The 144,179-nt window shown below is 41.0% G+C and overlaps 1 protein-coding gene across 2 annotated transcripts; it reads right to left on the bottom strand.

The window, feature by feature from the left end:
- Positions 1 to 54,574: 54,574 nt before the first annotated feature.
- Positions 54,575 to 141,126, bottom strand: ATP6V1H (ATPase H+ transporting V1 subunit H). Of its 2 annotated transcripts, XM_084621007.1 has the most exons (14): positions 141,005 to 141,126; positions 134,039 to 134,161; positions 121,670 to 121,772; positions 120,350 to 120,439; positions 116,513 to 116,626; positions 115,140 to 115,244; positions 108,645 to 108,698; positions 104,049 to 104,146; positions 98,753 to 98,945; positions 95,232 to 95,410; positions 93,823 to 93,948; positions 87,848 to 87,949; positions 74,695 to 74,808; positions 54,576 to 54,997 (listed from the first exon to the last, which is right to left on the bottom strand). In XM_084621007.1, the coding sequence occupies exons 2-14, from the start codon at positions 134,140 to 134,142 to the stop codon at positions 54,937 to 54,939; spliced, it is 1,443 nt and encodes a 480-aa protein (XP_084477133.1). In that variant the 5' UTR covers positions 134,143 to 134,161; positions 141,005 to 141,126; the 3' UTR covers positions 54,576 to 54,936. The 2 variants fall into 2 exon arrangements, with proteins under 2 accessions (XP_084477134.1, XP_084477133.1); XM_084621008.1 differs by lacking the exon at positions 108,645 to 108,698 and having other exon boundaries at positions 54,575 to 54,997.
- Between the last annotated feature and the right edge of the window lie 3,053 nt (positions 141,127 to 144,179).

Genomic DNA, 144,179 nt, shown 5'->3' with positions numbered 1-144,179 from the left:
GCACAGAAATGAGAGGAGTAAGGTAAGTCGATGGGAGAATGTCTCCAATCGATCAGTGCAGTGTAGACACCGCAGTAAATCGACCTAAGCTATGTCGACTCTAGCTACGTTATTCACTTACCACGCTAGTGTAGACATAGCCATAGAAAACTATAGCCCAGCTTTAGTATCCATGTTTACCTGAAATTTTTCTATCAAATAATGGAAGTTATTTTAGTAGCATGGAATTCCAAAGAGTTATGAAGCAAAACTGCATTCAACATGTTACATCAGCATCTTACCATTCACCAACAAACAGGCTAGCTGAACGGGCAATCCAGTCACTTAAAGAGGCTATTAAAAGAATACCTGGAGGTACTATATGTACAAAAGTGTCTCATTACCTGTTTAATTGCCAGATAACCCTGCAGTCAACCACGGGCCTGTCCCCAGCAGAGATGTTAATGGGAAGGAAACTAAGGTCCCGGTTAGCTTTATGCATCCAGGCTTAATGGGAGAAATAAAGCAAACACAACAGAAGCAAAAGCAGCCACATGACAAACATACTAAAGAATATAGTTTTACTGTTGGAGACACTGTTGTCAAGGTTCCTCCCCCACTCTGAACTCTAGGGTACAGATGTGGGGACCTGCATGAAAAACCTCCTAAGCTTATCTTTACCAGCTTAGGTCAAAACTTCCCCAAGGTACAAAATATTCCCCCCGTTGTCCTTGGACTGGCCGCTACCACCACCAAACTAATACTGGTTACTGGGGAAGAGCTGTTTGGACGCGTCCTTCCCCCCAAAATACTTCCCAAAACCTTGCACCCCACTTCCTGGACAAGGTTTGGTAAAAAGCCTCACCAATTTGCCTAGGTGACTACAGACCCAGACCCTTGGATCTTAAGAACAATGAACAATCCTCCCAACACTTGCACACCCCCCTTTGCTGGGAAATGTTGGATAAAAAGCCTCACCAATTTGCACAGGTGACCACAGACCCAAACCCTTGGATCTGAGAACAATGAACAAGCATTCAGTTTCTTACAAGAAGATTTTTAATAAAAATAGAAGTAAATAGAAATAAAGAAATCCCCCCTGTAAAATCAGGATGGTAGATATCTTACAGGGTAATTAGATTCAAAAACATAGAGAACCCCTCTAGGCAAAACCTTAAGTTACAAAAAAGATACACAGACAGAAATAGTTATTCTATTCAGCACAATTCTTTTCTCAGCCATTTAAAGAAATCATAATCTAACACATACCTAGCTAGATTACTTACTAAAAGTTCTAAGACTCCATTCCTGGTCTATCCCCGACACAGAAGACTACAGACAGACACAGACCCTTTGTTTCTCTCCCTCCTCCTAGCTTTTGAAAGTATCTTGTCTCCTCATTGGTCATTTTGGTCAGGTGCCAGCGAGGTTACCTTTAGCTTCTTAACCCTTTACAGGTGAGAGGAGCTTTCCCCTGGCCAGGAGGGATTTCAAAGGGGTTTACCCTTCCCTTTATATTTATGACAACTGTCTATACTAAAAACTTTGGTTCTGGTCCCAACTGGATGCCAGCTACCATTCAAGATATTACAGGATCTGTCTCCGGTGATTCTGGGGCGTGGCTGGGTTATGCGCAGATATATGGACCAGCTGAGAAAAAGAACCATGGTTAACTTTAGAGATGTTAGTACAGCAGCACTGGGATTCAGAGATTGCAAACCAAACCAGTCCTTGGCATCTGGAAGAAAAGCAGCATAGCCTGGGGTTATCTGAAAAAAAGAAAGAAAAGGACCTTGCTCCTAGGGTGAAACAAACACAGCCCTCATTGCCCATCCCCTATTTTCCTCCCAGGGCTAAGCATCCCTGTTTTCATAGAATCATAGAATATCAGGGTTGGAAGGGACCTCAGGAGGTCATCTAGTCCAACCCCCTGCTCAAAGCAGGACCAATCCCCAATTAAATCATCCCAGCCAGGGCTTTGTCAAGCCTGACCTTAAAAACTTCTAAGGAAGGAGATTCTACCACCTCACTAGGTAACGCATTCCAGTGTTTCACCACCCTCCTAGGGAAAAAGTTTTTCCTAATATCCAACCTAAACCTCCCCCACTGCAACTTGAGACCATTACTCCTTGTCCTGTCCTCTTCTACCACTGAGAATAGTCTAGAACCATCCTCTATGGAACCACCTCTCAGGTAGTTGAAAGCAGCTATCAAATCCCCCCTCATTCTTCTCTTCTGCAGACTAAACAATCCCAGTTCCCTCAGCCTCTCCTCATAAGTCATGTGTTCCAGACCCCTAATCATTTTTGTTGCCCTTCGCTGGACTCTCTCCAATTTATCCACATCCTTCTTGTAGTGGGGGGCCCAAAACTGGACACAGTACTCCAGATGAGGCCTCACCAATGTCGAATAGAGGGGGACGATCACGTCCCTCGATCTGCTCGCTATGCCCCTACTTATACATCCCAAAATGCCATTGGCCTTCTTGGCAACAAGGGCACACTGCTGACTCATATCCAGCTTCTCGTCCACTATCACCCCTAGGTCCTTTTCCGCAGAACTGCTGCCTAGCCATTCGGTCCCTAGTCTGTAGCTGTGCATTGAGTTCTTCCATCCTAAGTGCAGGACCCTGCACTTATCCTTATTGAACCTCATCAGATTTCTTTTGGCCCAATCCTCCAATTTGTCTAGATCCCTCTGTATCCTATCCCTGCCCTCCAGCGTATCTACCACTCCTCCCAGTTTAGTATCATCCGCAAATTTGTTGAGAGTGCAATCCACACCATCCTCCAGATCATTTATGAAGATATTGAACAAAACCAGCCCCAGGACCCCCGGGGGCACTCCACTTGACACCGGCTGCCAACTAGACATGGAGCCATTGATCACTACCCGTTGAGCCCGACAATCTAGCCATCTTTCTACCCACCTTATAGTGCATTCATCCAGCCCATACTTCTTTAACTTGCTGACAAGAATACTGTGGGAGACAGTGTCAAAAGCTTTGCTAAAGTCAAGAAACAATACATCCACTGCTTTCCCTTCAACCACGGAACCAGTAATCTCATCATAGAAGGCGATTAGATTAGTCAAGCATGACCTTCCCTTGGTGAATCCATGCTGACTGTTCCTGATCACTTTCCTTTCATGTAAGTGCTTCAGGATTGATTCTTTGAGGACCTGCTCCATGATTTTTCCAGGGACTGAGGTGAGGCTGACTGGCCTGTAGTTCCCAGGATCCTCCTTCTTCCCTTTTTTAAAGATTAGCACTACATTAGCCTTTTTCCAGTCATCCGGGACTTCCCCCGTTCGCCACGAGTTTTCAAAGATAATGGCCAATGGCTGTGCAATCACAACCGCCAATTCCTTTAGCACTCTCGGATGCAACTCGTCCGGCCCCATGGACTTGTGCACGTCCAGCTTTTCTAAATAGTCCCTAACCACCTCTTTCTCCACAGAGGGCTGGCCATCTATTCCCCATGTTGTGTTGCCCAGCGCAGCAGTGTGGGAGCTGACCTTGTTCGTGAAGACAGAGGCAAAAAAAGCATCGAGTACATTAGCTTTTTCCACATCCTCTGTCACTAGGTTGCCTCCCTCATTCATTAAGGGGCCCACATTTTCCTTGGCTTTCTTCTTGTTGCCAACATACCTGAAGAAACCCTTCTTGTTACTCTTGACATCTCTCGCTAGCTGCAGCTCCAGGTGCAAATTGGCCCTCCTGATTTCATTCCTACATGCCCGAGCAATATTTTTATACTCTTCCCCGGTCATATGGCCAAACTTCCACTTCTTGTAAGCTTCTTTTTTATGTTTAAGATCCGCTAGGATTTCACCGTTAAGCCAAGCTGGTCGCCTGCCATATTTACTATTCTTTCGACACATCGGGATGGTTTGTCCCTGTAACCTCAACAGGGATTCCTTGAAATACAGCCAGCTCTCCTGGACTCCTTTCCCCTTCATGTTAGTCCCCCCAGGGAATCCTACCCATCCGTTCCCTGAGGGAGTCGAAGTCTGCTTTCCTGAAGTCCAGGGTCCTTATCCTGCTGCTTACCTTTCTTCCCTGTGTCAGGATCCTGAACTTGACCATCTCATGGTCACTGCCTCCCAGATTCCCATCCACTTTTGCTTCCCCTACTAATTCTTCCCGGTTTGTGAGCAGCCGGTCAAGAAAAGCTCCCCCATTAGTTGGCTCCTCTAGCACTTGCGCCAGGAAATTGTCCCCTACGCTTTCCAAAAACTTCCTGGATTGTCTATGCATCGCTGTATTGCTCTCCCAGCAGATATCAGGAAAATTAAAGTCACCCATGAGAACTAGGGCGTGCAATCTAGTAGCTTCTGGGAGCTGCCGGAAGAAAGCCTAATCCACCTCATCCCCCTGGTCCGGTGGTCTATAGCAGACTCCCACCACTACATCACTCTTGTTGCTCACACTTCTAAACGTAATCCAGAGACTCTCAGGTTTTTCTGCAGTTTCGTACCGGAGCTCTGAGCAGTCATACTGCTCCCTTACATACAGTGCTACTCCCCCACCTTTCCTGCCCTGCCTGTCCTTCCTGAACAGTTTATAACCATCCATGACAGTACTCCAGTCATGTGAGTTATCCCACCAAGTCTCTGTTATTCCAATCACGTCATAATTCCTTGACATCACCAGGACCTCCAGTTCTCCCTGCTTGTTTCCAAGGCTTTGTGAATTCGTATATAAGCACTTGAGATAACCTGCTGATCGCCCCTCATTCTCAGTATGAGGCAGGAGCCCTCCCCTCACAGACATTCCTGCCTGCGCTTCCTCCCGGTATCCCGCTTTCCCACTTACCTCAGGGCTTTGGTCTCCTTCCCCCGATGAACCTAGTTTGAAGTTCAGTTAAGTCTTACCTAAGTTTAAGGGATCTTCCTTATTGATGCTGTGCCTCATGAGTCAGCAATCCAAGTTTTCCACCAAGCACCAGAGAACAATTCAGGGACACAGTAACTTTCTTCCCATTTTGCACTCTCTCTGGGAGAGAGAGAGAGAGAGAGAGAGAGACACACACACACACACACACACACAGTAAAGGGGGGGAAAACACCGTAGTCAATCCTGCTTCCTCCTTTTTATTTCATGTTTTCAAGTGATCTGCACCTGGAAGACATTGTTTCCAGTTTCCAGATACTCCGAGGCAGTTTCAATGGAGCAAACTGAGCTCTTCCTTTGCGTAACTGAATCCCTTCCTAGCCAAGTAAAGTGTGGAACTCGTACACCAAGTTATGCTTTCCTTTCCATCAAATTAAATTAAAATTGAGCTGGCCCCACACACTTTGGGAGGTATTTTTAATAATTTTTAAAATATTTTTTAAATAATTTTAGACTAGCTCTTTGGAAGGTTGAAACTGAAAGCCTATTTTCTAATAAAACTAAAAGTGTGTGTGTGTCGGTTTGTTGTGGTAGAGATGCTCATGCATAGTGGGCTTCTTTCATGGATGTTACCTTTTGAAAGCTCATGGTCCCCCAGTATGAACCAATTAGCAGTTAAATAGCCAGACTATTAAATGTAGTGCAGGGTCTGAAAGGTGTAAATGTCAGATGTGTCCCCTCATTCTGCTGTGTTGGCAACCCAGACTTAGGGGTATGGGCTTCAGACTTTAGGCAGAATAACTACTGTTATTCATTATTCAATGCTTCAAAGATTTTGATGAGCTCTGAGCAACATGTGAGCCTGGCATGCAATCTAGTTACTCACATATTCAAGTTAAAAGTTTAGTTTGCAAGGATAACCCTCTCCTGTTCATTCCCAAGACATTTATATTTTGTAAAAACTGCTCTTATAGAAAAGATAAGTTTGTAATAAGCTAGGGTGCAATTATGTAATTTTTACTTAGCCAGGTGGTCCATTGATACCAATGAGGTTATGTGCATGAATAAGAACCAGATACATGAATAAATTTTGCAGGATTGGGTTCTTGATTTCCAAATTACACTGGGAGCTGGTCACAGACAAAGGCCCAGATCCTCAAAAAGTATTTAGGTACCTAATTGCCAACAGTTAGGTGCCTAAATAACCTTTGAGGAGTTGGGACCCTCTCAAGTGTCAGCTGAGAAATGACATCGGACTTATTCACAGCCATTAGATGCAAAAAAGGTTATGTTGTTTGGTTGGCACACAGAAGAGCATTTCTTCAGCACAATGGAAGCTTATTTGCATCCAGTTCCTTCACATTGCCAAATACAAGCTTACCTTGTTCTGGAAGATAATGGTGGCAACAGGCCAGTGATTTCCCATCTGACAGCCCCTGTTGTTGGAAAAATAGAAAAAAACCCAATCACTTATGGCCATTATTCTGGAACTCCAGCAGCTCCCAGGAAGGAAAGTCTTCACTGTGAGCCTTGCTGGAAGGGAACAGACATGATGCAGAGTTCCCTAGGGCCAATTTTTTACTCCTTAGTTATTGATGGGATATTAGGTAATCATCTTCTATTGGCTGGTTCTCTGTGGGTGAAGTCTTGCCCCTACTGAAGTTAGTTGCAGTTTTGTCATCTACTTCAATGGCGCTAGAATTTCACCATAAGGTTCCACTCGTGATTTCAACAGACTTTGTTTTTAAAAAGGTGTTTGAAGAATTTGTTTCAGGAAAAAAAACATCCATCAACAATTCCATGGACTTTGTAAACAAATATAACCCCTATCCTCCAAAATGTAACAGAACCATGAAGATGTGCCCACACCCTAAACTTAGTAATAAGGGGCTGAATGCGCAAAAGGAGTTAAGTGCCTAAATCCCAGTTTTAGCTCCACTGCAATGTACAACACTCCTGCCTAACTCGGGTGACCATGTTCCTCAGGGTTCTTTCAACCCAGAGCTCGTGGTAACTTTTACTCTGTGCGAGGTGGTGTCAGGAAATAAATCAGGAGAGACACGGCCGTCCAACCGATAGATGGCTGGCACAAACAGGACAACGCAAAAGTGCTTTCACTTAAAGCTAAACTTTTCTTAGTCTCAAGCACTTACACACACGTCCGCAAAAGGTTAGTAAAACACCCCCAACCCTGGATAATTACCAAAGCTGAGTGTGGCTCTCAAGTGGCACAGCGGCAGGCTTCCGGTGGCCAAATCTTCCGTCTGCCAGTGAGGACTGCAAGATGTATCCAGAAGGAGAGTCCAAAAAGAGTCCAACTACCTCAAACTTTTCCCCCTTATTTATACATTAGACATGTCCCTTAAAGAAAACTTGTTACAAGCAGTTTCAGGAGTCCAGCAAAAGGTTCCTTCTGATTATTGATTAACCTGGTGTGGGTTTTTCCCAGAGTTTGCAGCCTTGAGGCCCCCAATAGACATTTCTGGGGCACATGCTGCTCTTCTAAAATGCATGTATTAGCCACTTCAACACAATTCTTATCAGGAAGGACATGGGGTCAAACTGCCCTCTCTGTGGCACCCCAAGACCCCCCCCTCCCCTCCTGCCTTGGTTAATCTAAGCCTGCTGACTTGGCTGCTTTTAGCAATAAGCCATAGTGGCTTCAGGCACTTTACTGGTTTGCCAAAGTCTCCCTGTACAACCAGATGTCCTGTTTTTAAAGGAACAGTCCCATTTTTGGGGACTTTTTCTTATATAGGCACCTATTACCCCCCATCCCATCCTGTTTTTTCACAGTTGCTATCTGGTCGCCCTATGCCTAACCCCTGTAGGCCCCGTAAACTCACTAAGCAACTAAGTATTCAGGGTAAAAATACCCTCAATATCTATGTTTCTGCCTCTGGGCATGCACATTGCTGCTCCCCTCTAGGTGGCCAGATGCCTATCTCCCTCCTGAGGCCGAGAGCAATTCACAAAGCACAGGAATATAGGCACTAGGACACCTAGGTCACATGCAGGGCCCAATCTGGTAGCTTCTTGCCTTCCCACCCCAGCTGGGAGTGGAGGGAAAGCTGCCTGGGGCTTCTTGCCTTCCCACTCCCTGCCAGTGAGCAGAGAGCTGGGACTCTGGGGGTCAGCAGAGCTCTCAGTGGGGAGTGGGGACCCCAGGTAGCAGCCCGACTTGAGCAGAGACCCAGCAGCAGCCTGGTTCGGGAGCCAGCTTTCTTGTCAATTTCAATGACTAGCTATGTCACCCCTGCCCTGTAACCTGGAGTGCCCTTTACAATGCCTTACTGCTGTAGCCTCCAGCCTGAATTGCTCACAAACAGCCTCCAACATGTAAGTCACTCCCAGCTATGTCTGTGGGTGCTGCACCCAGCCAGCCACACTGGCTTTTACCAGCTTTCAAGGTTACCACATGATGACCCCAAAACACTCCCAGTCCCAGATTTTCCTCCAAAAATATACGTCCCTGGTGGCAGCCCTTTCCTGGACAGTACAAATATATTAATTCCATTATTCCTTTAAGGGAATAATATGCACACAACTTGTTGCCCCAGATGGAGTCATCCAGACACTTCAGCCTGAACACACTGGGTTAGGTAAAACAAAAAGACAAGTTTATTAACTACAAAGAGATAGATTTTAAGCGAGTACAAGTAATGAGGTCTGAAAGTCACCAATGGTTTTAAGAAAAATAAAGTTAAAATGCTTACTGGTGCCTAACTTATGCTCTATTAGATTCAAACCAAAGTTTTCTCATCACATGTTTTCAGCATTCTTGCTGACCAAACTCTTTAGGTCAGGACCCCTTCCCCAGAATCCAACAGTTACTTCCTTTGTTTCCTCAGGGGCAGTGAATGTAATGGGCAGGGAGAGAGAGGGCAGGTGTCTTGTGGAGTCTTCTCTTCATAGTCCCTCGCTCCTCTGAGAAGCATTTCCAGCAAGGCGATAGTCAGTCTGTGGGGAAAGAAACTTCATGCTGTTCCTTTGCTCAGATGTAGTTTTTTGTCCCTGCTCCCTTTCCCACCAAAGAATGGCCACTTAGCAGGTAATGGTCTGTCAGCCTTCTTTAAACCTGGCTGAGGCATCAGCTTACCCGTTGTCTCTCAGGAACTGGTTTGGGCACTTCCCAGACTTATCTGGGGAACATACTTTTAGTCATGGTTTCAATTTATGTTTATTCCTTCACATATATTCCTGCTACATGCATTTTACCAGGATATTATTGGTCAGCAAATTATGAGGTTTTTAAACGATAGCTCACAAGGCAGACCTCGTACAAACATTATTACAATAGAATATAGAGTGTGAACATAGAGGTATATTCTGTCATAGTTAGATACATATGTAAGTGCTTTGCTGAAGAGGGGCCTAAGAGGGACTTAAATTGGTGCATATACTTTGTGCCAGCCTCCTCTAAAGGGGTGAATTTCACCTATGTGAATTTCAAGCTATATTGGTTATTCTGAAGTCAATGGGACTGCTCATTGATTATGGTGCTACTCAGATTGAGTAAGAGTATCCAAATCTGACCCTGGGCAATCTGGAAGAAGTGTTCTTTTGCAAATGACCAGGGGTTGGGGGGGGGGGAACAGGGGGGGTTGTTGGATAAGCAATGTTTTATTGTCAGCACAAAAGAACTTTCTTTGATTAGTAAATGTACTGATAGGAAATTCCTCCTTCTAATGATGCAGCAGGGAGTTGTAAGTGGCCTTAAAACACAAAATGAACATATCTGTCCATAAACTGCCTGTGAATTTCACTAAGAAAACACCCAAAATGCTAAATGGTCCTGATGTTTTACATAAACTGGGTGGTATGTGAAAAATAAATGGTTGGCAGAAGCTCATTACTGCTAGTTGAAACTATCATTCAAAACAGGAGAGAGAGATGCTAGGGAAATAGAACCCTCAAGAGGGATTTAATTCCGCAAATTTATCAATTCGGCATTTCAATGGATTTTAATTATTCAAACATAGGCTTTGTGTTCCAAGGCTGAACAACTTCCTCTAGAAAAGCATAATTTAAAAAATGCTTTGAAGGGCCAGTATTTGAAATGTCTCCTCAGAAAGGGGTATTGAGTCATGGCCACTGAGGTTACAACTGCTAATGAAAATATCCTGTATTAAATACATGAGATTATTTCAAAGGAGCATGTCTAAGAGCATGGAAAAGAGATCAACATAGAGATTGAGAGGGAAAAGAATGTATTTTGTTCCCATCCACCAGCGGAGACACATCATTGTAATTAATTATTATTACATTGCTATTTAATAAAGTATGCTGTCACCCACTCAATGCTGCAATCATCCCCGAGCTTCCCACCACAACATTTATTTGACTGCAGAAACTGAAAGATGCAATGGGACCCATTTGATTTTATGCCAAAAAATTCATTGGTATTTTCAGAAACCACATTTGTTATTTTACCTCTGAATAAATAGTGCTACCACTGAAACAGCCAGCAGCAACTGCTCTCCAGCTGCCCAGCTCTGAAGACAGCACCCCCGCCAGCAGCGGGGCAGAAGTAAGGGTAGCAGTACCACAACCCCCCCTACAATAACCTTAGGACTCCCCCACAACTCCTGTTTGGGTCAGGATCCTATAGAACACACCCCATTCCAGAGCTCTGGGAGCCTTGACATACAATAATACAGCAGTTACAAAACATATGTCACCCAAAGCAGCAGCTCTTCTCCTTCCTCCCAGACTTCATTCATTCGTGAGTCATGTGACCAATACAGCTTTTAACGTCCCACCACCACACTCTTCTATCAGACAAAAATCCCATCCTCAACTGCCTCAGCCAGTGCCGAGTCACACAGATGCACTTCGGAAGGTCATCATATTTGGGCCATTTTAGCCCTTGGTAGGGGGGAGGCCATTCTAAAGGAATAAGGCCTTTCTTGAGAATGTTCTGCCCCAAAGCCCCTCCCTGTTTAAAAGGTGGTTTTATATTATGCAGAGACTTTATATACTGAGGGACTGATCTGGTTAAATCATTTCAATAGCTGGTATTTCCTGCCTGTACTGGAAGGAAACATTCTAGTGTGTGTATGTTTTTGCACAACTTGTGCCACAACAAAATAAGCAGATCCTTTGGATACCGATGAGCTATCTTTGATCGACAATCATTCAACATTATGAAATCTCACCTTTTGCCAGCGCTCTGAAGGCCTAGCCTCATTAAAAGTAAAGGCAGATATGTTAAGCTTCTGTAATTGGGGTAATAATGAAGAAAAACATTATCAATATTATCACTGATTAGTACTGTGAAATAGGTTTGTTCTGTGTTGCCTTGATTTGACACAAACATGACACAAACATGTTGTGGAGGAAAGTCTGCTAGAGCACAAGCCTACACACTGTTTCCCTCTCACATGAAACAGACACGAGCTGTTTAGTCAGAAACTCTTGTTCATTTTTAGTTCTTCTGAGCTATAATGTTTAACTCTTGTAAATATGCCAGAAAGTAGCTGCTGCCTACAAACTGAGACAAACTGTTAGATCGGTTTCAGGACGGATATTTGTATTTTTGTGGGAGTAGAACAGTGAGAGCAGTTTTGGAGAATTTTTTTTTCCTTGGATGGATTATTCAGATCAATTAACCTGGAAAATCTCCTATTTCATACCAGTGACCTATTGAGTTTGTGTCAGCCAACTGACAGAAGTTCAATAGCACGTAAGTCTTAAAAGTGACAGTAAAAATTGCTTGAAAGGTGTGATATAGAAAATGAACGTACTGTTGTGAGAAAAGTATGAATGGCTGAAAAATAAAAGGGAAAAGTTTGAGCTTTTCCCAGCATGCTATAGATTAGCTAACTAATATCCCCAAGCTCTTTCCCCTTCAAACTTGAGACCTAATCAGCTCCACTCCCTAATAGGAGACACAGTGAGTTCACACAATCCCTCTGTGTAATCACAATGATGTCCCACACTACCTATAGAGACCCTAATACTAGAAAGAAATAACCCTGATAATAACTCCTCAGACAGTTCTATATACTATTACTTTGCCCTTTAAAGCACACCCTGTTTTTCTCCTCCCTCTGTAGGAATCCCTAATGCCTCTAGTAACTCTTTGTAGATATCACTGAATCATTCCTGCCACATTGCTTTAAGTCTAAGAGAAACCTCACCACCTGCAGAAAAACCACTTTTTAAAGAACGCCCATTTAAGTCCTGTCCCCATTAGAAAGACCTCAACTTAGGCTCCCTTCACCTCAGTCTCAGACAGTACCTCACCTATTGAAGAGCAGGCCTGGAGTAGGTATCTGCCATCTGTCCTCTTTGGTAAAGACTGGTGCAAAGAAATCATATGGCTTTTCTGTAATCTGCTCATAACTCTCCCTCCCTCCAGGTCCCTATTCTCCAACAGATTTATATTGCACATAATTCACTTAGAAAATGTCTGGTTATGTGAGTCTGTCTTTGCTACTTGCTCTTCAGAGTCCCTCTTTGCCCTCCGACTTTCCATCTTGCATTTCTAACTACCATTGTTCACATGCCTTTCAGCTGGTTTCAGTAAGTCTGGCTTTCCATTTTCAGGAAGGTACTGTTGGACTCAATCTCTTGATCTTTGTCATTTGGCCATGACGATGTTTTTTCTCCCTGCTGGTCAGGGACGTGCGTGCTTTCTGAGACTCTTTTAGGATGTGTGTTTATCTATCCTACATGCGGAGTCTAAGCATTTTGTATGGCCTCAATTTTATTTTTCGGGTTTAGGTGGCTTGGCCTAGGTTTCTCTTTTTAAAAAAAAAAAAATCCCCTTTTTAAAATGTGGAGCTACAGTGCTAATTTTTGGTAGATCCCTCCCCTGAGGACACTGAACATAATTGCACTGTGGTCACTACTATTTAGTGGCTCTACCATAGTTACTTTTTGAATATACTCCTGTGTGTTACACAGGACTTAACTGACCCCCTGCAGTATCTTGGCAATCAGAGGCCAGAAGCACTCACCTATCAAAATGACAATGATAAGTATGGATACAAGTATTCAGGGGTGCAGGAACAATTGGTATAGTGGGGGGGCTGAGAGCCATTGAACCAAACTGTAAGCCCTGCATATGATAAAAACCACTTCAAGCTAGGGAGTGAAGGAGCACCCCCAGGTCCACTAGTTCCAGCACCTATGCAAGTATTTGAAATGTCACAAAACATTTTGAAAAAAATTCCAGCACTGTTTTGATTCTATTAAATCTGTAACATCAAAAGGAAATTCTTCAGAAGTCTTTGCAACTGTAACTAGTGCAGTTTGTTATTTCCTTAAAATGCATACATGCAATTTATGAAGAGACCCTTTCTCTTACAATTCCCCAACTGTATATCATCTATAAACCCAACAATCACTCAAAAATGCATGAGATGGCGCTAAGCTGTCATAGGTAAACCAGGAGCCAACCGTCCTGTCCAGGTGTTTCCAATCATATTTCAGTTATAAGGCTACCTCCTGCCCCCTCCCACAGGTTAAAACAATTCTGAGTCTCACTTAGCAATTCTGTTAAGAGCTCTCACAAGATTAGTCAATGCTGAAATGAGAAATGTCAGCAAGAGAGCATTCTAGAAAAGCAGCCAGATTTAATAATTTTATTAAGATGATGTTGAAGTAAAAAGAAAACGGTACAGAGTTTAAGCAAAGAAGTTTCTGGTTATCAGGGAATAAGGTACAGATTATCAAGGGGTACGAAATTCGGTTTAGGAATGGGTGGCGTAAGGAATACATAATCTGTAATCTCCCCGATTGGGGGTAAAAGTTTAACGGGTCAAAGTACAGATATTGAGATATGGGGATATGTTGATCATATAATGGCTATGTTCAGGTGTGGAGTATAATGAGTGGATACAATGATGAGGATGGATTTACCCTCATTTGGTGGGATTTAATGTTCAGTGAGTTTATCGTTCCAGTTCATATGGTCCAATGGAAAAAGTCTCTCAGTCCCTTTCCCATAGGTACTGTTAGTGGCCGGTGATGTGTTCGATGTGGATATCCCTGGACCATCGGATGGTATCCGAAACCATGAGGTGCCGCATGAGCCGTGCTATTACAACCAACATCAAACAAAGCAGAACTGCCTGTTAAGAAGGGGGAAATGTCACACGTAAGCACTTCCTGGGAGTCCACGTGAACTCATACAGGCCCTCTGATGATTAGACCAATGGCTAAGTGCTTCCAGAACATTCAGACAAGATATATCTTGTAGTCTGGGAGCATCTCAGAATGCTGATTAAGGCCATCAACGAAGCCTATCAGTAACAAAATTCCTCCCATGCAGAGACCTCTCTATATGTAAACAAGAGCTAAACTACTCACAGATGAGACAGTTACTTGCCTTATAGCAACTGGCAGTTCTTCCAGGTGTGTGGTCCCAATGTGTATTCCACTGTGGGTACACATGTGCTCCGTGCTCATCTGGTGCCTCTGACCAAGGAGATCAAGAGCAGGGCGGATCAACAGCCTCTGTTGTTCCTTCCCTACTATGAACCAAAAGATAATCTGAAGCAGAAGGGAAGGAGGGCCAGTAGTGGGCTAGAGATAGGGACCACACATCTCAAAAAGCCTCCAGTTACTGTAAGGTAAGTAACTGTCTCTTCTTCAAGCGCTGGTCCCTATCTGTATGCTACTGTGGGTGATTGACAACAATATTCAAATAGAAGGAGGGTGCGAGGACACAGATGGCAGAGCCAAACAAAGGTCTGCCATTCCAAAAGCTGCATCAGCAGAAGAGTCCTGTACCAAAGCCTAATGTCTCGCAAATGTGTGGCTAGAACTCCACATAGCTGCTTTGCAGATATCAAGTAGAGGCATTTCTTGAAGCAATGCCTTAGACGTTGCTTGCACTCTTCTGAAATGAGCCCTTACCCTCAAAGGAGGGGTCATATTAGACAACAGATAGAAAAGCAAAATACAGCCAGAGATCCATTTTGAGAGTAATTGGGAGTATATAGCCTGACCCATGACCCTATCTACTATGGAGACAAATAGTCTGGGATACTTCCTGGTTGGCTTTGTTCTCTTCAGGTAAAAGGCTAAGGCTCACCGAATGTCCCGGGAATGAAGCCTCCTTTCTTCTGAGGATGCATGTGCTTTTGGGAAGAACACAGTTAGCTGGGTACACTGGTTCAGGAGAAAGTCTGAAACTACTTTGGGGGTGAATTTAGGATGTAAATGTGATGAAACTTTGTCCTTATGAAATCAGACGTCAAGAATTAGAACATTCAAAAATCAGTCGGAGAACACTTCAATCTCTTTGGTCACTCAATTACAGACCTAAAAGTGGCAATATTACAACAAAAAACTTCAAAAACAGACTCCAACGAGAAACTGCTGAATTGGAATTAATTTGCAAACTGGATACAATTAACTTAGGCTTGAATAAAGACTGGGAGTGGATGTGTCATTACACAAAGTAAAACTATTTCCCCATGTTTATTTTCCCCCCCTACTGTTCCTCACACGTTCTTGTCAACTGATGGAAATGGCTCACCTTGATTATCACTACAAAAGGTTTTTTTTCTCTCCTACTAGTAATAGCTCATCTTACCTGATCACTCTTGTTACAGTGTGTATGGAAACACCCATTGTTTCATGTTCTCTGTGTATATAAAATCCCCCTAGTGTATTTTCCACTGCATGCATCCAATGAAGTGAGCTGTAGCTCATGAAAGCTTATGCTCAAATAAATTTGTTAGTCTCTGAGGTGCCACAAGTACTCCTTTTCTTTTTGCGTATACTGACTAACACGGCTGCTACTCTGAAAAGTTGGCCACCAACGCTCCAAGTTCACCACCCTCCTGGTTGAGGTGATGGCTACCAGGAATGGAACCTTCATGGGTAGGAGAGACATGGAGCAAGAAGCTAGTGGTTTGAAGAGCGACTTAGTGAGTATGGAGAGAACAAGGTTCAATTCCCATTGAGGAGTCAGTTTTTTTAATAGGTGGAAAGGTTCTGATTAGGCCTTTCCAAAATCTGCTAATCAGTGAGTGCGCAAAGGTCAAGTAACCCTAAGAAGGTGGATGGCACACATTGATTGCTGCCAGGTGAACCTGGAAGGAGCTGATGGACAGCTTGCTGTCATTAAGGAAAGAGCATAGCCCAGAATGAGAGGAATATCCACAAAATCTGGGGATATAGATCTTTGAGTCACCCAGTTTGAAAAAGGTTTCTACTTGGCTAGAAAATAGGAAAGTAGAAAATAGAAAGTAGGAATCCTTCCTACTATTAAAAAGGATGATCTACAGCTTCAGAACAGGATCATTCTAAGGAGATGCCCATGCAAATACAAAGCCTTGTGGTAAAGAGGACAGGGCATGGATGCTTGATCTTGCCATTTCCCGAGGTCAGGAGATCAGAAAATGCTGGAATAATTGTGCCCAAAATGACATGCATAGGATGCTCAGAAACAAACTCTCTGGGCCAGTTGTGGGAAATGCGGATGACTAGTGCCCTGTCCCACCGAATCTTTCGTAAGACCCAAACCAGGAGTGGTAGTGGAAAGAAGGCACAGGTGGTCTGACAGTAGAAGAAGTAGACCATTGCCCTGCGAGTAGCAAAATAGTGCTCTTTTGAGCAGTATATGCCACATTTCCTATTTATCTGGGAGGTGAACAGGTCCCTGGTGGGGGGACCGCCATACAGCAGAAATATTGTTCACCACAGAGTCGCCTAGCTGTCACTCAGGGTTGACAGCAAAATGTCTGTTGAGAGTGTCCGCTAGCACATTCTGGTTCCATTGGCACTGGGTTGTGATTTGGCAGCAGCAGTGCCTCCAGTATCTCCCAAACCCAAACCCTGGAACCTGCAAGCACCAATGAAGTCCAATCACCAAGAGCATCGGTTACCCGTGGTATGAATTTTGTCTTCCAGAGCTGGGGCATAGACTCTCTCTACAGCAGCTCTGGTGGAGGACATCTTCTGGTAGAGGACATCTTCACTTTCCCAGATCAAGTGTCTCCTGCTCCGTTAGGTCCCTCCCTTAAGAGACGTCCTCACCAGGAGAGCCTCCTTTTGGAAGGAGGCTGTTTCCTGTTCCATCTTCAGGTTATGACTTCCCTCCAGCAGGAATGTCAGTACCACTGTTAGATCCGGAATTGGCTCTCTCTTCCTTGGGAGATTCTGAGCCACCCAATGAACCATTATTTCTTCCTCTAAGATACATCTTCCTGGACAGGAGGCCTGGACCAACCTCCATCTTGTCACTTGCCTCAGACCCACTAGTATCCCATGCTATGGGAACCTCAGCAAATCCCATTTGATCTATCCTATTGGCCATACTGGGGACCATGGGATCTGTATCTTCCCTCAGATCTAGTCTAGTCTTCTAGGGAATCGTCCATCCCTACTCTCCAAGAAGGCAACTGGAACTGCCTTTTGATCCAGTTAAGGAGGAGGAGTGGGAGTGGGATCTGATGGTTCCTCTGGAACCAACGAGATTGTCTTCCTCCCCAGCTGAGGTGGTGGCTCCAGTGGCTCCAATGGCTTTGAATACAGGTCTTTCGCCTCCCACGTGAGGGGCCTAACCATCAGGCTACAGGTGAGGTTCTCTCAATCTCTCCTGTTGAAGATGTTCCACTTTGTATAAGATACTTAAATAGTCATTGTGTCAGACAAAAAGCAAGACTGGGGAAGACAGAAGACAACCCTAGCTCCATAACCCCTGCTCCAATATATATTTAAATAGCTATGCAAAAATGGAACAGCTTCAACATGAGGGATTTAGAAAGTCCCTAAGCCAGAATGCTCATTGGTTGGCGGTTACTCTCATCTTCTCCCCCTCTGGACATTTTGTGAATCTAGCCCTTTAAAATGCTTAAAAACAAAATGTTTCACTTGTCCCAAAATTGACTTTTTCAATTTTCCAGAAATGCCAGATTTGGTTTGCGCCAACGGAATTTTATTTTTTCAGCAAACTGAAAAATCAGTTGTTTCTCCAGCTCTGACAGGGAGTCATGAGTCCTGGGTTCCAGACCTGGCTTTGTCACTGACTTTATATGTGATTTGTGCCTCTGTTACCTGTTGTCTGTCTTGTCTACTTAGCTCTTTGAAACAGGGGCTGTCTCTTACTCTGTGCTTGCAATGTGTTTGAATGGGGCCTTGATCTAGAGTTGTGACCTTGAGGCACCACAAATGAAAGTAACACTATAAGAAGACAATAATAAAAGTTTAGACCTCATGAATATTTTACATTTGCAGAACCTTGTAAAATATGAATTAACCTAATTTTCAATTCAAAATGGGCAAATGTGAATACATTTATGTAAATATCTGTAGATAATCAAGAATACTGTTTATAAACTCAGACTCCTGGCTCACTGCCCTTGGGGTATATTATAAACTGATCCATCAGTCCTTATTTAGGCAAATCTCCCACTAACTTCAGAACTAAAGGATCAGTCCTTATAATGATAAACCATCAAGGCTTTGGGTAAAATTTCAAAAGGATCTAAGTCCCATTGACTTTCAAGGTGACTTGGGCTCCTAAATTATTTTTGAAAGTGGTATTTAGGATCCCAAATCACATTGATGCTTTTGAAATGTTTACTCTTTACCTCTCTTTGGATCCTGAATTATAAACTGGACTGTGCTCTGCCCTTTTGTTGTCATGTAGTCGTTTTCAAGGTTGCCACAAAGTGGAAAAAATGTAACAGCATGCAAGCATCATTGCTTTGTCAGTTAGCTCACACACAAAAAGTATTAATTGTGACAGAAATGCTGGGAATCTGGTGAATACCCCAATCTTTCTGCCTACTCATTTCTCCCTTTAAAATTCTGACAAAATAATCACACCTAAATTTGATGAGATGATTTTAATGCTCAGCAAAATCCTTACACTCTGTTTATCCTGTTATAAATTTGTTCATCAGATCATCAACTCTTCTCTATTGGGCTTGTAAAGCCATGAAACAATGCATACATCTGCTCAGATTCAGTTTTAACACAAGGAGGAGACGAACTTTTAGGTGGGACTCCCATTTTAGCTAACTCCACATTTTTCTCTGCCATCGCCATGGTATCTTTGGGAATGCTGGTGCCCTCAGAATAGGGTTACAGTAGATTGGGGTAATGACAGCCAGTTGTGTGACGGAAATAAATGAGATAAGCAGCTACCTAAATAAAAACGAAGGTATATAAAGAACACATCAGCTGTTTGAAAGTAAAGGTAAGCCTCATCAAAGACATGGGGCTGTGAGCACTGGAAATTGAAGTCTTCAGTTTAATTATAGAACAGGCAGAGTAGGTGCTATAACAGCATAAGCGTACTCACTTGTCTTATTCCTAGGGCATGAGGGAGGCCCAAGCATTCCTTGGCCTCGCTGTTGAGACTGACAACAAGGCTACAAAGTAATTTCCATTATGCTAGGTTGTGCAAGTGTGGATATATTTTTACTTGGAATTGAATCTAGACCATGAGCTTTTCTCAGTGGCCTCCAAACAGCCATTCAATAGGAATATCTTCATATTAAAAGTACTTCCTACTCTCCTTTTTCTTTCATAAGCCAGTTACATTACTGAACAAGACACTCTGGAAAGACCTAGAAGCCTTAGTTTTCTAAGGCTATGGCTACACTAGAGAGCTTACAGTGGCACGGCTGTACCGATACAGCAGCACTGCTGTAAGATCTCTAGTATAGCCGCTCTGAGCCCATGCGGGAGAGCTCTCCCTTCGACTTAATTAACCCACCCCCAACGAGGGGTGGCAGCTGTGTCTGTGGGAGAAGCTCTCTCCCACTGACATAGCACTGTCTGCCCTGACACTTAGATCAGTGTAACTTACGTCGCTCATGGGGGTGGCTTATTCACACCCTGAGTGACATATGTTGGTATAAATTAAGTGGCAGTGTAGACATAGAATGTCTTAGGCTGTGGTTTCTGCTTCCATCTAAGCCACTCAGCCTTCATCATATTCAACTGTTAAAGATGCTCAGCCAAAGCCACTACGAAGAGAGATATCCACCCTCATCATGCTCAGCCCTACATTAATGGTCCCATTAAACCTCAGTTGTATTGTTCCTGTGTGTAAGACACGTGGGTTTGCCCTGTGCCTTAAGGAAAAAAAGTTACAAGCTCATAATAGCCAACACATAGCAAATACGAATTTTAAGTCAGTGCTTCATTTGCTCCAAAGGCAGGCTAGTTCCTGCTGACATTTTATCTTCTACTTTTCCCCCCTTTTTCCTTATTGTCCTTATACTTCACTGATTTAAAGTCCTTGCTTGCTCTTCCGGGGGTGTGCTACACCCCTCCTGTTCCATTGCAGAGGAGGGTCTGCTGCCTAGAAGTGGTGTTCCCAGTCTTTTATGAGCACCCAGAAGGAAGGCTGGTTACCAAACGTCAAAACACCTGATTTGCTGTTGCCCTGTGCAGTGTATAGTCATTTCCACTAGTGCCAAATTGGTGTGAAATGCTACCCATCTGATTGAGCAGCATTCTACACCCATTTTGCACACTTATTCTCTTATCAATCACTATCCAAGGTGCAGGACAACAGAGAATCAGGCTTTTTACATCTGTCCACCAAGGTTACTTTCTGAAGTGGATTGTTCAGAATACAAATGTTGACTGTGAATCCAATGCGGTCATAACCACACTCTGGCTTTGTTTTTTTTGTGATTTCATGGGAGCTGGAGTTCTAACCTTGCAGCAGAGCTGGTCAAAAATGGGAATTAGTTTCCACACACAAAAACCACTCAAAATAATTTTTGTCTCCTTCTAAATATATTGTGGCTTTTTCTGATGTCCAATTAAATAATTTGAAATGAAAAGAGTTTCAAATTATGTTATTGAAAAATAAATCAAAATTAAACATTTTCAAATAGCTCATAAAACCATTTTTCATTTTAAAAGGCTTCAATTAAAAATGTGACCAGCTCTGCTTTTCAGCCTTCTATAACTCACTACATCCCTAAAACATGGGAGTTGCACAGCCATATCCCCTATTGTCTATTCCCTATCTGACCTACTACCTATACAGCTACAAATCTTAGCTAGACATTATTTTAGGATTCAAGGAGGCATTTGCATTTGTATAAATTAACATATCATTTCACTATTTCCAGGTAATGTAAACATGTCGATGAATTAACTTCATAGCTGTAGAAATATTTTTTCCTCCAATGCCTTCATGGTGCCCTGTTATCCTAGGTAAAACATAATTATCTTGTTCTTTGAATTACTGAAACATTCTGCATGTGCAAATTGATTCATATTGATGTTCTGTTGTTAGTGGGCACTTACGTCAAAGAACTTCTAATTACAATGTTGGACATTTCCCAGATGACAACAATCTGTCAAGTTCATGAGTTCTAACAATTATTTCCAGTATACCACAAAGCCCAATTTGATTATTAATTATTATTATTGAATTTTGATTTAAAGCAAAGGAAAGTTTATAACTTCCTGAAAAAAGCAAAGTTAATATCACTCTGGAAGTGGACTTAACTGAATGTATATTTACAATACTCATCCAGGGACCAGTAAGAAAAGGGTACTTCTTGTAATAGCAGTAGTTCGGTTTAATTCCTAAAAGTTGCAGCCCATGTGCCACTAGTTTTCGGACACTTGTTACATTGACACCTAACACTTCCCCACTCACCCGGTAGAATTAACATCAAAATAGCATGCAACTCTGGTAGTGAACCTGCTAAATGCATGGGGAGGGATTCTCCAGCCAACAGTGGTCCCTATATGCTTCTTGCATGGTGTAGAGAGACCATAGAATTCCCCTGGTGCAGGCACTGCTTGGAGTTGCTGCAGAAAGGCTTATATAGGCCCTCTTGCAAGCTTCAGTGTAGGGGCTGTGCTAGGAGTGGGGTTGTGCGTGGGAGGGGAGTCCCTGTAGTGCATACTGCTGTAGGCATTTGGGGCATCTGTGGGTTGTGAAGCTGCATATAGGCTGCCCAGGCTAGGCCATTGGAGTTCAGAGCAGCTACTAGGGCTGCTCTAAATTACACTAGGAGTCATACCAGCCCCCAACCACTTCAGCATCCTGAAGGTGCAAAGGTGAATTAAACCCCTCCACCCGGCCTGTCCCTGTGTGGGATGTGCTTCCTGGATGCATAGCATAGTCTCACCTATACTTTTAGGACATTTCCTTTACCACTGTAGATTCACCCTCCCCTCCATTCCCACCCTACCCCTCCACTCCCACAGCTCTAACAACCAATACTGTTATATACTCAACAGCAAGTATCAACCAAGGTCCTAATCCTGGAAATGCAAATATGCTTAATATTAAGCACATCTCACTGGAGGCAACTGGACTACTAATATGCTTAACATTAAGCAAATGTGTTTGCTGGTTTGAAGCCACATGGCTGCACCGTTTCAGCAGAGAATCCATAATCATTTATTCACAGTCTCCTGAGTACATAGCCAACAACTAACCCCACCACTGGTATGTGACTGGATGGCTGACCACTAGCACTTGTTATGAAGGGGAAAGCAAAGTGTTTTTCTGTACGGTGACAGCTGCCAAACAGACACAAACCAAGGTTCCAGGGGGTTCAAAGTCTGGTGAAGTCCATTGTCCCACACATTTTGGTGATTTGTTCTTCCACATGGCCTAATTACAACTGATCACTTTGAGCCAGAAACGTATCTAGATATTCTAAGCAGTTCAGAGCACAGAAAAGGAAGGACCTGCAGGAGAATGAGCAATGTGAAAGAAGTGATAGGGAGAAGGAAGTCCTCCGTTACTTCTGAAGGCAGACAAGATAAAATCCAGTGCAGTCAAGAACTGTGAGCCAACTCCCAGTGGGAGTTTGGATAATAAATTCAATGGAGCGTGGCATTTGCCCCATCTAGACCCACTTCCAAAAAAGGAGCAGATAATGAATATGAAGCAGATTATCCTTGCGGGGGCAAGGAAATACAAACAACAAAAGTCTCCAGTTCAGACATGGAAAGGCTTCAATTTCCTGCACCTTTCAGGAGCAGTACATTTACTTTAAAACAGCTGGTGCTGTTACATATTCTGCTTATTGTACAGCCTTGTTGTGCAAGGTGCTATTACCCTCAACCTCTGTTGATTTTAATACGAATGAATGGTGCTTCTCACCTTTCAGCACCAGGGGCTCTGTCATTAAGATCCTTGATGCTGATGAGAGCAACACACAGGAAGAGTCGAAAATAGCTGGAAGCTCAAGCAGGAATGAGTGGGTAATGGGAAGGTACCACAGAAAGGCTGTTTTCTCTAGCTTCACTACCTCCATGCCCAGGATCAGTGGAAAAGGAAGCCACGGATCCAGCAATTACCCTTTCTGTGTCCTTTCTGCCCAATCTGAATTTCCTGCTCTCACATTAAGAGAGGGAGACAGTCAGTCCCTAAACCTAAACCTTCATCATTTTGATGATCCAATCCTGCAAGGTGCTGGGCATCACTTGCAGCGGGAGTGGAGGAAGCACAACATGCTGGAGGAGATACTCATCATTTTGCAGGATCAAACCTGACATACATTTTCCTTTCATCTAGGAGCAGCAACTGGCATAAACTTTGCTGAACATCAGTTGAGTATGTGTTACTCCTTGTTGATTATTAGGGCCCTACCAAATTCATGGTCATGAAAAACGCATCACGGACCATGAAATTTGGTCTTCCCCTGTGAAATCTTGTCTTTTGTGTGCTTTTATCCGAAACTATACAGATGCTTTTCAGATCCCCAGGATACCTGGGATTCTGCTATTTTTGCATAGTCCATGTAAGTCCATGTAAACACCACCACTCCTTTTCCTGAGTCTGTGTGTAGAAATTCTACTGGCTTTTAACTGTATTGAGAACAGGAAAAATCTAATAAATGCCCTGTATTAAAATGCAAGTCTAAAGCAATTACCATGAAGGAAACAATTTCAGCTTTATCTTCATCTGATTTATATTGGCAAATGGGAATGGAAGAGGAAGAAAGCAAAGCAATATAACAGACACAGGATGGATGGACTGGTTTAAAATTAATTAGCTGAAAGCAAACAATCATCAACTGTAACAAATAATCCTCCTCCGTTTCTGCTATGAAACCTTGTGTATCAGTCAATTGAAACTTTAAGGACAATTGAACTCCTTATCGCAGACTGGCAATTTCAAAAATGTATTCATGAGTTTTCACTCCTAGCAGGCCTAAAAGCCCCTGCGGTGCTCCTAAGTAACAGGTGACATAAAATCTGTAATTCCTTTCTGGCTTGTGTATTTTACAGTTTGAGGTTACAGTAATGTCAGGAAAATTACATTTTTATTTGACAAATTAATACTAGGTGAATTTTTGGTTTTGGAGTTTATTAGTTCATTCTGTATTTACAAGAGCATATTTCACAAGGAATGTGGACGAGATTCTGCCCTCAGTTACAGCTTTGGTAATCCACTGACTAAACATTTTATGAATCTCTCTCTCTCTCCAGTTATTGTGACATTCTAGAAAACAATTCTATTCAAAAGCTAGAAGTGGGGTCCAAATCTCAGACCTAGGGGAATATATAACAAAAGAATTATATGTATGTATTAACCCCAGATGACTATAATTGAAGGCAGAATTTGATCCACTATGTTTAATACAATACACATTGCATATTTCAAAAACTTACCTGCCTGCCTATCTTTTTATCATCTTGGTATGTCTGCCAGGCCTATTGCTGTAGTATCTGAAGCATCTACTCAGGGCTCCATGACTCCACCGTCACCAAACTTTCTGAAAAATTCATTGCTTGCCAAAAAATTGTGCTCCAAAACCTCAGCTCTCTCTCTCTTTTAAATCCACATTTCTAGCTCTCACAGTTGTGGAGAAAATCTTTGGTAAGTTAAGAAATGCCAGGGGCTTTCCCAAATTTGGACCATTTCTTTTTTTTTTTTTTTAAATGAAATCAGGTTGATTTTTAAGGGTTTGTAAATTTCAATTTGAGGGGTTTTTTTCTTAAAAAAACCAAACACACACACACAAAAACATTCCTCTACTAAAAATACATATTTGTATTTTTAAATTTCAGCCACAGGATTGTTCGTGGATTCATGCTGAAGAACACTACAATCCCAAACACATGTGCTGTGTGTTTTACTTCAGTGACTATGACCTTTGAAAAAGAGACGGGCTGGTTTTCAATTTAATAGCATTTCAACAGCAAATATATTTTAAATGCACAAAGGACCATTCTCAAAGTTCACAAAATTGTGTTTGGGTAGGTGGAGGAAGGGGCTAAAGGTTTATAAAAAGAAAAATAGCTGCAGTTTTTTCTCAGAGGCTTCAAATCGTTACTTTGGCTCTCACGTGTACTCAAAGGGCCTGACCCTGCAAAACGCTGAGCATCCTCAGCTGCCATTCAGAACCTCCTTTAACTACAGCTTGGTCCAAACCCCACTGAAGTCAATAGGAATCTCTTCACTCAATTGAACAGGGTTTGGACCAGACCCGTAACATTCAGACTGTTTCCTCTGACAACGTAACTGATTTGAAGTATATTTTTAAAAAGGCATCTCTCCCAGGGTTTTTAGCGTATAAACATATCACCCGGATCACCCTCTTGGAATTCTGGAACTATTAATACATGCTAGATCATCTCCAGACCACAGCAATTTCACTGATGCCGCATCAGGCTCGAGCTAAGGGACACACAACGCTGGCGCTTTGGGTTCAGTGTTGGCAGCTGATTGGTGTCCAGGTGGTGTTTCAAGCATTGGTTAGAATCTGTGAAAACCTAAATAACTCAGGACCTTCCCACCCAAGAAACCACATCTCATCTGGCTGCAGTCAGTCCAAATAAAAGTGGGATCTGTTGGGAGGATATTCTCTATTCCTCTGCTTTGGAATTCACATTTCCCACCAACCCCATTGTCTGAAATGGGCCCAATATAGTATTGAGTTCCCAGGTACATAAGACAACTCATCTTTTTATTCAGCCTTTCAGGGAGGAAGAGCACACTGCGGGCTTATATTTACAGATCTGTTAAAGTAGTCCTGATTTGATCTCTCAGGCTGGGCAAGTGCTGTTTCTGTGGAAGTTAATCTTTTTCTGATGGCCTAGTATTTTGCATTGAGTCAAAGGCACTCGGGATGGACACTTCTAGCTATCTATTGATATAGAAGTTTCCATCCTGAGTGTGTGTGTGTGTTATATATATTTTAAAAGAACAGTAACAAAAAATTCTTTCAAATACCACTCAAAAAGAAAAGTTTTATTGTGATTGCTCCCTGTTCACTTTCTTACATGTGGTTTGTCACTATTCCATACATGTAGTCATTTGCGGTTCCTTAACTAGTACTTTTCCCTAAAATTCAGTGGCCAACGTTAGCGGAGATCTTTCCTCAAGTTAACCTCATAGAACTTTGAAATGCACTACTCCATTCCTTTTTAAACTTCTCCAAAGCCTCAGCAACACAAAACATTTTCCAAGTCACAATCCAACATGGTTGACAAAAAGGGCCTGATTCTTATGTATAAGAAGACTCCTTTACTCTTTTCTGGCAGTGTAAAAGGGCCTTAAAGTGAATGTAAGTCTTTTTTACACAGCCAGAGTGATGTAAAGGGGCCTTACGTAAATAAGAATCTGGCCTACAGTTCTTTGTGAAACCCTGGCTCCATCAATCAGAGTTTTGCCATTGACTTCAATGGAGTCAAGATGTCACCCTCTCTCTCATCTATTTTGGCTCTCTCATGAGTTACAGAGTCAAGGATTTGCACTTCTGTATTTTCCAGGGCCCAGTACAAGCAGCTGATGTTCCTGCTTTTGGGAATGACACGTTCAAAGCTTTGCACAAGAGCTACCTCTCAATCAGCAACAAATACAGCTAGGCTTTCATTTGTTCCTAGAATAGGTGTTTCTTGAATAGCAAAATGTATGCATCTTTGTTTGTATTCTCATTAATTAGGGCAGCAATAGCAAGTGCACAGATGCTTTCCAACCAGTAACACTGACAGATCAAAGGTAAAACAGAAAAGTCATGCATTTGAAAAGCTGGGTTGTAAGACTATTGCATTATGCAAAGCTATGGAGTGTAACGTTTTGTCTCTATGTCACGTATTTATTTACATTGTAGATATTACCTGTAGGCAGCAACGCTGCACCTAAAAAAAATACATCAATCCTACAGAGAGACTAAAGCAAGCCAAACGTTACTGGCAAAATGCTACACTTCCTAGAAGAAAGGGATCACAACAGACAATAGGCATTTCACCAAGATCTAATACAGATACATTCAGATTAAAAGAACTAGCAAGATCATCTACAATAGCACCATCTACCTTTTGTCAGCTGCTTCTCCAGCCAATGGGCTGGAACAGCAGCCACATGCCTTTACAGTCTTTACAACATATACTCTTTAAAATAATGGATCCCTTTCCTCTGTCCACCAGACATGCTCAGGCTGCCGCCTTCCACAATAGCATATATAGGACTAGCACACAGGCACCCTCCTCAGTGCACAGGGTATGTAAGGAACATTTGCCCCAGGCTTTCCTCTCACCTCCATTCAGCCCCAATGTCAATGGTGTAGAGACCCACACATTGGCAATCTGCACCACGATCAGTTTCAAATATTTTGTCATACACCAGAACATAATTAGTTCCACCGCCATCTTTCTGATGTCACTTCCCTATGGGTATGTTGGCAGCTGAGCAACCCTTCTCCTTTCTTGCTCTACTTCTAGCTAAATACATACAACTTGAATATTCTTCCTGTGCATTAAACACTTCACATATTTGTACGTGAGAAACTGACAGCGATAATGACAAGTACAACCTCTTGACAGCAGTCTGAGTGCTTCAAATAATTATTAGTTATAATTATTCATCTCAACTGTTTAGCAGAGGAATTGCAGGCACTGGGGGGAGCATAAATAGAAGTGGGAGAGGTCTCCAGTACAAGCCTGAAACACTAAATTTATGATCTCTATATATAGGGATAATTACCAGATTGATCCTCGTGGAAAAGATCTTGCCACCCACAATTTTGTTTCCGCTTAACACACACACAACTGAAAATATGTTTTTATCCTGTTCCATTAGAAGTTTGTGTTCTCTCTTAAATGATTAAATAGTCACTTATTCTTGTTGTATGGAATGAAAATTAAGTCAAATGTATATACACATGCTAGCTCGCTCTCTCTCACACACACACACACACACGCCACGTAACATATTGGGGTATTTCCCCAGCTGATTTAAAATGTCATCGCTCACTTGATATCAATGAAGCTATGACAATTTACACCAGCTGAGGATCGGTCTCTAAATATTTGCGACACACAGCTTTATTACAGTTGCTCATCAGATACTTCAAATTCTGCTTTACGTATTAAATCATCCATAATAGTAGTTAATAGTACAAATGCTTCCATATCATGGATCCTTGATGATTTGTGGTGGCCTGCAGCTGTTCCCACTTAAATTTAGACATCATACTAATGTTGGATCATCACAGTATTCACTGTATAGAAAGGATTTTAAAGTAACTTCCTTACTTGTAAATATCTTATTATTTGTATTATCACAGTGCCTTGGAAGCCCAATCAGGGACCAAGACTTAATTGTGCTCAGCCCTATCTTTTTTAATTAACGGATAACTAGCCCATTTGTTTAGTCTGTGATAAAATGGGCTGGAAGAAACCCTCAACCATAACTATCTGTCCTACTAGTCTATTATTGAACATAAATGAAGCTGAAATATCTTTGTTATCTTAATTTATCTGTTGTTTTAATTCTCACTTTTTATTTATACGCCTTCCTAAACAAATGACTATTAAATTCATACCTTTCCTAGTAAAAATAAAAGTCCTGTTGCACTGAACTTCCCCTCTCACGTACTTCTAACAAGCAGGCAGGGAGTTGCTCATACAATATTCTTTTTGAAGTGCCATTGTTCTGATGTGATAAATACATGTATTGAATTGACCTTGTTGAATAGATGCTGTAGTTTTCGCTGCAATTTACATTTAAAATTAGTTTCCATGAAAACAAGGAAACTGAATTTTTTTTTTAAATTGTAATACCATACAATGCTTACATAGACACACAATCCTTCAGGCAGTTTTCAGTAGGGCAGACCGGAAAACGAGATTTCCATTTCACTGAAGTTTCAGTTTCAAAAAATTCCTGACCAGCTCTAGCTTTCAGTCCATGTGACGGTATTCACATCCAAGCCAATTTCAACTAATTTTGATACTAAGATCAAGAGTCACTATTACTAAATTCTCTCAAAAATCCCCATGCCATATTTACCACTTCAAATACTCGTTTAATATCTCTTTCTCTCAAAAAAGCCACATCACACACCAAACAGGCAAAATCTGTTCTTTAAAAACTCCCCGGTGCATAGTCACCATGGTTCCTTTATCCATCAGATATTTCAGCATATTTTCCTCTTAGCATTTTTCTACTATTTTACTCCACCACTTTAGGTCACAAAGTTGGATTTTGCCAGCATCACTCTTCTTTCTTTTATTTAAAGATCACTACAATGAGTTTTCACCAAACTTCTGGTGCCTATCCAGACTTTTCAAAGACAAGTTATAGTGAAGTTTGCTGATTTCTTCAGTATCCTAAATGCACATAATCCAGACTGGCTCTATTCAAATTACCGTGCCTATTGGTTTTTACAAAGATTAAACCATGGGAAATCCAGATTGATTCAAGAAATATACAACTTTAAGAGTCTATGTGAACCAGTTCTTACAGTAAAATTCATTAACCTTTTTGAACGCCAGTTGGCAGGAATCACAGATCTCAGTTAAATAATTGATCCACTTTCTGCTCTTATTTCAACCGCTCTCCATAACCATATATGCATTTTAAGCTTTGAGAACTCACTTTTCTTATGACAAAGGATATAAAGAAAGATTTGGTGTGGGTTTTTTTCCTCTCCAACACAAACATTGCTGGAACAGTAGGAAACTGCAGTGCAGAATCACCCCTATGGCAAACAGGCTGCATGTTCTTAGACCTCTGATGATGCAGCCAGGTGGAAGGAGTATTTTTGTAAAGAGCATTTTTCCCTATCCACATGACAGTGTCATGAAATGCCATCTGCAAAGTTGGTATTAAAAATGCAATAGGTAGCAATGAAATATTAAGACAACATAGAAGGTTGAGGGGTGAGTTTTTTTAGTGGCTTAAACTGAGTTTCTATAAGACACTGTACTTGTGGATTCTTTAAGGTGAAGAAGTATTTAGTGACTGTGGTTTCAGTCTCAGTCCATCCTCCCTCGGTTTTCATTGCCTTGTCTTTTTCAAAATTCCCTGCAAAGTCTGGCATAGCAGTTCTCTTATTAGAATCTAAATAAAAAAATCACATTCAGAATAAGACCATGATACAGGGATGTCATTCCCGATATTATTTTGTAGTTCAGCAGCTACAGACTCCTACATGCTGGAGAATTTGCATCTCCAGTCCTTTCACTGAAGTAATGTTTGAACTTGTTCTTCATTAAATTACTGGCAGCATTTCACAAAGAAGAGGGCGAGCCTGCTGGGTAAATGGCAGAAAACTTTCAAACTTGCACTTGGTTGTTAGGCTATATAATTCTGATGAAGAGTTCAGTATGTTTCTATCACTTTTGCTCTTCAAATCAGCCTCTCGTTATCTGGTTTTCTTTTCAGTTGGATCTTACAACCCTTCACACAGTGATTGCTAGCTCTTTTCAGTTTTATTGAGTGCTTAATGTTTGCCCATCAGGATAAAGTCAGTGCAGATATACAGCTTGCCAGTCAGAATAATAATTACATACTTGATTCCCCAGGTAAGCTTCTCTATGGTGATCTTTGTTCATTATTTTTTGTTGTGCTCACTATTTAAAGGTGGCCTAGCAGCCATTTGTAAATATGAACACACAATGTGCTTGGCATTGTGCAAAACATAAGATGCTATCATCAAAAGAGGATGAATTCTATTATTTATTTGTATGACTGCAGTGTCTAGGAACCCTAGTCATGGATCAGACCTTACTGAGGTAGGCGCTGCACAAACAATATGATCTTTTAGTGTGATGAATTAAATCAGAGTAGTGTGTTTCTGTGGATAGGTGAATGGATTTGAATCTCATGCATTAGAAATTAAGGCTTTAATTCAACAAGGTGCTTAAGCACATGCCTAAATTGGGGCCTAAGCACTGCTGATGAATTTTTCTAGACTGCCATTTCACTTTGCATTCTGCAGTGGTATGCAGGGTACTGTACATCCTGACTACTAATGTATTACCTCCATTTATTATATTATGGCTTGCACTTAGATAAAAAATATTTGCAAAGAAGCTTACTTCATCTTAAGCGTTTGAAGGACAAAAACATTTTTCGCCTTTAAAGGGAAACATGAGTTGGAAGTACCCAACATCTTCTGTAAAACATTTTCCCAAACATACATAGAATCAGAACTGGAAGGGACCTCAAGAGGTCATCTAGTCTAGTCCCCTGCACTCAAGGGAGGACTAAGTATTATGTTCATGTACATATTCTCCTTAATGTTTGTTTATAAAAGAAATCAGTTTCAATAAGGATATTTCTAGAATTCTTTATAAGCGTTTAAAACTAAACATTGTTCTCTTTGCAAAGAAGATGGGTGAAGGCAGCTCACTTTTATGACTTGGTTTATAGCTCTGATAGCACATCCTCAGCATCATGCCTGTTTAGAATATCCTGAATAAAGAATATCATCACCTTCTTGTACACAAGCAGGTCTCTTTCTTAAACAAGTAACTTAGAAGTTTGTTTCCTTGAGATAAAGCCCATGTCTATACCAAGCTGTTGACTTGTACCAGGAGGATGCATCCTGTTCTTTGAGGGAAAAAAAGAATAGGAGTACTTGTGGCACCTTAGAGACTAACAAATTTAAGCTTTTGTGGGCTAAAGCCCACTTCATCAGATGCATAGAATGGAACATATAGTAAGATGATATATATACCTACGGAGAACATGAAAAGGTGGAAGTTGCCATACCAACTCTAAGAGGCTAATTAATTAAGATGAGCTATTATCAGCAGGAGAAAAAAAAACTTTTGTAGTGATAATGAAGATGGCCCATTTCAGACAGTTGACAACACCTTCTTGTCAGCTGTCTGAAATGAACCATCTTGATTATCGCTACCAACAAGTTTTTTTCTCCTCTGTGTGTGTATAGATATATATCTTCTTACTCTATGTTCCATTCTACGCACCTGATGAAGTGGGCTGTAGCCCATGAAAGCTTATATTTGTTTGTCTCTAAGGTGCCACAAGTACTCCTGTTCTTTTTGCGGATACAGACTAACACGGCTGCTACTCTGAAACCTGTTCTTTGAGAAGACACTGCTGCTGGTTATTTGTGTTGTGTGTACAGCATACAAACAAAGAAGTTAGATAAAAACCAAGAACTCTTTCTGGAAGGTTTCAAGAATAACGGTTTCTCCTTTAATTCCTTTAATCCAGACCCATAACACAAGAATCAAAAACACAGAGAGAGAAAGCAAGATATTCCTTAAGACAGAGAGGCTTAACTCAGTCCACTAGTGGGGCTCACACTAGCACCCTAAAAACAGCAGTATAGACAGCACTTTGAAGTTGCAACTCAGGCTGGAGCTCAAGCTCTGAAGCCTAGGGAGTGGGGTGGGCTTCAGAACTTCAACTGACCTGCAACTTCAAAGCAGGGTCTCCCACTAGCCAAGTCTCTCAAACACCATATCCCAAACTGGCAATATCAGCTACTCATCTTCAGCTGGTTACGATGAAGCAGTAAATAATAATAAAAGAGGCAGTGGAAAAAATGAAAACATATGTTTGACAAAAATCACAATTTGCAGGCTTTTCATGAGCCAAACTGGGCTAAACTCATCCAGTAAATTATTCTCTGGCGAATTACTCACTCAATTGTATGTATGTCCAAGCTAACTTGAATTGATGTTGTAAGTAAATATTTCAAGAGAAATTGTATAAAATGCTTCACTAAAAATCAAGATGCGTTATCTCTTCTGTTCTTTATCTCTATGTATGTTTGCATGTGAATTTCTAGTGTGCTAGTCACCCTTGTATTACTCCTGGGGGAATTCTGCACTGCACAATGCAGAATTTTGCAGAAATTAATGTTGTGCATGCAGAATTTCCTTTCCCTCACAGAAATGGGCTATAGTACTGCTGGCTGCCACTAGGGGTCACTGGACCTGGCAGAGCCCAGTTCACACATAGAAGACACTGCCAGGGGGAGGAGAAGGAGGAGCTGGAGGGTTCCCAACAACTGCAGTTCCCCACACGCCCTGAGGGAAGGAGAGGGTGGCACATAGGAAACTCCATGCAAGCCTGAGACCAAGCATCAGGCTGTTTCACCCTCTAGATCCCTGGACTCTGAAGGGAACAGAGGGGCCCTCACAGCTGGGCTCGAGGGCAGGAGGAGTGTGGGTATCTGGGATGGGGGGGACACAGCTGGGCTTTGGGGAGGTAGGGGGTTCAGGTGTATTGGCTGGAGGGACACGGCACGGCTCTGGGGGAGAGGGTTTGTGGGTGTCTGGCCCCCTAGCAGGGCTCTGCAGGGGGGAGGGGGCAGAGAAACAGGAACTGGGGTGTCATAGGGGTTACTTTAACTCTCTATTTGGAGGGAAATTTTGTGTGTGTGTCTGAATTGTTACAGGCATACTTGCGGACTTGAATTTGAAATAAATTACCAAAATAATTGAAACTGACGTCATTACGTAGTGTTATTTTGACAAATAAAATTTGCAGAACTTTGCAGTATTTTAAAATATTGTACACAGAATTTTTAATTTTTGGCACAGAATTCCCCCAGGAGTATTGTATGTAGGCACTGAAAATAATCATCTGTTAGGTGGATTATCAGACCAATAAGAAATATCTTACCCACTACTTGCGTTTACAGGGCACATAGATAGGGATTCTGAAATAACTTCCTTTTAATATCCATGGGTATTCATCATTGGGGCCTGATGACTTGTATACTGTATGTTGCCACAAATACTGTGTACTCACTGTTACCACTTACTTGGTTAACATGAGAGTTCTACAAACATCTCATGATCCGAGTGTTTTATGGGACAGTTGTACATGCTACCCAACAGACAGAAGTCATTTCTCACTTTATTCACAGCCAGCTGCCCTAAACCTTAAAAATATTTAAAATCACACAAAAACCTCTTTGGCTGAAGACAGACCTTCAGTCTGGAGTTTGCCAACTAGTTGTGTGAGTGCAAATCAAGTCTGCATTGCAGAAAGCTATTTCAGAATCTCAGATCTACGTAGTATGCAAACGCAGGCAGTGGGTAAGATATTTCTTATTGGCTCAAACTGTGGAATGCATAGAAGCTAGCAAAGCCCATCCTTTCTGCTGGTGAAATTGGCAAAACAGATTATCAATCACTAGATCCAACCTTAAATTCAATATTCAGTAATTTTCCCAGAGGCCTTACAGCTTTTCCAGATAAATATTCCAGTCATCTTCATCCATAACACAGCTGGTGTTCACTTCCAGCAGTCTGAAATTAAATTAAGCTGGTTTGTGTTTGGATGTAATGGCTGTTACAAATCAAACGCAGTTAGCACAAAGCACAGAATGGTCTGTTAACACTTGATCAATTGAAAACAAAGTAACTGGATCCCAAAAACTGTGGCTTGTAATGGAATTCATGGCTTTAATCCTTGAATCAACATTTCCATCCAAAATGAGAAAATGAAAGGAAAAATGAGACTGACCTCATGGATTGTACAATTAACCAAAAAATGTGGCATAGCAATATCAAACTCTTTCTGAATCAAGGCCACTTTACTGCCACAGAAGAAGAATGAGACTTTGATCAACGCATTGAGTTCCAAGTATCCCCTAATATCCTTCTGTTGATATAAGTCAAAATAAATCACTATAGAACTGTAAGGGGATAACTGGAACTCAGGGTATTGTGCACAATTTGATGCAGCAGGAAACTATAGCAGTTATTGGGACTCTGGGAAACCAAGTGCCACCTCTTGCCAAGGCTACAGGCATTTGCTAAGAACTGACAAACTTAGAGCTGGAGACCAGACCAGCTCACTTATATGTTAGTGTTGCTCAAAATAGGTATTAGTCTTATAAAAAGATAGTTAGTGTTTAGACTCTACAGAAGGTTTGTAAGTTGCTGAAGGTGTTAATCTTATTTGTTACATCTGTATTACGTGCTATAAAGGAAATGTGCAAGTTTTGCTTTATAAACAAAAAAAATTTTGCTCTAAACTTGTGAACTCAGATGGGAAAAACTACCAAAGACAGATGAGCTATCAAGGAACATCACAATACAAAGGATTGGTGAATGGTCCTGTTGTATCTTGGAAGTACTACATGAAAGCAAGCTCATCCTATGGACTTGGAGGCTGAATGAAGGAAATAAAACAAAGACAAGAAAATGTTCTGTGTCTTGGCTGTTTGGCTTCAGTTTAGTGACTCTGACCCTGCAAGAGTTCAGAGATACCCCTGGGTCACCCTGAAAGACATTTTGAATTGACAGAGCTCTACAACTGCGTAATTCATAGGATTTAGATTGCAATGCATGTGTGTATATGCTGCTTACTTTAACCTGACAATAACTCTCATTTATTCTTCTTACTGGTTAATAAATCTTGAGTTAGTTTATTACAAGGATTGGCTATTGGCATTGCCTTTGGTGTAAGATCTAGGGTAACAATTGACCTGGGATAAATGACTCGTCTCTTGGGACTGGAAGCAACCTGAATATGTTGTGATCCTTGGTGTAAGTGACCATTTATCACTAAGTCCACCTTGCCTAGGTGGCAAGATAAATGGTAGAGTCTAAGGGGACTGTCTGTGGCTCCATGGTAAGACTGTAACAGTGATCCAGGAGTTCACATTTGTCACTGGCTTGGTGAAATCTAATTACAGAACATACCATCAGTTTGCATTTTCTGCCCTGTTTTTGGCAGTCTGCCCTGAGGTAGGCACTCTCAGTTGTGAGCCACTTTCAGAGAGTGTGGCACTTACATCGGGGGAGAGCAATGTAGCCTTTTATGTTATTTAAAGTGAATTTGGTAATGTGGTATTACCCCACTATGGATTCAGCTCTGGTGGCCTCAGTTTCCAGCTCAAACTGAGTGAAAGTCACCTCTGCTACTTGCTTCAGATTTAGAGTTTCTAGGGACACAAAGACTAGACAAACATTCACAAGTACAAAGTCTAATCTGTTTTACAAGCTTTATTAAAGTTACAATTAAAGGTTATGAATACCCAAGCATTTAGAAATTCTATACAGACCTATGCACAGGTTACAATTGCAGTTATACTCACATCTCCTAGATAGTGTCAGGGTCTGATGGGTCTCTCATGGATTGATCATCCGTAGAGGGATGGTTCCTTCTGGAGTTTCCCCTAGGGAGTTCAATTTTCCTAATCTGGGCACCCTTTTTTTACAATATGATTCTGACTGTACCTCCTTAGCATGTATGCACATAGTGCACCCTGCAGTTAGGGCATGTGTTAGAAAAATGTGAGTACCACGTATCTTGTAAGCAAAAAAGTATTTTTACTGTTAATTTTTCACAATATCACCCATTGGCACATCTTTTCCCATAGTCTTGTGGCATAGAGACATTCTTTGGTCACTTACTTATGTCAAGCATTTCTTAAGCCTATGGCCTAGTATGGCTAAGCTACAATCTTACAGGCCTCAGCCTATAGGCCTTGTCTTTCAGCCCTATTTACTTAGCTTCCTAATACATAATTATCCCTTCTAACTACTAATCAATCTTGTACTTCTATACTCCTACAATTTAACTCTATTCAACATACAATGATTATAAGACATTTCAGTCAATTATAACATCACATAATAAATTAACAATAAACTAAAATCATTGGCTATAGCAAATATCCAGGGGAGAATGTAGAGGCTATTTTGTGTAAGAATGAAAAAAAAGAGAAAGTACTCACTGGGAGGCAGGGGAGTGGTTAAAATGACAAAAGAAAGGACTGGGTCATTGTATTGACTTCAGTGGATTACACTAGCATAAAACTGGAGTAATGCAATGGTGAATTAGGCCCAAAGAATTCAGGATGCTCAAGGGAAAGTAAGGGTAGACATAACACATTTGAACTAAGAAACCTTCAGACACAGGCGAATAGTCTGAATTCAGGTAACAGTGGGCAAGATGAGAGAACATAGGCATATGTTTTTTCTTACTGGAGAACAATTTGCCTAGAAGAAATCTTACACAGATTGGCAGAATCAATTAAAGAAGCACTTGATAGAAAAACAAAGAGAACCAAAAGTAGCTGGATAGGACCTGATAAATTTTCATGCTATCTTTCAATCTTTAGTTTTCCTGCGTAACAATACACAGAACACTTGAATCCAGAGAATGGTTTAAACTAGTGTATTTCTTCCTTAGGTGCCAATCCTGCAAATATCTCTAGAAGGATAAGCTTGTGCACTGGCAAAGAAGATTGGAATTTCGCATCAGTAATTTGTCAGTTAAGACTCTAACTAATTATTCACTTGTCAATTAGTTCTGGAGAAAGCCGGTTAAGCTTGTGAAATTTGCCCTTAAGGGAGATGCCAGCTCTAGTTACAAAATACAGGTGCACGCATCCTTTCTAACTAATTGACAGGAAGGGGCATCACCTTCTTTGCCCTGGGAAATTAGTTAATTGCATCTACCATACAAAGGGACTTTCCTTCATTCCAGCATGAAATGCATATTTAGAATGTTCAATTGCCAAAGCTGTGCTGCCAGACTCGTACACATCTACGTAATTACTCTTCCTGCCTCAAACATCAGGCCACATTCTCACTTCATAGGTTTACACCAATCAGTTGAGTTACTCCAGCTTATATACTACAACTGAGATCAGGCATGTCGAAAAAACAAAAACTCCATTATGTGGCAGGAATAAAGCCCTCCATTCATAGAAGATCATGGTTATTTTGTGCACTTTCACTGTAAGTATCCCCCCCCCAAACCATGGAAGACAGTCGCTGCAATTTGCAAGCCACTCAGATCCTTCTCTGACGTAACATGAGTACTGATTTGGAAGAATGATTCTGCATTGCCAACTTCACCTGGCATTTGCAATGGTTGCAATGGCACTGTGTGCAAATCATTTTGTGTTAGCATTACTCTATTCCTGAACTTTGAAACATTCACAACCACCTCAGCTCCACTTTTTTATTTATGCCCCTACAACATGTTGAACATTTCTTCAAGGATCTGAGAGCTCTGGATTCCCAAAGAAGTCCACTGGAGTTCAGTCTTTCCTTCACAGGAGCTACTCAGGACCCAGGAGGATCAGGCCCTAATTTCCTATTGCGTTTCTGCTTTAGATCCCTACCTCAATCATATCCCGACCTGTATGCAATTTTTCTCCATTAGCTGTAACAATTCTTAAGTGAGGCCCTGCATCAGCAATCTGATCGAGGTGAGGGGTGAATGCTTCTGCCTACATGGAGCCCCCATTAAGTCAGTGGGCTCCACAAGAGCCTGCCTATGGAGGTCAGGTTGCTGGATCGTTGTTTAAGAGAGATGAAATGAAGAACTCATACGTAGTGGGTGTTCCATATAGCCCATTAGTGCAGTGAATCTCCCCTTGTTTTTTCCTACCCCCCTCCCCGCCCCCTCCTCAGACGTTCTTGTTAAACCCTGGATTTGTGCTGGAAATGGCCCACCTTGATTATCATACACACTGTAAGGAGAGTGATCTCTTTAGATAAGCTATTACCAACAGGAGAGTGGGTTTGTGTGTGGGGGGGGGGAGGACACCTGGATTTGTGCTGGAAATGACCCAACTTGATTATCATACACATTGTAAGGAGAGTGATCACTTTAGATAAGCTATTACCAGCAGGAGAGTGGGGTGAGGGGAGGTATTTTTTCTTGCTTTGTGTATATAAAAAGAATCACAGAATCATAGAATATCAGGGTTGGAAGGGACCTCAGGTCGTCATCTAGTCCAACCCCCTGCTCAGAGCAGGACCAATCCCCAATTAAATCATCCCAGCCAGGGCTTTGTCAAGCCTGACCTTAAAAACTTCTAAGGAAGGAGATTCTACCACCTCCCTAGGTAACGCATTCCAGTGTTTCACCACCCTCCTAGTGAAAAAGTTTTTCCTAATATCCAACCTAAACCTCCCCCACTGCAACTTGAGACCATTACTCCTTGTTCTGTCCTCTTCTACCACTGAGAATAGTCTAGAACCATCCTCTCTGGAACCACCTCTCAGGTAGTTGAAAGCAGCTATCAAATCCCTCCTCATTCTTCTCTTCTGCAGACTAAACAATCCCAGTTCCCTCAGCCTCTCCTCATAAGTCATGTGTTCCAGACCCCTAATAGTTTTTGTTGCCCTTCGCTGGACTCGCTCCAAATTATCCACATCCTTCTTGTAGTGTGGGGCCCAAAACTGGACACAGTACTCCAGATGAGGCCTCACCAATGTCGAATAGAGGGGGACGATCACGTCCCTCGATCTGCTCGCTATGCCCCTACTTATACATCCCAAAATGCCATTGGCCTTCTTGGCAACAAGGGCACACTGCTGACTCATATCCAGCTTCTCGTCCACTGTCACCCCTAGGTCCTTTTCCGCAGAACTGCTGCCTAGCCATTCGGTCCCTAGTCTGTAGCTGTGCATTGAGTTCTTCCATCCTAAGTGCAGGACCCTGCACTTATCCTTATTGAACCTCATCAGATTTCTTTTGGCCCAATCCTACAATTTGTCTAGGTCCCTCTGTATCCTATTCCTGCCCTCCAGCGTATCTACCACTCCTCCCAGTTTAGTATCATCCGCAAATTTGCTGAGAGTGCAAACCACACCATCCTCCAGATCATTTATGAAGATATTGAACAAAACCGGCCCCAGGACCAACCCCTGGGGCACTCCACTTGACACCGGCTGCCAACTAGACATGGAGCCATTGATCACTACCCGTTGAGCCCGACAATCTAGCCAACTTCCTACCCACCTTATAGTGCATTCATCCAGCCCATACTTCTTATAACGTAAGAACATAAGATCTGCTATACTGGGTCAGACCAAGGTCCATCTAGCCCAGTATCCTGTCTTCCAACAGAAGCCAATGCCGGGTGTTCCACAGGGAATGAACAGAACAGGTAATCATCAAGTGATCCATCCCCTGTTGCCCATTCCCAGCTTCTGGCAAACAGAGGCTAGGGACACCATCCCTGCCTATCCTGGCTAATAGCCATTGATGAACCTATCCTCCATGAATTATTTTTTTAACTCTGTTATAGTCCTGGCCTTCTGTGCATTCTGTGCAGCATCAGTGATGATTATGAGTATTATTTTTCAGCCACTGGTCTAGTTAAACACAGTGCCAGAGAGACAGTTATTACAGTTGAATAAGTATAGCAGTTCCCAGTAATGTTGCAGCCATTACTTTTTCCTCCTTTACTGCTAATGGTGTAGAAAAAATACTATCCATCTTCCACTTTGCATGGAAACTTTTTAAAGACAACATAATAGAGGCTCAACTTAAATGTATACCCCAAATTAAAAAACATAGTAAAAGAACCAAACAAAAACAAGTGCCACCGTGGGTAAACAATGAAGCAAAAGAAGTAGTGAGAGGCAAAAAGGCATCCTTTAAAAAGTGAAAGTTAAATCCTAGTGAAGAAAATAGAAAGGAGCATAAACTCTGGAAAATGAAGTGTAAGAATATAATTAGGAAGGCCAAAAAAGAACTTGAAGAACAGCTAACCAAAGACTCAAAAAGTAATAGGAAATTTTTTTTTAAGTACATCAGAAGCAGGAAGCCTGCTAAACAACCAGTGGGGCCACTGGATGATCAAGATGCTCCAGGAGCACCCAAGGATGATAAGGCCATTGTGGAGAAACTAAATGAACTCTTTGCATCGGTCTTCATGGATGAGGTCTGAGGGAGATGCCTAAACCTGAGCCAGTCTCTTTAGGTGACAAATCTGAGGAACTGTCCCAGATTGAGGTGTATTAGAGGAGGTTTTGGAACAAATTGATAAACTAAACAGTAATAAGTCACCAGGACCAAATGGTATTCAGCAAGAGTTCTGAAGGAACTCAGATGTGAAATTGCAGAACTACTAACTGTAGTCTGTAACCTATCATTTAAATCAGCTTCTGTACCAGATGACTGGAGGATAGCTAATGTGATGCCAGTTTTTAAAAAGGATTCCAGAGGTGATCCCAGCAATTACAGGGCAAACTGGTTGAAACTGTAGTAAAGAACAAAATTGTCAGACACATAGATGAACATAATTTGTTGAGGAAGAGTCAACATTGTTTTTGTAAAGGGAAATCATGACTCACCAATCAACTAGAATTCTTTGAGGGGGTGCACAAGCACTTTGACAAGGGGGATCCAGTGGATATAGTGTACTTAGATTTTCAAAAAGCCTTTGACAAGGTCCCTGACCAAATCTCTTAAGCAAAGTAAGCTGTCCTAGGATAAGAGGGGAGGTCCTTTCATAGATTGTTTCCTATCTTTTAACTAGTTACCTAAGGACAGAAATAAATGGTCAGGTTTCAGAATGGAGAAACAAAAACAGTGGTGTCCTCCAGGGGTCTGTACTGGGACCAGTCCTATTCAACATATTCATAAATGATCTGTAAAAAAGGGTAAACAGTAAGGTGACAAAATTTGCAGAGGATACAAAACTACTCAAGATAGTTAAGATCCAGGCAGACTGCGAAGAGCTACAAAAGGATCAAACAAAACTAGGTGACTGGGCAAAATGGCAGGTGAAATTCAATGTTGATAAACGTAAAGTAATGCACATTGGAAAACACAATCCCAACTAAACATATAAAATGAAGGGGTATAAATTAGCTGTTACCACTCAACAAAGATCTTGGAGTCATTGCGGATAGTTCTCTGAAAACATCCACTCAATGTGCAGCGGCAGTCAAAAAAGCAAACAGAATGTTGGGAATCATTAAAGGGCTAGATAATAAGACAGAAAATATCATATATTGCCTCTATATAGATCCATGGTATGCCCACATCTTGAATACTGTGTGCAGAAGCGGTCGCCCCATCTCAAAAAAGATAGATTGGAATTGGAAAAGGTTCAGAACAGGGCAACAAAAATTATTAGGGGTATGGAACTGCTTCCATAAGAGGAGAGGTTAATAAGACTGGGACTTTTCAGTTTGGAAAATAGATGACTAAGGGGGGGGGGGAATAAGATTGAAGTCTATAAAATCATGACTTGTGTGGAGAAAGTAAATAAGTGTTATTTATTCCTCCTCATAACACAAGAAGTAGGGGTCACCAAATGAAATTAATAGGCAGCAGGTTTAAAACAAACAAAAGGAAGTATTTCTTCACACAACTGCACAGTCAACCTGTGAAACTCTTTGCCAGAGCATGCTGTGAAAGCCAAGACTATAATAGGGTTCAAGAAAGAACTAGTTAAGTTCATGGAGGACAGTTCCATCAGTGGCCACTAGCCAGGATGGGTAGGGATGGTGTCCCTAACCCCTGTTTGCCAGAAGCTAAGATTGGGCTACAGGGGATGGATCACTTGATGATGACCTGTTTTTTTTCATTCCCTCTGGGGCACGTGGCATTGGCCACAGGTGGAAAACAGGACACTGGGCTAGATGGACCTTTGGTCTGACCCAGTATGGCTGTTCTTATGTTAGTGTGCTATGGTCAACAACATAATCAGAGGTACTCTTTTTCATGCTGTCACTTTGAAAAGCATTGGGAAAAAGGATGAATAATTGGACCGGCTTAGGTTTTTTCCAGAAATGTTTAGCCATTTAAGTTAATGCGCCATGTTAAACAAGTCTCTAACATTTATGTAGACATATTAAATGCACGCACACCTCTCCTCATGTCAATAGACAAAGGTAAAGCTTATAAGAGGACATGAGCCTCTGCCTGTGTTCAGAATGCTGTGGCCAAAACAGTGCAATAGAACGGATCTAGGGAATATTAACTGGTGCAGCTGGCTGCGTGGATACAAGATTTAGAATGGCATTTTTAAAAGCACTCAGCATTAGCTTAATTCTGCTATTACAAAGTGCATGGGGAGGCTTACCTTTGACTTTAGGCCGTGGATGAGTGCTTTGAACACCTCCTCCTTCAGGAACGATGCAGATTATTAAGACACGTCTATTGTTTGGGGCACACAAAATCAAACGGCCAGTTTAATTAGGGTTGAGCATGCTGCTAGGACACCAGGACTCCATTTTGTATTACGTGTTATGTGAATTTAGTGCTTATGAAAGGTGATGGACTGAGAACGGAAGACAGAAATCCAGGCAGAAAGCACAGACAGCTGCAGTGGCAACAAACTTCCCTCTACTGCCATGCCACTGAGACTCAACCCCCACTCACAGTGCACAAGCTCAGGAGCTGAGGAAGTGGTTTATGCCCCATTCCCATTCAGCCATGGACCTCTCTGCTGAGAATGCCAGAAAGGGTGTGTATTAGTTATGGGGACCCCTGTCCACTTTCAGACACAACTGACTCATTTCACGGGATATGTCTACTCTGCAATTAGATACCCACAGCTGGCCCGGGCCAGCTGACTCAGGCTTACAGGGCTCAGTCTGTTTAATTGCTATATAGATATTTGGGCCCAGGCTGCAGGCTGAGCTCTGAGACCCTCCCACCTCACAGGGCCCTAGACCCCAGGCTCCAGCCCCAGCCCAAGCCTGAACATCTACACTGCAATTAAACAGCCTCTTAGTCCGAACCCCGCAAGCCCGAGTCAGCTGGCACAGGCCAGCCGTGGGTTTTTAATTGCAATGTAGACATACCCACAAAGGCTTTACCCATGGTAACTCCGTGGTTTCCGTGCAGACCTAGCTTACCCTTGAGCCTAGAGACAGAAGGCCCAGAATCCGTCACCAGCCCACTGAGCCATCCAATCCCTGCAAGTGCTGTTTTGTTTTGGGTCTGATTTGGTTTAATCCCCTCCCCAGGCCCTGGAGGACGAGGTATTGCCCACCTCTTGCTTTCTCCATGGTCTTTGCAGTCCTGGGGGGGCAGGGGGAGATTTTACCTGCCATTTCTAACCATTTGATGAAATATTTAAAAAAAAAAAATCGAGGTGAAGAAACAGGTTTAGGGGAAAAGAGAAATTCTTGTGTGGAGAATAAATGACTTCCAGCTCTGGGAGTAGGTGGGTGGAGAGGAATTGTCCATCTCTTGGCAGCAGGATGCAATATTACCTGTGCCTGGCCCTGCCGCTCTATTCAGACTCACCGGCACTTAGCTGCGATTTATGTCTCAGAGAACATTTTTTCTGCAACCACAACAATGGGAAAGGAGAAGTGAATGAAGCGGCAGTCACCACTCACCGCAGGAAACAAACTAGGAAAGTGCTGTCATTACAAAATAGGGAAACTGGGCCATCCAATTCCCCCACCCTCGCCTAAAAACAAGGACTTGGCAGGACAACGTGAAACAAACTGCCATCCCTCTACCACCTCAGGCAACAGTATTTGTACTTACAAAGTAGGGTGGTACCATACCATTCAATAGAATAGCAAGGCAGCTGCCACAAAAACATTTCAGTAAAACCCCATTTAAACTAAGATCAACTAGGGCCCTGAGGTTTTCAAAAGGAGATGCTCTCTATCTTCCATTTACATAGAGAACAGAAGCCACAGGCATGGTTTCTTTACAACATACACAAGGCCTCAGTGGTAGATGAATGTACAACTGAGGCATTCTTAATTCATCCTGCCTTTATTATATGCTTCTGGGGAATATTCTAGAATCCACTTATTAGAAAAGTCACCCTAAGCAAGTTATGATTTGTAGCACCCAAATACCCGACTCACAATCAGGGCGCTGTAGCGACAGACACTGTAGGCACAACATAAATTATAGTCCCTACCCCCCAGGATCTCACAATCTATATATGGAGACACAACAAGAAAGTGTAGAACTCGGAGGGGGGCAACAGCTGAATGCAACCCAAGTCTGCATGTATTAGCTAACTGTACAATTTGAAGGGTTGTTTTTAATTAAGATAAACAAGCACAGATATTAATCAAATCACAAACATCTCTTATGAAAAAAGTGGCTTTAAACTGCTGCATAAATTAATTTAACAGCTATATTTGACTCTGTTGAATAAATGAGAACTGACTTGAACAAACAAATTACCTACATATAAGACATGGCTCCATTTGTACATGGATTTTAATTTGAGATATTACAAATACTGCCTCAAGTCCCCCTCAAAAAGAGAGAAATCCAAGTTAACTGATTACATTTCAGATATTACTCTGCTGATATTGCAGGAGATAGAGTTTATGATGCATGGCTGTACTGAATACAAGGTATTTCTATTCCATATACACTACACAAAATGGCAATAGATACGGCTTGAATTTTAAATGTTTTATTTACTGTGCCTTATGATTTAGGAATATCCTTACTATAGATTGTCCTATTTAGTAGATATCAAGCCATGATTTATCAAGCCTGCCTACAATGCTCAGTATTGCAAGTGCACTAAACCAGTGCACTAACTTTAGGTTATAGCCTTGCTGCCATCATGAATAATGTGTGCCCAGCTCCTACTGCAGAAAGAACTGAATGAGGAAGTATTTTCCAGCTGCTCAAAACACAATAGACAGAGCCCTGTGCTTCCAGTTACTCGTTCAGGTTTTTTGTGTGTGGTTGTTTTTCAGGGCAGGTATTTGAACTAGAGCTAAGTAAACCTTTAATATTTTGCCTACTTTCCTATGCAAAAGTGAACATAATATTTTGCATTGGTATACAGGTTTTACTTGATTTACGAATATTGGCAACAACTTATTCGTAACTTTGCACAAACAAGAATCCATTGTGTCCAAGTTTGAACATATGATAGGGTATGTCTACACTGCAATTAGACACCCGCAGCTGGTCCGTGCCAGCTGACTCATGCTCATGAGACTCAGGCTGTGGGGCTGTTTCACCGCAGTGCAGACTTCTGGACTCAGGCTGCAGCCTGAGCTCTGGGACCCTCCCACCTCCAGCCCAAGCCCCAGTCATTTGGCACAGGCCAGCCACAGCGGGGGGGGGGGGGGAAGGAGGTTTAGATTGGATATTAGGAAAAACTTTTTCACTAAGAGGGTGGTGAAGCACTGGAATGCGTTGCCTAGGGAGGTGGTGGAATCGCCTTCCTTAGAAGTTTTTAAGGTCAGGCATGACAAAGCCCTGGCTGGGATGATTTAATTGGGGATTGGTCCTGCTTTTGAGCAGGGGGTTGGACTAGATGACCTCCTGAGGTCCCTTCCAACCCTGATATTCTATGATTCTATTCATTTGAGCGTAGACACACCCTAAAAGGTTTGGATTGCTAACCTTAATTCCTATGTTTATGTTGCTTGTTTTTCAGATAATTAGGAATAAAAACCATTGGCAGAATATTGTGAACTCTAGCTTTGCATAATTGTGTGTCTAGGAATATAAATACGTATACAGATTAATTCTTTACTTACATATTTCTGTTCAGTGAAACATTACTCAAACAAAAGGACTCTTATATGCGTTTTCCTGAAAACAATCTACCGCTGACATTTAGTTTCACAGATGGAATACATGTAAAACCTTAACAAAACCAAATGATTATGAAAAAAAAATCTGGTTAAATGGATTCTGCAATCTCCTCTTCCTAGAAGCGGATTCTTGTCCAACTGTAGCATTTGTTGCAATCAATCTGGATTCTAAAAATATTTTTTCTTGATCATAGTCACTAAAGTATTTATGTTCTCCTAGGCTCCCAGAAATTTGGCTGGACATAGGTATGCAGTTTGTGCCCCAATATGTGTAAATAAAAATTTCAACATAATTTTTGCTGACTAATTTGTGTTTGCCAAGATGAATCAAGGTGGGGGCAGGAGGGAAGTAAACCTTGTTTGTATGAAGCATTATTTTTCTCTATTGTTTGCAATGCAATATTAAATAAGTATAGAAAAATAATATGATATTTTGATGACTATCTCCAGAGGAAGCTAAAGCTTGATACACTGTATTAGTAATGGACGTATGATAAGGTTCCAATGAATTCCCCTTAGGATGGGAAGATAAGAAACAACATCACTGACAGGCCCACGCATATTGTCAATGAAAGTTTTAAAAATGAAATTTAAGCATTTTCCAGCAGACTTGCAGGAATACCAGCTTGAGCGGTATAGGACTAGTAAAGGAGAACCAGAATATGAAATTGAGCAGTCTAGTTACAGTGTACAAGATGAGCAAAAAAACTAAATTAATAGAAATGCACAGAAGTTCAGAAGTGTTCATAGAAGTAAAGGAATGTTTGATTATTTCACCCCTGGAATACAAACAGCTAATCCAACCTAACGCCTGGTGTAGACAGTGCTCGGTCAATGGAGGAATTCTTCTGTTGATCTAGCATCTGCCTCTCAGGGAGGTGGATTAACTGCAGTGACAGAGGAACCCCTTTCTGTTGCTGTAGTAAGTATCTACACTGAAGTGCTATAGCTGTGCCACTATGGCATTTTAAGTGCAGATAGAATCTTTTTCGATTGAACGTAAGAATGGCCATACTGCATCAGACTAATGGTGCATCTAGCCCAGTATCCTGTCTTCCGACAGTGGCCAGAGCCAGGTGCTTTAGAGGGAATGAACAGAACAGGCAATCAAGTAATCCATCCCCTGTCGTTCAGTCCCAACATCCGGCAGTCAGAGGCTTAGGGGACAGAGAGCATGGGGTTGAGTCCCTGACCATCTTAGTTAATAGTCCACGATGGACCTATCCTTCATGAACTTGTCTAATGCTTTTTTTAACCCAGCTATAGTTTTGGCCTTCATAACATCCTCTGACAATGAGTTCCACAGGTTGACTGTGAGTTGTATGAAGAAGTCCTTCCTTCATTTGTTTTAAACCTGCTGTCTATAAATTTAATTGGGTGACCCCTGGTTCTTGTGTTATGTGAAGGGGTAAACAACACTTCCTTATTTACTTTCTCCAAATCATTCATGATTTTATAGACCTCCATCATAGCCCCCTTTAGTCATCTTCTTTTCTAAACTGAAAAGTTCCAGTCTTTTAATCTCTCCTCATATGGAAACTGTTCATAGAATCATAGAATATCAGGGTTGGAAGGGACCTCAGGAGGTCATCTAGTCCAACTCCCTGCTCAAAGCAGGACCAATCCCCAATTAAATCATCCCAGCCAGGGCTTTGTCAAGCCTGACCTTAAAAACTTCTAAGGAAGGAGATTCTACCACCTCCCTGGGTAACGCATTCCAGTGCATTCCAGATTCACCACCCTCCTAGTGAAAAAGTTTTTCCTAATATCCAACCTAAACCTCCCATACCCCTAATAAATTTTGTTGCCCTTCCCTGTATCTTTTCCATTTCCAATATATCTTCTTTTGAGATAGGGTGACAAGATCTGCATACAGTATTCAAGGTGTGGACCCCATGTACTATGGATTTATATAGTGGTATTATGATATTTACTGTCTTATCTCTTTTCTTATGGTTCCTCACATTGTTAGTGTGCAGCAGCAGTCAAACAAGCTGAGCGGATGTTTTCAGAGAACTATCCACAGTGACTCCAAGATCTCTTTCTTGAGTGGTAACAGCTAATTAAGACCCCATTATTTTGTATGTATAGTTGGGATTATGTTTTGCAACATGCATTACTTTGCATTTATCAACACGGAATTTCATCTGCCCCATTTTGTTGCCCAGTCACCAAGTTTTGTGAGATCCCTTTGTAACTCTTCGCAGTCTGCTTCTGACTTAACTATCTTGAGTAATTTTGTATCACCTCCAAAATTTGCCACCTCACTATCTACCCCTTTTTCCAGATCATTTATGAATATGTTGAGCAGTACTGATCCTTGGGGGACACTGCTATTTACCTCTCTCCACTCTGAAAAAAGGCCATTTATTCCTATCCTTTGTTTCCTGTCTTTTAACCAGTTACTGATCCATGAGAGGACCTTCTCTCTTATCTTATGACTGCTTACTTGCTTGAGGGACCTTGTCAAAGGCTCTCTCATAACCAAAATATATTGATAACAGCTGAATAAAAAGTTAGAGCAAAACATCAACTGTGATCAATAAGTTAATAAAGGTTAATAGAAATTTAAAGCTATATTTTTGACATCTGAAATGGTCGGTGAATGATTGTTGTGCAAACTATTAATTTTCCTGCCAGTTAGTTAAAGGGCCATGAATTTGGGAACCTGCAGCATTTTAGCAAGAGAAAAGAATCAGACAATAGTGAACCTGGGATTTTGTATTGAGATTGGTTGTAAAACTTTTGCAAGCCCTGCAGCTACCATCTCTCTTTTCCACTTATCAACTGCCAAACTAGACAAATATAATCAATCTAATATAGGTTAGGCTACCCCAAAAGTTACTTCAATATATGAAAAATCTAAACAGTTGCTCTGTGCACCATCCATTGAGCCACATATTAATCTTTTCCTATAATTTAACCTCTTTACCTTGAAGAGGAAACCATTCAGAAGATGCTAACCTAGACTGAGTTATCCCAATATCCTCAAATATGCTTTTGAAAATCTCCATACTGTACTCTCTCGCTATTGTCACGATTCTCAATATGGACCACTGCAATTAGATCATCCCCTATTCCAGCCAGTAAACAGACCACCACAAAAACAAAAACAAAAACATAGCTGCTCTGCCAATCCACTAAGTAAACAACTAGCCAGATGATTTCCCAGGTCTCGCTAGAACAAAGTTTTCCATCTTTATCTCAGTTCAAAGAATCTCATCACCATTATCTGTCGGCTAAGCTGTTTTTTTCCTTTCGGTTTCAAAAGGGTAGATTTTACCCCGACTCCTTTCTGATCCAAACCTATATCACATTCTATCTTTCATTCCTTTCCTCCATAGTTTGATCCAACATCACATGCTGACTGGGTGGCTAATGGCTGTGCCAATCTCAGTCTTCACACTTTTGATTCACCATAGCCCAGCTATCAGGGCTGGTTTTGTGGGTAAATTCACCTAACACTTCCTGTGCTATTGCACCCACCATATCAACCTCAGTCATAAGTTCCGCAGTTTGTGCCAATGTAGGCAGTGACTAATATTACACTGAAAACAGACCAATTGTCAAAACTGCCCAAATAAATCCATGCAATAGTTGTACTGCATTAGTCCCTCTCCGTCTTATAATTTAACCAATACCTGTCCCCCAAGACCATCTCCCCTAAACTTATAAGCACTAATTCAAACACTCCTTTGGGCTCCTTTTGTAGGCTGATAAGGGATTTACACATAGGAAAATCTAGACTCCATGTGCTGGCAATGCTATTTATTGGATAGACGTAATTACAGGTCAACAGGTAGAAGTGGTTTGCATAGGTCCCAGTTCTCCCATTTAAGTCAACTGCAAGACTGTCATTAATTTCTATAAGCCATTTTACAGCCCTCAGTTTACACCTACTTTAATTCTTGTCTAGCCCAGCTTCCAGCAGGCAGACAGAATGAATGCAGTGAATAATATCAGCGCAGTAATATCCATGGTTGTGTGTCTTTATATTAACGTCAGTTTAACGCTACCCCCAAATTTTCAACATGCCACACAGTTCTAAATAGACAACACCTAACTGCTCTGTAGAAATTGCCAAGCTAGAGGTTTTGCAAGCTGGGTAGAGGTCAGGTCAGGCGGTAGCATCACCTGCCCCGTAGCCTTTTTCTGATTCCCAACTGAACTGATATACCATCACATTTCTCATAGAGAACGTTGGCCTCTCAGTCCTGAACTGCAACAGGCCTGGTTCTTCCAAGTCACTGACAGCCACCATTTGTTCAGCCAGGCATGCAAATTACACTTTTGCTATTTTCATGAGCTGTTAAGAAAGATCAACATTGCTAGACTCCAACATTGCTAAAATCTTGGCAGTAGTGACATTTCACACATTGTAACAGGGACACATTCAAATTAAAAGTTTTACTTCTCATTCTGCTAGATAAACCTCCTACTTTTTTGCATTTGGAACTTAAACACTCAGATAAAAGAGCTCACTATCTACAGGTCAGCAAGGTATTTTATTCTATTGAGACTTACGCTGGTTGCGTTCATTCCATAATTAAAGGTAGACTTTTAGGGTGCACTGATCACTGTATGAAAAGCCACACAAAATACAAATGTTTAATATAGTATGGTTCAGCCTCACTTGAGCTAGTGCTTTTCTGGGTTAGGTCCCAACTTAATTGTTTGAATTAAGGTGGCACTTTGAGTATCCAGTCATGAATCATGGCCTCTTTGTGGTAGGCAGCATACAAAGACATTCCTACCCCTGAAGATCTTATAATCCAAGTAGACTTCAATGAGCTAGATGGACCTTTGGTCTGACCCAGTATGGCCATTCTTATGCCTATGTGCTTTGCTGGATCAGAGCTTCAGTTACTAACATTGCACATTTTTCTTCCTAGGTTCGAATGTGTGTTTCACTTCCCTCTCTACTCCCCTTAATTCGAGTTTAAACTCTCTTTACCCATTCATTGTGAATTCAAAATTTGCTCAGAGGTGCTCCCATTTAATTTTCAGAGACTGGTTATTTAAGAAGTTGTATTATAAAAGTAAAAGTTATCCTCAAATGATGGAACTGTGCAGTGTGTGGATAAAGATTTTAACAATTCATTATAGGGTAATTAAACTGCATTTATCTTGACACAAATTTAATGAAAAAACAAAACTGTGTTAAACTACAAAATTTTGCCAACAGGAAATTTATGGTGTTCATATGGATTGAGGCAATTATTCCTTTAATCAAACCATGTTTCAGAAGCCAGTTAGACACAGCCAATGTCAGTTTTCAGTAATCTTTAAACCCTTACTTATCAGCATGCAAGAAGGAAGCTGCTAGCATATGCTTTCACTCACAGAAATCTCAACTTTGCCCACATCCCTGTGTCACACTGTACTGAAGTGTTCAATCTGCTTGACATTTCATCTGTTTTCTATTCACTGGATGTAATGAGAATGCAATGTGACTACCTTAGATGAACTTCAAATACAGCTGTGTGTATACTGAAAAAGCAGTAACTCAAGATCATTGTATTCAAGACCCTTTATTCGCTTACAATAATCAGATAACTTTTGTTGGCAAGACTACTCAAGCAACTATGTATTTGCAAGATTATTGGCACCAGAAGGTGCTAATTGATACAGACATCTTAACGCCACCTGTAAACTTAAAGCTCTTCTCCTGTTTCTGAAAGTTCCAGTCATCAAATGAAGGAAGCAAAATCAGTAACTTTAGAACAGAGCAAAGTGAATTAAGAATAGCAGGTCCACAAGAAACAGTAGCTTGAGCACTTGAGACCCAAATTTGTTGGCATAACTCATTTGAACAAAAATAAATTCATTAAAAAAGTGAAGACCGCTCCAAATGCAGAAGGGGGCTAAATTCAAACAAGTTCTGTGCTGCTGACAGTTTTGTCAGTTCTAGTTTAAAATAGACTGCAGTTGATACTAAACTGGGAGGAGTGGTAGATATGCTGGAGGGGAGGGATAGGATACAGAAGGACCTAGACAAATTGGAGGATTGGGCCAAAAGAAATCTGATGAGGTTCAATAAGGATAAGTGCAGGGTCCTGCACTTAGGACGGAAGAACCCAATGCACAGCTACAGACTAGGGACCGAATGGCTAGGCAGCAGTTCTGCGGAAAAGGACCTAGGGGTGACAGTGGACGAGAAGCTGGATATGAGTCAGCAGTGTGCCCTTGTTGCCAAGAAGGCCAATGGCATTTTGGGATGTATAAGTAGGGGCATAGAGAGCAGATCAAGCGACGTGATTGTTCCCCTCTATTCGACATTGGTGAGGCCTCATCTGGGTACTGTGTCCAGTTTTGGGCCCCACACTTCAAGAAGGATGTGGATAAATTGGAGAGAGTCCAGCGAAGGGCAACAAAAATTATTAGGGGACTGGAACACATGAGTTATGAGGAGAGGCTGAGGGAGCTGGGATTGTTTAGCCTGCAGAAGAGAAGAATGAGGGGGGATTTGATAGCTGCTTTCAACTACCTGAAAGGGGGTTCCAAAGAGGATGGCTCTAGACTGTTCTCAATGGTAGCAGATGACAGAACGAGGAGTAATGGTCTCAAGTTGCAGTGGGGGAGGTTTAGATTGGATATTAGGAAAAACTTTTTCACTAAGAGGGTGGTGAAACACTGGAATGCGTTACCTAGGGAGGTGGTAGAATCTCCTTCCTTAGAGGTTTTTAAGGTCAGGCTTGACAAAGCCCTGGCTGGGATGATTTAACTGGGAATTGGTCCTGCTTTGAGCAGGGGGTGGACTAGATGACCTTCTGGGGTTCCTTCCAACCCTGATATTCTATGATTCTATGTTCCTGCTATAGACAGTCACACTCTCTCTCACCCCTTGGCTTTCACAACTAACTCCCAATTCTGCCTCCTTCCTAACCCATACTCCAGTATATTCGTTAGACAGGGAAGTATGAGGAATAAGTCACTAATCATCTGTTTATCCCCCTCAAGGTTCCATCTTCAGTTCCCTCCTCTTTGGAGTGAACATGTCAAATGGTTTCTGCCCCCTCTTGTGCACAGCTGTGATCACAGAACCTACCTGTAGATTTTGTGGTTCATCTTAAAAGGATTCTTGGCATCCTACCAGATCTTCAGACCAGTCTTCACTGCTTCAGAAGTAGAGCCCACAACGAGTCCATCTTGCTGACTCCTGCACCTGCACTAGCTCTGCACAGACCCAAGCATCTGATGACGTGGAGTCCATTCATGTGTTGGGGCCTTAGTCTACATGCTAAGGGTAGCATAGCAAGATATTTACAATGGACTCAAGCTTAGGATTAACATTTCAGGCTTTTTAGAGGCTTTGAGAAAATTTACAAATGATTTCATCTCTCCAAGAGGGAATTTTAGCACCAATTAAAAGCCAGATTGAGGAAAGAGTTTCTCCATATCCATTTCCACTGATGGATAATTATTCTGGGTTAAAATATCATCTGCAGGATCTTTCAAAGTATGAGCTGATCATTGGCTGGGGCTAGGAACAATTCTGCCACTGTATCTCCCATGTTTTAGTATTACATGGCGGGGGAGGGAGAGCGGAGGTGGCAGGGGAATAAAACAAGTTGTACCTAGCTCATTAGCATATAATACTGGCAACTCTTAGGAATCTTGTTTCCAAGCCCCTTGTGTAGGGGCTATAAATATTATGGTGTGTCAATCTTGACATTCATTGCTACCCATATTGTGCTTAAATTTTGAGTAGCACTAATACTTATTAACATTTTAAAATGGAAATAAGGTGTTTATAGCCAAGTTAGGTAAACTTTGCAAGCCAAATGTAGTAGGTTATAGAATGGCATCAGAACTCTATTAGTGAGTCAACACTCATGTCTGTAATACCAGAGATCAGATATTTTAATTTTCAGTAACCAGGAATAAAAGACACTGCAATGAAATTCACTCCACGGCACTTATTGTACTTAGGAGGTCAAAATTACTTGGATGCTTTCACATAAAGCCTATGATATGCTCTTAATGCCTGGTCTTGCTATAATCAGTACTTGTAGTGACAGGAGGCACTTCCTGCTTTATGTCTTGCCAGACCAGCGCCGCTCCCCTCCTCCCCCTTTTTTTTTTTTTTTTTTTAAGACTAGTTTCTGAATGTTTCATCTTTGGAAAGCAAAGCCCTTTACTGAAAAAACAAAATCATGTTTACTTTTTATTTACAAACATGGTAATATTGTTTTAAATAAGACTTTATTGAAACTGATCAGCAAGATTTTCCAGATTACTGAATTTCAAACAGCACAATGCCTTAGAAGACAATTTTATTAATTACTCTGTACATAGAAACAGGAATTTATTCTTGTTTTCAGAAATGGACAATAACACTGAAAGAAAATATCAAGGGAGTCAAGATAGTGTCCTGGAATGAATATCCTTTAATAAGGTTCTTGTTATGAGATAACAATAAATACATAAAACAAAGGCAGTATATATCAGCCATGTTTCTTCAGAAGCGTTCATAATATAGCAGGATGTCAACTGGCAGATTAGTCAGAAGTAGTTGAACAAACACTAACTTTTACTAGGTGACAGCAACAGAGGAAAACAGGAAAGAAATCAACACATTAGCAGGAGACAAATATTCCAACCAAGAATGTATGCTTATTATCAATTTAAGATATATATACTCCAGCTGTACCCAGGAAGGAAGAGTTGCAACACACAGTTTGAAATGTTTAACTTCGTGCCGTGACTGTTGGAGGTTGTTCTGACTGTAACTGCTTCCCAAGATACTCCCTGAAAGACACAACATAAGAAAGGTTGTGAAAGATTCCCCTGAAGAATGTCTCAAGCAGAGTGAAGAGAGGGAAACAATGCTCTTATATTTAAACCTTTTCATAGAAGAACAGTGACTAGCTATGTTGGATGCTCAACTTGAGAGCATCTTAAATGGCCAGAGCTTCATTTTCAGAGGGAGGTTGCTCTGCAACTCTTGAAGTTCAGGTGAGAGGTTTCAATTTGAGCATCTCCCCCCACCACACCCCGAAAAAGTAATCCAAAGTCACTAGTCACTTTTAAAAATCTTGACCAGTGTTCTAGCTCATCCATAACTACTGTAACTTTGTTGAGTGACAACATTCACACGTGCTGCTGGTAAAATATTTAAAGGATTATTCATCCTATAGTGTACATGTATAACTCCTGATAATGTTAGTATGCACACAGACAGTACAGACTTCTCAGTTAGCAAAACCTCATACAAATTACAGATGGAAAAGATTTATAAGATCCAATCAGGTTCATTCCCTACCTTTCTTGTATTAAGAGTGCTTTCTCCAGGCCAGCGTAAAAATGTATTCAATTTTTTTTCTTTTTAAACAAACACACTAGTCCGATCTAATCATGGAACTAAATTAACACCCAGAATCTTAAGCGTTCCGAAGATTTTTTGAATCTTTGGTAGATTCCATCTTTCACACAAATAATGAAGTATTTATCTGTTATGAAATTCCTCTATCAAATTAATCAATTTTCAAAGTAGTTTTCAGGTCATCACTGCAATGCAATGCCAATAAACGACACAAAAAAGATGAGTATAAATTGCATAAAAATGACACCAACGGCCTAATCCTTCAAGGTGGCTGCTGAGCACTCTCATGTCCCATTGGTCTTCATGGGAAATTGAGGGAGCTCCATACCTCACAGGATCTGGTCCTCAGAAAGAGTGTGGGAAGAAAGTAGAGGAGTATCATTTCCCCCACTTATGGCACAGTTACTATGACACTGTCATTTTTGCATTTGAATTTTGGCTACAGGAGCATAATAGTCTACATTAGTTAGACAAAGGCACCTAGCCACAGCAAGCCACCTTGGGAAAAGACACTAAACCAAGTTCATGTGACTCGTTTCAGATTGCAAGTTTACCTGCAGTATTTCAGATCCCCATTGACAGCCCATTTTATTACCTACCTCTCTGGCCTAACTTCACAAGTGCTGAAGAAAAATGGTTTTCAAAATCTTCAAAAATGAAGTTCAAAAGGGAACAAGTCAGAAACTTGCATTTTTCAATATTACAAGACATCCTGTTAAATGTGAGCATGAAAACCTTACGTAACTGTCTTATAGTATGGTTCTCCTGTTTAAGTGCCACAAAATCTCCAAAAGGAAGAACAGTGACCAATCTCCTACACCCCATGTTATGAATAAAATTCAGTTTAATTCTAGCATCTTATTAGAGAGAAGGATATTCAGCTTCACATGCCTTCATTTTCTATAGCATAGATAAAGCTCAGCACCAACGCTGCATTCCAGTCATAACAGAGTACTTTCCCATATCCAAAGTGTCCACAAAAATGTAATTTTAAGTGTTGTACTCCGCTAGCAGTAAAAACTTAATCTTTAATATAACTTGAATGCTTTAAAATGTAGCACCCTATGTTCCTGCATATTAACTTTCCGACGTAGTCAAATGGTTACCAGTATGTGTTTAAAAAAAAGCACTTAGAACCTGAGGAAACAATTGTCAAGTGTTGCCATGGAATCATAGTACCATAGACAGATACCAGCCCTAAGACCTGCTAATGATACGTAGCTCCCCTCCTCAAGATACTAACCGCGCTGGTCCTGGGAATGAAATTAACCAGAGCCTCTGGTGGTATAGGGGTGTGCGCCACATGGCTCTACATTGCCATGCTGTTGAACAAGAAGAAATCCCTTCTTCTGCAGAGACTTGGAATAAGACAAGCAACTCGCGTTGTCCCTGGAGTGCAGGAGTATTGATTCTCCTCTGACCTACTCCTTAGGTCTGGTTGGGATGGCATTTACAGGCTCTGGAAGGAGCTGCACCAGACTACAGGACAGTGGGCTAATGATGCTGGTAGGTTAAACTGCATAGAAGTTTATTGGTTAAACAAACTCTCTCTCAATATGCAAGTTTCATGTGATAACTGTTCACTGCTGCTAAGAGGAGAGAGATGGGATTATCGGGTTATTCTGAGAGGCCTTATACATTTAATCAGTTCTTCTCCTCACCCCCTCCCCACAGGATTATTAAAGCAGCTCTTTTAATAGAGAGCATAGTCAGGTACTAATTCTTAATGTACACGTTAAAGGACGATGCAATGAATAGGTTTTATGTGATGGCACTTAAGCATCTTCGGAGATAAATAGCAACCGTGAACAGTTATGACTGTCTTCACAAGCACAGGAAGAGATTATTGCTATGCTTTACTAACTTCTGCAAATTAGAGGCTCGAGTTAGGCAGCAAACTGTTTCAGATTGTTTAGTGTGACTCTTTCAAATCAACATTTTAGACATGCTGCTTGCCCTACGTAATTAATGCTGTGTTCAAGCAAGCAAGCAAGCACTCAATACACAGTATTGCTGGAGTTCTGGATGAGGGGAGGGAGCAGGGAAAAAGGCTAGTAAAATGGAGAATCACCAAGCCTTTTCCAGGGTGGGGGGGGACGGGGGGGACCCACTTACACAGCCTATGTAGAGAGCTATGAACAAAATACCTGCTCCGCTGGCAAAATACAGTCTCAGTCAATAGATTTCTGGTGAGGAGAACTGCCTTCCCTATGGACTAGGGCGATCTGTCACAGGTTCAGGGTAACAGCACCTGTAACATCCCTGTGTGGTCCACTCCAGGAGTGCCCAGTCAGGTGTCAGATCTCCAAACATCACCTGTCTCTGGGCAAGGACCACTGTCCCACTCCCTTCTGACTGGGGAGTTTTAAAGAAGCACAGTTCCTGGCCTTACACTATGATCTCCCTGGCAAGTCAGTCTGCCTACAGGCCAGCACCTGAGCTGTGCTTTCGCTCAGAGGACAATGAATGTTTTTACAGGGACCACACAGCTCTCTCAGCAAAGTACACTTATTTTAAGGACCAAAAAAAGCAGAGAGAAAACATGTGAAAACCAATAAAAGTTCCTATCAGCATGCTAGAGCCTTGCCAGAGGAGGTCACCTAACAGTATTATGGGGCCCTAGTAAGCCAAAATCTTTCTAACCCTTCCTCAAGGGTTGGGACACCCCTTAGCAGTTACTGTTCATTTGCTGAATCAAAATGAAGGCCTGTATCAGTTCAAGCTCAGGTTCTTAAACCAAAAGCCATTTCTCTGTTGAAGTCTCTGGAAAACCCAGTTTGGGCCCAGTATATACAAACATCTTAGGGTGTGATGCATCTCTGGAGTTGTTTACAGTCCCCAAGGTAATCACTCCACACACTCCCCCTCCCCCCCACACACACACTTTTTAGTTCCTGGAGGTGCTGTGGTAACCCTCCACCATGGAAAACACAATCATACATAAACCATTCATAAATTTGATACAACGATCTCCAAAGATACTGCATGGGATTACAATATCTGTCATACTATGTATGACCATATACAATACCACCAAGTAAATCATGTCACAGGACTATAGTGATGGAAATATTTTCTCACACAGGGAAAATACAAATAGGTGGCAAGCCAAAATGTTTAGTGATATCACCTACAAAAAGGATCCTGCAATGTTTCCTTTCACTATTTAAAGGGTGGGTGGGGAGGATGAATTCCTGCAAGCCAGCGCTCTGATATCATGGAATGCATCTGCACGAAGTGCTTCACTGACTAGCAGAAAATGTAAGGCAGCAAGGTGTGCTAGCGAGCACTCATGGTAGGTTGAACTCCTGAGAGGCCTACAACCTTCCAAATAACTGCTTTAATAGAGTTTTCTTACAATGTTGCAATTTCAGTGCCTAGCCCACAATGGACTTGTAAAGCCAAGCACTTTATATGGTTAGTAGTCTAACTAGCTCTATAACAGCACTGGTGATAACCCTAGAAGTTGACATTAGATTTACAATACAACGGCCCAGCTAGGGTCCAAGTGTTGCAATTTGAGATTGGGAGACTGATTAACTGAGGCAAAATCCATCTACCTTTGAGTATAGTGTAACCACCAGTCCTCACATTAAATACTTTAACAGATGTGTTCGAGCAGACCTGAAGAAAAGTTGTGTGTAAGCTCGACACTTGTGTGTCTCACCAACAGAAGTTGGTCCAGTAAAAGATATTACCTCATCCACCTTGTCTGTCTCCTGATTCGGACATCTGATTTTAATTCAGCTAAAAGTAATTAGAGAGTTATGCACTAGCAATTTTTTTTCTCTTTCAGGCTAAGCCTTATTTCTAGAATAAAAATGGATAGGTTTCTGGGAGATATCCAAAAGCTGACACTTTCTCCAAGGAGTTCAGAAAATTAAATATACATTTCTGTCGCATCTTCTGTATGTTCTAATATGTTCCTCCTTTTGGTACTGTCATTTTCATTTAATGTTTTCACTTCGGGGGTTGTGGGGGTATCAAGCTGAATCCAGAGTTTAGGTAGATTCTTTGTTGCGGTAATGGCAGTAAATGTTTTATGGTGATTTGATGAAGAAGTCATGGCCCTGATCCAGTGCTCACTTAATTCAATGGGAGTATTTCCACTGAATTTCTTGGGTGCTGTATCAGGAACTATTTATGTGAAAATTTGAGCTACTGGCCTTTTGCTTGTGAAGTTGCACAGTGTCGGCAGCAAATAACCCAAGACAGACAACAGCCTTGTAACTTTAAAACAAACAACTGAATCCCAACTTCATTGTGTTTAACTCTGAATCAGGAGTTGGATTCCAGAGGCTGAGGGGAAAAGATGGTAGTGAGTTTAATAGGGTAGGCTTAGGTTTTTAAACCTAAAAACACCAAACCCTTATATTCTCATGCCCACTTCAGTCAGTTTTGTCTCTCCATAAGGAATCAGAAAGATAATTTCAGTCCTGATGCTGTTTAAGCTTTTGGTTGGTCGGGCTTTTTTCCGCCACATATACTTTGTGTCTAAATGTTAATGTGTTGACTTTAAAGATTATCAGTGTAGAGCTTTTTCAAATAGTATCCAAAAGACACTCAAGTATGAAGATTTTTGACACAGACGTAATGGGTAATTCATTTTAGTAGACTGGAGTCTTTGTTAGAGTAAAAGGCACAGTGGTTTCTTTTGACAGAGAGCACTAAGATATTTTGATGTTTTTGTACTTGATTGTGTGTCTACCGAGTAAATCCAATCCAAAGTTTGATCTTTCTAGAGATGTAAGAGTATGAATTTGAAAAGTTGGTTCAAACGCAACTCTTCACGTTCTGAACAAATAAAGTCTGATCCCAGGAATACACAACACAACTAACTACAAAAGATAAGTAACCACTAGGTGACCTTTAAAAAGGTAAGAAATCAGAAAAGATTAACAGGAAGAACATTTTGAAGGTTATTACTGGATATATGTCAGTTCATTTGACTCATCCTACTAATCTAAAAACTTGTAGCTAGTTACAATGCGAGACTAATTTTATTAAATGTACTCAAAAATAGAACATATATATAGCTGTGGTTATATCACCAGTTTAACTACATCAAACAATCTCTAGAAAGCCGATAAGGGTTGCATTGCCAAAGGACAATTCCGTGGTCATAAATGAATCTCCAGAATGTTCTGAATAACAGTCATCAGCTGCAGCAAAGTAAAGTTAGAAAAACAGAGTTCATTAAAGTAGGAAAGAAAAAACAAGCTCAGATCAATTACAGCTACTCTAGATGTCTCAGACACTTTTCTTGGCCATGGGAACATAATGTTTATGCAACAATATGTGCTTAGACACTATCCCATTGAATAAACACCTTATTGCACACATTGCAATTTACAAAGTCAGGCAATATAATATAACACCGCTGTTATTAAATGGGGATATCAGAAAAAGGAAGAGATATCTTTGCTTGAGCCCCAAGACTGAAAGGAAGAATGGTCCAGCAGTTAGGACACAAGTCTGCCAGTTGAGAGAGCCAGGTTCCATGCCATGCTCTGCCACAGGCCTCCTGTATGACCCTGGGCAAGTCACTCAGGATATGTCTACACTGAGTATACCCACACTGTAATCGGGAGGTGTGATTGCAGCATGAGTAGACATACTAAAGCTAGCTTCGATCCAATAGCAATGAAGTTGCAGCAACACAGGAGGCTGCATGGGCTAGTCCTGCCCACCCAAGACCTGCGTTGCCACAGCATCACTGATACTGTTACTCAAGCTAGTATCTGCAATCACACCTCCTGACTGCAGGGTAGACTTATCCTTATTAATCTGTGCCTCAATTCCCCATGACACCTCAGAGTTATTTGCAAGGAAAAATACACTAAGGCATTTGAGTACCTAAGATAGATACGACTGACAAACAAAAGTGGCAGTGAATCTTTGCAACAGAAACAAAACAAGAATGCACTTACAATTACATGATGTATCCTAAAAGATACAAAGATACAGATGAGCCTGGACTGAGTTATTAAAAAACCAAACACACACCAAACAAGACTGAATTGTTAATTGTAACACTACTTATACCATTTTGCACCTTTGAAGTAAGTGACAACCAAGAAACAGGATGTATATCACCATATTTTATGTACACAAGAAGAAACATAGTGGTGGATGGTTGATTAAATGGGATGCATGCCAGAGCAAAGAGGACAAAACTCTAGGTCAAAAGTTACTTGTTCCTATGCACTTTAAGTATTAAATTAACATTTGTCTTTGGCTGAACCCAATATCATTAAGCAGACAATCTACAGATTAATAATGAGTGATTTAAAAAAATCATTGGTGGTATAGATTGTGTTCTTTATCACTTTGTAACATGCAAATTATTGGGTTCAGCATGCAGCTTGCTTTTTATAACACTATAATACAAGCTATTAACTACATAGTGGGAAACCTCACTTTTTATTAATAATTTTCCTTCAAGGACACATTGTCTAAGGTAGTCTTTTCTTCTATAGATATGTTTTATGACACTTAAAATTAGATTTTCAACAAAAAGCTCCACAAATTAGGTTTTGATCTAACTACATACCTGTTTAGTAAGAACACAGCAATATCAGCACAAGTCATTTTTCACTTGTTTCTATAATGTATTGTGACTGCTAAAGTTTATAAATACTTTAAGGATAAAGTCTCAGCCAGTATTCATCTAAACTGATTTATGTGTTCCAGTAATTTAAAAATTCAACTTTAAACTTCATTAAAATCAGGCAACTTAGTTTACATTTGTGCTTTACAGATCAAGAAGCCTTTATTTATCATGTTTAATAGAACGGAAAATACTTTCAACATTTAAAAGCTTTAAAGTTTATACAGATGACAGAATAATTCACGAAGGTTGAAATAAATTAGGTCTGACTGACAATTTTAATCAGACCTCTTAACATCAAGGAAAGCTTTAATTTAAAGTGCCACTTATCAGAAGTGAAATTTCATCAGAAAAACGCTACTTTGCTGTCAGCCAGCAAATGACTTTTTTCAATTACTGTGCATGGAGCTCTAAAATGAGACATTAATTTGAAAAGTAAAAATGTAACACTCAACATGATATGGAACACACACTGCAAATGAGGAATGCAAATTAGACCTCCAAAAACATGAAAAATGTGTTGTACAAGAGGTTTAGGTTTCAAGAAAGAAAATATGATCATGCACCATGAAATCCAGGGGAACACATGCAGAATACAAATTCCAGCTACCCAAATAAACGGAATGCAGCTGTGTAAAATACACATTTATGTCCAAACAAGAAAATGGAGACCTTAAGCATTAGTTAGTGGGGAGTAAGTGTCCTTGTAATCAATTATTTCTTTGCTTAATTTGTCACCTTCTATTTAGATGTATGCTTTTTAAACAAATTTTATTAATTTTATCAAAGATAGCTATTGATCATTTTGAACTTTTCAATTAGAAAAACACTTAACTACACATTTTATGTATTTTAATACTGAGAAATATGACAGCGTTCAAGATGAAAATTGTGTGAAGCTGGCTAAATCAATATAGTTAAATTTTTCTTAATATGTAGGTTGCATTATTCTTCATTGAAGCACCATTTACTAGAATTAAGCCTATAGTTTCTGGCAGCTTTACATGATTAAGCTGTTCACTATCACAAACAGATGCAAGCCAGCATGTGGGATAATTTCTAGATGGCTGGCTAACAACATAAGATCCTGCAGTTCATATTACAAGGAGCAAGCAAGATAGAGAAATATCTTTGGTGGGTGGGATTTGAAGGACAAAGTTCATAATGGGGTCTGTAAGAGTAGTGACTAAAATACAGTATAATGCCAAGCTCATGCTCAAATAAATTGGTTAGTCTCTAAGGTGCCACAAGTACTCCTTTTCTTTTTAGTATAATGCCATTAACTCTACAAAACAGCAGTTTATAATGTAGCATATTGTAAATTCTAGGAATGGAGTTTCAGGTCTATCCATATTTCTATGAATAATTTCTAAGAAAATTAATGGAGCCAAACCTCCGATACATGTAACAATACTGATACTGTACTTCCAGTTTGTCACTGGTACTTGACTGACTCCCATCACTTAACAGTCCCCCATAAGTCCCCCTTCACCATATTCATTTATTCCCCACTGATCCTGCAGAATTGCTGCTGATGTACCTTCAGTGAACTGGAAGCACACCACCACCACGAGCTGGGGTGGGATTCCCTTGCTCGTGTACACTCCTTCATGCTAGCGCCTAAGGATAAACAGCAGCGTAGCCACAGCAGCACAGGTAGTGGCAAGCGGAGACTCGGCAGCAGTGTGCAGAGTACATACCCACCTGTTTCTGGAGGGTATGTACTCTGTGTGACTCAGCCATGCTTCCGCTACCGCAGCTACACTGCTGTTTATACTCCTGCTAGCTTGATGAGGGCTAGCATGAGTATGTGTACGCCAGCAGGGGAAATCACACACCTAGTTCATAGTGTAAACACAGCCTGAGTTGTGTGCTTTAAATCTTAGTCTGCCTCAAGCTGCTTTGGGGGGTTGGAGCCCACAAGTGAGTGGGGTCCTGGGAACATCATGGACTGCCCAGAGGTCACTGATGCAGTTCAGCATTAAGGCAGGGAGGAGGTCATTGCTGAAAGGTAAACAGAGCAGGTACAGAGCAGGTTGGTGGCCGTTAGCTTGGTAAACTAGTATAGTTACCTAAAGACAGGACCAGATTTAGGGGCAGGCGACCCAGGTGACCACCTGGGGTGCCGGGATTGGGGGGTGCCAAGCTCAGCGTGCTCTTTTTGTAGATAGCAACAAAAGGGAAAATGTTTGAAGTAAAATGTTTCAGGTATTCCGGATGTAGATTCATTTTTCACTAACCTTCTAGAATGTTCTGGACCTTTGTAGAATCTTGTGGCACCTTCCTGACTTTCTGAGAACTACATATTCCTTGAACCTCCTAGAATGTTGTCAGCCATGCCCTTGCAGGTGTATGGCATGAATAAATACATATTTACGGATCCTAGCATGCAAATTTATCGTATTATATGACAGAGATCAATCATGCATGCAAACTGTGCGAAGTCGTGAAATGGTCTAAAATGCAATAAAAAATAAGATATTCAAAAGTTTAACAAATGGGGAAGGGGGGACCCCACTAAAGATGCTCCTTGACTAGGACGCCATTTGGTCTAGGGGTGGCCCTGCCTAAAGATATTGTGAACTCAGCCACTGACTTAACCTAACAGAAGAAACAAAACAAATATGCATTTCCAAAAGGTTCCACAGTACTATGGATCAGTATGTCTAAGGAGAAGCCAAGAATGTTTGACATCTACACGTATATTGTCAGCTTATTTGCCAAACAGCTGACAGCGTGTAGGACCATATTACTTCCCCTATGGACAGTATGAAGGTGAGTGTGTTCATGAAGAAAACTAAGGGAGCCATTTCCACTTTCTACAGAGGCGAGGGGGGTTTTCCACCCTCCACTTATCTCTTCGGGGCATATGAAGAAAAAAAGTAAGCAGAGCTAGGAGGCTAACTGAGCTTGCACAATTCACCCACCCTCAGAACTAGACTAGCTTCCAGGAAAATTCAGAGAGTTAATGCTACCTCAAGAAACACCAGCTGTTGTGTGCTCTGTGATTCCTTTCCGCAGAGCCAAAGAGCACAGATGGGAACACTGCATGCTGGCTGCCCAGATGGGAAGTGATGGAAAATTCTTTTACAGAGCAACCTGACATTTGCGGGATAGGGTGCTGTGATTCCAGAGAATCCCTGGTCTCTCCTACTTTTTTGAAGCTTAGGCCATCAGCCTGCCCACTGTGAGTTATGGCAGAGAATGTGCCAACTCCACAGTGACAATGAAGTCTCAATACCCACCTGCAGAAGTAAAGAAACAGATTGATAGAGCCAGAAGAGTTCCCAGAAGTCACCTACTACAGGACAGGCCTAACAAAGAAAATAACAGAACGCCACTAGCCGTCACCTTCAGCCCCCAAATAAAACCCCTCCAACGCATTATTAAGGATCTACAACCTATCCTAAAGGATGACCCAACACTCTCACAAATCTTGGGAGACAGGCCAGTCCTTGCCTACAGACAGCCCCGCAACCTGAAGCAAATACTCACCAACAACCACATACCACACAACAGAACCACTAACCCAGGAACTTATCCTTGCAACAAAGCCCGTTGCCAATTGTGCCCAAATATCTATTCAGGGGACACCATCACAGGGCCTAATAACATCAGCCACACTATCAGAGGCTCGTTCACCTGCACATCCACCAATGTGATATATGCCATCATGTGCCAGCAATGCCCCTCTGCCATGTACATTGGTCAAACTGGACAGTCTCTACGTAAAAGAATAAATGGACACAAATCAGATGTCAAGAATTATAACATTCATAAACCAGTCGGAGAACACTTCAATCTCTCTGGTCACGCAATCACAGACATGAAGGTCGCTATCTTAAAACAAAAAAACTTCAAATCCAGACTCCAGCGAGAAACTGCTGAATTGGAATTCATTTGCAAATTGGATACTATTAATTTAGGCTTAAATAGAGACTGGGAGTGGCTAAGTCATTATGCAAGGTAGCCTGTTTCCTCTTGTTTTTTTCCTACCCCCCCCCGCCCCCAGATGTTCTGGTTTAACTTGGATTTAAACTTGAAGAGTGGTCAGTTTGGATGAGCTATTACCAGCAGGAGAGTGAGTTTGTGTGTGTATGGGGGTGGGGGGGATGTGAGAAAACCTGGATTTGTGCAGGAAATAGCCCAACTTGATTGTCATGCACATTGTGTAAAGAGTTGTCACTTTGGATGGGCTATCACCAGCAGGAGAGTGAATTTGTGTGGGGGGGGTGGAGGGTGAGAAAGCCTGGATTTGTGCTGGAAATGGCCCACCTGATGATCACTTTAGATAAGCTATTACCAGCAGGACAGTGGGGTGGGAGGAGGTATTGTTTCATATTCTCTATGTATATATAAAATCTGCTGCAGTTTCCACGATATGCATCTGAGGAAGTGAGCTGTAGCTCATGAAAGCTTATGCTCTAATAAATTGGTTAGTCTCTAAGGTGCCACAAGTACTCCTTTTTCTTTTTGCGAATACAGACTAACACGGCTGTTACTCTGAAACCTGATCTGGGTGTGTGTTTGTTCCCTTCTGCACACTTGAGCAGAAGGCAAGCATTTGAGTTGTAACGTGGCTAAGACATTTCATTGTGGGTGACTGATGGGAATATGGAACATGTATTCCAAGCATAACATTTAGAACAGAGTTTTCATTCCATTCAAGGAACAGGATGACAGTAATAGCTCGATAAGTTCATTAATGTGAAGCTACTTTCACAGATTCCAAGACCAGAAGGGACCTGGGTAACCTCCTGTATGACACAGACCCATAGAACAGGCCCAAAATAATTCCTAGAGCACATTTTAGAAAAAACACCCAATTTTGATTTAAAAATTGCAATTAATGGAGAATCCATCACAAACCTTGGTAAATTGTTCCAGTGGTTACTTACCCTCACAGTTAAAAATGTACGCCTTATTTCCACTCTGAAAATGTCTAGCTTCAACTTCCAGCCATTGGATCATGTTATGTATCTTTCTCTGCCAGATTGAAGAGCCCAAATCAAGTATTTGTTCCCCATGTAGGTACTTATAGACTAATCAAGTATCAGAGGGGTAGTTGTGTTAGTCTGGATCCACAAAAACAATAAATGCCCAAATAAATCCGTTAGTCTTTAAAGTGCCACCAGCCTCCTTGTTGTTTTTATAGACTACTCAAGTCACCCCTTAATCATCTCTTTCTTAAGCTAAATAGATTGAGCTCCTTGAGTCTATCACTATAAGGCATGTTTTCTAAACCTTTAATTATTCTCATGGCTCTTCTCTGAACCCTCTCCAATTTATCAACATCTTTCTTGAATTGTGGACACCAGAACTGGATACAGTATTCCAGCACATAGTGTTCTATTCCTACTCGAGAGATTCCCTTTAGATGCATCCAAGGATTGCATTAGTCTTTTTAGCCACAGCATCACACTGAGAGCTCATGTTCAACTGATTATCCACCATAAGCCCCAGTTCTTTTTCACAGTCAGAGCTCCCATCCCATAAGTATGGCTTAGATTCTTTGTTCCCAGATGTTCACATTTAGCCATATTAAAACACACGGTTGACTTGTGCTCAGTTTACCAAGCAATCTGGATCGCTCTGAGTCAGTGACTTGTATTCTTCACTATTTACCACTCCCCACAATTTCTGGGTCACCTGCAAAACTTTAACACTGATGATTTTATTCTTTCTTTCAGGTCATTGATAAAAATATTAAATACCATAGAACCCCAAATACATCCCTGGGGGATCCCACTACAAATGCTTGATGATGATTCCCCACTTACAATTACATTGAGACCTTTTAGTTAGCCAGTTTTTAGTCCATTTAATGTGTGCCATGTCGATTTTATATCATTCTAGTTTGTTTTTTTTAATCAAAAAGTCATGGGGTACCAACTCAAAGACCTTAGAGAAGTCTAAGTATATTACCGTCAACACTATTGCCTTTATCAGCCAAACTTCTAATTCTCATCAAAAAGCATGATATGATCTATTTTCCATAAACCCATGTTGATGAGCATTAACTATTACCCTCCTTAAATTCTGGTGTTTAATCAAGTCCCACATCAGCTGCTCCATTATCTTGCCAGGATCCACGTCAGACTGACAAGCCTATAATTACCTGGGTCATCCCATTTACCCTCTTAAATATTGGAACATTAGCTTTCTTCCAGTCTTCTGGAACTTCCCAGTGTTTCAAGACACACTGAAAGTCAGCACTAACATCCAAGCAAGCTCCTCAGCCTGATCTTTTAAAGTTATTGGATGCAAGTCATCAGGACCTGCTGATCTAAAAATGTCACACTTCAGTACCTGCTGTTTAATACTCTCCCAAGATACTAGAGGAATAGCAAGTGTTATCATATATGCCGTGACCAAATACAGAAGAGAAATATTTATTGAGCATTTCTGCCTTTTCTGCTTTATTAATAATTCTACCATTTCCATACAGTAACGGATAATACCATTGTCAAGGTTCTTTTTCTCCTTAATACATTTTTTGAAAACCCCTACTTATAGTCCTTAACTCTGATGGCCATATATTTCTCCTTGTGTCCTTGCTTCCTTCATTAATTTTCTACATTTCCTAGCTTCTGATCTATATTCATTACTATCAACTTCCCTTTTCTTCCATTTGTTAGGACATGCAAGATAATTTTCTTCTGGGTTATCAATACTCTTGAACAGGTAATGCCAGTCCCAGTCCCACTCCATCCATCCTAAATAGGTTATAAGCAGTGATTTTAACATTCCAGTCATGCGAATCATGGTTTCATACCAACTATAGCTAATTTTTGCTCATAAATGAGCAATTACAGTTCCTCTTGTTTGTTACCAGGCTCCCAGCATTGGTGTAGGGGCAATTAAAGAATTTCTCGTCTTCATGTCCTTCGGATCCTCAACTAATTTTGTTCTCAACATTTAAATCTTGTGCTAAATGAGTGCTCTTATCTTCACTCTTTTTACCCTTCCCTTTTTGTTATTAGTTTAATGCTCTCCTGACTTTAGCCAGCCTGTTCCCAAACAGATTAGTTCCCCTTCTACTGAGGCAGAGACCATCCAAACTGTAAAGCTCCCTCTTCCCAGGGAAAGTGAACTAATGTTCCACAAAAACCAAAACTCTGCACCCTACACCACTTACCTAGTCAGCAGTACATTTCCAGATCCTTCTGCCTTCTTTTACTCATGGGACAAGAAGGCTCTCCAAGAAAATCACGTGGACATTCTTCTTCTTCAGCATGCTTCCGCGTTCCCTGAAGTAATCTATTATCTGTGAGATATCCTGTGATGCAGTGTCATTAATGTCGATATGAACCATCGCCAATGGATCCTTGTCCATCAACTTCAGAAGCCTATCCAATTTCAGAGCAACTTCTTGTGTCATGGCTCCAGACAAAGAGCACACCATCCTGTTGTCCACCTCTCCCTTGCAGAATGTTTTCAACTCTTCTGAATATTGAATCCCTAATAAGGATCATCTGTCTTCCTTGGATGATTGGGGAACTCTTTGTCGGCAAGCTGGATTTTCTTACATCCACAGGTGTGTCCCACACGTCTCTCTATTCCTTTGGATTAAGAGACGTATCTTCCACAGTTTCCACATCAAATACCTGGTATTGATTGGAAACTTCTAGCAGTGCAAAATTCTTCCTGATCCTCTTCTCTCTAGTGGCCACAGCCTGCCTATCCTCATCTATTTCTAGCCACGTAGAATGCAACTGTGACCTCTTGCCTCTGATGGTTACCAACTGCCAAGCCTCTTTTCTTACCTCCTCTCTCTCTCTCAGACTGCTTGTCTGTAGTCTCCTTATAGTTCATAGGTGTTAAAGTATGGTATTATGCCTTGAAGTACAGGAAAGACACGCTGTTACATCCAGCAAACAAATGAACATGTTTACTGGTTCTTTTTGAGCTAGTATCTGAAAATTGCTGTAATTTAGGAAGTTAATGCTCTGATTTTTCTTTTTTAAAATACAAGTTTACATCATAAAAATACTGCTGCAACTGACAGATTCCTGTGCTAGTCCTTGGCCTTATTAAATGGACAGAGTATCCTGCCAGAACACAGGCACAGAAATTGGCAGAGAGAGATGGTCCCTCTCTTGAACATAGTTAAGGCACAGAGTGAAAGGGCAGTATGAAAAAATATGCACTGTCACTTCCAGTGCTATACTTTTTTCCTGAGGACAGCCGACTTCCATTTCCAATACTGTGAGCCTGGCATCTTTCACAAACACTAATTCACTTTCAAAAAAGTCAGCTCATCCTTGCTTTCATCTGTCATTTTACACACATTAAATGATGCTAAGATTAGAATTCTAAAGAAATAACTTGGCTATCTGCTACACCACTGCACGATTCTTTTAAAATGCAAATTCAACTCAAAACTATTTCACTAACATGAATTGTCTGAAAAATGACAACGTGTAGCCACTTCTGACCACGACTAACTTTTGTCTGTCTTTAACTAAAACACCTGTGAGTTTTCCTTTGCTTCCCTTAAAATCCTTTAGTAACCAAAATCTAACCAAGTTGTAAATAAGCTATTCAAATTGTTTAGGAATTAACTGAATTTGAAGAGCGATTATTTAGAAGCTTTATACAGTAATACAACTTTGTTTTAAGCAGGAAGTCAACTCCTACCATACCTCTCCCTCATTAAAATTCCTTCTTCAGTGATAGTAACCTGTCCTACCAGATCACCTAAAGTACAGTCAGAACCTTGTGACACTCAGGTAGGTAACTCACTCAAGTAATTCCAAAAAGCATTTCATCTACTACTCTGATTTACTAGCCTTCTGCATACTGGACATTTTGTAAGCATTGCCTGTTAAACCCAGTGGGGGGGGGGAGCGGGGGGAGATAGCTCAGTGGTTTGAGCATTGGCCTGCTAAACCCAGGGTTGTGAGTTCAATCCTTGAGGTGGCCATTTAAAGATCTGGGGCAAAAATTGGGGATTGGTCCTGCCTTTGAGCAGGTGATTGGACTAGATGACCTCCTGAGGTCCCTCCCAACCCTGATATTCTATGATTCATTAGCGTCAAGCTTCAGCCCAGGGCTGCAAAGCTCTTTCCTGTTGCAACGTCCCAAGATTTGAAAGGGGACCAGACTGGTGCTGTCATGCAGAGATCACAAATCAGATTAAAGAAATTTAACCAGAGTCTGTGGTCTAAATGAGGAACGGGCATTTCCCCAACAGAAATTACTGGAATTCCATTACATAAGGGAGGGAAGTCTAAAAACGTGACTGGACTGCTTTCTCAGTCAGAGCAGAACAAGAGCACAGAGGAATGAGGCTTGAAGAAGATTGCTCATTTTACTGGGTTATTTAGGTGTTGGCAAAATTGAGCTTGAACCTCCAAAACAACCGACCACCACCAGTTATCAAACTGTACTCCACAATGTTTTTATTTTTTTTTTTAAATTAAAGCTTCCAGGGGAACACTCAGTCCTTCCTCTCACTTTCCCCTTATAAGGTAAGTCAGAAGCATTAAGGATAGAACTGATACTTAAAGGTCCAATCTGTGAGAGTCTTCATGATTTGACTTCAAGACACTAACTGTAAATCCTGTGTGGAAACTATGGGGCAGATCCTCAGCCCTAGCTAAGTCCCTTATGTGCTGCTCCACTTCTATACCATCTCTCCCCCTCCCCCTATTTATGGAGCATAATTGGTCTAGCAATCCTGGGTTCCTATGGGCCTATTCCAGCGGGAATAAACTAGAACAGCTTCCCTATTGCAGAAGGCAGGAAGGTAGTTTAGAGAGACATTTAGCACCCCACTGTGCCCAGCATGAGCATGCTAATCCCATTCATATAAGTGGGAGTTCTGCACACATCTAAAGGTAAAAGTAGGCCTTAACAGTGCAATTTGGCTAAGTGGTAATATGCAATAAATTCAATTTGGTTAAGTGGTAACAATTTATATAAAATACTGTTGGGGGGGCACCAACAAGAGAGGGGAAATAGCTAAAGGGGTGTTGCTGACAGAAGTAAGCTGAATTTAAAATGGGAAAAGTTAGGCTATATATCTGGGAAAACTTTTCCTGACAATGAGAGCTATTTGTCTGTGGAACAGTCTGCAAAGAACAGTGATGGAAACCTCATTGTTTTGATAGGTTTTGAAGTAGCAGCCGTGTTAGTCTGTATCCGCAAAAAGAACAGGAGTACTTATGGCACCTTAGAGGCTAACAAATTTATTTCAGAGTAACAGCCGTGTTAGTCTGTATTCGCAAAAAGAAAAGGAGTACTTGTGGCACCTTAGAGACTAACCAATTTATTTGAGCATAAGCTTTCGTGAGCTACAGCTTACTTCATCGGATGCATACTGTGGAAAATACAGAAGATGTTTTTATACACACAAATCATGAAAAAATGGGTGTTTATCACTACAAAAGGTTTTCTCTCCCCCCACCCCACTCTCCTGCTGGTAATAGCTTATGTAAAGTGATCACTCTCCTTACAATGTGTAAGATAATCAAGGTGGGCCATTTCCAGCACAAATCCAGGGTTTAACAAGAACGTCTGAGGAACCGGGGGGAGGGGGGTAGGAAAAAACAAGGGGAAATAGGTTACCTTGCATAGATAAAGGATTATAGTGTGAGATGAAGGGAGGAGGAAGGAGGATTATAATAAAACAATGCTTGAGGGCTAAAAAGAGTGTATTAGGGAAAAACTGCTTTGTATGGTTAATTATGTAATACTGGTCTTTTAATACACTTGTTATTACCATGTCACTACAGCAATGCACAGTATCTTGAAAAAATCTCTTCCTAGTATCTCTGTATGTTGTTACTAACACCCCCTCTCCACCTCCAAACTATTATAATCATCAGTGCTTTACTTTTTAAATTGCATTATATCTGTCTCAAAACCCCATGCACAATCATAAGGAATTCCAAAGCATGGAGTGCTCAAAATAGACTGAATTTAAACGTGTAGTTTGAAGTCATAATAAAATAGGTGTGCATTTCACAATACTTATTTTCTATCATACTGCTGAGCCATAGCATCCCAGCTTCTACTTTTATTACACTTTATCCAAGCCATTTGTGAGTAATCTAGCCTAGTGGTCAACATTTCAGCATGCTTGCATGTACTAGCCAGTCTGGAATACATTTTTTCAGATGCTGCTCTCTATCTGCTCTACAATACCATTTTAGATTTGAATTTTCAGGACTGCTAAGATGAAGTGAAAAAATGATGTCTTGTGAAAGATCTCATTTCTTCGTCATGAAAACTAGGAGTTGTTTCAAATGGGAAGCATTCCATAAGAAAAATGCAGTTATATAGGAATTTAAGTTTTCCATCCAGTTTAACAAGTTACAGATTGATTATTGTACCTGGCAAGCATAAACTGCATAAGAAAGTGAAAAATCACATTTTCCTATCAGAACATTTGATTAAAGTTTATAGTGTACATAGCTGATTTGAATTAACATGAAAAGGCAGAAAATGTTTTAAAAATCTTGCCACTTCTAGAGGTTGTCTGAAACAGATTAAATCCTTCATCCATAGGACATAAACTGCTTCCCCCACTACAAAGAGGAAGGAAACTTCTCCCATACTGTTTCTACAGCAGTAGCAGGTTCCCAGCACTTGGGAAGGATTTTCAGGCCTTGTTCACAATCATCAGCCAGACAGAGCACAGCACTGAATGGTATTCTCTTTAAAGGCTGTCAAATGCCATTTCTTAAATATTTCAGGAAAGGGGGCATTAGTGAGTGACTCTGAACATAATTAACACCACAGAACTTTAAGGTCCTAATAGTCAGGCCTTGGAACTGAACCCAAGTCTCTCAAATGGCAGAGCAGAGCAATACTGATGTATGGTTAAAGTTTTAGAACTTAACAACCGCCTTTGTCCTCTTATCCCCTTGTTTATAACTCCACCTTGGAATCTTGAATAAAAAATTTACTTAAAAAGAAATCTTCCATCATTCAGACATACTTGTCAATGTAGGTTTGTTTATGAACATTACACTACAAACCTTGACTTAGAATAAGAGAGCAATGAAGGAACATCATTCCAGAAGAAAAACACAGTGCATGCACTTTGTAAGATATCTAAAGATTAAAGTGTTGGGACTATCAATTTCCAGAGGATAGCTAAGTGAAATTGTAAACACCACAGTGTGAAACTCAATAGAGAACTAGTGAAATCCATTCTGATTTACACAGTTAAAAGACATTTTTCAAACTGTGATTATACTGCATCAGTTCTGGAATATGACCATTATGAAACATTTAAATTATAGTGTTTACGCATAATTGAGTGCTGTGTGTTCCACTGAACCCTTGAAAGTCTGATTACTTAATTCAATTAGCATAAAAGCAGGAAGGAAACAGAAGCCGAAGTGTTAATTTTTCATGTCAGCACAATTTCTTGTAGGATCATCACATTACAGAGATAAATATTTCAACTAAAGAGGATCATAGTTATTTAAAAAAAATCAGCAATCTGGATTCTATATAGTCTCTCACAGATAATATTAACTGAAGTAAATTTTCACATACCAGTTGTGAACCATCAGCTTCTGTACAGCCAGTAGGGCATTATAGCGAACTTGCTGGTCTTCGTGATGCATGTGGTTCATTACTAGCTGTTTACCACCAAGCTGCTCAATCACTCTGAAAAAGACACACATTTTAGAATATCTTGCAATTACTTCAACCTCTGCCTGCTAACGATCAGATAATCCTAACTGCTTAGTACCAAGGGATTCAAACAGCAGGTTTATGAATCACAAAGTGAATGGTAAATGCCATCAGTTTTCTAGGGGATCTGTCAAGGTTCCTTCCCCACTCTGAACTATAGGGTAGAGATGTGGGGACGTGCACGAAAGACCCCCTAAGCTTATTCTTATCAGATTAGGTTAAAAACTTCCCCAAGGTACAAACTTTGCCTTGTCCTTGAACCGTATTCTGCCACCACCAAGCGTTTTAAACAAAGAACAAGGAAAGAGACCAGATGGAGACGTCTTCCCCCAAAATATCACCCCCAAGCCCTACACCCCCTTTCCTGGGGAAGGCGTGATAATAATCTTCACCAACTGGTACAGGTGAACACAGACCCAAACCCTTGGATCTTAAGAACAATGAAAAATCAATCAGGTTCTTAAAAGAAGAATTTTAATTAAAGAAAAGGTAAAAGAATCACCTCTGTAAAATCAGGATGGTAAATACCTTACAGGGTCATCAGATTCAAAACATAAGGTTTTGCCTAGAGGGATTCTCTAAGTTACAAAAAGTCACAAAAACAGGAAGATACATTCCATCCAGCACATCTTATTTTACCAGCCATTAAACAAAAGGAAATCTAACGCATTTCTAGCTAGATTACTTACTAACTTAACAGGAGTTATAAGGCTGCATTCCTGATCTGTTCCTGGCAAAAGCATCACACAGACTGACAAACCCTTTGTTCCTGCCCCTACCCCCCCTGCCCCCAGATTTGAAAGAATCTTTTCCCCTCGTTGGTCATTTTGGGTCAGGTGCCAGCGAGGTTATCTTAGCTTCTTAACCTTTACAGGTGAAAGGGTTTTGCCTGTGGCCAGGAGGGATTTTATAGCACTGTATACAGAAAGGTGGTTACCCTTCCCTTTATATTTATGACAGGATCCATATTATTTCATATTCACTACATATGCGATGATTCCCTGTATTTCTAAGCATACATGTATACACACTCATTGCTGCAGCTTCTTAAATAGCAAAGTACTACTACTACAAAAATCCCAAACACCAGGGAAAAAAAGCAAAACTAATCCTAAACTGACCTCTGAAGGGATACTGCCGAGTACTGTGTGAACAAGGCTAAAAGCTCTGACCACAACCCGAGTCTATAACCAATTTTGGTCCCAACCCCCAGCAATTACCAACCCAAAAAGAGGCTCCCCAACACAAAAGAGTGTACAAACTCCCAGGAGCCTCTCACACATGTAAACTCTAATTCCTTAGCATTCCCTGTTCAGACTTAATATCCTGTACATGATTGTTAGGGGGCTTATTCCTTCACCCACGTACTTCTCTTGTCCTTCTCACATGAAGAGCAACAATACCCGAAGTCCAAAGGTGCAAACAATTCGATGTTTATTGGGGTGAACTTCCAGCAAGCGTGATTCCAGTTTCCTTCCTTAGTGGCCCCCTTCCCAGCTCTGACACCACAGAGCCTTACACCTGTGTCCCTGTTCCCATTCGTACCCTTAGCCAAACATGATTCCAATTTCCCCACCCCCATTCCCTGTTCCCATTTCCCCCACCCACACACCCACTCCCTTCCTGATTGACTGCAGACTATATAGTAAAACTTGAGTTCTGCTTTGCTATACCTTAACCAATCATTTTCCTGAAATTTAACTAACCAATCCTAACATATTGTAACATGATTATGTAACCAATTATATCCCACCACCTTAGTTAGTTTACACCCAGCAAAATTAATTATACAGCAGACAGGAACAATCACAGAACCAGACAGAGATTATACAGACAAACAACAGCAAAGTGGGAACTATAATGACTAAACAATACAGAAGTGAGGATTTCACATCCCAGCTATTGATAAGTGAGTTCTTGCCAGACAGGATGCTATCAAACTAAGTTTCCTTTTACATCTTCTAGGCACTTCCCTTTCTCTGGAGGTGATAGGCATTATCAGGACAGGATTGTATTCCTAACAGCCCAATAGCACCTTCTGTCAATGTGACTAGTTTGGAATGTGAGGATGTGATCATACGCTTCCCAGCTTATGGCTGCCTCTGCTGCTTAGCCAAAGGCCTTAGCCTAAGAACAGGGCCTCAGACTGTCACAGTAAGAGAAGGCTCTTACACCGGCAGACAATGATTTTGATTCTCTCTTTTATACCTCTACAACTAGCCAAGTGATAAGAATGCACCTAAATTCTTAGAGTACAGGCCTTTACAGACAGGCCTGAATATCTATATCCTAACAATTATGTCCTATCATCTAAATTGAGGTGGATACAATTCCCCCAGCCCACATGGGGAGAATCCTGAACTCCCTTCAGTTTTATGGGATTCATTCTCACACACATCTCACATGCCAACCAAAACTGAAAAAATCTTCATGAGGGATCCATCTAACTCACCCCAAAGAAGGGATGCCATCTATCCTTGCCCCCACCGTCTCCCCCTCCCCCGACTGCTGCTCAGTCCCAGAGACTCAAGCAGTGTGGCCAAGAGGATGAAGTGAGCCAAACTCCTTGCTGACCTTGTGAGGCTCTCTCCCTCACTGAAAGTCAGAATCACATGAAATGCCATGCCAAAAATTCTCCATAAATGAACCTCAAACCCCCCATAGTCACCACAAATCCAAAACCATTCCCCTCTAATCCCCGCAGCAACATGCTTGCAACAAGAAGTGGCCCTCTCCCTATTAACCTTCCATTTGAAAGCATGCCATTACTTCTGGTCACAAGTGGGCAAGGAATTCCCATTATAAAAAGGGGAGAAGGGAAGTTACTGCCTCTCAGACAAAACCCATGGCTGGTAGTTCAGTTTTTCCCCCCACATGCCTCCCCAAAAGAGGCCATTTTACATCCTGCAGCAACAGCTTTAAAGATCAAAAATAAAATATAGCAGTTTTCAGAGGAGTACAGGCATTTATTTGATCTTCTATTGCTTTAAAACACAAAACATACCTATTATGGCATCAAAATTATGATTACTTTGGTACAATAGCCTGTGCTGTTGTCAGGACAGCCAACATCTGTGAACTGTGCAATAAATACCAATCTAGGTGGCCTCATACGTTGTAGGAAGTATTTCTGAACCTACAGAAATAACTGCAGCATTCCTAGTACTTTCACTCCTGCTACCTGAAGTTAAGATTGCTAAAGCCTTTGGCATTTTGGTGGTTCTTGAATATAAGAAAAGCTAGGATGGCTTGCCAACGGGCTGACAGAGCCTTTTACTGCAGGTTCTCTGAATGATGCTAAAACATTATGGTTTCTCATCTTGCCCATCTTTGCCCTAGAAAGGATATACATATAAGGTGCTCATGCACAAGGTGGGTGAGGCAATATCTTTTATTGGACCACCTTCTTTCTGTTGGTGAGTGACAAGCCTTTGAGCTTACCCAGAACTCTTCTTCAGGTCTTGGTTTGAAGAAGAGCTCCGTGTAAGCTCGAAAGCTTGTCTCTCCACCAACAGAAGTTGGTCCAATAAAAGATACTGATTCATCCAACCTTGTCTCTAATATTCTGGGACCAACCCACCTACAACACTGCATACAAAAGAGTCCCAGGTATTCGAGAGATCAATTGTGGACTTTGCTAGAAATCATGGCAGTGCTTCATGCAGATAAAAGATAAGAAAAAAATATGTAACAAATCTGAGGGTTCAGCAATATCAATTTCTGCTGGAATGAATCAACTGTATTGCTTATTTCCATGGACTGACAGATTCAAGGTGCTTAACCTCCAGACCACTTATTTTTGACAAGTCTTATGGGACAAATTTTGAAAATCTATTTATCACGAAATCTTATTACTTTTCCTGTATCTCTGAGAGACTAGGGGTGTGTGCGCATTTAAACAACAAACAAAATGGAGCAGACCCTTTGTGGTATTTTCCATTTAAAAAATGTAAACAGTATTCTATTTCTTAATGCTGCCAGTTTTCATTTACCAAGACATTTTGTTCTAGCATTTTAACTCTGCACTAATCTTTGGAAACAGCAACAAACATTTGTTCAAAAATCAGTGATCCTAAATCATCAAAATGTGTCATGTGCCATCACTTTATATGTGGATAATTAAGCTGGTATTGGTCACTGCACAAGACTTCCAATTAAAATGATCTTGAAAATGTTACATCTGCATATTGTAGTTTAATATTTCTTTAATGTACTTTAAAACTGTGTAATGAGCAACAAGTAATTTTATTAGCCACAGATAGTGTATTGTAAATTATCTAATGTGTTAAAGTACTTTGCATTGCTTTAGACTTCTGGCAAGATGGGTCTGGCAGGACATCATCTCATCCAATATTCATTGGAGCGAACTGTTTGGAGAAACAGGGTGTCACTGTTCCTTCCTCACTCTGAACTCTAGGGTACAGATGTGGGGACCTTCATGAAAGACCCCCTCATCTTATTCTTACTAGCTTAGGTTAAAACTTGCTCAAGGTACAAACTTTTACCTTTTGTCCTTGGACCTTATGCTGCCACCACCAAGCGTGTTAAACAAAGAACAGGGAAAAAGACCAGTTGGAGACGTCTTCCCCGCAAAATATCCCCCCAAGCCCTACACCTCCCTTCCTGGGGAAGGCTTGATAAAAATCCTCACCAATTTGTACAGGTGAACACAGACCCAAACTCTTGGATCTTAAGAACAATGAAAAAGCAATCCGACTCTTAAAAGAAGAATTTTAATTAAAGTAAAAGAATCACCTCTGTAATCACGATGGTGAATACCTTACAGGGTAATTAGATTCAAAACAGAGAATCCTTCTTGGCAAAACCTTAAGTTACAAAAAGACACAAAAACAGGAATATACATTCCATTCAGCACAACTATTTTACCAGCCATTTAAACAAAACAGAAATCTAACGCATATCTAGCTAGATTACTTAGTAAGTTCTAAGACTCCCTTCCTTTTCTGTTCCCGGCAAAAGCATCACACAGACCCTTTGTTTTCCCCTCCCCGCTCCAGCTTTGAAAGTAACTTGTCTCCTCATTGATCATTTTGGTCAGGTGCCAGCGAGGTTATCCTAGCTTCTTAACCCTTTACAGGTGAAAGGGTTTTGCCTCTGGCCAGGAGGGATTTTATAGTTCTGTATACAGAAAGGTGGTTACCCTTCCCTTTATATTTATGACACAGGGTCTTTCATCTGTTGATGATACCCAATTTACTGTCTTCCCTTTCATCATTATTGACAGTAGCATTCTGTATATGTCCATACTGTAATCAAACACCCACAGCTGACCCAGATCAGCTGACTTAGGAACAGCAGATATAAAAACTACAGTGTAGAAACTCGGGCTCGAGCCTGGGCTCTGGGACTATTTCCCCTTGTGGGGTCCCAGAGCTTGGGCTCCAGCCCGAGCTCAAATATCTACATTGCAATTTTACTGCCCCGAAGCACAACCCCCCATGAGCCGAGTCAGCTGGCATGTGTCAGCTGCAGGTATCTGATTCCAGTGTAGACATATGAGGCCCCAATAAGGGCCCCATTGAATTACATGGTATACAAACACTTAACAAGAGAGTCTCTTCTTCTCAGCAAATTTAAAAACCACTCAGAATTAGTAACTCTTAATGTGTGACATAGAATGGAATATTGAAAGAAAAACTGGACATGACATTTAACTCAAAGATGAAGAAAATATTTCCTGAACTTTAATACCCATTGAAGGCATGCACCTCACTTGCTCCAAAATGGTTTATTGCACCTTTTAAGTCCTACTGGATCCATAAACTACGTGCTTGAACACAACAGAAGTAGCCAGTAGCACCCATCATCTACAGCGTGCAGAGATTAACGTCATTCCTCTGTATTACACACCTCAGAAATGTCATCCACACCTCTGTCACTTCTATACTAATTTCTGTGCAAACACTGCAGTTTTATGCCAGTACAGCCTGGTACTTGCAGTCCTCATGCTGGTATATGCAAACACATACAGCTATGTACACTTTTTCCAAGCCACATTCCAAAGCCTTGCTCCTATAAGCTTCTATGTGAGGTAATAAACACTGAAGTCAATGGGACTCCTCACAGGTGTAAGATTTGCCTATGTGGAGCAGCTAGTCGTATTGGGGCTTCAGAAAAGCAAATTTCTATAGCACCTGTATATTCACAGATGTGGATTTTAAGTGTGTAAATATATAAAGTCACTTAAGTATCCATATTTAGAGTCACTCATTTAAAGTCACTTAAGTATCCATAGAAGGAGGATCCTGGGAATTACAGGCCAGTCAGCCTCACCTCAGTCCCTGGAAAAAATCATGGAGCAGGTCCTCAAAGAATCAATCCTGAAGCACTTGCATGAGAGGAAAGTGATCAGGAACAGCCAGCATGGATTCACCAAGGGAAGGTCATGCCTGACTAATCTAATCGCCTTTTATGATGAGATTACTGGTTCTGTGGATGAAGGGAAAGCAGTGGATGTATTGTTTCTTGACTTTAGCAAAGCTTTTGACACAGTCTCCCACAGTATTCTTGTCAGCAAGTTAAGGAAGTATGGGCTGGACGAATGCACTATAAGGTGGGTAGAAAGATGGCTAGATTGTCGGGCTCAACGGGTAGCGATCAATGGCTCCATGTCTAGTTGGCAGCCGGTGTCAAGTGGAGTGCCCCAAGGGTCGGTCCTGGGGCCGGTTTTGTTCAATATCTTCATAAATGATCTGGAGGATGGTGTGGATTGCACTCTCAGCAAATTTGCGGATGATACTGAACTGGGAGGAGTGGTAGATACGCTGGAGGGCAGGGATAGGATACAGAAGGACCTAGACAAATTGGAGGATTGGGCCAAAAGAAATCTGATGAGGTTCAATAAGGATAAGTGCAGGGTCCTGCATTTAGGATGGAAGAATCCAATGCACCGCTACAGACTAGGGACCGAATGGCTAGGCAGCAGTTCTGCGGAAAAGGACCTAGGGGTGACAGTGGACGAGAAGCTGGATATGAGTCAGCAGTGTGCCCTTGTTGCCAAGAAGGCCAATGGCATTTTGGGATGTATAAGTAGGGGCATAGCGAGCAGATCGAGGGACGTGATCGTTCCCCTCTATTCGACATTGGTGAGGCCTCATCTGGAGTACTGTGTCCAGTTTTGGGCCCCACACTACAAGAAGGATGTGGATAAATTGGAGAGAGTCCAGCGAAGGGCAACAAAAATGATTAGGGGTCTAGAACACATGAGTTATGAGGAGAGGCTGAGGGAGCTGGGATTGTTTAGCCTGCAGAAGAGAAGAATGAGGGGGGATTTGATAGCTGCTTTCAACTACCTGAAAGGGGGTTCCAAAGAGGATGGCTCTAGACTGTTCTCAATGGTAGCAGATGACAGAACGAGGAGTAATGGTCTCAAGTTGCAGTGGGGGAGGTTTAGGTTGGATATTAGGAAAAACTTTTTCATTAAGAGGGTGGTGAAACACTGGAATGCATTACCTAGGGTGGTGGTAGAATCTCCTTCCTTAGAGGTTTTTAAGGTCAGGCTTGACAAAGCCCTGGCTGGGATGATTTGGCTGGGATGATTTAACTGGGAATTGGTCCTGCTTCGAGCAGGGGGTTGGACTAGATGACCTTCAGGGGTCCCTTCCAACCCTGATATTCTATGATTCTATGATATTTCATGCTCATATCTCATTCTGTCACGCAACCAGTCAGCATTTTCCTCACCAAATCCAAGAATTCAGTCTAGCTTTCCCCAGCCCATTTTCCTCTCCCAGTCCTCTTGTATAATCCCAATCTCTCTGCCATCCACTGAACTCCAATGCCCCATTTCCCTTCCACACCAGCCCACAGAACCATTCCCCTAACAACCAGATTCACTGGCTTGCAAAATGACAATAGCTACTCTCAGCTAACCCACACTCCCAACAAGTGTTCCAATCAAACCAACAGAAACCTGTCTCCCTGGACACTCCAATATCTCAAAAATAAATAATGTATTCCCCTTCTCTCCCCATGCCTCATTCTCTCTGCCAAGCCTCACAAAAACAATGAAGGAAAGGAAATATCTACTCATACTATACATTGGAGAGGTAGAGTCTAGATAGTTATTTAAAATTCAGCATTGTTGTCTGTTAGTTTTTCCTCCCGAAATCTCCTCAGAAGATTAGCATATAACATGAATGCCAGTTTATTAATGAGGTACATTTTTATTGCATATTGCTCTCACATGCCTTAGAAAAGCAATTAAGAGGAATATCCTGTGAAAAGATTAGTGATGCGTGCATATCTTTTGCATATTAACTTGTAGCACGCTACTGTACCTCGCATGAGTACTCTGTATTACTGTGACTACCCTATTTATACTTGAACAATAACTGTTGAATAATTTGTAATTGATGAGCAGCACAATTACTTTTAAGTTAGGCTACAAAAAAATATGGCATTATTATGGGACTTCATTACCTTCACCCACATTACACTTTCTAACTTGGCCATAACAGTACATGAAACTCCAAGGAGCATTAAGCAAAATGTTATTTTACACAATTTTAAGATACTCTGTACAAAGTAAATGCTTTCCAAGACATACCACTGTTATATGTCAAAGTCCTCAACATGAATACTAAAAATTCTTAATAGCACAGGAGGTTCCTAAAAGCTTTATTCCTGCTTAAGGCCTCCTCCCACCTTCCCAAGAGAAAAAACAATACACAAAATATTGTTGTGAAATACAACCAATAGCTTGTCCACATTCAAGGGCTTTGACTTTTATAATATACTGAATAGCGAAAAAGTGGTGAAAAGAGGATGTTCAGCTCAAATGCACCCCTCTCCCAGGTCAAAAAGAAAAAATTAAAATTCTCTCATCAGAACTAATGCTGAGTATTCCAAGTGACAAACACTACAGTGGAGAAAAATTGGGGCTGAGAATTTAAAGTCAAGAAATCCAGTATTATCGTTCCTAAATCCAGTGTAACTTGGCCTACTTGTACATATGCAATATTTTGTATTACTATGCCTGGCGTTAGATGTCTGCCTTAATACAGAAGTACAAGCTCTAAAAGCAACAGCTACAGTAGGCAACCCAACTTCAAATAGTTTCCTTCTCAAATTTATGACCACCTCAGGTGCTTATTTTAATCTCCCCTCCTCTTCTTCTGCTTCTTTCTCCCTCAAAGCTGGATAAAGGAAATCAACTAGCTGACAAGTCACAAGCACCCTGTATTGGGTGTAAATGACTTTCACTGTGAAATAAGGAGCTGAGTAGTAGCATGAGCAAAGAGAAAGAAGTTGGAATTCATGCAATCCATTGTCAGTTGAACAGCCAGGAGTTGGCATAAATTAAGTGGAATTCAGCGGTGGAGCAAGGAAGATTATGCCAGCCGAAGGCATTAACATGTACCACACTGCATGTACAAGACCAGGCTGAGGTCAGAGAGCTGTTCTTCAAGATGTTCCCTGACCTTAGGAGTTAAAGAAGAAGGTGCTCCATGTGGTATTCTTCCTAGAATAACCACGTTGACAGATCTCACCTGAGTCACGAGTGCATACCTTATACAATGACACTCACAGCGACTTCTTTGAACACCCAAAGGGTTGGGACCTCTTCCCAGCTGAGACCTGCCTCTTCCTTCTCTTGCCAGAGGAAGGTGTGCAGGAGAATATGAAGTTCCCTCTGACCCCCCAACAGACATTGAGCATGCCTTTGCATTAGACTGACTATAGAAATGCTAATAAGTTGGGTTATATGCAAATACTTATAAATATATGGTCCTATCCTTTGGTGGTATAAATCAGCATAGTTCCATTGATTTTAATGGGGCTACACCACTTATACCAGCTGAGGATCTGGTCCATAATTTCTAAATGGTAAATATCTTGAACATTCCTTAAACTGATGTAGTGTTCCGAAATAACCTAACCAAAAGAATAAAAAACAGATGTTTGGTCTAATGAACATTGCTCTTAGACAAACAAGAGAAGGGATCATCGATAGCCAGAATGGTAATTCTAGCTCTCTGCTGAATGCAACTAATAACTGAAGAACTTGTAGCTTTTATGTATTTAAGGTCTACCATCTTTATAGGCTTCAAGTTTTAAGGACAAAAGTTTTAAACTAAATTTTTTCCAAAACAATGGAATTCTTCTATTTTTCTGAACCAGTGAACAGCCTCCAATGTCACAGGATTCACTGAAAATGAAAAATTGCCATTATGATTCCCACATCTAGATGCAAATTTGATAACTTTATACTGAAATCCAAGTGTAACATCGAAGGAAATGGACCATTAAGTAAAAAGAAAAGAAATACTCGTGGCACCTTAGAGCTATAGCTCACAAAGCTTATGCTCGAATAATTTGTTAGTCTCTAAGGTGCCACAAGTACTCCTTTTTTTTTTGTGGATACAGACTAACCCGGTTGCTACTCTGAAACCGGACCATTAAGTGTAACTGAAACATTGCTTTAAAGATTGAGAGACTTGGAGATAACGTACTAAAGTCATATTGAATAAGGATTTCATTGGTGATCCCATATGTGCCTTGCAAGGAACAAGCTGTTATTCCCGTTTTAAAAATCTGAGCAAGGCATGACTTTTTAGTTCGTATTTTGTAAGAGAGTTGGCCTGTTTAGATTTTTGTACCTAGAAGACATGACTGTACTTGTAGTATTCATAAGTCAATATGTAAGAAAAAATATACTATTAATACGATTTTTTTTCATTTTTGAACTGGCTGGAATGACAGTTATTTTCCTGCACCCTCTCACTTTAAAGTTTGAAGCTATGCTGAAACAGTCAAAAGTGATAACAACGTGGAGTGCTCCTGTTATATTTCAGCAGTGGAGTTGTGCAATTTGGTTTTGGATTATGGAAAAAGTTTAGTAACATATTCCTGTTTTAAACACCATCCTAGGAATATAACATACTGACCACACCCTCTTGTCTATTTTCAGGCAACATAATGGATTGTCATCTCTTCCTAAACTATCCACAGAAAGTCTCAACTTCTTTCAGCTCACAAGTAAGCTAAAAACAACAAACTGCAGCATTGCTCAATACATATTGTCTGCTTGCCACATCTGAACATACTTGATTTGTTCTTATATTTTTAAGAACATCTGCAGTTCCAGTACATAAGGTAAGATTACAGAGGCTGTCAATCCTCCATACTTCATAAATTCCCTTCCCACAAGTACACAGTGAAATCAGTTACTAAAGTTTTAATGACAGGTTTCAGAGTGCACCCGATGAAGTGAGCTGTAGCTCATGAAAGCTTATGCTCAAATAAATTTTTTAGTCTCTAAGGTGTCACAAGTATTCCTAAAGTTTTAATGAGGCTTTCTGCACTGGCAGTCAGGAATAGTGCACCAATCCAAATGCGCCAGTAATCTGTGCCAAGAATCTTATCTTACAAGACTAAAAATTTTTCCATTTTTCTCATTTAAGCCTCGTCAGGAAACCAGTGACAGCTCATCATTTCTTCACAGGGGAATTTTTTTTTAAAAAAATGACTTGTATAGCTAAGTATGACGGGAAGAGATGAGACCTGAAAAAACTCATCAAGGTCTCTGAGACAGAGGCCACAGGTGCCTCAGATCAGGATAAGCAGAAGTGACTAAACAGTGACTAAACTAATATTACATGAACATAGCTATAATATGGTGCGACAGGATGGACGAGGCCCAGAGGCTCCTGCCACACACCATCCAAGAGAGGAGCAAAAGAGAAGTCCTCCAAGCAGCCTAGAGGGGTTGCAAGGAAGTAGCCAATGAGAGAGGCTGCAGGGAGTAGCCAATCAGAGCCATATAAAAGGAGCTGCAGAACACAGCAGTAGTCAGTTGCTGCCTAGAGCCAGGAGAGGATGTTACTGGCTGGCGGAAAGAACAGCAGGACCATGGAGAGCTGAGGGGGGCAGGGACTGGGGGAAAACAAAGAAGGAGCTCCTGGCTGGCATCTGGGACTGAGCCCAAGGAGGGCCACAAGACGACAATGTCTCCAGAGAGGAAGCCCTGGGGATATGGCTCACACCAGGGCTGGGACAAGTTAAAATCTGCATACCCTGGAAGGAGTTTGCTCTGCTTCACATATAGACACTGTGTGAGAGTTCGCTGGAAGGCTGAGTTACTGAAAAACTGCCTGAAAAGCCACCATAAACTGAAAGACTGCAAACACACCTGACTAGAAAGCAGACCAGAAGGGTGTACTCACAAAAGGTGGGTGCCACAACCCCTTACATATGGTCTCTTTAAAAAAGACTCTCTGACAGCACATACCTTGTAACCCTTGGGATATCTAAATCTCACCTTCCAAAAGGTTGCAATATACTGAACCTGACCCCGCAGAAATGTCTCACTCTTCAAGTGACAGGGTTGTAGCTTTCATAGAATTCGTTGCTAACAGACCATTGTAACATTTGGATTTGTTTGCCTAATATACACAACAGTTTGTCTGCATTCATACTATGTCAAAGATATTATATGTTTCAAGTAAGGTATTTAGTATTTCTGCATTTAAATTTCTATTGGTCCTTTTTACATGAAGTATGGTATCAGAACACAGTAGTTTCATTTATCACAGAAATCGCCAGCAATATTTTATGAGAAACAAATATTAGCTCAAAAGGAACAAAATGGTTTTATCACAAGAAACTGCAGGATTTGTTACTAAAGATTGTCCATGACTATTGCAAGACCAATACTCTGGTGTTTACAATGAAATTCTAATAAACGCTTTAAATATACAGCAAGTCTGTGACTGAAATGATTATAATAGCTACTAAATGCCTGAACAATTTTCAAGAGCCTTTCAGATATATTTTCTTCACTAATTAAAAGCCCCAGAAAGCAAATTAAGTTTATTGCTGACAGGATCAAACAGCTATTTAATATTCCCAATAACCTATTTCATAATTATGTTGGGGCTAGTTGCAGCACTTGTTGTACAATTATAGTGTTTATCAGGTTAAGTGGATACTCCACCACCTTGCCAGTAAGCATTATAAGAGACAAAGGCAAAGAAAGCTTTTTGCTTACCGCTTCCCTCGAGGATAGTGTCGTACATATTCTCCCACATCATGAGCAGCTACAGCTAAGACTTGCGGGTCATCAGAAACCTCCAGAAGCTTAGTCAGGATTCTACAACAGTATTTAAAACAATCAGATGGTAATTACACTACAAAGTGCTAATTTATAGTAGCTTAATTTCAGAGACCATAAATACATTATGCATCACCTGTACAGTAAAACTGGGATTATAACACAAAACAAAAATACCTCCCAAGCAACAAATTGAAATTAAATAGCAAAGACCCTATCTACTCTAGGCAAAAGGACATTGCAACCAGTGCCTTGAGCTTGCAGCATCTGTACACAACAGCTGCCTAAAGCATCACTAGGCTGCAGCACCTGCAGTGAGAACTTGAGCTCAAGTCCAACTGTACCAGCCATGCTTATGAAATTCAACAGTGTGGAAAAGAAGCCACAGAAGTTGCAGGTCCATAAGCGCTGCTGCTGCTGCTTCTGCTAACTCCATTCCATGATGAAGTGCCTTCTGCAGGCAAACTACCCAGAGCGCTACCCCAAGAAATAGTTTTTGGTGTTCAGGACACATGATTCAGAAGTCCCAGAATACATCATGGCTATTCGGCTTGCTGTCTGTAACATGCCAAAATGGTTCTATCAGAACTGTTGTGTGGTTGCACTTTACTACTGTCAACCAACTTTCATGCACTATCCCCCACAATGATTTCCTTGTTTACGATACACTAGAGGATACCCCAGTTAAACACAGGCAGAATTTTAAACAGAAGAGGAGGACAATCATTACCCATTATCGCGAAGAAATGAAGTGCATTCCAAGAGTGGAGAGTAAGACATGTTATTGAAGATGGAGAGTTATAGCATTTTTTTTTAAACTTTCTAATTGTGATTTTCTAGTTTCAAAGACGCCATTAATAGCAAAGAAATATGCATCCTTTCTTGTACTTATCTACTGTACTTCAGCAAGTAACTCTGGTTCTCTTCAAAAACCAAGATTATAAACGAGATACCATATCAAAATCTATTAAGATGCTTGTTACTTATTTCCTTAGTGTAACAAAAAGACAATTCTGTACATTTCATAAAGAAGAAGGGGTTACTCAAACTTCAACTCAGTATGCAAAATAAAGATAAGCAATTTGAAGGCAATTCAGCAAGAAAACATTTGCCAATGTAACTGTTTACTAGCCAATAATAAAAATACAATTTGACACACACAATGATATGGAGGTCAGAGACCATAGGTTGTTTTTTAGAATAAGGCAGGGAAACTTGGTGACAGATGAAGCACAGATTGCTGGAAAATTAGATTAGTCTGTGTTCGGCGTGAAAGTGAGAAGAAACATGTGCGCTCCCAGGATAGAACATTGGTAACTAACAGCAATATTAAGGCAGGTTTTAAAAAGTTGCTTCGAACAACTCCACCCAGGAAGCTTACACACCTAGAAAATAATTATCCTAAAAGTCTGAAAGAAATGGCAAGTGAAATGACTTCATTAGTTTAAACAAACTTTCTGCTTGTACTTCTCACTGGAATCAGACTTGAATTTGAAACAGGACACAAATTAAATACAGAATGAGGAACTAAAATATTGTAGTATTAAGTATTCAGCCCAGTCTTCTTCAAGTTATAGGCAATATAGGGGGAAGAATATGCAACGAGAGCATTTGTCAATGAAAAACTGGGAAGGCTGGCAAATGCTAAAGAGTGAAGCAAAGGAAACTGAATAAAACAGCTTATGCAATTTAATATTCAAGAACAAACAAGGTTTTAAAAACAACACAGTATTTAAGAGCCTAAAAAATGCAGTTATGATTTTTTATTTTACTAACAAAACTTTAAAACAAACTGCTGTAAATACGAACAATGTCTGGATAGACTATATTAAGTTTCAAATAAAGAGGAAGATGGTCCACTTTTACAATTTATTTTATGTGTTCACTGCCATTGCAGTGGGACAGGAACAGAGCACTTGTGTAGTAGGTCACAGTATTTTGAAACTTCTGCTGTAACAACCAGAAAAGACAAAGATTACTGACTGGCATGAAGACGATAACGTGGAAACTGTTTCTGAACAACTTGTAAGGTTCCCCTCCCTATTTGCTTATCTGCAAGATAACGTATTATCCTAGTATAGGCACAATCATCACTGGCTGGATGAAGGTTAGGGGTGGGAATTTAAGTCTCTTTCTTCCCCCATCCCCAGGTTCCGAAATACAAATTATAAAAGACGCTTGGATGAGCAGCTCATTCTATACTGAAGATAGTCATGTTACCGATGAGGTTTAGGAAGTGTCTTGGATTGTGTGTGAAAGCGAGTGTATGGAGTTGATATACCCTATAGCAAGAGAAGGAGCCTAGAAGCTTGCATATAATCTGCTACAATGATCAGAAAGTAGCATAAAATAAACTTGTAACAGCAAAAACAGCTTGGTATTGAACAGACTTTCCATATGTACATTCCAAATATTTTCAAATTCACTTACAAACAGCCATTTTTTTCACTTTGGTGAAACCCCATTTTTTGTTTTAACGAAATTATCCTATGCTAAAAACACAAGTATTATTCTATCATTCAAAGGTACATATAGAAAATTTCAGATTGACCCAAAATCAACTGTTTTAATCCCTAATCTTTCACCTTCAATCTATCCACCCTTCCTGCCCTCCCTTACCCCCACCCTCCAAAAAATAAAGAAGTCTGGGAAACAGACAGACTTTGCTGACAGTGAACATATACTGCAGACTTGGGCTCTGTTGAACCAAAGGGTGTGGCAAAAATTCCAGAACTAAGGATCCATACTAAGAATTCCCTGCCCTCATGTCCCAGTATATATAAATAAGGTCTGTAAACTCACATAAGTAAGACAAAATGGAGGTCAAGAATAAATCATGCCAAACCAACCAAATTTCCTTCTTTGAGAGGATTACTGATAAACTAGTGGATGGCTGGGAAGAATATATCTTGATTTTAGTAAAGCTTTTGATAGTGTCCCCACATGACATTCTCATACACAACCCAAGGAAATGCTGTGTAGATGAAATTACTGTAAGGTGGGTGCATCCCTAATTGAAAAACGATACTCAAAGAGTAGTTATCAATGGTTCGGTGTCAAACTGTGAGGGCATCTAATGGGATCCTGCAAGGGTTTGTGCTATTCAATGGTTTTCAATAATGACTTGGATGATGGAGTGGAGAGTATGTTTGTAAAAACTGTAGTGATACCAAGCTAGAAGGGATTGCAAGCACTTTGGAGGACAGAATTAGAATACAAAAGGACCCTGATAAATTGGAGAACTGGCCTGAAATTAACAAGCTAAAATTCAATAAAGATAAGTAGGAAGGAAAAATCAAGTGCACAAATACAAAATGGGGACTCAACTGGCTAAGCAGCAGTACTACAGAAAAGGATTTGGGGGTTAGAGTTGGTCATAAATTGACTATGCGCCAGTAGCATGATACAGTTGCAAAAAAGCCAAAACATTCTGGGGTGTATTAACAAGAGTGACGTAAGTTCAGCAGGAGGTAACTGTTCCACTCTACTCAGTACTGGTGAGGCCCCAGCTGGAGTATTGTGTCCAGTTTTGGATAGCACACTAAGAAAGATGTGGACAAACTGGAGAGTCCAGAGAAAAGCAACAAAAATGATGAAAGGTTAAAAACTACAGGCATGTTAATATCCTGAGAAAAGACAACTGCTAATGGTCTTCAAAAATGTTAAGGGCTGTGATAAAGGGGACTGTGATCAATTGTTCTCTGTGTCCACTGGAGGTAGGACCAGAAGTACTTGGCTTAAACTGAAGCCAGGGAGATTTAGGTTAGATATTAGGAAAAACTTTCAACTATAAAGGATAGTCAAGTGCTGGAATAGCTTACAAAGGAAGGTTGTGGAATCCCAGCACTGGAGGTTTTAAAGAACATGTTAGACAAAATACCTGTCAGGGATAGTCTGTCTTAAACTTGCATCAGTACAGGGAGATTGAAGTCCCTTCCAGCCCTACATTTCCATGATCCTATGAAAACCTACATCTTTAATTGCACCCAGAAATGAACTGAAAACCAGTCCACCCTGTGAAGGATAGGGGCAGTGTACCCTGTATCAAGCACCACTAAAAGCAGGCTTCTGTACCTCATTATGTGCCACCAAAATTTCAAAGTGGTCTTCAGGAGTAACCTACATCCAAAAGAAATAGCCACAGCTTTTTAGCCTTTAGCACACTGAGAAAAATAGCCACTGCTGCTATTGGACATCCAGAAATAACACTTTAGTATCACAGTAATGAGCGTGGCATGAAAAAAACAAATAGAGCCAGGCGGACAAATGAGAGTAATTCTGGTTTGCAATCCTGAGCAACAGAAAGGTAAGCAAAAATCTCCCGTTTCCTCAGTGTCCTTCTCCCATACTTCTATCATGTCTAGGTTCGCTTGCTAGCTCCTATCCAGGCCACAATCTCAAGTAGTCACCAAGACAGCAGATCAACTGGACTGTGCAGTGGATGGAAGATGTAAAGTTGGAGGTCTTCTACACAATAAAGGCACCACAGGCCACACCACCTTGCTAGCACCCTTCCCCCCAACAGACTGACATGCAGACTGAAAAGGGTTTGTTCGTTGAGATACTGGGGTCTTTCCTCTGGAAAAAGCTATGCACTGAAAAAGCTTCCAAAGAGGAACTCAAGGTTTTGCTGGCCATCATTTAAGAGAAGCACTGCTTTAAATTATTGAGCATAGCCCAAGGCACTCCCTGAGCACTACCAGAACCTCAGCGAGAGACTTTCTGCAACTCAAGCAGATGACTCCTAGTTATTATTCTGCTTCCTCAAAGATTGAGGCTCTAGTCCGATTCTGAGCAGTCTTACCCAAAGCAGAGTGAAAATTTGCCCTGGCATGAAACACTGGTATCTATCTGCAAGTGAGTCAAGACACTACAGACACCAACCTGCCTACCACTGGGAACAGTTCTGCTGATTGGGACTTTGCCTCCAGCACAGGATCAACAAAGAAACGACCACTTGCACAGCCATTGTTAGATTTCACAACTTGGCCAGGCTCACACCATGCCTTCTATTTTAGCATCATGTACTCTAGTTATCTCCCTGCTTTAAATGTTGCAATCCAGATTTATACAACATTGACAAGGAGGAACAAATTAGAAGGGGCACTTTGACACCACTCTGTCAATGGTAAAGGACACGCAATCAAAATGATTGACTAGGCAACTAACAGAGCATTCACAGCTATCTAAAAATCCAACTTTGTCAATTGGCTTCTTAAAGCCAGCCAATAAAATAGATGGAGCTAAGGGCCTATCAAGAAAGGTGGGCTCCAACCTCAAAATAGTGCAAGTCCTTGTCACATACAGACAAGGACCAATAGCTGCACTATTCAATCCCACCTCAAACACTAGATCAAGAGCGTAGAGTGTAACACATTGAGCCAGAATAATTGAGCCAGCCACACAGAATAATCCCACATCTGTAATGATATCCTCAGCCTCATCACCAAAAAAAGGTATTTGGAAGACTGATGGAATGCCTGACAAAATTTTAACTATGGTATGGTGCAGTCAGACTTTTGGACTGTATTAGCTGGTATTTCTTTAAGTGTATTTAACTGAAATAGTTTAAAAGCCATCATGTGTGATACTGCAAGTGAGTTAGGATGAATTTTGAATATTTTCTCTATTACATAATCAACCAAAGTACCTGGTTCAGTTAATAAAAAACAAGCAATTCAACTTCTGAGCAGATGATTCCCACTGTCAAAAAGCCATACACTTTAAACAGTAATATGTTCTGACCTTCTCTTCTCCCTAGGTAATGTTTCTACAAAATTAAATTACAGCACTTATTGCTCATGTTGAAATAAATACCATAGTACACATGGTTTAAATTTGAACACTGAAAATATACTTTAAAGAACAGTGTGAAGAGAGAATCAGAAGTTTATGAAAACTAAAGAACTTACTTCAATAGCTCGTAATTCTTTTCATTTAATCTCACAGCATTCTCTCGCCAAAATTTCTCAGATTTGTGTACAGGACTCCATTCCAATCTTCCTGACTTGAGCTCAGAACTGTACTCATCAAATGAACTAGAGTGCAAAAAACATACGGTGAAACACTAGTTTCCCCATGAACGGGCCTTTAACAGTACATCAGAAGCTCTACTCCTTGAGAGACCCTAGGATTTGTTATGACAAACTTGAACGTCACAGTTCTTTACAAATCTGTATCAAAATTCTGATTTGGATAAGTTGCTTAAAAACATTGGTGGAACATCCTTAGGCAACATGAAAGTAAGCACAGGTTGAGGGGAGGGGAAGAATCTCTTTTGAAGTCCTCTCACTTGGACCACTTCAGAAACTTAAGATTTAGGCCTAATCTACACCAGAAAATTAAGCAGGCACAACTACATTGCTCTGGGGTGTGAAAAAAATCCATACCCAAGTGGCATAGTTAAGCCAACCAAGTCCTTGTGTAGGCAGCACTAGTCGACAGAAGAATTCTTCCACTAACCTAGCTACTGCCTCTCAGGGAGATTGATTACCGATGCCGATGGAAGAACCCCTCCCATCAATGTAGGCAGTGTTTACACTGAAGCGCCCCCACAGCAGTGGAGCTGCGCCACTGTAACGTTTTAAGTGTTCACAAGCGCTTAGTTGCAGGGTTCAGAAAGAAAAAGGAGAACTAGTGGCACCTTAGCGACTAACCAAGTTAGAAAAGGCATTCTCCCCAGACCTATACTTACTTTTACACAGAACGTGATCTTAAATTTACTGATCTGAAATATAAAGTGTTTTACAAACTATCTGACAATCCCATTTTATTAATAAGTGAACTGTGCTCCTAAATGTGGGATTCCAGATCCCAAGAAGAAAATCGGTTAACAGTACACATTTAGAGAGAGAGCTAAACTGCTTTGTGCACTTGTTAGCAGTTACTAAAGTCTAAAAAGGAATTCCTCTGACCAGGGGCCCAACTTAGAGATACAAGCTGTAGTCTGAATTATACATCCAGCGCAAGTTGGGATAAATGACTCACTAGTGTACTCATGTTTATTTGGCATTCTATGGGTCTACATGAAGTTTCATATTTTGTAAGTATCGAATTCGGCTCCAGTGCAGCAGATGCAACTCTTGTTGAAAACCCTGCCCTTAAAGTGTCAGTTAAGAAGCATGTGTGCATAAGCATAGTAGATTTTTCTAGTCAGATATATGACAGACATCCAGTTAGAAACTGGATCTTTTATATACTGTTGGGAAGATATGATATACCAGAACACCACCAGCATATCTACTATTTTCTGTTTTAAAATCAAAAAGTTTGCCAGTATTTCAAGTGACACAGGTTTAAAAACTCATACTATAAAATATACCTAAGATCCTGGACACTCTCGCCAAGTTTTTCCAGTAGAAACTTAATATCCTCACTTATGTCTTCATCATCATATTTCTGCTGATCCAAGTTCTCTAATTGCTTCAGAATTTTGCATTGGATCATAGCGAGAGCATACTCTTGACGAGTTTCTCTTTCAGTAGATTTTTCTAAAAGATTCTGGAAGAAAAAAAAGGTAAAAGTTGAATGTAAATCTTTTACAGTTTAAAAATACTAGTATTTATTACAGATTTATCTTTCTGCAAATATCCTCTAAGATTAATTTGAATTATGCAAGTTTCATCAATAGTGTTAATCATTTATTAAAAGGCTTGCTTGAGAGGGCAATATTATGAGCTGACAAGGATTCCAACATATTTTGGCCCTAATTTTCACTTAGGTTAGTACAATTACATGCTCAAGACTGCCTGTCCAACAACATGAAAGTGACCAGTTTATATTAGTTCCTATATAACTTCCTATATCAAGAGTAATATAACACTTTAGAAAACTAAAGACAGGCCTTGCAATGCACAGTTCACATCTGAATCTAGAGGCCAACTTCCTCAAAGTCTGGGCACATTCAGATCAGGGATTTTAGTTCAAGCCCATCTCTATTAGTAAGAAGAGTGCTGGCATAAGCACATAGTGCAGCAGCCAGTGATTTCATTGACTCCCACTATCAGTTCATTACCTTTCATTCAATTTAATCAGGTTCAAATTATACTATTCAATCAAAGCCTGTCACTTTTTACTCTGATAATGCACGTTATCGACATAAAAAAGCCTCAGTGAACAACAGCCATGTTCATATGAATAAGTCATAATATCTTTCAAGAGCAAGTAATTACCTGGAGAGAGAGAAGTAACTGGACCACTAATTTAATGTATGCACTGTTGTACGTGTGCAGATCCCAGGACATTAGAGAGACAAGGTGGATGAGGTAATATCTTTTATTGGACCTGAAAAGCTCTGTGTAAACTCAAAAACTTCTCTCTCACCAACAGACATCGGTCCAGTAATTCAGTGACTTTTCTACTGTAATGTTTCTCAATACTTTGCTTAAAGATAAGCATGTGAGGTTTATATTTGGGGTTCCTTCAAAATTCCTAAACAAGTAGGAAGGTAAAACATGGTCAATGAGTAATATTCCCTTTAAATATGACAATGGAACGTTTTTTAATTACTCTCAGGTTCTATTGCTGTCTTCTACAGCCAAGCACAACTGAACTGGCTGAAATGGGGGACAAGGTACTTCCACACCCTCCAATTTCATAACCGATCATCCTTTACATCCCAACAGCCAAAGGAGTGTCTAGGCACAGGTGGTCAATGCAATTCAATATAAATTTAATTTATTTCCAATACTTTCTTCCCCAACTTCTACAAATCCCAGGCTTTAGGTTATGTGTGATACTTTATAGCTCTCCAATTTGCAAAAGCTCAATTTTGCAATCAGAAATACCAGAACTGCTGAAGACACACAACGAATTATGGACAAGAGGTTGTATTTAATTTATGCAGCCCTATAATTGTCAGCAGCGTCCAGGTTTGCAAGAAGACACTATCTGCTGAAAAAAGACAGTGTTACTTTGATATATGAAGACTGGGTGACTGTACATTTCAATTATTAAAAGAGAAGATTAGATTTAAACATGTTTAAAAGAAGTAAATTTTTTAACTTTCTGCCTGAGCCAGAGAAAGGATTATAGCTGCTAAAGAAGAGTTTATTTCTGCGGGTCACTAGCATGGATTAGTCTAAAAGTCAGAAACAGGAGCTCCTTTTCTGGTATATTAACCATTCAAGGATAAAGAGACTCGGTGGGTCAATAGATGGTACTGCCTCTGGAGTACCCCCTCCCCGACCAGTACATTATTCTAAGAAAGGTGGGAGTAAATCCCACTAAAAAGGTGGGGAAAACATTTTAGAATGTTCTTTCCAGGACATTCGAATGTAACTCTCCATCCGCTCTAGGCTAGATAGCAGTAAAAATCTAGCAAGTTACCACAACAAAACGCAGGTTGCTATGGAACTGGTGAAGCAGAAGTTTTCATGCACATAGTGGGCAACTCACGTTACCACTATGTATCTTAATGTACTTTTTTTACTTTATATCCTAGAGCTCTTTAAGGAAGATTCGCAAAAACTCCAAACATGCAGTTCCTGGAGGCAAAGGTATGTTACTAGACAGCTAGCATAGACGGAACATTCTTCTCCCATCCAGACCTAGAGACAGAGGTGGAGAGAATCCAGTGTGAACCCTCTCTGCAAAAACAACAAAAATGGAGGTTTCAGGAAATACCTAGCTGCCACAGAGAAGACTATGACCAGGAAGCAGATTCCCATATTTTGAGTTTCTCTGCCCAGTGGCCCTAGCACATTTGGGGTTCAAGGTCCAACAAGCTTCAATTTGGGTGTGCAACCTAGAGATGATACATTCACACACCATTGTGGTAGGGAGAAAATAATTTGGTAGGTGGACGGGTTTGCTGGGATGGTTATGAAGACCAGAAAATTGCCTTTTAACAAGTACAAAAGTGCAATAAATATCACTGCTGAAATGCATAGCTTGCCATTTAAGTTCCATACTCCACAAGTTTTAAATTCTTATAAAAAAAATTAGGAAGGCTGAAACTCATAATGAAAATTACATCCTTGTCAGGTTTCAAGTTTCCAAATACAGTAATTACACTGGAGCCCAGCCAAAACACGTACAACTGTAGTTCTTTCCATAAAAAGGAAGTTTCCCATGTCCCCACCATCCTCCCTCAACTAGCCATTTTAATTCCCTATACTAGATACATGACCACATGCACATAAAACGTCCAATGCGTGGGCGCAAGAAGGGATGACACATACAAACCCGAGTCTGTGTGCGCGCACAAAGATTCAGGAGGCCACAATGCTTTGGTATTCTAGAACATCTTGATAGGATCTGTCATTTTCAGATTTTACTGATATAATATTGCAGCAGAAGTCAACTAGTCAGTGCTCTTATGTGGACATCTCATCCCAACATACTTTACACTATCTATGCTTACACTAGTCATGCAAAGTTTCTCCTCAGAAAGCTTTGTTTTGGACACATACATAAAATCATTTTCTGTCAATCACAACAAAAGGATGGTGAGTAGGTTTTCTGCCTGAGCTGGTACTTTTTATGAAATATCTGCAAGGCCAGTTTACCCATTTACTAAGTGTTAAAGGGTGTAATTCTTGTGTTTTATAACCAATTGCTGCAGCAGCTTTTTTTTAAATAAATTCTGTAAAAAGGATTATTTAACAGAATATAGAGGAACAATGAACATTCATATTGGGATCTGCCAGTTCAAAAAGGCGCAGAAAGCTGCATGTCTTTTTCCTACAAAAAATCCACATATTAACTCTGGCTCTGGAAGGAAAGCCAGAGTTAATGTGGACTACACATCCAATCCAGCATGCCTGGAAATAATCTATGGAAGCACTTCGGTGAGAGACAAAACCACGTAAACCCACTACAATTACAGTCAACTTTACTTACCCGAAACGCTGCAAGGATTATTCTAGTTACTTTCTCTTTGACAGATTCTTGAAGAATGTCAGACAGAACTGGAACAATATTATATCGACGCAGATATTCACACATTTGAGGACTGAATGCCAACAGCCATACGGAGAAAATCATCTGATACTGGAGCTGGAAGCCACATTTGTTACTCAGGACTCCCATGATACTGAAAGATATAATTTACATAGGTAGTAGTGCAAATGTTTCATAATGGGCAAGTGCCCTGTGTATATCACCCTGAACATGTAAGATTTTCTTTAAATTAATGTTTGCAAGAGAGCTCATTGGCAAAAGCTATGAGTTTTACGTACACAACTAAGGACTGGATGAAACCAGTACTTCATGATGCCCAGCACTTGCACTTATGTGTTCAGCCTAATCTCTTTATTCAGATAAGTTTTCATTTTTAACAGGTTACATTTCCAAGGCTTAGGGTTGCAAAGAACGCTTTCAAATATGCAGTACTGTCTGTTTTCAGATTAACGGCCAATATGTGACGAGAGTAATCTAGTGAATGTTAATGTAATTAACATACTATGAAATGTTAAGGGAGATTAGAGAAGCTATCAAAATAAAGAACTCAATAATAGTGGGGGATTTCAATTATCCCCATATTAACTGGGTACATGTCACCTCAGTACAAAATGCAGAGACAAAATTTCTCGATACCTTAAATGACTACTTCTTGGAGCAGCTGGTACAAGAACCCACAACAGGAGAGGCAATTCTTGATCTAGTCCTAAGTGGAGCGCAGGATCTGGTCCAAAAGATAACTATAACAGGACCTGTCAAGGTTCCTTCCCCACTCTGAGCTCTAGGGTACAGATGTGGGGACGTGCATGAAAGACCCCCTAAGCTTATTCTTACTAGCTTCAGTTAAAAACTTCCCCAAGGTACAAACTTTTACCTTTTGTCCTTGAACCTTTAAGCTGCCACCACCAAAGTGTCTAACAAAAATAACAGGGGAAGGACCCACTTGGAAACGTCTCCTCCCCAAAATATCCCCCCAAGCACTTCCTGGGGAAGGCTTGAAAAAATCCTCACCAATTTGCATAGGTGAACACACACCCAAACCCTTGGATCTTAAGAACAATGAAAAAGCAATCAGGTTCTTAAAAGAGAATTTTAATTAAAGAAAAAGTAAAAGAAAAACCTCTGTAAAATCAGGAAGGGAAATACCTTACAGGGTAATCAGATTCAAAACACAGAGAATCCCTCTAGGCAAAACCTTAAGTTACAAAAAGATAAAAAAACAGGAATATACATTCCATTCAGCCCCACTTATTTTCTCAGCCATTTAAACAAAACAGAATCTAGCACATATCTAACTAGATTGCTTATTAACTCTTTACAGGAGTTCTGACCTGCATTCCTGCTCTGGTCCCGGCAAAAGCATCACATCGCCAGAGAGAGCCCTCTGTTTCCCCCACCTCCAGCTTTGAAAGTATCTTGTCTCCTCATTGGTCATTTTGGTCAGGTGCCAGAGAGGTTCTCTCAGCTTCTTAACCCTTTACAGGTGAAAGGGTTTTTCCTCTGGCCAGGAGGGATGTAAAGGTGTTTATCCTTCCCTTTATATTTATGACAGGACCACGTGGAAATAGTGACCATAATATAATAACATTTAACATTCCTGTGGTGGGAAGAACACTTAAGCAGGCCAACACTGTGGCATTTAATTTCAGAGAGTGGAACTATGCAAAAATGAGGAGGTTAGTTAAACAGAAATTAAGAAATACAGTGACTAGAGTGAAATCCCTGCAAGCTGCATGGACACTTTTCAAAGACACCATAAGAGAGGCCCAACTTAAATGTATACCCCAAATTTAAAAACACAGTAAAAGAACTAAAAAAGAGCCACCAGGGCTTAATCACCATGTAAAAGAAGCAGAGAGAGATAAAAAGGCATCTTTTAAAAAATGGAAGTCAACTCCTAGTGAAGTAAATAGAAAGGATCATTAACACTGCCAAATTAAGTGTAAAAATGTAATAAGAAAAGCCAAAAAGGAGTTTGAAGAACAGCTAGCGAAAAACTCAAAAGGTAACAACAAATTTTTTTTTAAGTGCATCAGAAGCAGGAAGACTGCTAAACAACCAGTGGGGTCCCTGGACGATCAAGATACAAAAGGAGCGCTTAAAGATGACAAAGTCATTGTGGAGAAACTAAATGAATTCTTTGCTTCAGTCTTCACGGCTGAGGATGTTAGGGAGATTCCCAAACCTGAGCCATCTTTTGTAGGTGACAAATCTGAGGAATTGTCACAGATTGAAGTGTCACTAGAGGAGGTTTTGGAATTAATTGAGAAACTTCACAGTAACAAGTCACCGCGACCAGATGGCATTCACCAAAGAGTTCTGAAAGAACTCAAATGTGAAATTGCTGAACTACTAACTGTGATTTGTAACCTTCCCTTTAAATCAGCTTCTGTACCCAATGACTGGAAGATAGCTAATGTAACGCCAATGTTTAAAAAGGGCTCTAGAGGTGATGCCAGCAATTACAGACAGGTAAGTCTAATGTCAGTACTGGGCAAATCAGTTGAAACAATAATAAAGAATAAAGTTGTCAGACACATAGAACAACATAAATTGTTGCGCAAAAGTCAACATGGTTTCCGTAAAGGGAAATCATGTCTTACTAATCTATTGGAATTCTCTGAAGGAGTCAACAAACATGTGAACAAGGAGGATCCAGTGGACATAGTGTACTTAGATTTCCATAAAGCCTTTGACAAGGTCCCTCACCAAAGGCTCTTACATAAATTAAGTTGTCATGGGATAAGAGGGAAGATCCTTTCATGGATTGAGAACTAGTTAAAAGACAGGGAAACAAAGGGTAGAAATAAATGGTAAATTTTCAAAATGGAGAGGGGTAACTAGGGATGTTCCCCAAGGGTCAGTCCTAGGACCGATCCTGTTCAACTTATTCATAAATGATCTGGAGAAAGGGGTAAACAGTGAGGTGGCAAAGTTTACAGACAATACTAAACTGCTCATGATAGTTAAGACCAAAGCAGACTTAAGAACTTCAAAAAGATCTCACAAAACTAAGTGATTGGGCAACAAAATGGCAAATGAAATTTAATGTGGATAAATGTAAAGTAATGCACATTGGAAAAAATAACCCCAACCATACATACAATATGATGGAGGCTAATTTAGCTACAACTAATCAGGAAAGATCTTGGAGTCATCGTGGATAGTCCTCTGAAGAGGTCCACACAGTGTGCAGCGGCAGTCCAAAAAGCAAACAGGACGTTAGGAATCATTAAAAAAGGGATAGAGAATAAGAAGGAGAATATCTTATTGCCCTTCTGTAAATCCATGGTACACCCACATTTTGAATACTACATACAGATGTGGCCTCCTCATCTCAAAAAAGATATACTGGCATTAGAAAAGGTTCAGAAAAGGGCAACTAAATGATTAGGGGTTTGGCACGGGTCCCAGATGAGGAGAGATTAAAGAGGCTAGGACTTTTCAGCTTGGAAATGAGGAGACTAAGGGGGGATATGATAAAGGTATATAAAATCATGAGTGGTGTGGAGAAAGTGAATAAGGAAAAGTTATTTAGTTGTTCCCATAGTATAAGAACTAGGGGCCACCTAATGAAATTAATGGGTAGCAGGTTTAAAACAAATAAAAGGAAGTTCTTCTTCACTCAGCGCACAGTCAACCTGTGGAACTCCTTGCCTGAGGAGGTTGTGAAGGCTAGGACTATAACAGGGTTTAAAAGAGAACTAGATAAATTCATGGAGGTTAAGTCCATTAATGGCTATTAGCCAGGATGGGTAAGGAATGGTGTCCCTAGCCTCTATTTGTCAGAGGGTGGAGACAGATGGCGGGATGACTTGATCATTACCTGTTAGGTTCACTCCCTCTGGGGCACCTGACATTGGCCACTGTCGGCAGACAGGATACTGGGCTAGATGGACCTTTGGTCTGACCCAGTATGGCCACTCCTATGTGCTTCATTGTCATTTTAGGAAACACTTGCAGCTACTCTGGAATTGCAGTATGGAGTTGGAGAGTGGGCAGAGAGCAGAGTAAGACCATTTTCTTCCGATGCCCCTAGTCTCATCTTGGAATGTAACAATTTAAATACGATGTATGCAAAATGCAAACTAATGTACACACCATTTACGATGAGCCTTCTAAAAGCAGCCCGTAATCAGAGTCATGCCAGGTCATGAAAGTCACAAATACATATCACCAAGCATTAGATGGGACTATGACAAGAGTAATATATCTGCTAAACAGAGCTTTCATTTGCGTGTAAAAAAACAAGTAGAGCTGCTCAAAAGCTTTTAGATAATACAGTTTTTGATGGAAAACTGTAATTTGATAAAGACAAGATGTTGTGTGAATATTTTAATTTAATAATTTTTCGTAAAATTTTGACAAGTGCTTCATTTCAACGAAGTCAAAGCACTTTGTTTCAACTTTATTATTTTGGCTTTTAAATTTTATTATAGTTTATTACTGTATATTATTTGAAAGACACATGTCCTTTTAATAAGGTCATTGTGCATCATGTTGATATTTCCAAAACAATTTTTTTCAGAATTTTCATTTCACTGGAAATTGATTTTTTGAACCACTTCAAAACAAAAGGAAATTTTGAAGTGTCAGAATTTCCCACAGAATGAAAATATTGAGTTTCAATCAGCTCTAATAACAAGTCACTTACAATACAGAGACTTACATAGTGATCTTTTCCAAGTAAGGCCAGTGATAAGTTTCTGAACTCACGCACAACTATTTATTCCTCTTTGAAAGAAATTTACAGAGTTTGGGTAGAAAGTGATCTACCAAAAACACTACATAATAAAATGGAGCTATAATTCCAGAAAGTATCACTCTTCAACAAAACTTACATTAAAGATTACTGCAAGTTTCTACTGGACCTTCAATTTTTATTTAATCTGTTTTCAATAACCTGCAGTATATCAGTCTCATATATAACAAACCCCCTGCATGGTGCTCTAACCTTTAAGACAAATAGCTCTGATCACCTTTAAGTTATTAACAGAACAATACTTTATGAAGCCCTGAATAGTTATATGACTATTTTTCAGCTCATTTGTTTGCATGCATACGTTACTATATGAGCACAAATAAGAATTTCAGGCTCAAATACTATGGCTACAAGTAAGGAAGGTTTGAAAATTAAGCCTGAAGAGTTGAATTTTAAGGAAGGTCATTTGGGGAATAGCCTATTGTGCATGTTTGAAATGTAACTATTCCTGTATAGAGTAAGTAATATACTCACCAGTTTACCCCATCTGCTTCTACCCATGCAAAACGATATTCATTGACCCTGAGCATCAACTGCAGGCATCCAGCCACACACTGTACATATTGGGAACTCTAAAGTGGAAACAAGAACACCACCCTTATTTTAAGATGATTAAGGCACTAAATAGTGTTGAAATTTTGTACAAAATTTCAGTAGGCCAGAAATTGAATCACAATATTTTTCCTGTTCTGGACACTAGCTTCCATAATATCTGTAAAGGTTCTGGTTTTGTCTCCATACACCAGTGTTTCCTGAACTGTTCAACACAATTTCTGTAAGGGGTTACAGAAAAAAAAAATTAACACAAATGTGAATTTTTGGAAGAAATCTTCAATACATTGAAAGTTTTTTTTCTAAAACATGGATATAATATATGTCCTGCAATGGTGTGTCCATAATTCAGTCTAAACTAGTGCAGGAGAAGAATGTGTGCAACTGGATGCTAGTAGAAGCTCTAGCAAAAATATTAAACCTGTACTCGTGATTGGATTTGCTTTATGAAAGCGTTCAAGCACCATTGAAAAACAGAGGCAAGTACTCATACACACAGGAACGTGCTTCACTGTTTCATACACCTCCAAATTTTTCTGCTAAGAAAATGCTTGGAAACCTGTGCAAGTCCTTTGAAAGGTTATTGAATTTCTGACTTCATGAATTGCAGCTTGAGATGATTACCTTCACCACCAGCTTCTTTCACAATGAAGTGGGGTGGCTCTCAGGAGGTGAAGTGCTAATCAGCCTCTTCGTATTAAGAAATGAAGATTTTTGTGAACAATCATTAATATCTCTTGGGTAGTACATTAATACTACTTTGCTGGTATTGACACTTGATTCCATGGTAGAAAATAAATATTCCGTCAATGCAAACAAGGTAAAAACATTCATTGGAAAGCTTGAAAATTTGTCTTCCAACGTGTAGAGAGGAAGAATGGAGTTCCCTTTTTCCCCCCCCAATATGAAGGGAACTGCAGTGTCAGTCAGGAATAATTCAGTGTTTGAGCAACTTCAGATTCAGCTGCAGAACTATTATTAAAAGCTTGCATTAAAGAAAGATGTGGATCACTAACCACCTTCCACCCAGACCACTGAGTCTGCAGCACCAGCAGGCCATTGAGACACAAAAGTCTGGAAGTTGCTCTCTAGCGAGGATCTGAGAAAACAGTCTGTAAAGGAATACCACCTTGCTCTTATTGAAACTTTGAATGTTCTCATCTTCTTACCTTTGTGATTTTCAAGTGTTATTAGAAGTTCCTTCATATGATGGAGATATAGAACATAAATCCCTATACTTCAGAAAATCTAAGCAGTAATCAAACAATGATGGTGGAATACAGAATATTGCCACAGCTTTGGCAGCTAACAGGATTTCTTACAAAAGGCAGATTTCCTGGAAAATCAAGAACTCTAATTGTAATCTTAGCTCTGTCACAGAACTGCTCTAAGTCATTGGATATAAATTTATAAACCCCAGGGCAGAGATTAGAGTGAGAAAAGAACACAAGGCACCGCTTCCCACAGCTCCCATTGGCCAGGAATGGCGAACCACGACCAGTGGGAGCTGTGGGGCTCCATGCCTGCAGATGCTCCAGATAAACAAACTGGCCCGGCCCGCCAGCAGTCTCCCCCAACGGGCCAGGTGCCAAAGGTTGCTGACCCCTCCTCTAAAACATCATGGTGGATCAGCAACATTGTAGAAGGTCAAGAATTTCAAACACTTAAAGGAGGAAAGAAATGTTAAGACAAGTCCTGGATGAAATGAAAAGGTAAGAGACAATAAGAGATGGTTATGCTGTTCCACAAGAACTGCAAATGAATTCGTTCCCCCTCCACCTTTATATAATCAGAAACTGAAGACCACACAGTGATAATTAACAAGGACATTTATTTCAATAGACAGTTATTTGCTTTCATAAATCTTGAAAGTAAAAGGTAACATGGAAGGAAGAATCTGCTGTACACAACAAAACTACTATCTCTTGAAACAAATTAACTGTATAAATCTCAAAAATTTTAGTCATTTACCTAAAACATAGGAAGTATCTCTCTATTACTGAAACTAGGAATTGCCAGATCTTTAAAGACACAATCATAAAAGTTATCTCTCAATACTGCTTTCAATTAAAATAAAAACCCCTCATTTTTTATTAGGATGAGCCATAATTTCCTCCTGTCTGTGTAAAAGGCTGTCACTGCACCCTTAACTCATCCTCAGTTTACATACCGAAGGATATGTGGAAGTAAGACTACTCACTGTTCTAAGGCCCTATGACAAAGGGCCATCTGCATAATGGAGACTTGAAACAGCAATATTGCAAAGGAGTGTCTGAGAATGTTTCAATCTCCACTTTTAGACCTTGTCTTAACTAGAAAAAGAAAAGGGGGGTGGGGGGGAAGAATTAAAAAAAAAAAAAAAAAAAAAGGTATTTAACCCCCTTTAATCTAACCTGCGTTAAAATCTTAATGAAGACAAGGTAAATTGCAGTTTTAACCCACAATAGCAGGTAACTGTGACCAGTTAACATGCATTAAAAACAAGATACTTTGTCTTCACTAACCCAAATTAACAATCTAGTGAATACAAGTTAAAAATACATCTTTTTCCTTAGTGAAGATACTGTTTTACATTTAAAGGAGATGCAGCAACTCCAAGTGTATGCTTATTAATCTCCTAAAAAGCCATCAATGTCTTTAATGTTAACATATTCTTTGGACCCTAAAAATCAAGTGTCAAACTGTTTATCCTGCCACAGCTTTTGCCAGAGTAGTGGAGTGAAATTTCTTCACTACGCCACAAGCATAGAGAAAACTGAAGTTATGAGATTCACTTTCACCTGCTACATTGCCCAGTTGCATTCTGAACTGCACTGCCTACATCACACTGAGGAACTGAGTAAAACGTTCCCTTTTAAACCAACTTCATGCTGTTGCTTCCCAGTGTCCAAGGCCGGGGAGACAAGGCGTGGAATTCAGCCCTCCTCCTCAGAACTCAGTTTACTCAAGTAAGAAGGCTTGATAATGCTTAAGAAAGCACTAAACTTTCAAGGGACGTTTTTGTAGCTGCATATTGTAGAGGTTTATCTGGGACGATTTTATATGTACTATTTTCTGCCGTATTCATAATAGGAGACATTAAGGAGACAAAAGCAACTTACCCTCTGAACTTCCTTTACTGCCAGTCAGAGTTTGACACTGAACAGTTAGTATTCAGTTTTTAGTATTTAATTGCCCCTTTCTTTCCCCTTCTCATAACTGGAATGATGTTACCACTGCCAGCTCAATGTAGACGTAATTGTAATATCCTGACTCCATTTGAATTGATAAGCAGAAGCACTAGTGTCCCACACATTTCATTATCAAACAACATTATGCAGCACGTTTTAGATAAATACTTTTGTTTCTTGGTGCCATCGAGTGGCAAAAATGTGTAGTACAGCTTGAAATCAAACTGCGTTCTATAATAATTGCCATCACAAAGACTCTGCAATCAGAACACCTGAACTGTTCATCTGTATGAAATTAAACAGTTATTAACCTATCTGCTGCCCAAGTATGTTGCATTTTGTTTAAAAAAGCAATATAGATTTTAAAGTATTTAATATATTCTTAAGTTCACACAAGTGAATTTGTTTTTTGCAGAGCTATATTTTTGTAATTCAAGAATTTTGATTCAACAGGTACAACATTTTGAACACAGAACAACAAAAAAGCTAAACTGTTTCACTGCATTCTGTAAGGTATAGAAAACAGGACATGTTTCAACCCAATGCAATTTCGAAGAGTGGCTAATAAGCCCTTGAAAAAGTCACATTAAAAAGTCAAAGTTCAGAATTGAAATATTGACTGTTTTTAATCAGCTCACAAAAAAAAAAAAAAAGACATTAAAAGCAAAACTGGATTATTTTGCATTCAGATGTCCCCATTTGTTTTACCTACACTTATGCTTCACTCACTAAGATTTCTGTTTTCAGATCAGAAGATCTAATAATCCACTTTCCTCATCAACTAGAGAAATAAATTATGTTTATACCTAGATTTAAACAGGTATATGCACATTTCTAAAAGCCATCCCCACTAGAGCTATCAATAATGGGGAAGTTGGTTGTAATTCTGCTCTCAGAAGTCAGTAGTATTCCAACAGAGTTCGTGCTCTTAGCTTCCTAGCACAAGACTGGTGGAATTTCCACAGCTCTGAGATTTGACTCCCAGGAGTCATTAGAACCTGGCAGATTCCAAGTCAGGCCACTCATCACAGAGTCTGAATATCCCACTCTGCATGTTCCCATTCATTCCTTTGGGTGCACATGAGGCAGAGGTCCTGAGGTAAACCCACACAAGAAGAAAACAGTATAAAAATAAGCCCCAAGGGGGGAGAAAAATAAATGTAAGGTATAAACATAGGAACACCTTTAAAATCAATTCCCCCTCTCCACCCTATGTAGCTTTTAGGATAGGTTATATAGTCTGGGTCTGTTTAATCCTGACTATCAATTTTAAAAGTTTGGTGAATAATAGAGACTGTTTAATGTTTTAGGAGGCCACTACATTAACAAGTTACAAAGAGATACTCACATCACTGGTTGAGACTGTTCCTGTTTCAATAGCACCCATGGTACCACGAAGTTTCTAGCACAAAAACAAAAATGGTCAGCTTTTCTTGTTAAGGCAACTCTATTGCTATTAAAATAAATGTATGATCAGGACGGTCTCTTAGCCCTACAGTACAACTTGCATGATTTTGTCCAGGCCAGCTGAGTGCCCCAATAGTCACTGTCCTCCACTACTTTCATTTAGAGACTATTCTACAGCTAACCAGATCTGTTGGAAAGTCCTTTCACCTACGATAAAACTGTACCTAGCTAAGTCAATTTCTAATGAGGAAGAAAATCACACTAATTCTACCCTCACAAATCAAGACTACAATAACTGGCAAATAGAGAAGCATCCTCTCACAAGCCAATGTTTTGCAGTATCCCGGTTTACACGAAGGTGGTAAGAACAACAACAGAACAATAATATCCAAGTCGTCCAGGACACTGTTATGAGGTACACTGAAGCGCATTTTCTCCTTTGAGTGCTTGTACATAACACCTATTAGGGTTAGTCTCAGAATGGTGTAAGCAGAAAGACTATAACCCTGCCTTGGATAATATTAATAAATGACAGTGAAATTGCTCGAAACTTCAGGAAGCAAAAGCAAAACTAAGTATAACCCATACACCTTCTGGGTGTGGAGTTCTGTCCCATCTAGTGGCACTGAGATGCCTTAGCCCTGGTCTACACTACAGGGTTAGATCAAATGTAGCCACATTAGGTTGATTTTATAATGAATGTGTCTACACAAGCAACCCCATTCCATCGACCTAAAGGGCTCCTAAAATCAACTTCTGTACACCTCCCGGCGAGGGGAGTTGCACTAAAATGGACCCTCTTGGGTCAAATCTGGGGTAGTGCAGATGCAAATCGACGTTATTGGCCTCTGGGAGCTATCCCAGAGTGCTCCAATGTGACCGCTCTGGATAGCGCTTTCAACTCCAATAAACTAGCCAGGTACACAGGAAAAGCCCTGGGAACTTTTGAATTTCATTTCCTGTTTGGTCAGTGCAGCAAGCTCAGCAGCACAGGTGACCATGCAGTTCCCCCAGAATCGCAAACGAGCTCCAGCATGGACCGAAAGGGAAACACTGGATCTGATTGCTGTATGGGGAGAAGCATCTGTGCAGGCTGAACTCCCATCAAAAAGAAGAAATGAAAATATATATACCAAAAATCACACAGGACATGATGGACAGAGGCTACAACAGGGACACACAGCAGTGCCACGTGAAAGTCAAGGAGCTCAGGCAAGCCTACCAAAAGGTAAAGGAGGCAAACGGTCACTCTGGGTCAGAGCCCTATACATGCCGCTTCTATGATCAGCTGCATGGCATTCTAGGGGGGGACCCTACCACTACCCCACCACTGTCCATGGACACCTGCAAGGGGGGAGTCCCACCCAACATGGAAGAGGATTTTGTGGAAGAGGAAGAGGAGAATGTGCAACAGACAAGTGGTGAATCCATTCTCCCCGACAGCCAGGACCTTTTCATCACCCTGTAGCCAATACCCTCCCAAGGCAGGATCCCCAACCCTGAAGCCAGAGAAGGGACCTCTGGTGAGTGCACATTTGTAACTACAGTACAGGAATTAAAAGCAATAGTGTTTAATGTTTGATTTGCCCTGAAGACTTGGGATGCATTCGCGGCCAGTACAGCTACTGGAAAAGTCTGCTAACGTGTCTGCGGATGGAGCAGGAATCCTCCAGGGACATCGCCACGAAGCTCTCCTGCAGGTACTCTGAAAGCCTTTGCAGAAGGTTTCTGGGGAGGGCTGCCTTATTTTGTCCTCCACAGTAGGACACTTTACCACACCAAGCCAGTAGCAAGTAGTCTGGAATCACTGCAGCACAAAGCATGGCAGCGAATGGTCCTGGGTTTTGGTCACATGCAAGCAACATTCAGTCTATATCTTTCTGTATTAGCCTCAGGAGAGTGGTATCATTCATGGTCACCTGGTTGAAATAGGGGAATTTTTGTAAGGGAACAGTAAAAGGATCCCATTCATGCTGGGCTGTTTGCGCTTGGCTAAAAGGGATCATCCCTGAGAATAGCCAAGCGGCGGGGGAAGGGATCATCCCAAATAGCCACAAGTAGGGGTAGGGGGGAGGTGTGTGCTACATATCCACCCGAAAACCGCAGCCCCTCCTTTTAAATGGCAAACCCAACCAACATTGCTTGCTATGGGAAAGGAGGGTGCTGCAATTTGAAAACATTCCCACATGTTATGAAGGCGTAAGAAGCTAACCCTGCGTACCCTTTGGCTTACCGTGGCTGCCTGGAAACCAAATTCTGTTGCCCAACCGTGTGTGATGTGTCACCATACCAGCAGGCGCTCAATATAAAAGGCAAAATACAACCTTGTACCTAAAACACATGTGCTGTCTGCTGTGAATTGCTTGATTCATTGTGAAAAAGAGTCTCCCTTTTGTTCTCAGAAATGTATCATCTTAAATTTTACTCTCCCTTTTTATCCCCCTGTAGGAGCAAATGTCTCTATGCTTCCCCTATCATCTCCATCCCTGAGGTTATCGCAGATTAGAAGGCGGAAAAAAACCGCACTCGCGATGACATGTTCTCTGAGCTCATGCAGTCCTCCCGCACTGACAGGGCACAGCTGAATGCATGGAGGCATTCAGTGGCAGAGGCCAGGAAAGCATTTAGTGAGCACGATGAGAAGAGGCAGGATGCAATACTGAGGCTAATGGGGGAGCCAACAGACATGCTCAGGCATCTGGTGGAGCTGCAGGAAAGCCAACAATAGCACAGACCGCCTCTGCATCCACTGTACAACTGCCTGCCCTCCTCCCCAAGTTCTATATCCTCCTCACCCAGCCACTCCACTCCAGAGGATGGCCCAAGATTCAAAACAGTTTTGTTTTGAAGTGTGGCTACAACAAAATGTGACCTTGTCCTTCCCTCCTTCCCCATCCCACCCGAGCTACCTTGTCAGTTATCTCACCTTTTTTTTTTTTTTAGAATTAAAAAAGAAAGAATGCATGGTTTCAAAACAATAGTGACTTTATTTCCTTTGCCAGCTGTGATCGAAGTAGGGAGGGTGGTTGGCTTACAGGGAATTAAAATCAACAAAGGGGGCGGGTTTGCAGCAAGGAGAAACACACACAACTGTCACACCGTAGCCTGGCCAGTCATGAAACTGGTTTTCAAAGCCTCTCTGATGCGCAGCACACCTACCTGTGCTCTTTTAATCGCCCTGGTGTCTGGCTACTCAAAACTGGCAGCCAGACGATTTGCCTCAACCTCCCACCCTGCCATAAACGTCTCCCGCTTACTCTCACACATATTATGGAGCACACAGCAAGCAGTAATAACAATGAAAATATTGGTTGTACTGAGGTCTAACCTAGTCAACAAACAGCGCTAGCGAGCTTTTAAATGTCCAAAAGGTACATTCTACCACCATTCTACACTTGCTCAGCCTACAGTTGAACTGCTCCTTACTACTGTCCAAGCTGCCTGCATATGGCTTCATGAGCCATGGGAGCAAGGAGTAGGCTGGGTCCCCAAGGATAACTATCGGCATTTCAACATCCCCAACAGTAATTTTCTGCTCTGGGAAGTAAGTCCCGTCTTGCAGCTGCTCAAACAGCCCGGAGTTCCTAAAGATCCGAGTGTCATGCACCGTTCCCAGCCATCCCACGTTGATGTTGGTGAAACATCCCTTGTGATCCACCAGTGCTTGCAGCACCATTGAGAAGAACTTCTTGCGGTTTATGTACTGTTGGCAAGGTGGTCCAGTGCCAAGATAGGGATATGCGTTCCGCCTATCACCCCACCACAGTTAGGGAAACCCATTGCAGCAAAGCCATCCACTATGGTCTGCACATTGCCCAGTCGCTACCCTTGATAGAAGAACATCAGTGATCGCATTGGCTACTTGAATCACAGCAGTCCCCACTGTAGATTTGCCCACTCCAAATTGATTCCCGACTGACCGGTAGCAGTCGGGCATTGCAAGTTTCCACAGGGCTATCGCCACTCACTTCTCAACTGTCAGGGCAGCTCTCATCTAGGTATTCCTGTGCTTCAGGGTGGGGGAAAGCAACTCACAGAGTTACAGAAAAGTGGCCTTATGCATGCGAAAGTTTCACAGCCACTGGGATTCATTCCATCCCGGTAACACTATGCAGTCCCACCAATCTGTGCCTGTTTGCCTGGCCCAGAATCAGCATTCCACTGTATCAACCAGCCCCACTGCTGCCATGATGTCCCAATTGCCACAGCCCGTGCTTTCAGGAGCGTCTGTGTCCATGTCCTCCTCACAATTGTCTTCATGCTGCCGACTCTTAGCCAGGTTCTGCACATATTGCAGTATAATGTGTGAGGTGTTTACAATGCTTGCAACAGCAGCAGTGAGTTGAGCGGGCTCCATGCTTGCCATGCTATAGCGTCTGCACGGGTAACCCAGGGAAAAAGGTGCAAAATGATTGTCTACAGTTGCTTTCACAGAGGGAGGGAGGGGAGGCTGACAACATGTACCCAAAACCACCCACGACAATATTTTTGCCCCATCAGGTGTTGGGAGCTTAACCCAGAATTCCAATGGCCAGCAGAGACTGCAGGAACTGTGGGATAGCTTCCTACAGTGCACTACTCTCTGATTCGATGCTAGCCATGGTATTGAGGACACACTCCGCTGACTTAATGTGCTTAGTGGGAACATACACAAATCGACTGTATAAAATAGATTTCTAAAAATCAACTTCTATAAAAATTGACCTAATTTCGTAGTGTAGACATATCCAGAGAGAGAGAGAGAGAGAGAGAGATTAATGTGTTTGCTCTACAGCCTTAGCTAACAGCTGGTTGGCTTTTGGCTTACCCATTAAGCTCCAGGGGTCCCAGATTTGATCCCGCCCGCCAGTGACTGGGTCTGTTGGCGTTACATAAGTAGTCCAAAAGAATCCAATGTGAAGCTATATATTGGCCAAAGGCACTGATGTATTATTTTGACATAATTCAAAGTATCTTCCCTGCCCAGAAGAGCGAGTCAGGATTACTTCCAGACATCACAAAATACATTTCAAAATTTAAAAAGAAGGTGTATTTATAACAATGCTCTTTATATTTCAAACTCAACTGCAAATGATCTAAAAACACTTGAATCAATTTGAAGATATTAAGGCACAGCTCTGAGTTTTTAAAAATAAAGTCACGCTTTTAAGATTCTTGCTTTTATAGAAACCATATGGTATTCTTCCTCTAAAGGTCCTTAGTTTCCAAAAATGTATCTGAGTAAAGTTTGGTCAGAAAGCCTACTGAACTGAGTCTCACAATTTATTAGAATTCAGTTTCACTCCTACACACACTTATTAGAAAATGACAAACTGTTTTTGTAAACAACCTTACACAAAAAGTAACGCCACCATATGAAACAGCAAAGAAACATGGTTTTGCTTCTGAAGAACAAGTCATTCTTACTATACTAGAGCTATTGTCACATGCCAATACTGCTCAAACATTTATGCATTTTTTAGGCAGCTTCACAGTTTCAGATGTTTCAGTCTAAGTGGGGATCAATTTTTTTTTTTTAATGGACTCTTCAATCTAGCAGAGAAAGGTATAGCACACTCCAATGGCTGGAACTTGAAGTCAGACAAAGTCCGACTGGAAATAAGGCATACATTTTCAATTGAGATAGAAATTAACCATTGGAACAATTTATCAAGGATTGTGGTGGATTTTCCATCACTGGCAATTTCTAAATCAAGATAGGCTATTTTTCTAAAAGATCTGCTCTAAGAATTATTTTTGGGAAGTTCCATGACCTGTGTTGTACAGGAGATTACACTAACTGTTCACGATGATCCCTTCTGGCCTTGGAATCAATTAATGTACCTTAGAGTGCAGTTACAGTCCAAAAAACAACAAGAAAAGGAGTTCTATATTCATTTGCTGTAGATGGTTTCCAAAACTGTTCAGCATACAAGTCAAGACATGATTTTTTTCCCCCAAGTGCAAGCCCTCCAAAAAAAAAAAAAAAACTGAAAGGATTATTTTCTCTCACATTCAGTCACCAGGAGTCAGCAACTTTGTTATTAAACATAAAAAGCAAAATGGAATGCAGTTTGCTCTCTCATAGCTGTGCAGACTCTGTGGGGATGGCACTTTTCAATCAATCACGAAAACAGAAAAGCATATAATCATTCAGCGTGTTTCCCCTCCCCCGGCAAAAACCCTCCTTTTCTTACTCTAGCTGGAACTTAGTATATAGTATTTGAAAGTATATGTGAAGTTATAATATCTCTTACTTAGAAAGCAAGTCTAAGGATTTGAGAGTTAATTGTAACTGGTAATTACTGAAGTCTAAAGTTTTTTTCTTTAAACAAATAATGCATATTTTGTTAATACAGTTACACATTTACACTTTATACACCTTTGTAGGGAGGTTTAAAAATGTAAGCCTTTTAAGAGTGCATTTTAATTTTTTGTTTAAGTTTAGTTTTTTTACCTGTGAACTAAGTTGAGTTTTAATCCAGTTGAAGTAATAATTCAGATCACTGCCTTCCATCAGCTCTTTTCCCCAGGCGGCCAATTTGGCAATAATTCTTGCTGCCTAAAAAAGAATTTGGTAAATAGAACTTCAGTTGCAAGTGATCAAAGATTGAACGGAGGAAAAAAAAAAAAAAAAACACTGCTGTATATGCTTTGGAAACCAATTTCGGGGAAAATATTGCTACTTACACAAATACTGCTGCTTTATTCATTTTTTCGAAGCAAAGCCTTATAGTTTATTTATACCTAATATTTGTCCTTCAGCTTTTTCTGTTGGCTCTGCCCCACATTAGTATGCAGAAGCAGTGTACACAGATCAGAGGTTATAAAAAATAAAATAAAAATCTAAGACAGCATCGTTGCAGTCTAGGGCTTGGTCCTGCAACTGGCTCCTTTCAGAGGTAGGTGTCTGCCAACACAAAGCCAGATGCAGGATCTAGTCCTAATTGGGTATGCAACATTCATTAACATCAATTTGCTTAATTTTAAATATTTAAGGCTCACAAATATCAATGCACCAAGAAATTTTAAATAAGTACATGTGCCCATACTGAAGCAGAAAATATAGTTTCCAGAAGAAAGATTATTATTCTTTTTTTGCCTTTAAAAAGGACAGGAAAACCACTGGGGAAATGAGATGGAATCTTCTGAGGAGGAAATTGTACAACACAGAAAACAGGTTTTCATAAGTAGTTCTTCACAATGCCTATGACATGTGAGAAACATACAAACTGGATCTGTTTTCTATGCCTACAGTCTTCCCAAGACAACTTATATGCATTCAAGGAATTATTTGAGGAAAAACTGTCAAATTATGCAGCAGGACTTCTACATTCTGCAGCACTCCAAAGTAGCAGACGAGAATCTATAACCACCTCAACTTTTACAAATAATATATGAAAGTGAATAATAAAATTACGGCCCTTAAGGTTTGAAAATATGTGCTACAAAATTTTATACTAACACACATAACTACAGAGGGATCACTGGTTGGTGGATATTTTCTAGTAACTAAACAGTTTTCTTTAAAGAAATCTGTTTTTACCACAGATATTTCCTGATCAATGAGACAGACATAATAATTCAGAACAAAGAACCATAGTTCCACATAACACTATTTTGATTCCCAGGAAAAGCAGCATGTATTTTGTAACAAATGGTTGTGCAAAAATTTGTTGTGTGATAAAACTGGTTTACCTGACTTGTAAAAGAAAAGCCTTTTACCACACAAGGACTGATTTAAGTTTTATGAATCTGCAAACTCCAAAAAGAAAATACGTTTCTATTTTCACCACAGCTTCTTGGGAGATAGATACATTTAAAGCTTACCATGTGCACAGTGAAGAGATCTTGGCGGTTCAACATAGGCAGAAAGTAGGACCATGCAGTGTTCTTACCACGTTTTGCATAGTCAAAGAAAATACTAACACGCTGATGCTTTTCCTGCAAAGGGAGGGGGAGGTAAGGAGAAGCTCATCAGTATTTCAGTCACAATTTTATGTTATTTTTTCCATTACATTGTCTTATATTCTCATTAGGTACATTATGAGAGATAAAATGAGAGGGACTGACACAGGAAATGTAACTGTTACCACATACCACTGTTGGATATCTGAAGTGTTGAAACCCAGACTTTAACTGCTATTCCATGCTGGTTCCCCATCAACCCTTAAGAGACCGATTCCTCTCTCACACTCCCAGTTATACTTCAGTTTATGCACTGTCTGCTTAAAGGAAAACCATGCTTCCTTCTGGCTCAGACATTCAGAATGAAAGATTACATAGCTACTGTGAAGGGCCACATTTTCAGAGGGTTGCAACTCTACCTCCATTTCAGCTTAATGAACTCTGGGCATTAACTTTTTTCCACATTATTTCTTGCACCCACAAATGACAGGATTATACATACACAATTTGTGTGTGCACATTTGCACATTGTTTTGCACTTTCAAGTGTCTGTGCATGCACAGGAATGTTCTACACGGCCTTTAAAGTCTATCCTGAAGACTACAGTCGGCGCTTATCCCCAAATGCAAGCTCCCATAAGAGGAATTGGAGTTGTACAACACCACAAGCCACAGTTTTGGGGTTTTTTTCTGTTTGAAACTAGCATTAAAAACAAAAAACTGCAGTATAGAGCATATTAAGCATATATTAACCCAGAGATAAAACTGAATGCCACTTTTCTCTCTAAATTATTCTTTATTCTAGTTTGTAAATTACACAGATGAATACCAGCATGATTAATTTGGAACTAAAGTTTATGAGACCTGTACACCGTAGCCCCCAAATAATCTCAACATTTTCATTTAACTTTCTTAAATCAAATAATTCAGATTGGGATACATTGTGTATAGTATAAATACAATATAGTATATAATGTCACGGAATTTCTACTTTCACTTCCTACCAATGTGTAGCTTGGGAACATGAAATACACAAGGTACACAAAAACACTGGATTTTACTGCTTCTCAAGATCGCTTTCTATGAAAGAAGCTTCCCAGTTAAAGCAATCATGAGAAGTTGTGCATTTTGTTTTCCTCCACTCAAATGAGAGTTAGTATCCAAAGAAATATCCTTGACAGCTACAAAAAGATTTCAACACCATTGTATGAATGCTGTGCTGCCATCTTTAACAGCTAACATGAGCCTGCAATGCTCACTAATGTTTGCCTTATTCCCCTTCTCCCTCCCCCAACACCCACTCCAGAGAGTTGTTAACCAAATATTTTTGAATTTCTTTTCAAGTCTTCAGACTGATACAGGCAGCACAGCTGAATCAGGTGATCAGCATTTCTTCCCTTTGCATCAGTATCATGTTCTACTTCAAGAGCTAGATTTCAAAGACTGTTTAACACCAGTTATTGACAGCAGAGGTGTAAAACAGTGATAGCAAATTGCTCCCAACTCTCTAAAATAGAGCACCAATAAGGATGCAATAATGTTCCTTCAGGATGAGGGTAGCAGAAGAACAGAGAAAAAAAGAATCTGAAGAACATCTTATGGTCAAGCAACTAAAGGAATAAAATTGGAGTATCACTGATGGGCTGAAGAGACAAGATGAGGTATATGAAGGCTAAAATATCAGAAGAGCAGTGGAAAACCTCTACTTTTAAAATCACAAGCGCACCAGGAAAGAAAAAGCCTGCTCTGATGTTCTGGTAGCTTTGCACTCTCCACAAATCTCTGGTCCTCCCAAGTATTCCTGCACTCTAGACCAGTAGAAGTTAACAGACAGAACTATTTGGGCTTTAAAAAAAAAAAAAAAGAACAGCTATGACTCTCTCTCCAAACAGTGGCAGAGTTACATGACATAGCAGTCCTTTGAAGAGCTGTATTTCCTTCCTATAATTTCAACAACTAGGCTAAGAGAAGACCAGAATTAGAATCACAGAAATGTACGGCTAGAAGGGACTTTGAGGGGGCCAGCAAGTCCAGCCCCTGTTCTAAGGCAGGATCAAGTAAACCTAGGCCATCCCTGATATTTGTTGGTCCAACCTGCTCTTAAAACCCTACAAAAATGGGGATTCCACTCAAAAGACTATTCCGGAGCTTAATTACCTTTCTAGTGACAAAGTTTTTCTCAATATCTAACCTACAATCTCCCTTGTTGCAGCTTAAGCCCATTACATCCTGTCCTACTTTCAGTGGACATGGAAAACAACTGATCACCATCATCTTTATAATAGCCCTTAGCATATCTGAAGACTTTTCAGTCTTTTCTCAACACTAAACATGCCTATTTCTTTCAATCTTTCCTCATAGTTCAGGTTTTCTAAACCTTTTATCATTTTTGTTGTTGCTCTCTTCTGGACTCTCTCCAATTTGTCCACTTCTTTCCTGAAGAGTGATGTCCAGAATTGGACAGTATCTCAGATGAGGCCTCACTGGCGCTGGCTAGAGCAGTACAATTACTTTCTGTGTCTTAAATATGACACTCTGGTTAATATACTCCAGAATTATATTTTTCACAATTAACCTTTTTCACAACTGCATCATAATGCTTACTCATTCGATTTGTGATCCACTCTATCCCCCAGATCCTTTTCAGAAGTATTAATCCCTAACCAGTTAATCCCCATTTTGTAATTTCACATTTGATTTTTCCTTTCTAAGTGCAGTACTTTGCAGTTATATTTACTGAATTTCATCTTGTTAAATTCAGATCAATACTCCAATTTGTCAAAGTCCTTCTGACTTCTAATCCTGTCCTCCAAAAATATTTGCAACCCCCCCAGCATTATGTCACCTGCAAATTTTATAAGCGCACACTCTACTTTTTTATCCAAGTCTAGATCATCATATTGGTTCCCCTTGGCTTAAAAATAAATTACCTATACTGAGTCAAGAACTTGTCAGAAGCCAGACAGAGAAACAAGACCACTCAACTGTCAAGGAAAAAGGGAATATAATTTGTTACAAGTTTCTTAACAGACCTTAATCCTACCACTTCAGGAAAGAGTAGAAATTTTAGTAAGCCTCAGCAGTGCACTTAAGCCGGAGATGGAAGCCTCAGTTTGATATCCATCAAAACGAAGAATATCATGTTGTGATTAAAAATAAAGACAGGAGTTTACAAGCTTCAAAAAAATATTAGAAAGGAAAAAAACCAGGATTAAACACATTTGAAATTCCATTGCCCTTTTCTTAAAGTGTCACATTTGGGTATTTAATTTGATTTAACACACAAACCCGATGCCAAGGTATTTTAACACACTATTTCTTAACATCAACATGACGGCTCAATACTAGAGCCAATTAGAAAACTGGTTTCCCTCCCACCCCAGAAAATGTTGACCAAAAAAAAAAATTCATTTTCAAAGTTTTCAATGGAAAATTTTTATTTTTATCAACAACTATTCAACAGTTGCCTCATTCCTGGAGCAGCATCCATTCTGTGTACTAAGTGTAGCTGGGGTCCAATGTGATCATGTACTTAAAGACTCAAAGTATCATAATGCATCAACACGAAGGGGCCAAGCTAAGATTGCCTGTGAAATATTTATTCTGGCATTTCCCAACTTTTGAGTGCTTGACTGTGCAACCTAAATATACACTCTTTGAATACAGTATTACATACATACACAAAGAGATCATAATTAGCTCAAGAGACATCCAAGCAACAAAGACGACGACTTAAATATGAAATAGGTTATTGACCTACTTGCAGCATATCATCAATCATAGTCAGGATGTACTGAACCGTCTGCTCCTTCGAGATATGAGTCATCAAGTTTATGAATGTTTTAGCACACTAGAAAATAAAATGCATAAAATTAATATTAGCAATTGTTTTATAATATGCAGTAGAATCTCAATAATTCACATTTTGGCTTTATGTAAATTTTAAGCATCCTAATGTCTTATTCATCTACAATATAATATGAACGCACTTGACATCATAATGAAATATTTTTGCCATGCACTTCACATAGAAGTGCATTTCACTGTTCATTACCTTTTACAAATTGTTCTATGGCATTCAATGGAATCAGTGAAGTAACTAGCGGGAGTTAGAAAGGTTCCTCAACATGATTTGTCAAAAGATTAATGAGTCAGAATTAGAATCTCTCCTTCAATGTTTCTTTTAAGAAAAAGAAAATTTGTAAGACATGGGCAAATTCAGTGACAGATGCTGAAGGGATTGCAAGTTTCTCCCTCTCAGTGGTGCAGAACCAGCACTTGGAAAGCTCACCTGGCCTACCCATATGTTTCTGGCTGGAAGATAGATACAAGTTGGACCTTAAGAGTTATTCAAACTGCTTTCCTCCCCCCAGCACAATTTAATCATGATATGTTTTCAGCAGCAGATTTCACGAACTGCTAGAGCTAGAGATTCATGCTTTATTTTACTTGGAGAAAATGAGAGCAAGCATCTGGAGAATATGGGGAAAGGGGTTGAGGTGAACCTAGAAAGAGCCACAAAAAACTTATCACTACTCTTTACATTCTATGTAACATTTAGGCTACTTTATTTCAGACTATGCTATGTCATCAATTTAATGTACCACCTTGGACAGTTACACTGTCACTATACAAACAATGCATATTATATGTAGCTATTTAAATACTGTATGCATTAGTTACATCTCAAATTCCATTTATTTGAGTTTAAGAAGTTGTACCAAAATGCACCCAACCATATCAGAAAAAAATACCTAAAAAGTATTATCCAAGAGCAAAACATATATGTATGAAGCTTCCCAGCTTCTTTTGATCTCATCCCAGCTGAACACATTTAAAAATTAAGAGGTCTGTTAAAAATAAGGGCCAAGTTCCACCTCACAAAAATTCATTTGTAATGGAACTGTCTGAAGCCCTGCTAAAACTTGCTAAATAGTGTAACAGCAAAACACATACTTCCAACATTTAAGTAGAATTAGAATTAGTAAGTAGAATTAGTATGGCAAGAGCAACCCCCCCTGCCCCTCCCCTCCCCCCCCGCCTTCCCAAAAAAAATTTTTTTTAAAGGAAGCTGGGTTACCTGACTGCCTTCAGCTTGCAGCAATTCTTGTTTTTCTTCTGGGTTCCTCTTCTGCTCAAATCTTTGAATAAATTCACAGTCTTCACCTGAAATCATCTGTCCTCTGAAAAACAAAATATAAAGCCATAGGAACTTTTTGTATCTTACTTATTTCAGGCCTTATTTCTTTCAAGATGCTATTTGACATGAGAGGCACTCTTCCTTTATTAAAGCTATAATAAATTTAGCCCTATCATGAATGCATGAGGCACTCCTATTCTGCTGAGAGCCTCATGTGCAAAGAAATGAAAACTCCCAGAATAGGGAATAATTTAAAGATGCAATTCTGTGTCTCTTGACTACTCAACAGCATCACCTCAGTCATCCTTAGATTGCCTCCAGCCCTTGGAAGCACATAAGGAATCACTTGAGAGATGCAGTGCTGCCTATATATACATACTTCAAGTACATGCTGAAAACAAGATCTGCAACACAACTATAATCCAGCTGAAAAAACATGAGCAAATACAAAACTTGTTAGTCTTATGAAATAAATTTTAATGCGAAAAATGAAATATGGGGAATAGGAAATTTTTTGGAAGTAAAGTTCTGGTTTCTAGGTTAGATTTTTACTTTTTCAAAATAGTTAACACACACTTGTGGTTTTAATCAGTTGATTCGCAGTATTTAGAAGATGCTAAATATACCAAATCTGACTCAACTTCTAACTAGGTTTGTGGGGTTGAGAAGGAATTTCCCCCCCAGCAGATCAGATTGGCAGTTTTTCACCTTCCTCTACAGCCTGTGGATGCAGGTCGCTTGCCAGGATTAGCTCACTTGATTTTACTAATCATTTCCCTGCCATTTCCGGGGTCTTGGGCACCTTGTTTCCTCATAATCTCTGCTGATGGCACATAGTAGTTAGCGTCCTGTGAGCTGTAATACTTTGTCCCGTATCAGTTGATTAACATGTGGGTGCTGGGCCGCCACAGAAGGTGAGAAAAGATGATGATGTGGGTCCCTTCTAGCCTTAAATTATGACCAAATGACAGGTAAAGAATGGAATGGGGTGGGAAGGACTTGAGCTAGTGTGTTCCACAGCTACTTCCTCTATCCATCCAAATCTGTAGCTGAAAGTCTGTTGTAGCTAAACATTAGCAACTGTAAAAAACATAAGATAATTAAAGAACCACCATTCGTGATATTTCCATTTAGCAAACTGAGCTACAGGACTGGCAGAATCTTCTACTTATTACAATGCAAAAGTTATTTCCACACCTGATAATGAGCAGGACAAGGCAGCACAAACAACACATTTTGTCTAGGTATTCGCAAAAAGAAAAGGAGGACTTGTGGCACCTTAGAGACTAACCGATTTATTAGAGCATAAGCTTTCGTGAGCTACAGCTCACTTCCTCAGATGCCTAGGTATAGTAAGGAAAATGATGTAATCAAAGGAAGATGAAAATCCACAGCATTAATACGTGCCAAATATCACAGGTTAACACACAAAGGGACCAAGTTACAGAGGCTGAAGCTCTTCAGAGAAATGGAGAATTGTGCATAAAGCCATCCAATGCCAAAATTACACAGGCTGGAAGGATGACATATTACTACTCCATGTTTCAGTTTTTCCAGCATTTTTAACTCTTCATACATTTCCACAGTGTCAAAGGTCTTTTCCACCTACCAAAGCCATACAGAATAAGTTCTTCTAACCAGCCTTTTCCACAATCTGAGTCACTGCCTGCACGTGGTCCATGATTAAAAATTGAGTAAAAACTCTGCCAGTTCTCAGGGCAGATAAGAGTTCAGTAATCCCTGTAGCTTTTTCACCAGGATTTGTGAAGTACAGAAAATGGAAGGAGATCTGTAATAAAACATGTTTATGCTTTTCCCTCTTCTGAATTAAATACCACTATTACTTGGCCCATCCCAAAGTATCTGTCACAGGGTGACTGGCGTCTTTAAGGGGAGATGGGGCCACACCTGTGCCATAATTGGATAGTTGCTTCCTGGTGTGAGAGGGTGGAACTAAGGAAGGCCATGTGACAGCCTAATGGACACCTGGGCCTTATAAAATGATAGAGTGATCTCACTCTGCAGTAGAACCACAGGGAATGGAGCAGGCTTCAGTGGAAGGCCCTGGCACAAGGGTCTGTAGGACATTGGGTATTTCAGACTGATCAGCCCAGGGGCCCAGTGCTTTATACCAGAGCCAGGAAGGAGTCAAGAAGCAAAGCGCAGAAGGGGCTGAGAACAATGCAGAAGGGGAGCTAGCCTGGGGATGAGTACTCTATCCCAGAGACAGAAAGACTCTCACAGATAGCGAGAAAGGGGCTGGGATCAGGGACAGAGGGTGGGCTGAAGAGAATTCACCAAAAGGCAAAGAACCTTTTTGTCTGTTGGGACTACAGTTGGACTTTTGCTACCCCAGAAGAGGTTAAATTGTGTTTGACTTGGCCGGAGGGCTACGCCACATCATGACAGACTGGCATGTGGAGAGCGGAGGAGACCCACCTCAGGACAGGAAACTCAGGAAGGGTATGCCAGCAGCTCTACACTTGACCAACAGGAGACGCTACAGGGCAGCCAGGCCTGCACAGCCAGCCAGCACAAAAACCTCCCCTTTTCACACTTATGTGAAGTTGCTACACTATATGCTGTATGTGAGGCACTACCAAATTCATGGTCCATTTTGGTCAATGTCATGGTCATAGGATTTTAAAAATCAAATGTCATTATTTCAGCTATTTAAATCTGAAATTTCATCGTGTTGTAACTGAAGGGGTCCTGACCCAAAAGCAGGTAGTGGGGAAGTCGCAAGATTAATGTAGGAGTGTTGTGGTACTGCCACCCTTACTTGGGCGCTGCTGCTGGCAGCGGCGCTGCCTTCAGAGCTGGGCAGCTGGAGAGTGGCGGCCGTTGGCCAGGAACCCAGCTCTGAAGGCAGCAGCACCACCGCCAGCAGCAGCGCAGAAGGATGGAGGGCACGGTGTGGTATTGCCACCTTACTTCTGCGCTGCTGCCTGCAGAGCTGGGCCCTCAGCTAGCAGCCACCACTTTCCAGCCACCCAGCTCTGAAGGCAGCGCACAAGGGTGGCAATACACCACAACCCCCACTACAATAACCTTGCAACCCCCTTTTGGGTCAAGACCCCTAGTTGAGAAACGCTGGTGTCCCCTGTGAAATCTGTATAGTATAGGGTAAAAGTACACAAAAGACCGGATTTCACGGTAGAGTCCACATTTCACAGTCCGTGATGCGTTTTTCACGGCTGTGAATTTGGTAGGGCCCTAGCTATATGATAGTACTTAACTGTCAAAACATTACCAGGTACAGTGTATAAGAGAATACAAAAAATAATTTGAAAATTGGTTTTTGAGGACCATATCAAATCATATTTTTGACAATCCAGCCAGCCTTCTCTAATTTTAGAAAGATTTAAGAACTCATTAGTTGAGAGTCTTACGGTTTGTATTCAGACTAGGTTGCTAGAGGTCTGCAATGAAATACAGCTTCTGTATTCTTAAAAAGGACACTGATCAACCAGTCATGGCCTTAAAAATATGTAGCTGCATTCCAAAGGGTCCAATGCAGCTTAGTGATGTATGATTTTTGTCCTTCCCTCCCTCCCTCTTTAACTAAGAAAGTTATTTGGCTCCAGAAGTGTTAAATACAGTGTTTGTATTTAGTGGTAAGCATCAGTGTATATGCATGCCAAGATAGACTATGGGGGAAATGAGGGAGACTAAATTACCACTTCTCCCCCACAGTAGGAGGAACATCACAATGATGTTCTCCTGATGATCTCTTCTAATCTGCAGGTGGGGAGTATTCCCCTGCACACAAGTGTACTGCTGACACCAAGAATGGAAACATCACCAAGATTTTGGATTTTTAACACAACCAGATTTTCCAGGAACAGGAATACAGAATTACGCCCTTTTTGTATTTTGTATTCTATTTTTGTATGCTTTGACATTTGAAGATTTTGTTGTTCAACATTTTGTTCTCAACACTTCCTCATAACAAGCCATTTCTCAGCATGCGTAGGGGCCAACTCACTGCTACCAAAAAGATTTATAAAGCCAAGTCTCATTCGTCCCTTAAGACAGTGGCTTCTGGCAAGATGCAGGTAATTTTTATAACACAGCCCATGGAGTCTGTGAAGCCCCAGGGATTAACAAACCTGTACAGTTTTAGTCAGCCGAGAGAACAATAATCAATCAGCATTGGTCAAACTAGAAAATTCCATACAATGTAAAAAGTAATCAGAAAATATCCACTTCATTGTTTTTAGAACACTTCACACTAACATAGCATTTGTCCTCTTCAAAGAACATTACAAACATTAAATAAGATTTAAGAAGAGCCCTTGATTACAACTTTAGAGTTTGAGAAAGCAGTGCAAAAATAAGGAATGCCAGTTTATTTCAAAATTCGGTAAAAGTTTACCAACTGTCAAAGAAAACGCTTTCAAACAAATAAAGCTCTCTACTTTGATCTAACATTAAAGCTCAAGAAAATCAAAGGCGGAGGAAGACATTCCTTGGAACAAAGGAAGAATTGAGGTTTAATATACATTTATTTATAAGTGCCAGTCTGAGCAGACATTTACAGCACATTGTTGAAGAAAAGAAGTTTGACAGTTTAGTAAACAATTCATTAATATTTCATCAGGGACTTTGGGAATCTGAATAATGCCTTACCAATGTCAAAAATGCCACCTCCCAATCACTTCATTTTAAAATTAAAATTAGTACTTATCTAATAATCCCAAGGCGTCTCATGAATACCAATGTAAAAGCCATACAACCACAGCAGAATAACCCAATCCTCCCCTTTGGTGCCAGCGGTCATGATTTTTCCCCCATTACTAATATGTTGAGGTTTACCAGTTCTTTACAATTAAGGTTTTAAGGTAACCACAGTCTCCCCATTTCATTTCAAAACACTCCTTTCTTCCCCCCCCCCCCACAGAATTATTGAATTGTACTGTTACTAAGACACAGCCAATAAAGCATTGTCCTGCAACCAAGAATGCAGCACAATGAGCTAGAGTGCATTTTGTTCAAGAAGTGCCACATCTTACATATGCCAGGTCACCGTGTACCTTTTCTAGTGCTAGACAGCAAGTCAAAAAAGGAAATAGTTTCTTCAGTTTTTCTTCAGACTCAAAAAAGGAAATAGTTTCACCAAATAGATTCAGATAATTCATAGATTCTCAATTCTAAGGCCAAAAGACCATTGTGATTATCTGTTGCACCTGTAAAGCTTTACGTTGGTAAATCATTTGGTTGTTAAATAGATTTCCCATGTGATGTTGCAGACTAATGTTTTGTTCCCTTTAAGTATGAGCCACTCAGTCTGCTGCCCATTAATCTTACTACAACTTTGCCACTTATCTCATGGAACAAATAATTTATTTATTTTTTAAAGTCTCAAAACAAAGTCAATACTTCATTCGCACCCTGGATACAAGGCAGGCATTAGTAACTGCTATTATAGAACTGAAGAAGGCAGATGATGTTGGTTATTGTTGCTTAAGAATTATATAGAACAAGTGCTTGTAAGAGATCATTTATAAAAAGCTCTTGGTCAGTGTAGTTGATACAGACACTTGTGATTAGTTTGGTTTTTCCATTATGCATTCCTCATGACAACTGTAGTTCCTGTTTTATTCACAGGACACAACAAAGTAAAACCTGGCTTTCTGTTTCAAACACATCTGCCAGGTTTCACAGCTAAATATGAGACATTTCTATTAATTATTATTGATACCACCCCATACTCACTTTATCAGCATGTCAAGATGCAAAGTTTTTACCCTTGGCATGTGATGCTTTATGACAGTATTAGAGGACACTCATATGATCTGATTGCTTGACTGGTTTAATAATCACATTCAAATTTATATAGAGGGAATGGCTTCTGTGCAATTGTACCAGCACAAACTGCACCAAGCAGAAAAATGTTTTAAAGGCCAGAAATTATAAAAACATCGTGACATACTATTTGATTTTAGTCAATTTCAAAAAATTAAAGTTGATAGTATCTCTTTACAAATAAAATCCACAAGCACCAAGAACATAAATACCCCTTTTTAACACACTGGGTGATCCTCAGAAGGCAAAGTGTGAGCTATTATGCATCACACAACTCACTCAAACGTCAAGTGTTCTTATAGGTTTGCATCCTACAATACAGTAGTTTTCTAAATGCAAGAACACTGATTCTGAGAAGCGTATCTACTGTTTCAGCAGAGCACCAGTTCTCAAACTGTGGGTTGGGACCCCAAATTGGGTCACGACCCCATTTTAACAGGGTCCCCAGGGCTGGCTTAGACTTGCAGGGGCCCGGGCTGAAGTCCGAGCCCCACTGCCTGGAGCTGAAGCCCAAGCCCAAGGGCTTCAGCCCTGGGCAGTGGGGCTCAGGTTACAGACCCCCTGCCTGGGGCTGAAGCCCTGGGGCTACAGCTTCTCCCCACCGCCCGCAGCAGTAGGGCTCAGGCTTTGGCCCTCCCACCCAGGGCAGTGAGGCTCAGGCAGGCTCAAGCTTCAATCCCCACTTCTGGGGTCATATAGTAATTTTTGTTGTCAGAAGGGGACGTGGTGCAATGAAGTTTGAGAACCCCTGCAGTAAAGGACTATTTTACCATTTTTGAAAGTCTCCTTCAGGAAAGGGAAACCTGGCTTCCCTCAACTGAAATATTCTGATTTTACAGTGCAGCAGCAGCAGGAAGACAATATTTTCTACAGTCTATACACAAAATTAAGTGTAAACTACTACACAAAGGCTGTTAGGTTTTTTGTTTGGTTAAGACTACTGACTCTAGTTAGAATTACACCCAAAACTAGGTAAACAGAAGTTTTGATATTAAAATAATGAATTCTCAATTCAATTAATTTGCAAAACTGACAATATATTCAATGACAAATGCAGAAAATATTTTCAGTTGTTATGATACAACCCAAATATTTTAAGTTCTTGCAGACATGCTACACACTCTGAAATCAAACACTGCCGGTAAACACTGCTACATGTTTTGTGTAATGTGACTTTTTGTTTACATGCATAACATTCAGAGGCAGAACAAACAATACACTAGTTAGACTTAGACTAAACTGAAACCGTACTAGACAACTCAGGACCTAGATACTGGCATATACCAGAATCTGAGCAACTCTGAGCAAGAAACTTTACTCCAGCACTGCAGAGCAGAATGGGCAGAGGAATTCGCCTCTCCTGTTTGCTTTAAAACCACTGTTTTAAAATTACATTAAAACAAGTCATAAAATATACATCACTTATAAAACCACAAATAAAAAAAATGGCACCTCAAGAAGACTGAACATAAAGTCTTATCCCAATTTAGGGCAAAAACCAGAAGATCTGATTTGAGACCGGCCTCCATTTTTGAGGGCACATTAAACATGCTAACAGTTTTATCTATGGATTGTCAGCACAGCATCTCAGATAATCTTAACTCTCAGAATGGAGCATGAAAGAGGCGCTCTCTAAAATAATCAGGACCAATCCACAAAGGTCAATCACCACTTTGAACTGCATCAAGAAATCAATCAAATGCAAATGCTATTTGTATTAGCAGGTAGAAGCCCCAGTCATGAACCATGACCCCACTGTGCTAGGCGCAGTACAATCCCCAACACGTGTGGTCGACCAAGCACTAGTGCACTGTGCTTCATTCTAGAAACATCACTAAGTAAATGGGCAGTTGCGTTCTGTGCTAACATACATTCCTAAATGGTCCGAAAGTATAGTTCCATCTTGACTGAACACGTTGCAGTAATCTAATACAGAAATAGCAGAGGCATGGACTAACTATGGCAAGGGCCATACACATCAGGCAAGCTCACAAATTTTCATTCCTCCAGGAGCTGCGACGGATAACGAAGTTCAGCATCTTGAGAACAAAAGGCAGGCATACTCTCTCAATAAATGGACCACACCACTTGTCTCCCGTCCTTCTAGCACCATAGAAACTTAGCGATGGAAGGGACCTCGAGGTCATAGTCCCATCCCCCCCAATGCTGACACAGTACCAACTATACCTAGACCTTCCCTGGCAGGCATTTGTCTAACCTGTTCTTAAAAACCAACGACAGGGATCCCACCACCTTCCTTGGAAACCTATTCCAGAGCTTAATAGCCTTATAGTTAGAAAGAAGAAAAGGAGTACTTGTGGCACCTTAGAGACTAACCAATTTATTCGAGCATAAGCTTTCATGAGTTACAGCTCACTTCATCAGATGCATACTGTGGAAAGTGTAGAAGATCTTTTTATATACACACAAAACATGAAAAAATACCTCCTCCCACCCCACTCTCCTGCTGGTAATAGCTTATCTAAAGTGATCACTCTCCTTACAATGTGTATGATAATCAAGGTGGGCCATTTCCAGCACAAATCCAGGGTTTAACAAGAACGTCGTGGGGGGGGGGGGGGGAGAGGTCCTAACCTAAATCTCTCTAGTACAGATTAAGTTGATTACTTCTTGTCCTAGCATCAGTGGACATGGAGAATAATTCATCACTGTCCTTACTATACCAGCCCTTTTGAAGACTATTATTAGGTCCACCCTCAGTCTTCTTCTCAAGACTAAGCATGCCTAGTTTGTTCAACTTTTCCTCATAGAAAAGGTTTAGAAAACCTGACCTCTTTTTTTTGCCGCTCTAAGTTCTCCTCAGTTTGCCCACATCTTTCCTAAAGTGTAATGCTCACCACTGGATTCCAGCTGGGGACTCACCTGTGCCAAGCAGAGTGGAACAATTACCTCCTGTATCTAACAAACAACACAAGTTAATATACCCCAGAACGATATTAGCTTGTTTTGCAACTGCATCACGCTGTTAGTTTGTATTCATTTGGGGATCCACTACAATTCCCAGACCCTTTTCTGCTGTACTACCGCCTAGCCAGTTATTCCCCATTTTGTAATTGTGCATTTGACCTTTTCCTTCCTAACTGCAATACTTTGGTCTGAAATTCAATGAAGACAAGTGCAATTATTCAACTTGTAAGATCCTTCTGAATTCTAATCATGTCCTCCAAAGTGCTTGCAAGCTTCCCAGCTGGGTGTCACCTGCAAATTTTATTAGCACACTCTCCCCTCCATGATCAAAGTCTTTAATGAAAATATTGACTTGTATTAGACCCAAAACAGACCCCTGCAGAACCCCACTATATACACCCTCCCAATTTGACAGTGAACCATTGAAAACTCCTCTTTATTTAGGGTTTTTCAACCAATTATGCACCAACCTTATAGTAATTTCATCTAGACCACATTCCCCTAGTTTACTTATAAGACTAGGGTGTGGAAGACTGTCAAAAGCTTTACTAAAAATAAAGATAAATCACTTACACTGCTTCCCCCCATCCACTGGGGCAGTAACCCTGTCAAAGAAGGAAATTAGGTTGGTTTGGCATGGATTTGGCTACTGCTTATCACCATCTTATCCTCTAGTTGTTTTCAAATTGATTGTTTAATAATTTGTTCTAGTATCTTCCCAGGTATCAAAGTTTGTCTCACTGGTCTATAATTCCCTGGGTCCTCTTTGTTCCTCTTTTTAAAGATAGATACTATGTTTGTTCTTCTTCAGTCCTCTGGGACCTCACCCATCCTCCATGAATTCTCAAAGATAATTGCTAATGGTTCCAACATCACATCAGCTAAATCCCCAAGTGCTCAAGGGTGAATTTTTCTAGGCCCTGACAACTTAAATACATCTAAATATCCTTTAACCCATTCTGGCTTGTGTTCCTTCCTTCTCGTTAATATTAATTGTGTTAAGCATCTGGTCACAATTTTAAGTCTAGCATAGTTAAACCTGCTTGGACACTTCTTATGAAATAAGAGTGGATTTGTTCAGTTTAGCTTAAACCCATTTCAAAGCAATGCAAGCTAAACCTAACAAGCCATTCTTATTCATAGTAAAAAGTGTCCACACAAGCAGTTATACTGGTATAGCTATACCAGTTTAAATTCACTACTTTCCCAGGTAGACAAATCGTCAGGCCTAGAGAGATGAAGTGTCCACACTCCCACTGCAATTAGATTAATTCGACATTAAGGCCTGGTCTATGGGCCGGGAGCTGCGGGGGCTCCCACGACCTCCATGACTTCAGCCGATGGCAGCCGGGACCTGCGGGGGTTCCCCACCAGAGGCAGCAGGGGGACCCTGCAGCTCCTGACCACTGCAAGCTGAAGTCACGGAGGTCGCTGGAAGTCACCGATTCTGTGACTTCCACAACCTCCGTGACTAAATCATAGCCTTAACTATAACCTAAAACTGATTCTGGAAAGGACTCTTTACAACTCTAAAGATCTCTATTATGAAACTGACCTAAGAACTCTATTCATGTCTGTACGTATAATGACCCTTTAACCAATACTCTCTCTTCTTTTTTTAATAAATTTTAGCTTAGTTAAAAAGAATTGCCTGTAAGCATGTATTTGGATAAGATCTAAGATATTAATTAACCTGGAGGGTAATGTGTCCGATCCTTTGGGATTGGTAGAACTTTTTAAATGATGAACAAGATTTTCAGTAATCCTCCTCCTATTTGATTTGGCTGTCTGGGTGGGAGGTCAAGGCTGGATTGCTTTAAGGGAACTGTATTTCTGGCTTTTAGGTAACCAGTAAGATATTGTAGAAGCTGTTTTGTTGCTGGCATAGTGAATCTAAGTATTAGAATAACTAGCAGTTTTGGGGATTGTATGCCCCATTCTTTGCAGTTTGCCCTAATTAAGCAACCTCAACGTGCCCCCGACTCCGGGGTCCCACTCAGTTTAAATTAATATTGGCAAAAAGCTTCAATGTCAATGCTGTTATACAGTAACTCCTCGCTAAACGCTGTAGTTATGTTCCTGAAAAATGCTACTTTATGCAAAACAATGTTAAGCGAATCCAATTTCCCCATAAGAAATAATGTAAAGGGTGGGGGGGTTAGGTTCCAGGGAAATGTTTTTCACCAGACAAAAGACATAAGTTTAAAACAAACAATTTAATACTGTACACAGCAATGATGATTGAGACCAATGATGGTTGAGGTGGTGTAGTCACAGGATGGAAGAGGGTAGAATATTTCCCAGGGAATGCCTTGCTACTAAATGATGAGCTAACACTTGGCTGAGCCCTCAAGGGTGAATACATTGTTCTTAATGTAGCTTCACACTCTACGAGGTAGCACCAATGGGGGGTGAAGACACAATATACGCATGGCAGTGGCTGCAAACACACCGTGTGCATGTGAGTGAGAGAAAGAGAGACACACACACCCCATGTGCATGTGAGTGAGATGCGCACTGCTCCTTTAAGAACGCTGACTTCACTCAAAGTACATTGCCTTTTTAAGTAGATCAGCAAGTTGAGACAGCAGCTGCTGCCAGCAAGCTCCCTCCATCCTGAACTCTGTCATGTCCCCCTCCGCTCTGTGGAGATGGGGTACAGGAGCGGGGAATAAGTACACCTTGACATCAGCACCCCTCTTCCCTCCCTCTCCCTACAAAGCAAGCAGGAGGCTCCCAGGAGAAGCTCCAAGGCAGAGGGCAGGAGCAGCACATGGCAGTGCAGGGAGGGACACCTGAACTGCCCAACAACTGACAGCCTGCTGGGCAGCTGCCACACAGGAAACTTAGGTGAGATGATGGGGGGCTGCCGACCCACCCTGGTTCCAAGCCCCCACCAGCTAGCTCCAACGGGCTGCTCTTCCTGCAAGCAGTGGACAAAGCAAGAGGCTGCCAAACAACGTTATAAGGGACCATTGCACAACTTTAAACGGGAATGTTCTCTAATAGATCAGGGATGTAACAAAGAAACAAGGTTAACCGGGATGTTAAGTGAGGAGTTACTGTACAAGAAAAACTCTGCTATTGTTAGTATACCTATTTTGTTCAGGGGTGCTCAGGGTTGGAATAAGCCATGCCAACAAAAATTGCAGTTTTGTCAGTATAAGCTGCATACACAATCGAAGGGATTTGCAAGTACGCTACACCTATACTGGCAAAGCACTCCTCATGTAAACCTGGCCTCAGTCCTGTGCTTTTCCTATTAGGCCATGCTTTCTGTGAGGAAACACTATTCTAATGTTAGGTGGAAAGTAATCAATTTTAGTAAACTTGTCTTAAAAACAATGTTTCTGAGGACCACTATACTGAATTCAAAAAATGAAGTTCCTTTTCTTGAAGTAAGTCCATAGGAAATTATCCCAGCTATTTCCATTCACTGTAGGTTTTTTCCACTTTCATAGTATCATGATAGAATGACACTTCTCATGTTACACATCATAATGGATATCCACAAGAATCCACAAGCTAGTAGAAAATGCAGCTGTCAATGATTCATGGTCAGTTTATACTTACTGGAGATATGACTGCCAGTTGACTTTGTTTGCCCGAACTTCAGCAGCTTTGGCAGCAATTATGTTTGTTGGGACAGCAGCATCCACAGCACCTCTGATATCCATTTTAATCTCGATTTAAAATCTGTTTAGAAATACATTGAGTCAGATCTGAGACAAGTACAATAAATCAGGAACACAAACAGACTACGTGGCCAAAATTTCCAGCAGTTTTTAAATGATTTTAGGTGCCCAGTTTGGGACACCTTAAAGGAGCTAGTTTTCACAGTGTGGGTACCAAGTATTTTCTGAAAATAAGGCCTCTTTATGGCATCTCAAGTCTGGCATTCCCCCCCCTCCAAAAAAAGAGGAAACCACAGGTTACTTTTGAAAACTTTGGCCTGTACTTTTAAAATCAAACATTTTCCTCTTCCATTAATTTTAAGTCACAATGAAAAAACATTGTACTCATGCAATAATGTGAAGATATTTCATGGGATAAGGTATATACTAAAACTAATTTAAATAATAATTGATTGTCTGCTGTTTATGTTGCATAGAAATTTTCTTCAAAACCCACTCATAATGGAAGATAGTTATGTGAGAGGCTAAATCATTTGTTGCTACCTCTTTTAAGTAGTTCTTTAGCTAAATAAGAATATAAACTCTTCATGGGTGTAAGTTATGGTTGTCGATAAAGGGATGACATCCAAAGATGCATACACCTCAATTCTGACAGTCACATCAAAGACAGCACGTGAAAGACATACAAAAGCATGAACAGTGGGAAAACAAACATATATACAAGCCACTTTCAACTAAACTGTATTTGACAAAAGTCTTCAACTCTTCCTTTAAAAAGCTGAAAATTTCTTCACACCAAGCCTCGGCATTTTTTCCTTTGAGATCTGCAGGGCTTGGAAAATATCCACTTGCCTGTGGCAAAAAGGATGTTTCTGAACAATTTAAGATTTCCTTTTCTATATTTAAAAAAAAAAAGTTTCTGGTCTTATGGTTAGGATGACCTTCCCAATGTGAACCTAGTGTTCACTGATGCAGTGAGTGTACAGACATCTCCAGTGCTAACTGCTCAATTTTCCCCAATCTGTAGCAGCGTGAAAACTACTGCTAATGAAAAGTGTACATAAGCAGACGTTAAACTGACAAGAATCAAAGAGTCAGGTCAATCTTATTTCGCTGTTGGTTAGTCAAGGTCAATACTTGTGTTATTCATTGGGGGATGAGGATCTTAGAGTGTAGCAGACACACTTCCCACTGCCTCCATAGCATCCAGAAAACTGAGGGAATATTAGAGCAGTAGAGATTTCCATCAGCCTTCACAGCAGTTTAGAGATTGTGGTGGGGATGTATATAGAGAGAGTATCTAAGGAAGAAAGTTAAAAAAAGCCACAATGCAAGGAGATAAAAGGAACAGAAGTGCATGGAGAAAGGAAGATGGAGAGGAAACAGACACCAATGGTAACACAAGTAAAACAGAAACATCATGGTCTATTTTAGGGCAAAAACAAAAAAGGAGTGAAGCAAGAAAACAAAACAGAGTATGTTCATTAAAAAAAACTAACAGAATTTAAATGCAGTACAAAACTGTTGTAATCCTTTATATTTCAGGAAGAGTGGCCTTAGGGGCAAGGCAACACAGGTATTTTTCACTTATGTGACTACACAAAGTCATTGGGTTAGTAAATGTTCAGTAAGCTTTTCACAGTGGGTAACACCAACAGGTCAGAAAGGTCAGTCAGGAACAGTAAACAATTAACCATAGGGTACGCAATATTAAGACAAGCATAGGCATGGAAAAAATCATAGCACAATAAACTAAGCAGCATTTGTAAGAAGAAAGAGACCAGAAGAGCCAAGCTCCTGCATTTACTCCACAACAGAAAATGGGAAGAGTTTGTGAAGTGACACAAAGCTTCTCACTGTTTCATTTAGACACAATGAAATCGATGCATAAAAAATTTCTTAAGAGAAAAAAAAAGGAAAATAAAAACAGGTCAGACTGAACTTCTCCCATCCTTCTGTTATGTATTCCTTTGTGTTCTGCTCCCCATATCAGAGTCTGGCTGCATCAATAATGAAGTTGCTCCAGCTTTAAAGAAAACATTTCCCAAACAGATTTGGAGACATTTTAAAACAAACTTCACTTACACAATCAAGGAAGTTATTTGAATAAAGACTGCTTCAAAGAATTGCATTTTTGCAACTCCAGAAGTCGCCCTAAAAGTAACTTGAAAGCAGTGTGACTTGTACCCAGGAGCTTTCAATTAGAAAAGGCCTGGATGTCCTATTCAGCATGTATCACATAATTTAGGCCTAATTTAATTTAGTCATTTGTCTTACAGCTAGTCATTCCCTTAGTGACATCAACTCTTGCTTCTCAAGAACTATCCAAAAATCAGAAGTCTTCACTGGCATGTCATGCTATATAAACATTTACCCTTTGGCAATAACAGTAACACTAGGTCTCAATATCACAGACAGAGACCTTCACCACTTCTGCTTTCTCCTTCCTTTATGACCTAATCATCATCTGACTCTGATTCCAAAACAAGGAGCCTGTTTGCAGCAGGTTGAAGCCTGGCAGGAGCAGGAACTCCACACACCCTAAACTAGAACTACCTCACCCAACCAGCTTGGAACTCTTTGACCACTGCCACCACAAAGAAGCAGAATCTCCCTTCTCCATTCTCTACTCCCCAATACACACCCCTCATTTCTATTATTGTATGAAAAAAGCAACTTTACTTCCCATTATTATTTCATGGGGGAAAAGAAAAGTAGCCCTAAAAAAGGAAAGCAATAAATAAACCCTTCAACATTGCACTTTTGGGAGCTATACTCTAAACCAGGGGTTGGCAACCTATGGCATGCGTGCCAAAGACAGTACACAAACCGATTTTTAATGGCACGCTGCTGCCTGCCAGGTCCCAGCCACCGGCCCAGCTCAGCCCGCTGCTGAACCCAGGCCGACAGTGGGCTGAGCGGGGCCGGGACCCCAGCAGGCAGCAGCGTGCCATTAAAAATCCTGCTTGCCCCCGCCTGCTCTTCTCCGCCCCTCCCCCACCACCACAGGGGCAGGGTGAAGAAACTTAGTCCTGCCAGCTGCTGCTGCAGGGCAGGCAAAGTCCCCCCTCCCCCACCTCTTCCCCTAGCATGCTGGGTTCCTGCCCTTCCTCCTCTCCCTCCCTGCTGCTGATCAGCTGATGGCCTTGTGAGGGAGGGGGAGAAGCCCAGCCCCTGGCTCCGGAGATGAGGTGGGGACAGGGTCCCAGCCGCCAGCCCCACTCAGCCCACTGCCGGTCTGGGGTTCTGGCTGCCGGGGTCCCTGCCGCAGGCCCCGCTCAGCCTGCTGCCGGCCTAGGTGAACGGAACCCCAAGCTGGCAGTGGGCTGACAACATAAGATCAGCATTTTATTTTAATTTTAAATGAAGCTTCTTAAACATTTTGAAAACTTTGCTTACTTTACGTACGACAATAGTTATATAATATATAAACTTATAGAGAAAGACCTTCTAAAAAATGTTAAAATGTATTACTGGCAAGTAAAACCTTAAATTCAAGTAAATAAATGAAGGCTCGGCACAGCACTTCTGAAAGGTTGCCGACCCCTGCTGTAAACACACCAGCAGGTTAGTGGAAATTTATCAATTTTATGAAAAAACTCGTACAGATACAGACAGACATCATCTTCCTTTCCAAATGCAAACAGATGGACATCATACCAAAAGGACTGAAGGTAAAAAATCCACTACAATCGACATACCACACAGACTATGCGGACAGCTTGTGCCACACACTCAAAGAAACTGTGGAACCACCTGATCAACATCCTCTACAGCAAACAAGGAAAGATTAAGAATGAGCTCTCAAAACTGGATACTCTCATAAAAAAACCAACCTTCCACTCAAGCTTCCTCGTGGCTGGACTTTACAAAAACTAGACAAGCCATTTACAACACACACTTTGCTTCTCTACAAAAGAAAAGGACACTAATCTATCTAAAATACTACATGCCACAAGGAACCACAACAGTGGTTCCCTTAACCCACCCAACAATATTGTTAATCTTTCCAGCTATACTCTTAGCCAGGTAGAAGAGTCTGTCCTATCTCGGGGCCTCTCCTTTTGTCCCTCCAGGCCCACGAACATGATACAGTTCTGTTGTGACCTAGAATCCTACTTTCGACGTCTCTGACTCAAGGAATATTTCCAACACACCTCTGAACATACTAACCCACAGAATCCTTCCTACCAACACCACAAAAAGAAGGATTCTGCGTGGACTCTCCTAAGGTCAAAACAACAGACTGGACTTCTACACAGATTGCTTCCGTCAACATGCACGGACTGAAATTGTGGAAAAGCAACAACACTTGTCCCATAACCTCAGCTGTGCTGAACAGAACGCCATCAACAGCCTCAGGAACAACTCTGACATCATAATCAAAAAGGCTGACAAAGGAGGTGCGGTCGTAATCATGAATAAGTTGGAATATGAACAAGAGGCTGCTCGGCAGCTCTCTAACTCCACATTCTACAGGCCATTATCCTCTGATCCCACTGAGGATTATCAAAAGAAACTACATCATCTGCTCAAGAAACTCCCTGAAAAAGCACAGGAACAGATCTGTGCAGACACATGCCAAGAACCCCGGCCAGGGGTATTCTATCTGCTACCCAAGATCCATAAACCTGGAAATCCTGGATGCCCCATCATCTCAGGAACTGACACCCTGACAGCAGGATTGTCTGGCTATGTAGACTCCCTCCTCAGGTCCTACGCTACCAGCACTCCCAGCTATCTTTGAGACACCACTGACTTTCTGAGGAAACTACAATCCATCGGTGATCTTCCTGAAAACACCCTCCTGGCCACTATGGATGTAGACGCCCTCTACACCAACATTCCACATAAAGATGGACTACAAACTGTCAGGAACAGTATCCCTGATAATGTCAAGGCAAACCTGGTGACTGACCTTTGTGACTTTGTTCTCACCCACAACTATTCCACATTTGGGGACAGTGTATACCTTCAAATCAGTGGCACTGCTATGGGTATCCACATGGCCCTACAGTATGCCAACATTTTTATGGCTGACTTAGAACAACGCTTCCTCAGCTACAGGACAGGCCCAACAAAGAAAATAACAGAACTCCACTAGCCATCACCTTCAACCCCTCTGCCATGTACATTGGCCAAACTGGACAGTCTCTACATAAAAGAATCTATGGACACAAATCAGACATCAAGAATTATAACATTCAAAAACCAGTCGGAGAACACTTCAAACTCTTTGGTCACTCGATTACAGACCTAAAAGTGGCAATTCTTCAACAAAAAAACTTCAAAAACAGACTCCAAGGAGAGACTGCTGAATTGGAATTAATTTGCAAACTGGATACAATTCATTTAGGCCTGAATAAAGACTGGGAGTGGATGGGTCATTACACAAAGTAAAACTATTTCCCCTTGTTTATTTCCCCTCCTACTGTTCTTGTAAAGTGCTGGAAATGGCACACCTTGATTATCACTACAAAAGGTTCCCCCTCCCCGCCCCCATTGTCCTGCTGGTAATAGCTCGCCTTACCTGATCACTCTTGTTACAGTCTGTATGGTAACACCCATTGTTTCATGTTCTCTGTGTATATAAAGTCTCCCCACTATATTTTCCACTGTATGCATCCAATGAAGTGAGCTGTAGCTCACAAAAGCTTATGCTCTAATAAATTTGTTAGTCTCTAAAGTGCCACGAGTACTCCTTTTCTTTTTAGCATGTTAGTTGTGTCCCTTAAAGGGCTCAATGACCTAGTTCTTAGAGGAAGTAGCAACATCCATTTTAAATGCTTGTCAGATTAGTGGGGACTGGAAAAGAGGGTTTAGAGAGCTCAAGGATGGGGAAGTTAGAGGCAAGTAGGAGCAAGCCAAGAGGGAACTGAATAGGGGTGCAGCACTTTGCTATACACAAGCAGCCTGCTAAAGCCCTTCAGAGCCCGGCAGACTGCGCTGGGGCTGCAGACGGGTGCAGCAGTCAAACTGCGCTCTGCACGCTGCAGGATCCCAGCACTGATGTGCCCAGGCCAGAGGTGAGCAAACTACGGCCCATGGGCCACATCCGGCCTGCGGGACCCTCCTGCCCAGCCCCTGAGCTCCTGGCCCAAGAGGCTCACCCTGTGCCCCTCCCCTGCTGTTGCCTCAGCACACCACACCGCGGGCACAACGCTCTGAGTGGACAGGCAGCACAGCTGCAGAGCCACAGCCTGACCCAGTGCTCTGGGTGGCATGGCTGTAGCGCCGCCAGCCACCCATGCTCCAGGCAACGTGGTAAAGGGGCGGGTGGATAGAGGGCGGGAGAGTTGAGGGTGGGGGTGGTCAGGGGTGTGGATAAGGGTTGGGGTGGTCAGAGGGCGAGGAACAGGTGGGTTGGAAGGGGCAGGGGTCTCAGGGCAGTCAGGAAGAAGAGAAGGGTGGATGGGGTGGCAGGGAGCAGTTTTGGAAACCCTCCATGCAATTTTGGAAACCCGATGTGGCCCTCAGGCCAAAAAGTTTGCCCGCCCCTGGCCCAGGTTGCTCACAAAACCTTAGGAGGGACCCTGCCGCTCCACGCACTCCTAGGGGGTGTCTAGATAAAGCAGCTTCAGGGGAAGCCTCGGCGAGAGCCCGAGCCCATTTCCCTCCCGCGAACCCACCGAGCAGCTTCGAGCAGGGCAGCGACCCCGGCGCTAGGGCAGGGAGGCGCTTGCCCGGAGGCAGGGGGTTGCCGCTCCGAGCTCAGCCCCAGCCTGCTCCGGGCTCCCAGCACCTCGGCAGCCCGTTCCGTTGTTCTCCCCGCCCGCCTCCGGGGAGAGGGAGCAAAGCCCCGGGGGGGGGGGGCTCCCCCCCGCCACCCCCCTCCAAGCGGCGCAGGGAGACTCAGTCCCGGAGCGGCCGGCAGGGGCAGGATGCAGCCGGGGACCGCTCTTACCCCCTCAGTCTATGGCCGGGCCCGCGGGGCGCTGCGCTCCCGAGCTCCGCAGCTCCAGGGCAGCTGGGGGGACGCAGCTGAGACAACGGGGTTGGTCATGTGACAGCACCCACCTGACTGCGCAACCCGACGGCGGCCGGGGAGGCCCGGTTCGCGCAGTCGCAGCGCGGGCGCTGAGGGCGGGGGCGGGGGCGCCCCCGGTTGCTGGGGTTACCGCTCGAGCTGGCCTGGTCCTTCTTTGAGGCACGTTCCAAGCCGCCCTGGCTGTGGCTGGCAGAGCCAGGTGTGCTCGGGATAGTGCCAGAAGTCACTAAGCTCACCAGGGCCTGCTCAAGGGAGCTTCCGTGGGTCTTAGGCCTCCGGCCCCCTTGCAATTCACTGTGATCATCCCAGCACCTGCTGGTCACTCTGTGTCAGGAATAATGACACAGCCCCGTACAGTTAGTTTAGGGCAAAAGCATCACAAAGAAGACATCTACATGCGCACGGAGCTTGCCAGCTGCCACCCCTCTTCCACATGGAGACCCTGGCAGGCTCCAGTCCTTCAAACCCTTCCACCAGGATTTTGACTTCTCAACTACAGTTTCATGTCCGTTTTAGAGTCAAAATGAGGGCCTCTGAGTCATTCAACCTGAGGCTTTGTACCAAAAGCCTTTTCTTTGCCTGCTGGGCATCCTGAACCCCCTCTGAAGCAGTATTTATAGTTCTCCACAAGGGGTGCTACTTCCCTTGAGTTATTTACCATTCCCAGGAGTTGCAGTAATTACCTCTCACTGATTTTAATTGTTGGATGAAGTTCCATAACTCTCCACTACGGAGTCGGAATACAATCCCTAGCTCATGCAGATAGATATGTAATGTTTAAATATACACAAGATTCTGAATAATCTCTGTGCCCATAGAATCGGGCGCACCTCAGTATAACAGTCTACTAAAGATTCCACACTTCTAAAGTCCCATCTGTCACAGTAGCCACGTGGATTTCAAGTGGTTTAACTGAAAGCTAACTTCCTTTTTTTAACAAAAAGGATTGTTTTTAATGAGAAATCGAATATTTAAAACTAAGGAAATTCCAAAAGTTAAGGTTTCATCTGCAAAATTAATTTAGTTGTATTTTCTCTGTTTTCCTTGTGTCCTTCAACTGGATCCTGGGTTGATCACCTCCCAACCAGTAGAATCGGTCACCTGTGTTTTCTCTCTCCTTCTGTCTCCAGCTGAATGACTACCTCAGTGTTTATACTAGAGGTCTCAATTAATTGCAGTTAACTGAAGCAACTAATGCAAAACAAATTAAACGAGATTTATTAAATTAGTCACAATTAATTGCAGTTTTAATCACACTGTTAAACAATTATAGAATACCAATTTAAAATTGTAAATATTTTTAAATATTTTCTATATTTTCAAACATTGATTTCAGTTACAGATTTCAATGTGTACAGTGCTCACTTTATATTATTATTGATTTAAAATATGTGCACTGTAAAGAAGATAGTATTTTTCAATGCACCTCATACAAGTACTGTAGAGCAATCTCTTTATGGAGAAAATGCAACTTACAAATGTAGAATTAATTTTTTTTAACAAAACTGCACTCAAAAACAAAACAATGTAAAACTTTAGAGCCTACAAGTCCACTCAGTCCTTCTTCTTGTTCAGCCAATCACTAAGACAAACAAGTTCATTTACATTTATGGGAGATAATGCTGCCCACTTTTTATTCACAATGTCACCTGAAAGTGAAAAAAGGCATTTGTGTGGCACTGTTGTAACTGGCATTGCAAGGTATTTAAGTGCCAGATATGCTAAACATTTGTATGCCCCGTCATACTTTGACCACCATTCCAGAAGACATGCTTCCATGCTGATGACTGGTTCTGCTCGCTAACAATCCAAAACAGTGCGGATCGATGCACATTTATTTTCGGCATCTGACTCAGATGCCAACAAGAGAAGGTTGATTTTCTTTTCTGGAGGTTCAGGTTCTGTAGTCTCTGCTTTGGAGTGTTGCCCTTTTAAGACATCTGACAACATGTTCCACAGCTCATCCCTCTCAGATTCTGGAAGACACTTCAGATTCTTAAACCTTCAGTTGAGCGCTGTAACTATCTTTAGAAAACTCATAGTGGTACCATCTTTGTGTTTTGTCAAATCTGCAGTGAAAGTCTTCTTAAATCAAACATGTGCTTGGGTCATCACCCGAAACTATCATAACATGAAATATATGGCAGAATGCAGGTAAAACCACAGAGCAGGACACATACAATTTTGCCCTAAGGAGTTCAGTCACAAATTTAATTAACACTTTTTTTTAAAATTAGGGTCATCAGCATGGAAGCATGCCTCTCCCTTCTTGTCTCATTTCTGTTCATTCTCTCTCTCTCTCTCATGCACCTTTTGTTTTAGGTTGGGGTTTATGCTTACACTTATGTTAATGGAAGGGTGAGTTCATACCTATCCATCTGAATGGGGTTTTAATTCAACCTATAATGAGGTTTCACCTAGCTCATAACAATACCTTTGTGGATATGTCTACATTGTGATGCAGGCTCACACGCATGCTCACAAGGCTATAAAATTGAAGTATCCAGGCTCAGCTGGAACCTGGACTCTGAGACCCTGTTCCCTCGCACAGTCTCAGAGCCCAGGCTCCAGACCAAGCCTGAACATCTACACTGCAATTTTTAGCCTTGCAGACTGAGCTCCATGAGCCCAGATCAGCTGAGCCCTCTCTGAGACTTGGTGCCATGGGATTTTCATCACACTGTGGGCAGCATGTTTATTTCTATGTGAACAAAGAGATCATTAACAGATTTAACAGATTCATTCATCTGATGCTGTAGATTAACAAACACATTTCAAGATTTAACTAACACATCTGTGTGCTTTTGCAAATTGCTACATATATTAATGTTTCCACCATATAAAAAAGTTTCAAGGCCCTTTTCACAGCATTTGTGCTGGGCAACCATGTCTAGTTAGTTTATGCAGTTGCTGTTCTGGTTGCTAGTGGAAAAGACTCCACTCATTCTGAATAGAAATCTGTTGCTAGGAAAACATACTTGCAGGTAGGTTTTGATTTCTGGCACTGAGTGGTCCACTTAGATCTAGTCTCATGCTTTTGTAAGTGTTTGTATCCTGCTTTCTCATGAAATTTAGGGTAATCCCTGCTTCA

This window comes from Lepidochelys olivacea (genome assembly GCF_965140295.1).
Source record: "Lepidochelys olivacea isolate rLepOli2 genome assembly, chromosome: 2".
Taxonomy (NCBI): domain Eukaryota; kingdom Metazoa; phylum Chordata; order Testudines; family Cheloniidae; genus Lepidochelys; species Lepidochelys olivacea.
This window is presented reverse-complemented; position numbering and strand designations above follow the sequence as displayed.

Coding starts and splice junctions, on each gene's coding strand:
- ATP6V1H (XM_084621007.1), bottom strand. CDS start 134,142: ATGGATATCAGAGGTGCTGTGGATGCTGCTGTCCCAACAAACATAATT. Junction 115,245..116,512: donor ATCTCTTCACTGTGCACATG/GTAAGCTTTAAA, acceptor ATTCTTTTTTAG/GCAGCAAGAATTATTGCCAA. Junction 74,809..87,847: donor CACTATCCTCGAGGGAAGCG/GTAAGCAAAAAG, acceptor TGTCTTTTTCAG/AGTGATTGAGCAGCTTGGTG.